Below are 144,179 nucleotides of genomic sequence, written 5' to 3' on the forward strand. Positions count from 1 at the left end.
CATGAGTCTAATTGTGGCCTAGCTGTGGCCCATACAATGGACATGCATGATAACTTGAGGTAACCATACTTATCCCAGCACCCCTATTTAGTGAACACAAACTTAAACGAGCTATGATATATATTACCAATGAGAACGAAAGCCTACTTATCTGAGCACTCCCTGAATCCCAAAAAGTCATGTATGGTCCACATGAGAATGGCTCGTATATTGGCGGATCATCGACCATCGCACTTGCTCATATATTCCATGACGACTCCCTCCTTTCACAAAATCTTAAGCTCATCGACTAATGGACGGAGATAGATGTCCATATTTTTTACTTTGTAGTGGCCAGGAATAAGCAAGCTAAGGATCATGTGTCCTTTCTTCGTAGAAATCCATGGCAAGATGTTATAGTTAACAAGGACTACAAGTCACACTCTATAAAAAGTTGAGCGGAGACCAAATGGGTTCACACGACCATCCATAACAAGACCGAGGCGAAGATTCCTTAGCTCTCGTGCAAAGCTTGGAAAGGTAGAGTTAATGTGGCTCCATGCGCATGAATCTGCTGATATTCGTTGGACTCCATCTGTGGATCTATTCTACGCATGCCATGTTGTCAATCTCGCCATGCCCAACATACAAAACATGTGACATATATGGAGGATAAGTGAAAAGTATCTAAGAACTTTCTTAGGGATGGTTTACCCTTGCAAGTCTTGTCAATATCTATGAGCACCACACTTTGGACATGTCTCCATAGTCCTGTACTCTTCTCAAAACAATATGCAATCGTTGACACATGCATGGATGCTATCGTAGTCCATGTCAAGCTTTTGTAAAACATGTCAAGCATCATCATGAGACCCAAGTATGGTATTTCCAAGTAGTAATATATGATACTTTAGCAACTTGAAAAGAAATCATAAGACACCTTGAAAAAGCACAATTGTTTTTTTATAATGGTTTCGAAAAGAAATCAACAAAGCGTACATAGAATGTACATGAACAACTTAGTCACATTCGCATCTCTCCACTTGTATTTTGCTTGCACACTTAAGAGTGCAAGCATTGCCTTCAGACGAGATAATTGGCACCCATCATATAATGGTATGGATGCTTTCTCTCTTAGCAGATCAGATGTCTTGGCATCCATGGGCATCAATGCATCAATCATTGCCTCCATGTCAATCTCCAAGATTGCAAGAGGGTCCAAAAGGCTGTCTATCTCCTCTAGTATTGACGATATAGACTGAGTCGTGCCTTCCAAGTGGTGGATTGGCTCACACACTCCATCCATTGTATGCCCATGAACTCTTCTAACTGGATGTAATAGGTGCATTTCTCCTTGGAATGAGATGTCACCTCGCTGTATAAATTCTATAGCCACGTCTAATGTTTTTGTATATGATATTTAATTAGTTTGCGAATGTAAGCCATGATTGACGCATACTTTTCTTACCATTTGCTCAAAGTCTAAGATCACTTGATCAGTGATCTCCTATTGAAACTCACAAAATCGTTGTACGTGTTCTATAGACAACCAATGCTTCCGTCTGATTGCCAGCTTGCATTGAGAGCAAGGACATGGGACACACTGATTAAGATACACCTCATGATCTTGAACATCATGCTCATCATCGTTATCCATTTTGTTTACGTTAGGACAAACAACTGGTTTTTGTTCTCATTCTCTTTTTCTTTTTTAATTTGTTTGAGAAGGAATTTCTTCTCTTGTAACTCAATATAATTAACGTCAACTAAAACGTCTTGGTTTACAATACATAATGAACTAGTTTAATGTATACTATAAAGATTCCTTATAAACCTTATTACATTTTAACATAAATTTTTAGGAGCTATTGAGCTTACATAAGTACAAGGCAAAGAGTCATATTTTATTTACGTTTTTCCAATAGCTAAGAGACATTACATCATGATAAGAATCCTATTATAAAGATTTATCTATGGAAATTAGATACATTAATAGTATGGTTAACTATAGGTTCCTTCAAAATAAACATTAAACAACTTGTAGATTTTCTACCCACTATATCTACTTAAGATTGGTTCTAATACAGGGAAGATGATCGCCATTGATAAAGCAATACATGCCATTGCATATCCAATACCTTTCATAATTTAAAAAGATCATAAAGTCAATCTAAGGTGTGCACAAATTGATCCCTTTTTATCCAAAATCTAGGGAGTGCATGGCCTTGCAAATCTAGAGACTATAGTTATATCTAGGTGCATATCTATATTTATAACATGTCTATCCATTGAATCCTAATGGCAAAAATTTATCGAGGTAATCAATATAACTTCCGCTCAAAACTCCCTTGTAATAATCAAAATTGCACTACCTCAAACTACTTAAGTCTACCTTGTAAGGAAAGTTCTATCTTAACCCTACAAGGATTAACCTAAAGCAAGTCTTAATCGTGACTATAGTCTCCTATCATGGTTATCTAATATTAGCTTAAGATAACTATTTTGCCTATGATAGTTGACATTCGATCATTCCTAACTTGATCTAATCTAGCATTTCAGATTTTTAATGGAATTCTCTCGACTAACCAAGACTATTTTGCTGTATGAAAAATCCATGGGCAATTTAAATACCCCCTTCCCTCTAAGAGTAGCTTTAGTTTTCTAGCTAACCTAACACAATTTATCCACCTCTCTCTACGCTCTTCATTTCATATTCTCTCCCCCTTCTCTTTCTTTCTTTCTCTCTCTCTCTTTCTTTCTTTGTTGCCCCTCTCTTTGTTTCTCTCCCCTTGTATTTTCTCACTCATTCTCGTCTCTCCCTCCCTCCCTCTCTCCCTCCCTCCCACCCACCCTCCCTCTCTCTCTTTCTTTGTTATCTTTCATGTTTATTCTCTCTCTCTCTCTCTCTCTCTCATTGTCTCTTCCTTTTCCTTTCTTATTCTTATCTCTCATTTCCTCTCTTTCTCCCTCAATGCACCTCATTCTCAAGAAAAACAAATAAAAGAAAAGAAGAAAGAATAAGAACAAGCCAAGAGGAGGCAACGTACTCATCGTAAAGGCTCGAGGATAGATTCTTCGTCTCCTCTTCGCGACGGCCTCTCTTCTTCCTTCGTGCACTTCTTCCTCTTCTTTGTGAATAGTGATAGCAGGGGTGGCGATGGTGGCAGCGGTGAGAAGCTCTCCTTCACTCTCTTTCTCTCTTCCTCTCCCTCTCCCTTCCAAAGCCACGATCTCTTTCACTTTCTCTCAAACTCTTTTTGCGGCAAAATGCCAAGCTCGGGTTTCGCCCGCTTTTTTTCTCAAAGTATCGTCGCTATAGCGATGCCGCTAATTTACGTTGCAAACACCCATTGCTATTCCCCTATATCCTTGTAGTGTATGCTCCGTGCTAGAGTTGCTTTGATACCAAGTGTTACGGACCTGCATGGGACTCCATGGTAAAACCTGCCATGAGGCACAAAAAGACACGGTGGAATGGCACACGAGATATATCAATAAGAAATCTTTGTATTCATGATATCGAAAGATACAACATTGAGGCACATCTCAGGACTACACCCTTGTGATGCCACACATAAGAGGGTTCGGCTGCATTGAGTATAGGGAATCACACATAGAGTGGAAACCAAGCTGAAGTCAGAGTCCCAAGTACTCCCTATATAGGTGTTTCTGGCTCCTATGCCATGAAATAACTACAAAGCCCATATCCTTACATGCCCCCCATACCTACACCTTCCCAACTTACTATATCCCAAAATGATTCTCGTAATATACATTCAATAATGCAAGAGAGAGAGAGAGAGAGAGAGAGAGATGGAGGGAGTAAAGGGGGTTTACCATCCATTTTCATGCACCCTAAGACCCATGCTTATGCTTGTGCTGGTACAAGCCCAGAGCTCTAGTCATGTTGATGAGCCAGCTGGTTGTATAGGACCCCTTGTAGTTAAAGGGAAACTGAAAGACACGCCTGCCCGGAGAGGAGCGCAAGTGATGGGCCCCGCGCACGCGAAATAAGCATAGTTTTGCGGTAAGTTGGCTGTTTCTTGTTTTGAAAAAGGCTGCGGGGCGGGCGGTACATTCGATTTGATTTTGATCGGTGACCTCTTTTCTTCTGTTCGTTTCTTTTGTTTGGTCAGGAGTCGGAAGGCACCAGATCGTCCCTTCTCTTCGACCTCATCCTGCTGGGGAGAGAGAGAGAGAGAGTGTGTGTGTGTGTGTAGGATGGGACGAGCAGCGGTGCAGCTGAAGAGGATAGAGAACCCAGTGAACCGGCAGGTGACCTTCGGCAAGCGCCGGCGCGGCCTCTTCAAGAAAGCGCAGGAGCTGGCAGTGCTGTGTGATGCCAACGTCGGCCTCCTCGTCATCCCCTCCTCGGGCCGCCTCTTCAACTACTTCAGCTCCGGGTACTCGCTCCCTCCCTCGCTCTCCCACACACATGCACACACACACACACACTCTCTCTAACTCTCTCTCTCTCAAAACTAACATATAAACGATGTGTGACGATGCTGCGACGCCATGATAACATAACCCTAGCCGGTTTTATGACATCCTCTCATCACCCACCCCAGCTGCAATCTGGCTACCAGCTCATTTATGCGATTGTTGCTCATTTGAATCGGACGTCATCCGATCTGAACCGATTCTTGATTCTAGCTTGCTGGCAACTGAGTTGTCCTGTGCTGCTGACCCAAGTTCAGGGTGATTTTTACGACGTAATAAATCTTAATAAGCAGGAAAGTTTTGTTGCTTGTTTTGACGGCATCGTGTTTGTTTTTCCTGTTTTTTCTCGTCTGCTCTGTGAGCTCAGGAACATGAGAGCCCTTTTTGAGAGCTGCTTGAGGAGCTCCAGTCCCAGCTCGCCTGATGCTGATCATCACTTTCTTAGTGGCCCAACCGCGGCAGTACAATACTCAAAGGCTGTGAGTCCCCTTATTGATACACGTATCAACATTTTGTTACCTGAAAGTTGAAAGAGAGAGAGAGAGAGAGAGAGAGAGAGAGTTTTCGTTTCTACAACCTAGAATTCAGTGACATGTTTGTAAACACGTCCACGGAATTGAATAAGTTAGTGTGGTTTTAGACGAACCTGCCAACAAGGAAAGGTGATGGACGAATCATATCACTTACAAGTTGAGGGAGCTCAAAGAATTGTGACACTTATAAGTTGAAAGTAGCTCAAACTTGCATGCCATTTATTGCTCGAGGAAATATTGTTTTAGGTCGTAATAACATCTTCCTCCTTGGAGATGCTCAGCCATTAATCACACAGCCCTCAAATTTGAAGGTTGTGGCACTCACCCATCAAAGAGGTTTTATATGACAAACACAAACCAACCTCGAAAAAGGGCGATTGTTTACATGAAAATCTTGCTATACTAGCCTTCAAAAAACTATAGATTATAAGCAACTTAGTGCCACTCTAAGAGCTCTCACTCGAAAATGAAATATTTGGCTACTCTTCAAGCATCAAAAGTCCAACAAGTTCTTACAATGAGGAGCCATTAACTTTAGCCATGCACCATGTCCATGATCTATACAACCCTTAGATCAATTTGTGAACTTGTTTCTCAAACTTGAGGCATTGTTTTGTGAACAGGATAGAAAATATAGAACCATACTAATTTTCTCAACATACCTCAACACATCTGTAGACAGGGAAGCGTCTCATGATTTCATCATTTGTTGACCTTTTGCTAAAGGGACACTCTACCATTTGGGCCAAAACTACGAGGTGCTCAAGAGTTGGCTTAATATGGAAGCAATATTACTAGTAAGACTAAGTGCACACTCACCCATTTTTCAATGATGCTTCAATGCTCTTGATAATCATTCCCAAACTAGAGCCTGAACATGGATATTGACTAGAGTACTTCTCTCATGACATCACATTCAACTCCACACATGCCAGTGAAGTTTAAATCTCTCTAGCTGATGGATAAGAGTGGCACAAAAGGGATTTGTATATTTACCCTTGCTAAAAGATTAGGGAGCTCTATATACTTTAGCTAGACTAATTTGACAAAGGACAAGATGCTCATTTAAAATGTTTTGATCACATTGTGTTGTCCATTTAAACCTACAAAGATTCCCACAAGAAAATTATGCTTTAGCTAATGTTGTTATACTATAACCACTCTTCAAGTAGCGAGTACTCATAGAGATTGTAGTTAACCACCACCACCACCATCATCATCATCATCATATTCCTCTTCTTTTCATGGTGGAGAAGCCATATAGCAAGGAGATAGCAAGCCCACCTCATGACATGCTACATCTCCACACGGTTTGAGATTTACTCCTATTTTTACCTCATGCTTCACTTTATGCTCTAGTAGAGGAAGAACTTGTGAGTCCTTACAACTAATAAGGAGCTATTATCTAGATTTTTGGATAGTTTGTTTTGGCATATTTTAGGCATAGTACCTTAAGTGTGCTATGGGGTTGGCAACAAACTCAAGAAAATGTTGAGTATTGCTACTCCAAATACAAAAGGGTGGTACATCAACATAGTAAGAAGAACAAGAAGAGATCCTTTAACACAAGGAAGAGTGTCGAAAATTGTTAAGAGTAGTAGCATGAAAAATGGTAATTAGATGTTAAGCGTTCCTTTTTCAACAAAGCGGTTGATCACAAGGAGTTATGCACCTTAATTGAGACAAAATGAAAAAGGCTTCGACAATTCATTCTCGAAGGTGTGGCATAAGGAAGAATGTTGAATGTTCATATGTGGTGTCAAAAAATCTATTTGAGAGTTAAAGGCCTAAAATGGATGAAAATAAATTTAGAACTAAAAGATTCCATTTGGTATTTATATCCTCAACAAAGTCTTCATCTTGTAAAGCAAAACATAAATTGAAAAAGCAAGTCTTATGTTTGTCTTTTTCATTTTGTCGCTTTGTCTTCAAGTTTAATGATTGAAATGCTAACTAAATGGATATGTAAAGATCAAGGGAAGAAAGATTATAGATCTCCCTTCTTAGATAGATCCCAAAGCAAAGCCCATCATGATTTCATGTAGTCTTCCTATATTGGGCAACATCATTGTTGATTAGGGTAAGGATTTCTTGAAGAAGCTTGACCTTGTAGGATGAATTCAGGTATGGATCAAAATCCTAATGAGATCTTCAAGCTATTAGCTAATATTAAAAAACAAAGGCACCATTGTTGACCTCACAAAGTTTTTGTGTGTTGCCATATACTCCTTGGCCAATCTAAGAACTACTTTGGTACCACTGTGAGAAAATAGGCTAGCATACAATGAATTTACCCAACCATAGTATCTTTATGGATCCTAGTCTTCTATGTTTGGATATTACTTTAGTTTAAGACATATCTAACCACCCACCAGTGACACCAATAATCTAATCACTCATGACCTTTTTTACCCATCCTCGACCTTAATCTAGGAGGGATCCAACCTCTCATTTACTTGGAAGCATTATACATTGAATATCGTTAAAGGTATTGATCATTCATAAAGAGAAAATTTTGTGCCCTTGGATATCTATGAAAAGAAACGATAGGGAGAGAGAGGTGAAGCAACCATTAACACACACACACACATAATGGAGAGTATTGAAATCTTATTTTTCTTCTTTCTTCTTCTTCCATACAAAAGACTTAGTCTACAATATGATAAAAGATAAATATGAAAGTACTAAAGCATACGCACATGTAGTCACTAAGTGTGACACACTAAGGATGAATGAGTTGGCATAGTCAATGTGTCATATCCAAGAGTAGACTATGTGGGTGTAGTCCAGTTGTATGGTCATGTAACACAGTACACTAGTAAAGCATGCCACATCATCAAGGTGTGTGGTAGATGGCACTTCATGTGAAGCTAATAACTCAACAACTTAAAATTGGGTGTATATAGCTTTCGCCTATGTATTAGTCAACCAGACTAGCTATGCTTGCATCCTCAAGAGGCTCATAACCAAATTCTATCATCATGTGTGATCACTACACTTGGAATGTTGGCCCATAGGCTATCTCATCTATGTATCAAGATGGTGTAATTTGGTGATATGGGACACCAACCCTTCTGATGGGGATGCAACTTGCTATGTTGTTGATAACAAGCTTAGGGAGAACCCATTTGGCCCTATTGCCGAAAGTTGAACTTGATGTCCATGATCTCTCTATTTCTGTTTTTGATGCTTGTTTGAGTTGCGTAATGTCATAGGTGGACGTCAAATCAATATGGTTTGAGGGTGTGTCTTTTACTTGGACTCTCTTATTTTTCATTGAGTTTGATAACATTGGAGAATTTTGATGTAAGCCTGAAGGGTGATGTAATCATTTGCAATTAGGCAAGATTTTGGTGGGAATATTTGTATTTTATCAAATTGTGCCAATTGCTATCAAAATAAGGCCTCCCTGAAATAAGAGAAAATGCAACAAATCCTACAAGCATCACATGGCAATTTATCTTTATTGAGTTACCAAAATATTATTCTCCTAGGTTCTAAATTTCTCCTAAACACTTGGTCTTACAATGATTTGCTAGCCTAATCTTGAATGTTGGTAAAACTACCATATCCAAATCTAACCATTACATGCATGTTCACACTTTAACAAATGGAAAAATGTCAAGAAAATCCTCTATGTGATGTATATGTATTGCCCTCTTCCTTACCTCTGACTTACCATACTTATCAATCTCTTCCAATAAGCTCAAAGATTTGTGCAATACTTATCAGTCAACCATGTGTCACAACCATCTTCCTGCTCAAGGGATCCTTCTTTAGATCATAGCAACATAAATAATGACGGTTATAGAGATTTACTTTTTTTGTAGTAGCTGCCTTGCCACCCATAGTACCACATGTTGTGTAATATTCTGCAAAGCAATTACATGTTGGATACAGGGGTGCAAAAACTACTTAAAATCACAAGAGTGATAACTCACAAAATTCGTACAAGACTAGTGATGACAACTCATGAAATTATATGAAACTATGGAGATGAGAGCCAAAACAAACATAAAAATCTATATGTAAATATTGCAAAGTGCGAATTTATACAAAGGATGATAAGTACATAAAAGAAATGCTACATGGGAGATGGGAAAGGCTTGCATAGATCACATGACCAAAAAAGAGGATGGCATGTGCTCCATGAATCCAAGCACATGCTACAGATCCTCACCATCTGAAAATCTCGTCGCAATGCAAAGGAGGGTCAAATGAACTTTGCAAAATGAAAAACCAAACAATTAGTCCCCTATACATAATGCGTCATAAAAAAACTAGTGACTACCGACAAGAAACAGGATTGACTTATTGGGCCATTGCGTGTGTACAATCTATTGATAAGTGTAGTGAGACCGTGTCTCTTTGCATATCGAGTCTCCAAACCTATGGGATCACGGTTTGTGATGGAGTGTTGCAAAGAAAATAGAATAGCACTATTAGAAACACAATTGTTAGTACAAGTGACATTCCAAATAAGAAAGTGAGAAGAACCAAAAGAAAAACTTAAAAAGTCTTCTAAATAAGTCTTGTGGCCACTACTCCCCAGATGATGCACAACCCCTACCTCCAATTGTGTCCTCGTTACCTCTCATTGTTGCCGCCATTGTCTTAGAGAATATGCGGCCTCCTCCTTGAGTCTCTTCCAATCCTCTCCATCTAGCCACTCGGGCTTTGAGACACCACTCTTAATGGCCTTGCGTGTTTTTGATCGTTTGTGTGACATGTACGCATGCATATACTTCATCATCCACCTAGTGGAGAACCTCTTTGCCGTTGTAGGTATTAGAAACTCCTCATGCAAAGATGCTACTACATAGTCCTTGCTCCCCTCATGTATATTCTTTCAATGGTCTAGAATGTTGTGCCTAAATACTTGTTGGTGCAACTCCCTCATGCAAGATATCACCCTCCTCCCTTTATCATTCATGATTACAACACCTGTCCTATCATCTACGAGGTAGCCGTATCCTACCGAGGTATGTGTAAGAAGGTGTGGCCTCTCCCACCACCTGCAACCATGCTCCTAGCCATAACTAGGAGACCTCTATATATCTGGGCGTGCCTACAGGGGTAGTATCCCTCGGAGTAGCACCCATAGGGTTGCTACATGCAACGGCTGAACAAAACCCAGAGTCATAGAAGTAGATGTCCCTATAGGCATTGTTACATAAGTGGTGATCGAGAGCAAGTCTCACTCACAATCCGATAATGAGACGTTATCGTAGTGCGTAGGGTTGAAGGTCACCATAGGGGTTTGGCAAGAGAAGAATGTATGGGGGTTCAAGATCTTAGACGCTGGAGATGGTAGTGATAAGAGAAGGGTTGAAGGTTTCAAGCCAAGTTCTTGAAGATAAGAGACAGGAGAGTGAAGATAGATTTAGGGAAAGGAGTAGACGGAAGAGAAGGGGTTCGAAGAAATTGAAGACGTAGAAGAATACTAAAAAAAAAAGAATTAGAAAATGTAGAAAAATAGTAATAGAGATGAAGCAGGTCAGTTTCTTTCAGCATTATGAGAATATATAACTTTAATAGACAAAAACGTGTATAAAATAATACATTTCTCTATGCTGCTCAGATCGCCAATCTGATGCTTCCATTGGCTCCGAAAGGGGCATAAAATACCAACTCACTTGGCCAGAATTCTGCCAGATCACTCCTTCTTCATCTCCCACTTTGGAATGTTGTTCACTGTCTGAAAAGAGTGATTGCGCATCGCCCGATTTCGCCAATCTCTCTTTTTACATAAAATCCTCTCAAATTGGTTGAAAGCTATATACTTTTTTTTACATGTCATCCTAATCTAAAAGTTGCCTATAGTTTTATGGATTTTTACAAGAGATAATATCTAAAATATCATAAATTGGCTAAACTTGTCCAAAAATCTAATGTTTTGAACCATGGACACTAACACTAATGTCTAAAATGGCATTGACTCTCTAAATCAATAAGAAAGCCACACTCTAAATTTTTTTTACATAGTGTGCCCATAGCGGCACGACATCCACCCCCTCCTAACCTACACATCCTTTGGCATGTGCCAAAGTCTTATGGATTTGCAGTGTCACAAGAAGTATCTTCTGCCATGTCAACATCTTCATCTTCTGTCTCTTCTTCTTACTCTATGTCTTCATGCTCTTGAATTATATCCAAGTCTTCTAACTTATATGTTGAACTTTCTCTTCGTTTGAAGAGCTTGATTCTTTTTCCAGTTATGGGTATCTTCATACTTGTTCCATTCAATTCAGCCAATGAATATGTGGCATTGTCATGAACAACCTTTACCACATATAGGCCAAACCAACGCTTTACCATCTTCCTAGAAGCAATGTATTCATTTTCTAGGCTGTTGTCATAGACAAGCGCCAGTCATTTTCTTGAATTGCTTTTGGCTGAAGTCGATGTCACTTATCAAATCTTCTCTTGTTTTTTAGTCTTGCTGTCTTTAGCTTCTCAATAACTGCTTGAACATCTTTAAGCCTTCTTTCTAGCTGCCATATGCTCAAAGTCAGCAACTCTTCTCTAGTGATACCTTGCTCCCAAGGTAGAAGACTCCATGTGAGAATGTATTCTTCAATTGGCATAATTGGTTGTTGTCCATGTATAAGTTCAGTTGGCATATAGCCAGTCACTGTACTGTGAGTAGTTCGGTTAGCTCATAATGCAAAAGGTAGCATTTTAGGCCATTCTTTGATCTTTCCTCTACAAGACTTTGCTAGAGCTTTGAGAATAGGTTGATGACTTCTCTCACTCTTTCCATTGCCTTCAAGATTGTAGGCTGATGTCAAAGCCAACTTGATACCCAATTGAGCAAAGAAGTTGCGTGCCTCATCAACATCCAACTCTCCTCTATCTGCAGTTACTTTACCCACAACCATATCCGCAAAACACATCTTCAAGCAAAAAATGACAAACAATTTGAGTGGTCTTGGTTGTTAAGGCTTTGCCTTCAACTTTATTGGTTAGATCCTCTCTTGCAAGCATTAAATATTGCATATTCTATATTCCTATAGGCATGGTTACAAGATCAATAACTCATCTATAATGTATAGACAAGGGATAAGTCGGTTGTAACCCATCTCAATGCTTGACCATAGAATACATTTGACATACATAACAGGTTTCAACAAAATGTGCTATGTCCTGATACATGTTTTGCCACCAATATTTTTCTTTGACTTTGCTAAAGGTTCCCCATATGCCTCCATGGCCAACCCATAGGCTTTCGTGAAATTCCTTCATTACCTGTTGTTGCAATCTTTTGTTACCTAAAACTCAGACATGCGCTCCTTTCTTCTTCTTTGTGTGCTTCCATAGATGTCTTTATTTAAGAAAAAAGCCATAAGCTTTTTTCTTGATATGCTTGAACTCCTCATCAGTCCAAGTCTCCTTCTTCTTAATTGTGCTCAAATATTGGCTGATCTTCAGCCAATCTTCCTCATAATCTTCTTCAAGGAAATGAACTAGAACTTGAGCAATGCAATGAGCATGCTGGCTTCTAGTTGACTACCCTATTTTTCAGCTTTGGACCAGTATATGTAGTACGTGAAAAGGTATTTTAAGTAGCCATGGAATGAAATTCAGCAAGTATAGATTCTTTAGCTTCATCTTCTTCCATCAGCTCTTCTTCATTGTCATATCTTGCACGTGATAGTATGCCAACAACTGGATTTTCCTTTTCTGCAATATGCTTTAATTTGCGGTTGAGAGATTTAATATATGCAATCCATCTTAGCATAGCAATGTCGAGTGTAGAGGAGTTGGCAATCATGCCCAAGAGTGGAAGACAATCAGTTTCTACCACTATAGAAGCACCTATAAAGTATTCATGATTACACTTTAATGCTGTTACAACTCCCCACAATTTCCTTTTTACTTATGCATACCTTCTTTGACATTCATTGAGAACTTTTGCTTCAAAATGAATTGCATACCTATTACCTTTAAGATCCTCTTGATCAACAACCCATCTTATATGGGAGTTTATACACAGTAAGGATGATGGGTTGACCATTTGAATAATAAACCCTTTTGAGAGTGGGTGCTAAAATTAATAGCTTCTTTAATTTACGCATAGTGAGAGTATGCTCATTACCCCAAGAGAATCTTTGGCCTTTTCTTAATAATTGATAAAGATTTTTGGCTACATGAACAAAATGTGGTATCCATATGAGATAGAATGCGCATGCGCCAAGAATTACTTCTGAAACATTTGTGCATTTTTCTTGCATTCTGCTAATGGCATCTATCTTGATGATCGACGACCACTAGGACTTCTTCTACTCCAAAAATCGACTTAGCTCCAGAAAGGGTAAGATGTACCTCTTCTAGCCTTGTTAAAATCCTTTCACAATCATGAATATGGTTAACTACAAATGTCCTACAACCATCTTTGTCAAACTCCTCATTCTTTTCATCGACTTCACATCCCTTGATAGGTGCATCATCAAGAAATGGAAGAGAAAGTTGTGGAATAAAGTCCCTTAAGACTTTGTGCATGGCATTCATCATATGGGCTACGGAGTTTGTTGCACCTTGTGGTAGAGTGCACATGCAGACCAATCCAAGAGGTGTCTTCATTATGGTAATGTCTCAGCTTTCTAATGAAAGCTGAAATTTGTTATATCTTGAATATAGGTCGCCCATAGAATAAATTTCTCTACCTGCAAAAGCTTTAGCAAATTCGACCCGGATCAACATTTCAGATTGTGACACGATTAACAGGTTGTAGATCTTGAATGAATTGTAAAGATCCATTTTTCTTGGGCACGGTAAACCATCGATTTGAGTAAGGTGCTAAAGAAGGTTCTAAAATTTTCATTTTGATCTTCTCATTTAGAAGTTCCAATAATTTGGGCAAATGCGCCCTTGGAACAGAAATAGGCTTAAGGTTCCAGGGCACATGTGGGACCGTAAAAATGAACATAGGAGTCACAATATTTGGATCCACACAGCCTATTTCACTTGGTTGAAATGCAAAAGCTTTTCCATGTTTCATTAGCATTTGCATAAAAGAGTGTTGTTCAACCCGACGAAAGGAAAGAATTTTCACCTATTTTGAGCTCTTTTATACTTTCATATGTGAACTTGTGACCAATGTTGGAAGGATCACAAAGACTTGCCTGATTTGCTACCCTATCAGCCAGCCCTTCACTTTCAGGAGGCAGTGGGATTGCCACTGGCTTGACTTTCTTATTCACCGTCTTGTATTTTGTCTCCACTTGCATTTCAGCCTTGTTGAGTAAACCAGTGTCTTCTTGCTTAACAAATTCTTGAATTGTTTGATAAAAATCCAATGTACATACTTTTATGGACTGATTTTCAGCTTGATTTTCTGTATGAGCAATTGCATATATTTCAGTCAATATGTCAGTAGTAATCAGTAAAAAAAAATGCCAGAAATATCTTCATTTTTAGCCATCATGTCATAAGTTTGTAGCTTCCTTTTTACATGACATAAATATTTTCTTTCAGCTTTAGTCATGGCTGAAAGAGACTTATATCATCGCATACTAGTGGATGTACATACATACAACTTTGTTAGAGAGATAGTTTCTGTAGCATAAGGAGGTTCAATCTTTTTACATGATGTACTACTGTAGCCTCCTTTTATAGCAGTGCAACCCGAAAACCCTTGAATTCTCGAGCATTAGGAGGCACAGGATAATCACGCAGTCGATCTCTGTTTTGATGATGGTTACACAAGTAAGAAATTGGACAGCTCATTCATTATTCTTGCTTTGGATTCGAGCATAGAAAGACCCATCATCAAGAGCTTTTGTTTCCAAGTGAGCTTGAGAAATGTAAGGTTACCCAAGAATGATAGGGTAACTATAAGAGTCTTGAACAAAAAAGTGAAAATTGTCTTTTATGTCTCCAATAGTTACATGCACATTAGGACATGCATCATATAACTCTCCAGAAGAGTTGTTTACAGCTCTCATTCGCCAACTTGGATCAACATCGATGAGCCATCTACCACTTTCATAGAGACTCCTTGCCATGACGTTTATCTTCGAGCCATGGTCGAAGAGTGCAATACATGGTGTTTCTTTTTCTCCAATTTTGATGACTGTTTGTTTCTCTTGCCCAATGCGTATGGCAGTAGTGACTACTTGGAATGAACCGAGCCTCTTCCTCCTCATGCATGTGTTGTAGACAGCCTTCTTTTTGAGAGGTGGGCTGTCCAACTCGTTTGGACTAGCCGACCATTACATTTTCAGCTTTCACTTCTTTAATTTTTGCATTTATGCTTTCTTTATCTTCATTTTCAATTGCTGTAATTAATTCTTTAACTGCTTCAAGTTGAATTCCTTATGAAGTCAACTTCTCTTCATCCTGCAGAAAAACTCGAAGAACTTGCAAAAAAGCATGCACTGTTTCTTCAGCTTCATCACCAACATATTGTCTTTTCCTTTTTATTACATTAATAATTACATCATGGAATTCACATTTGTCAATTCTAATAATTTCGCCTAAGGTGAATTCAATTTTTCTTCCTAGAATTAGTTCTTCTAGGACTCGTTAGAGATCGGTTGCAGATTCTATGCCAGACTACAATTTGTAGCCTGTCTGCTTGCCTTTCTTCTTTCCTTTGGTCTTCTTTGTTTGTGGTGCATCTTCCATCTCTTGATGTGGGGTTATATTTTCAGCAAACTTTGGTTGTTCAGGCGTTCTTCTAGTTACCCATTTCGGAAGGCTAGAAGAGGAAGGCCCTGATTTATATTCTCTTCTTCTCTTTTCTTCAATCATGACTTCTTTATGATTGACGTTAGCCAAATGTGCAAAGGCGAAAAAAAAATCTACCGGTTATTTCCAACCAGTTATTCCTTGAATGCATTGATTGGCGTTAGCCAAATCTTCTTTGGCTGCTTTACCACGTTCCATTTGATCTAGTGCCTGCATCCATACTTTAGATTGCACATTATCTTTACATGATTTCAAATTTGATTTAATTGGCTCAATTTGCAGCCCATAAATAGCTGCATCAATTGATGCATATGCATTCTTTACAACTAAATCTTCCAATCTTTTCTTCATTTCACCATTGCCAAAATTTGGCTCCAGTGGAAGACCAGTTTTAGCTGCATGAATTTATCTATCTTTCCAAAAAACGAGCTTCTGTGCTTCAATCTCACGGAAGGCAGAACACTCCCTCTTGTCATATTGTTGGCTCTCACATCAAATACAACGCCTCTTAAAGCATTCTCTCATGGGTCTTTGAGTTGATGAACGTCCTCGTTCTTCAACTTTGACATCCAGCTTCTCCACCTTGGAACTAATTTCTGTAAGATTCAGATGAAGGCCACACATGCTTTTAATGAGTTTATCCATGACATTATTTTTAGAAGTCGGCTGCTTTACCACGTTCAATTTTGCAGCCCATAAATAGTTGCATCAATTGATTCATCCACCTTGGAACTAATTTCTGTAAGATTCAGATGAAGGTCACACATGCTTTTAATGAGTTCATCCATGACATTATTTTTAGAAGGAACAAAAGAAGAAAGAGTTGGTTGATTAGTCAAAGGAATAGGGGATTTCGAAGGTGGAACAAGCTCCATCAATGGAGTTGTTGAAGTTGAAGTAGAGCCCAATCTTAGTCGCATTTGCTCTCTTCGAGCAATCATGTTAACTGCATCAATAACATCTGTCCATGTAGTCTTGACTCCTGATTCGGAGGTAATATCTTCTAGGCAACCAGCAAGCTTCTCTTGCAGAATGGGATCTGAAGCCTTAAGAAATAATTCAATTTTTTTACCTTCCATACTTTGTTGGTCTTCAACATCAAGTTGTCCAAATTGAATTTCAAATTCATGGTATAAAGCTGTTGCAGCTAAACCTTTGTTGGTTTTCTCAACCCAATCAGTGAAACTTTTCTTCGTCATTAGGCCAGAGTCTTCTAAGAAGAATTCTTTTACGTAGGGCTTTTTTGAATGCAACCCAATCCGCATCTTGCTGAAAAAGACCATGGATTCTCTCTTGAAGACCATGCTTGGCTAGTCTGGCAAAATAGTGTTTCCATGCATGTTGTGATACACCAAAGAAGAGAATTTTTTCAACATACAAGCGAATAAAAGCAGAGATATTTTGATCATTAAATTGTTTTAATTTTCGCCCAACTTCCTTTAGGGCCTTGATAGCTATGGAATCAATCTTCTCTTCCTCTTTCCTTTGTTGTTGTTGTTGTAACATTTGGATTTGTTGTTGCTGACTCTGTTGCAGTATGCACACCAATTGTTGTAGAGTATCTCCTGAAGAATCCCCCATCTTGGAGTTCTCTTACACCGACCTTCACGTTGGGTTCACCAATGTCACAGCGCGTAGGGTTGAAGGTCACCATAGGGGTTTGGCAAGAGAAGAATGTATGGGGATTCAAGAGCTTAGACTCTGGAGATGGTAGAGATAAGAGAAGGGTTGAAGGTTTCAAGCCAAGTTCTTGAAGATAAGAGACAGCAGGGTGAAGGTAGATTTAGAGAGAGGAGTAGACGGAAGAGAAGGGGTTTAAAGAAATTGAAGACGTAGAAGAATACTCAAAAAAAGAATTCGAAAATGTAGAAGAATACTAATAATAGAGATAAAGCTTGTCAGTTTCTTTTAGCATTATGAGAAGATATAACTCTAATAGACAAAAACGTGTATAAAATAATGCCTTTCTCTATGCTTCTCAGATCACCAATCGGATGCTTCCATTGGCTCCAAAAGGGGGGTAAAATACTAGCACACCTAGCCAGACCACTCCTTCTTCATCTCCCACTTTGGAGTGTTGTTCACTGCCTGAAAACAACGATCGTGCATCATGCGATTTTGCCAATCTCTCTTTTTACATTAAATCCTCTCAAATTGGCTGAAAGCTACATGCTTTCTTTTACATGTCATCCTAATCTAAAAGTTGTCTATAGTTTTATGGATTTTTACAAGAGATAATATCTAAAATATCATAAATTGGCTAAACTTGTCCAAAAATCCAATGTTTTTGAACTATGGACACTAACATTAATGTCTAAAATGGCATTGGCTCTCTAAATCAATAAGAATGCCACACTCTGGATTTTTTTTACACGATGTGCGCGTAGCGGCACAATAGTGTTAAGGAGTGCCAGTGAGAATAATTGACTTTGTTGGATGCACAACACAACACAAAAAAAATTATATTTTGAACTGAACACCACAAGCCACACACAAAACCAAACAACACGCAATGCCTCTTGTAGCTTAGAAACAACTGAAAAACTTAATTCCATAGAGCATCATACACACTTACGATAATTGTTCAAAAACAAAAACACATACTTCAAAGACAAAACCAATTGAATTGAAATCTCATACCTTGACAACCTTGAGCTGACACTCGGCACTTAAGCATCCAATATCTCCAACTTCTCACTAGCACGTCAAGACTTCTCTTGTACACGTACGACCCTCCACTCTCCTCTCAAGCTACAAGAAGCTTTACAAGGAGTAGGGTAAGGTGAGACCTCCACTTACATCTCCTTATATAGTTTTTCTCCCCCCATTCTTATGTTGTGTTTTGGTTTCCAAAGCATAAAGCTTTTTTGCCTTAGCTTTCCCATCATTTATTGCCTTTTAAAAGACTTTGAAACTTAAGAATTAAAATCTTTAAAAGCTTTGAATAGCCCTAATTAGGGTATCTAGATTCTAAATGCCATCGTGCATTCTGAAAACTGAGCTACCCTATGTTGACCAATTAGGCCGCCATCTCTTGCATTCAGTACGCCATGCCAAAGTCATGGTCATCCTTCTTGTGATTATGCCATTACTGCACGTGCTTAGAATATGCTACCACACTCCCTTCATCAATGATTGCCATCATGCATTGGATAATAAAATGGTCTCCTTCGTGTAGAAAGTCGCCACCCGTCAAACCTCTAATGGCAGTTGTCAATCAGGATGCCATATTGCCTGCTTTAAACGCTATATCATACCTTCAAAACGTTGTCACTTGCCCAGAAATATTGTCGACATCTACACACCATCTACGATGACCGCCATTATACTTTGTAATGCCATCCAATTTAATGATTTTGAATGCCATCATCAAATCGCCGCATGTCGGAATCAAACACCACCACAATTCTTTCCTTCTTGTTAACTCCATATGACAGAGAGACAAAAATAGGCTTATTTTTAATCATAGATGCCTCAAGGCCTGCAATTCTTCCTATGTCTTTGGTGGCTTAATGCTGCGAACCATTGAAATAAGCAAGGACAATAATTATAACTTTTGACATAGGTCTTCCGAAGTAAGCTTTAGTTGTCTCCTTCATTTTTATGATGACAAAAGCATCGATTTGTGTTTGAAGAGCTGCATCTTTCACTATCACACCCTTTTGCAATGAGTTTGTATGCTCGGATAGATAAATTACTCCCATGCTATCTATTACTTTGTTTTATATTGTAAATCCGTATTCTCAAAGATAGTATACTCTCTTACATCCCCTTGGAACAACATAGCCTTCATCAACTTTCAAATTTAATCTTTAAGACTTGATGTACAAGCTCACATGATCCATCGGTAGGGCAGACATACTATGAAATCTCATGACAAGAAGTATTTCCATGCTGCGTGTCTTTGCAATCCATGACTTGTGCTTCGGGTTAATCACTTTGACAAGTGTTGCAATGCAATGTGCCCTAACAAGAAAATATGCTTTGAAATAGAGCTTTGTGCTCATCCACTTATGATTTTAGAAATTATGCAATGTTGAATCCATGATATGCAACCAATCAATGGAGGCTCACACAAAAATTATGAATGCATTGAAGAACTGTGCCTAGCCTAACTACATGTGATTGCGCGTTATGTAAAGTGCAAACAAAGTTCCTTGTTAATTTAAGTTTCCCTATCCTCATCTCTCAAGGCTCATGAAAAGAAATATCAATCTCCACTCCACCCACCCAAAATCTCATAGTCACTCACAGAAAAATGATGGTCCTCAAGATGTTGACCAAGAAACAACCCAACTCACAATTGGGGACGCCCTTCACAACCCTCTAACTTATCCAACCACCTTTCCCACTCAATTAGAGGTTCCTAACTCAATGATGAATATTCCAAATATCGTGCGTACAAGAACAATGTGTGGTCAATGATAGGTGCTCTCTTAAGTGCACATGCGGCTAAGATTTACTGCATATAGCTGCAGAGGGTCTCGTGCCGTGCAACTACTCAATGATGGTGCTATATGTGCATAATCCCAACCCATGGCATGGAAGTATTTGATAAGAATAGGAGGTGACCCTTGAGTGTAGTGCATCAAACAAGTGCAACGTGAAGTGCTCTTGAATCCATAATTCCCGTGATGTGCAAGAGTCTCGGAAAGATAATATACCTATTCCACGATGTTGAACAGCTGTTACTGGCAATCTTTAGCTCCAACTTGTGCATAAAAATACCAAACTCGACCAAGGCGATTAAGTTTCCACACTCAACAATCAAACAAAATGACAAAAGAAAATCCTACACTAGATAAACACTGAAAATCCAATTACTAAACAACAAAGCAATTAGTCACGCAAACATCTAGGCTAACAAAAAATCAAACTCAACTATAGTTTGACTAAGGGTTTTCAATTTTCACAAAAATGTTTGACAACGTGATAAATCCTAGAGGCAACTAGTATCCATTAGATCGTCGAGATGGAGATACTACATTGGTGCCTCCACAACACCCACTTGAGCCACCCTCTCTGGAATTGGTATGAAGGCAAGGAGTAGTAACCCTCTTCGAAGCAGACTACAAGCTCATAGCATCCACATCTCCCCAGTGCCCCCCCTAGAACTACTCTCTCCATCCGAGGCCAATCTAGAGTATTGACTTCATCTATTGAAAATCGAAGCATCAGAGCAATGTGCCAAAGTAGACCTCATAGAATGGCTTGATGATGTCCGCGATAGTCACCATATCTCTAAATCGAACCATCTGATTTGGAGATGTGTGAATATCTCCGGCAACTCCTCATCGATTATCCCTCGACTCATCTTGCTCTCTAGGTATCGTTAGAGATAACTTGTATATACAAAAAATGATGTTAGCATAATTAGTATAAAGATTTAGGTAAAGCACGACAATATAACTCTTTAAAAAATACTACTAATTAAAATGCATATACTGAAGTACCGGTAAAAGTGAATCATCAACGAATTGAGTAAGTGGATGCAAATATGACTTGGCCTAAGGCCCCACGTCAATCTCCTGGCATAGCTCGGCATACATTGGAAGGCCTATAAATAGGTCACCACAGAAAGAGGAGTCCACTTCATTCTCAAAAAATTATTGGTCTCCTGTCTCTTCATCTATGTTACCTGTGCGTGCCTCCCTCGCATGCTTCAAGCCCTCTTTACCCTCCACCCTCGCAATATCAACTTCTCCACCTGCGTACTCTCCTCATCTACGCTAGGATCATTGCTTTCATCATACATTTACGTACTCCGAGGAGTTGACGGCACAATATACTACCATCGAGATTGTCGGGATTTGGATAGAAAATTACCTATTCAGCATGATATATAAGAGTGAACCAATATTTGTGATTGTTTCATGTCATGGAAAAATTTTAAAAATAGGTCATGCACCTATTCACAATGACCCCGCAGTAGAAACATGTCACACAGATCCATCTATATTTTCTCAGAATCTATTTTAAAAATCTAGATGGACCTCACCGAACAGTTTTCCTAGCTCATTCCAAGACCACTTTAAACCACTGTATGTTGAATGTGATCATGGAGAAGCTATGGTAATCCTCTAAGATAATACTTTGCAAGTTTCCAAAATACTCCATCTCATCTACCACGGTATTTTGATCTATGGTCCACAATCAGCTCTCTTGCTTAAACTTTGCCATGACACCACAATCCGTTGTTTTGTCGATGTGCTCAACATGGAAATGTCGCTATTTTGTACTATACATCAAAACGATTACATTAGTTTTTGCACATGAAATCTAGAAATGACAAAAAATAAAGGATATGGTCACCTTTGGCCTACATCCCCTTGAGAATTCCCACTCCTCGGTAGAGACCCCTATCCCTTTATAAGAAGCTATGATCAAAGCTCCATGTAACTACCGTATAGATATAAATTGCGGCATCTCCTCCATGCCCTCAAGATATTGAATTAGTTGATGATGTGTACTGTGTCGAAATTCTAATGGCACTTCTTCTTGGTCTTTTTAGGGGCTTGCTCGTACCTAACGAATGACTTCTCCATGGATGCATGATGCAACATACAAAAATGATTCACTTTCTCCTCCATGGCAATATCCATCCTTTTCTCTACTCCATTTCTAACCACCACATCTCTGGTCAATCTATCATCATTCTTTAGCGACCATAGCATATTGTTGTCTGAATCCACCATTGGTAGCCACTCTCAAATATATACTAATACCTCTGACTCTAGTCAATCTTTAGCCATGCTACCTTCTAGTCGAGCTCATTTTCACACAAATTCCTTTAGAGTTTTCATGAAGCACTCCAAGAAAAACATCCATCGCATACGTAATATGGACAGGTCCCGTTTCTCCACTTCATCTATAAGATTACACTATATAGGAGATGAGTTTGTATTGTGAGCATGCTTATGGGCAAGTATCTCTCAAAGAGAGATACCATCTTCACCGCTCCCCGCCTTGTAGATTGAATAGAGGATGTCTTGATCTCCTTCTGTGAGATCCATTGCACTAAATTCTACAACGTGTAAATTGCCTTACATATTTTTGGAGTGAGACACCCCCGGCCTTGAGATCGCGATCAACAGTACAAATTGTCACAAATGGAAAAGCATTACGAACATTGAGTAGACACTAAATAGCAAAATATTGAGGCTATTTGCAATCAACATCAAGACAAACCTGACATATCTTATACCAATCATGGGATTTTAACGTTGCGAGGTGGTTGTGTTCAGAGAAAGTAGACCTGAGGGAACACATCATACTCGTCGAGGTGCGAATAGATATGATAATTTGCTTCACGATGTGCTCTCCTTTAGTGGATAGGACCCAAGGAGTGCGAGGTAGTTGTAAGCGACTATTGGTGCTCGACTATGGCTAACAACTGTGGCCAAAGTGCCTCCATCTTGCCTACCTTCTTCAAGTCCATTTGTGCCTTTATAGTGTCTCTCTTTCCTATGATGTGGTCCCATGATAAGATACCCACATTCTTGAAAATATGCATGGGATCCAACAAATGGTTGATCTGTAAGTGGGTCCAATACAACAACTTGTAGAAAACTGAGAACCGTCGCATTTCGCTTGGATATGATTCCTTGTAGACCATTTTCAACTCATACCAGTTTTGGGCATTCATTCATGTTAGAGGTTGTCCAAGAAAACCTTCCCTCATTTTATGATCCTCCGGCAAGAAAGTGGCGTGTCCTTAATATACTTTCTTCTTCATGGTCTATGGCCTTCGCGAGTCTAACTCTGGCCCACACAATGGGCATGCATGATAACCTGAGGTAACCAAACTTGTTGCATCACCCTTATCTAGTCAACATAAACTTGAACACAAACTTGAATGAGTCCACGTACCTGAGAAATCCTCGAATCCTGGAAAGTCATGCATGATTCACATGAGAATGAGTCCACATACTTGAGCAATCCTCGAATCCTGGAAAGCCATGCATGATTCACATGAGAATGGCTCATATATTAGTAGACCATCGACCATCGTGCTTGCTTATGTCTTTCACAGCGACCCCCTTCTCCCACAAAATCTTGAGCTTATCAACTAATGGACAGAGGTAGACGTCAATGTTTTTGACTTTGTAGCACCCAAGAACAAGCAAGCTAAGGATCATGTGTCCTTTCTTGGTAGAAATCCACGGCGAGATGTTGTAGTTAATAAGAACTATAGGCCACACACTGTAAGAAGTTGAGCGGAGACCAAATGGATTTACGCCATCCATAGCAAGATCAAGCCAAAGATTCGTTGGCTCTCATGCAGATCTGTGAAAGGTAAAGTCAATGTGGCTTCATATGCATGAATCTACTAATATTCATTGGACTCCATTTGTGGATCTATTCTGCACATATGATGTTGTCAAGCTCGCCATTCCTAATGTACGAAACATGTGACGTATATGTGATATAAGTGAAAAGTGTCTGAGAACCTTCTGAGGGACGGTTTGCCGTTGCAAGTTGTGTCGATACCTGTGAGTATCATACTTTGGACATGCCTCCATAGTCTTGTAGTCCCCTCAAAACAGCACATAGTCATTGACACATGCATGGATGCTATTGTAGTCCATGCCAAGCTTTCGTGACACCAATCGTGCATCATCACAAGACTTAGGCATCATGTTTTCAAGTGATAATATATGATACTTTAACAACCTGAGAAAAAATCAAAAGATGCCTTGAAGAGCACAAGAAGTGTTTTTTATTTTATAATAGAGTAAAAAAGTAAATAGAGCGTAGAATGTACCTAAATAACTTGGTCATACTCGCATCCCTCCACCCATACTTGCACACTTAGGAGCATAAGCAACGTCTTTAAGCGAGATACTAGCACCCATCATATAATGGTATAGATGCTTTTTCTCTCAATGGATTAGATGACTTGGTGTCCATGGGTATTGATGCATTGATCATTGCCTTAATCTCAGGTTCAAAAATTGCAAGAAGGTTCGAAAGGTCCATTGTCTCCTCTGGTATCAAGGGTGTAGTTTGCAACATGCCCTTCAATCAGTGTATCGGCTTAGGAAATCCATTCATCGCATGGCCACAAACTTTTCTAATGGGCCGCAATAGGTGCATTCCTTGGGATGATGCGTCACCTCTCTGTACAAATTTCATGGGCACGTCTAATATTTTTGTATATGATATTCAATTACTTTGCGAATGTAAAGCATGATTGATACACACTTTTCTTACCATTCTCTCAAAGACTGAGATCACTTAGTTAATAATCTCCAATTGAAACTCGTCAAAGCATCGTACATGTTCTATGGACAAGCAACATGTTTGTCTCATTGCTAGCTTGCATTGAGTGCAAGGACATTGGACACGTTGATTAAGATACGCCTTGCAATCTTAGACATCACAACCATCGTCATTTTCCATTTGGTTTATGTTATGGCAAACAATAGGTTTTTCTTCCCTTCATTGGTGATCTTCCTCCATTTTAATCTCTACTCCTCTTTCTCCCCCTTTCCCTTTATTTGTTTCCCTCCATCCATCTCTCTTTGTCCATGTGGCTCCCTTCATCCTTATTTGTTTCTCTCTCCACCCCTCTCTCTCTCTCTCTCTCTCTCTCTCTCTCTCTCTCTCTCTCTATTTTCCTCCCTTCATCCTTATTTGTTTCTCTCCCCCATCTTTCCTCCCACTCTCACTTCTCTTTTTTTCTTTCTGTCCCTTCTCTCTTTTTCTTTCTCTTTTCCTCTCCACTCTCACTCAATGCATCTTGCTACAATTAAAATGAAAGATATAAAATAAAAAACTTATAAAATAAGGACATTTAAAGACCCTCTCTCCCCACTTCTCTTTGTCTCTCCCTTTATTTTACTATCATTACATTCTCTCTAATTCTCTTGGTGTTTCCATTTTTCTCTCCCCCTCTCTCTTGCTCTTTATTCATTATTCTCTTTTTCTCTCTAGCTTCGTCCCTTTTTCTCCCCTACCCTCTCACTCTTTTATTTTTACTCTCCTAAAACCATCATTTTCTTCCACCTCTTTCTTCATTCTCTGTTTCTCTTTTTCTCCCCCCTCTTTTTCTTTCTCTCTTTCTCTTTCTTTGTTGCCTCTCTCTTTGTTTCCCTCCCCCCTCATTGTTTCTCACACTCATTCTCCTCTCTCCCTCCCTTCATTTCTCATTTCTCTCTTCCTCTCTCTCTCTCTCTTTGTTACTCTTCCCCCTTTCTCTCTCTCTTTCTCTCTCTCTCCCTTTCTCTCTCTTCCTTCATATCATGTTTCTATTTTCCTCTCTCTCTCTCTCTCTCTCTCTCTCTCTCTCTCTCACCTTTTCTCATTTTCTCTTGCTTGTTCTCTCTTCCTCTTCCTTCCTTCTTCTCTCTCCCTCCTTTCCTCTCTTCCTCCCTCTGTTTCAATGCATCTCATTACAAATTTAAACAAAAACACAAAAACAAAGTAAGAAGAGGTAATGTACATACTATAAAGCCTCAAGGATGAATTCTTTTTTGCCTCCTCTTCGCAACGCCCCTTATTTCTTCCTTGTGCATTTCTCCCTCTTCTTCGTATACGATGGTGGCGGCACCAACGATGAGAAGCTCTCCTTCTCTCTCTTTCCCTCTTCCTCTCCCTCTCCCTCTCCCTCGGCGTCCACTAGGGTTTACTATATGGTACCATGTGAGTGTAAGGGAGGGGGGTTATTTAAGGGAAGGAAGGTACATTTTATAATGTAAGGTCCCATAAATAGGGGGTAGATAAGGGGTATTTTCATATATTTATTGCACGCAAGTGACGTCTCCTTATTACTACTAGTGAATCCCCCATGCTCCCTCTCAAGGTGATGAACTCTCGCGCTCTCTCTCGAAAATGCTTGCAGCAAATGTCACGCTCAGGTTTTTGCCACTTTTTTTCTCTCAAGCGAGCGTCACTATTTGTGTTGCAATTAGTATCACAAAGTGTCGGTATTAGTGTCGCAGTTAGCATCACTAAGCATCACTATCTGTGTCGCAGTTAGTGTTGCCAATCAATTTAGCGACGCTATCTGCGTATTTGCAACACAAATAGTGATGTTGCTATTTTGCGTCACAAACCGGCATCACTATGTCCCCATTCCCTTGTAGTGAAATTTCTCCACCCTTGGATTGTTTCTTTAAACACCATACTTGTATCTTCACTTTGTGAATATTATCTAATCAATGTTGCCTTCACTCCTCCATAATCCACGTTCATTGTTCATTGATAAGCTCTCAACTAAGCCACATAATCTTTAAGCAAATCTTGAGCTTTTCTTTGAGTCATACACTATATTTGTTGGAGCGAATGTTCTCTCTCCAGTTGGCTAATTTAATAAGATAATTCCAAATTGTCCATGAACTAAGCCATATTCTCCTTCTCGCTTCCAAAAAAACATTTAAAAACTCTCAGTCGTCTTCACCACCTAAAAGTTTGTAGGAAAATCTTAGCTAGGGTGCTAAAAGAATGTGAGTGGTTTTTTAGAAATCTAAAGCTATGCTACTATGGCCTCAAAGATTTCTACTCTCACAATAAAAAAGAGTTAAAGACCCACAACTGTCTACTAGTGGTAAAGACCAAGACTCCTTATTTCAAATATCTCTATAACACAAATCTTATGCTCTGTAGGCAAGAAATTCAGCATATATATACTTTCTAATACAATTGATTGTAAGGGGTAGATATGCTTAATCAATCTACCTTCGTATTATGGAATCCTCCTTTCTAATGATACAATCTTCTTCTTATCAAAGTTATGCATATTTAAACTTCCCAAGGATTGATACCTCAATGCACATATCCTCATTGTATTGCACCCATACAATATTAACTCTCCTCTTTGACAATGAAATGTCTCGAGTAAATATGAAGAACAAGTCATGTCTTCTATCCTTGTACAAATGAACTTGAAGCAAATCATAACACCTTACAAGATAACTCAATAATACATTAGTTCCTTATATGCTACTTGTTGCAATGTGCTTCATCCTCTTGTCCTCTTCTAGTACTTCATACTAGCAAAAACCTAAAACAAGAATAGGAAAATGTTATTGAAGGCTCTCAATGAAAGAAACAAATCTAAGCTTAATTTTGTTCAAGTCCCTTCTTGCTTGAGGGGCACAAAACTTGTTCTTTCTTTTTTGTTGTGGCATAACCAATTGTGCTCGGATATCTTGAGAACTATTATTAAGGTCACAAAATAGTGTTTGGAGAAATATTGCCAAGGTCACAAAATAATGTTTCACATAGTTGGCCACCCCTGAGACCTACATAGCACTCACATTTTAGAGATACAAAATTGAGACATCTTTCTCATCAAAAGAAAGAGTTTCCTTTGTAACTTTCTTGTTGAATAATGCATCCTTAACTGTTGTTAACATTTTGGCTCTATGTTTCTTTAATTTACACCCATTGAGTATTCTCTTATGTGCCAATCAATATCCATATTATAACGGCAATAACAATTTGGCAAGGACAAGGATTATTGCCTCACACCTTATAAGAGAAGACTCAAAGAAGAAGAAGACTTGTATTTTTTGCTATAAGAATGTGGAGTACAAAAATATATTTCTTAATACAATTATGTTTACAACAAGGCTAGATTCATGATATAAGACAATATCTTGATATAACACTAAACTAAATACAAGACAAGACAAGAATTGGAGATACAAGGCTTTTACTAGAACTAGAGAGAATTCACCTTGCAAGAGCCTCACAACTAGTATTGGCAAGATTGAAGGGCTAGAGTTAAGGATATTAGGGGAAAGATTCTAAATAAGCACTAAAATAAGCATGGTGACATCATTAATAAAATAGGTATTACTGATGCAAGCCATGATATAAGCAATTCTTATATAGGTGTTGATGCAAGTACTCTTCTAGAATCCTCCAAGAATCTTTCAAAATCTTCTCGAATATTTTAGATTTTTCAAATTAGTTTGCTAGAATCTTTCAAAAGTTTTTGGAAGATATGATATTTTTTGGTGTCCATGACATTACCCCCTTCTTTAATGGGAGTTTCATAAGGAGCAATAGGGTTTCTTAGTATAGCTCTTGACTTCAACGGATGTTGTTGGTAAAACTATCTTACTTTGCAAAGTATTCGATGAAGGTTGGAGGATAAATTTCATGTTGAGCTAAAGGGCCCTTTGGGAGCCCATATTTCCTTGAATGAATTATCTTAATGATAGTTGATTGTATTCTAGAAATATTGTTTAAAGAACCAATTTACTCTCTTTTTTCATCCATTACTTTGAGAGTGATTGGCATAACAGAGGGTGGTTTAGATACTAGGAGGGAGCTTGAAGATACTTCTCCAAAAACTTCACACGAATTGTGGTTCTTAGTATGAAACAATGTCATGCAATAACCCATGATAACTATATATATATATATATATATATATATAAAAGAAAAAGTCAAACAATGTCTTCATTGGCAATTTTCTTATGTGGATAGAAAGAAAGTATGCCATCTTGCTAAATCTATTAGCCACAACAAGAATGGAATCGAACACTTTTGAAGAAGGTAGATCGGTTATGAAATTCATTAACAAAGATGACCAAGAGTGATAGGCAAGGGATAGAGTAACCCATGAGGTCAATGGTGAGGGATCTTGACTCTATTGCATGTATTATACGTGTATACAAATTTCTTGGCTAATTTCCATATTTGAGGCTATTAGAAGCCTCTAGAGAGAAGCTCTATTGTTTTATGGACTCCAAGATGTCATGTAGTTAGAAGGTCATGCATTGTTTGAAGTATGGATGAGAAGTTTGCAAGATGGCATGGTACCATAATCATAGAGAAATCTAGCCCAGCTCCTATAGAAGATATAGATGGCTTATCCCTTGCTTTAAGAGATATTAACATAGAAAATCAACCTCTAAAAGTAACATCAAGAAACTTAAAACAAAGATAGCAAAGTTATATGTTGCCAAAGAAATCTAGTCACCATTGGTCTTTCTTGGCACAAGCTACACAATCCCAATATTGATTTGGAGAACTCAAAAAGTTAAGCCAAGGCACACACAATATATTAAGAAAGAGCATGCAAGACCTAGGGCCAAAGTATTAACGAGAGAAGCTAAGAAAAAATCCTAGTTAAATACATGCCTTGCCAACCAAGCCATTGATTAACAAAATCATACAACCTCTCCTAGTCCAGTATCATAATTATCAAGGTGTATTTGAAAAGAAGTATACATGTATACTTGTTGAGTACCAACCTTATGATTGTGCCATCAAGCTATAAGGAGAAGCTCTACCACCCTCTGGTCCAATTTATAAGTTATAGTGGAATTCACAAAGTTGTACAAACATATTGATAAGAATCTAACAAAAGGTTTCGTATGATACTCAAAGTCAATGATAAGAGCTTTGATATGATTTGTCAAGAAGAAGGACGCCTCTCTCCGTACATATGTTGACTATATAAGACTCAACAAGATAACCATCATGAATATACCAGGGGAGGTCAATCATAAATATATGTATATATCACATGGGTTCAACATAAGGGATTTTTAAAATACTATTTTTACATATAGAAAAGTCCCATATAAAGGGGTACTTACAAATTGAATAAAAAAGGGTTATATTTTATTAAGAAAAAATTCGCAAATAAGGATATTTATAAGTAGGCCTTGAATGCACATGATATAGAGGGTATACATATAGTGAATTACCCGGGTGAATATTTATCCATTTCCCTTAATCTCAAAACTCTTGGAGTGACTTTGAAGAGAAAAGCTACTCATAAAAAGTGATCTTCATAGATCTTATAACAACAATTTGCACAAGGTATAGCAAATACTCTAACAATTCAACATTTAATAAAGTAGATATTTCACACATACTCAGATGACTTTGCTATAATATTTTTAGAAGAAATTATAATATTTTTCACGAATCAAATGAAGCACAAGCATTGTATGCAGATAGCTCTTCATTGAGCACAATGAGAAAAGGGATTGTATGCTAAGTTAGACAATGCATTTTTTTCACTTACTAGAAGTACAATTTCTTGGATATATTATTTCTCAAAATAAGATTTCTATGGATGGAAAGAAAATGAAGACTATCTTTGAATGGAAAAGCACCAAGATCAATTCAAGATGTGCAATGCTTCTTGGGATTTGTAAACTTTTATTGGATCTTCATCAAAGATTATTCGAAGATCACTATATTCCTCACATAATTAATTGAAAATGATAAATTTATATGAGCCATTGATATAGAAAAGGATTTTCAAATACTTAAGCAAGTCTTCAATCTATTACATCCATATTGATTAAAAAAGATCCATTTAATCCTTTCTTCTTGGAGAATGATACATCATATTTTGCACTTTGTGCAATTCTTTCCAACACTAGTGATGATGCTTGACTATATTTGGTGGCCTTTTATCCTAGCAAATTCTTAGCAAATTGAAATAAATTATGAATTTATGATAAGGAACTTCTAGCAATTATTGACTTGTTTGAAATACAGAGACATCTTCTATAAGGAGCATCCTACAAAGTCATAGACTTTATAGATCATAAAAACCGAGAGTAATTCATGGGTTCTCATATGTCGTGAATTAATGACATGTAGGATGGATCAATTTCATTTCTAGATTCAATTTTGTCATATTATATCGATCAAATAGCCAATACAAAAATAGGATGCATTTTCTTGACATTCCTATCATACATCTAAGAAAGGAAATACATTTCATGATCAATAAGATATTGTTATCTTAAAACTAGAACAACTCCAACTTTGTGAAATATCAAGAAAGGATCCTAAAGATCTAATTTTCTTTCTACAAGTTAAGAACTTACCAAGTATCTCTTTGTCCAAGAAATCCAAGAAGAGTGTGCAAATATTGAAGACTTCCACAAGATTAAAGACTTGCATTATTATCAAGAGCTTTTTGTATATACCACTTGAATCACTCCGATTATACATGCTTGAAAAAAGGCATGACCTTCCAACTAGAGGACATTTTAGAGTCAATAAGACAACAAAGCTTACTTTCTATATTTACTACTCGATTTGCTTGTGTTATCGTGGAGAGGTTCTAGAGTCCAAAATTGCTTTAATATCTAGTTATCGATGTGTTACATAGAATCTTACCAATAACATAAAACTTGATGTAGAGTCAATAGACAAGGAGAGGTCTCCAAGGAGCTCTTGATTTTTATCCAATTGCATAGCCCTTGCTATTGCCAAGTGTCCATGTTTCTTGAAGATGAGGCCATTGTAAAGCTTCATACTTGCAACTTCTTGTTAGGGCAATGTTAAGCAATATACCTTGGTTTCTAAAATACAAACATAATCCATGAGGGCATCGTTTTTTTTTTCTCTTGAGCTAACAATGGCTTGAATTAAGCTGAATCAATCTACATAGGCTCAAAAATTGACTTCTTGCTTTCCATTGGTGGTTTTATTTGTTATTTTTATCATGGCCTCTAAACTTAATAAAGCCCCATAACAATTTTAATGGCATCTCTCAAATAGTTGATTGTCACATTTTATCACTTGAGAAATGAAGGCACTTAATGTGTGAAAATTCGGCATGGTCAACATGAGATTCTTCATGTCATCATTCAGTCCTAATGTAGTTGACCTAGAAAATAATCCTCATGCCAATTAGTCACATCGTAAGTGAACGTCTGGAATTTCGGATGCTAAATTGATATTGATCAAGATCCTTAATATATACTCTTAATTTAGTCTCGAAAACTCTAGCTCTATTAGTAGTTTCAAAGGTATTAGAGGACTCAAACAAAGGCTTCAAAATCGTGAAGTTATCAAGATTCTTTCTCAAGCAAGGGTGCAAGCCTTGAGGGGTCCACCTATAGGACTCTTGAACATAGGTTTCAAAATCATGAAGTTATCAAGATTCTTTCTCAAGCAAGGTGCAAGCCGCCTTGGGAGATCCACCTATAGGAAATCACTTATATAACGTGTGTTTAAAGGATATTAAGAATTGCCCTTTCTTTACATTCTATAAGGTCTTAAAGTGACCCCTTTTACTTTACTAAACTTACCGACTTTTTTCAAATTGTAATTAAGAAACCCCTTTTGTAAATATAATTATGCAAATTTTACTAAATATAATACCCTTCCTTTTGAACTCATGTGGTATCTTACATGTTCTATAAGGTGGACTCCTTAGGCAAGGTGTAAGCCAAGAGAGAATCTTGTTTGAATGCACTAGTTCCTATTGAACCTTTCATTCATTCCTTACTTTAGGAGAGTAGTGATATGCTATAAATGTAAGCATCATCAATGGACACTTTGATTAGCTTCCCAAGGTAAGGAACAAACACTACATTCATTGTATGTTGAAATCACATGACTTCCCCCCACTCTCTCTAGTAATATTTAGTAGTCAATTGTTTCCCCATGTGGGCATTTAGGTGTCTAATTCTTATCTTGGAAAAAGAAACCATATAATCATGAATCTTTGCATACCATGCATGGGATAGTTGCTTTAGACCATAGAGAGCTTTTTATAGTCCAAGGTAATTGTGAAATGTTTCACTCTTGAAATGTTTCACCCCTGAAACATTGTGTTTCAACATGAAATCTCTTACCCTTGGATGGGTGGTGCTAAGTGAAACATCATATGAAATGGTAGAATGACACATTTAAAAAACATATATTTAGCAAGTTCTTGATAGAGAATGCTTTTTCCCCTTGGAATGGAATGGATGTGTAAAACATTGCACAATGAAACATTTCATCAGTGAAACATGTTTCATATTTTATGCTTGGTGAAATGTGTTTCATGGTTATGTATACCTTAGTTTCCAAATTTTGAAACTCCAAGCCTCGAGGTTTACTATCATAAGTATCATAAGTCTCCTCCGAAATCAAGTTTCCCTAAAGAAATCCAATCTTAATGTTGAGATAATGTACCTTCTAATGCATGTGACCAATAGTAGCTAGAATACATGGAATGGCAATAATGGGGGATGTAGAAAAAAACGTGTCCTCAAAGCAAATGCAATTGTTGAGCACACACATAGGAATAAGTGTCTTGTGATGCTCAAGATCATTTTCTAGTTTACATTGCATATCTTCTTAGTCTCAATACCATGCTTTTGTATATGTAAAACACAAATCCCATGTTTCATTTTTGTGGATATGCTCTAACTTTGGTTACATTCCACACATCCACTTGGGGCTTTTGAAATCGATATCATGACTTAATGACTCTTCATTGCGAGGTGTGGCCTTCAATTTGATATATACAAGAGTGTTATGTATCTAATATTATACATTTCTAGTGTGAAAGCCAATGATTCAACTTGTTTGTCCCTAAGTGTCTCCAACAACTATCTAGTGATTGCTTTATGTTGTCTAAAATGATTACTTGCAAATCATTGTCATCGTTTTTAGGCACATTAGGCTAAGCATGGACATCAATCTAGGGCAGAGACTTGCTCGGAACTAAAGTTTTGAACTTTCGAATTGATGTTTTCAATGTGCAAGAGATCGAGAGAGAGTCAATATTTAATCCTCGAAGAGCTTACTTAAAATCATGTGGGTCCAAAAAATGGATTTGTAAAATCTATCTATAATACATTCTCTACCTAGCTAATAGCTCCTTTAGGATGACAAACCTCCACATAAATAATATATGTTGTAGAAACACAACTTCTAGCTTCTTAAGGATGTCATGTGAGACATTATGCTAGCATTGTGTAACACATACTACCATTGCTCAAGAACTTAGTGAGTGATTTCTCTATTGTACATAAAATTGAGCTTTTTGGCTATGCAAGACCTACAATGTCAACTTCAAGAAGTAAGAGAGGAGAGCTTACATTAGGGACAAGTCTCAACTATTAGGAATCTTTCACAACAACATAGAAAGGAGATAAAGGTCAATGTGCCTAAGAATTTTGATGGGACAAGGTTGAAGTCCAAGGGGAGTTTGCAATATGCATGATTGTCCATCCGCATGTAATTGGAGTGCTATCCAAATGGGGCTTCCTAAGTTGAGCTTGTGAGCGCTCTCCTCTCAATTCTCTATGACTTTGAGGCCTTTCTACATGGATTCTTTGCAACCTTCTAAGAAATCGATAGAGTAAGAGTAGTCAAAACTAGGCTTAGAAACTTACGACAAGGATTAAGATCAACTTTGATTTATACATGGATTTTGACAACTTACTTGTGACTTAACTTGACATAAGGATTATTTCATTAGCCAATTTTGCCAAGAGCTGAATGATGATGTGAAAGAACAAGGGTCCATACATATGGGTGAGTTTATTGATCAAGCAATTGAGTGCGATAATTAATTATTGTATCAAAAACTAGAAAAGCATCATGGTGCATCTTTTAGCTCTAGTACAATGAAGACATTTGATGATTCAACAATTGAAGAGGATCTAGTATATATTGTTGAGTACATAGAGATTGATTTGACTTGGTTCACACCTCTCTTAGCATAAGAAAAACAAAGGAGATGCATTAATGGTTTATGCATGCATTGTGGAGAGCCTAGGCATATTGCTCAACATTACCCTAACAAGATATAGATAAGCATGCAAGGCACTATAACTTCATTATCTTTGGAAACATGAATATTGAGTTCCTAGTAGGGACCTTCTAGGTAGAGCATAGCATCATTAATGCTTTTCACTAGACATTTGGGCAATACCTTTGGGATAGCTAGCGATCAAGAAGACTATCCTACTTCATTTGGATTCTCACACATGGCGTTGTGGTAGTTGGTCTAGATTCACTAGGATGGAGTTTGTATTGGATCCAATATGTGGTTGCTACTTCATTGTGGTAGTTGGTCTAGATTCACTAGGATGGAGTTTGTATTGGATCCAATATGTGGTTGCTACTTCATTGTGGTAGTTGGTCTAGATTCACTAGGATGGCCTGCAACAATACCAGGAGATTCCAAAGCATTGCCTTTGGTGATGTCGGGTAGCCTAGCGGTGTGGAGAGAGGTCTATCATCTTCTCCGTTGAGTGGTGCCTAGCTTGTAAGTGTATTCCTTGTGGAGGGAGGTCTATCACCTTCTCCATCTACTATATGAGGCACAGATACATGACATGTTCTTCATCATCGAGATATGCTCTTGTGCCATGGTTATCCTTGAGACCAAATATTGGATCCAATGGTTACATAATTAGAGGTCACAAAGATCACTCGAAGCTTTACAAGGTGGCACATCTGGAAGGCACACCACTAGATGATTCTTGGTGGTAAGAGCTTTTCGATATACGTTGTCGTATGGTTACACCCTAGGTAATTCACTATATGTATACCCTCTATATCACGTTCATTTAAGGTCTATTTATAAATATCCTTATTTGTAAATTTTCCCTTAGTAAAACATAACCCTTTTCTATTCAATCTATAAGTAACCCCTTTATATGGGAGCCTTCTGTATGGAAAAAATGTGTAAAAATGATATTTTAAAACTCCCTTATGTTGAACCGACATGATATGTATATATGTTTATGATTGACCTCTCCGAGGGTTACACATTCAATCAATAAAAAACAAGAAAAGGCCATCCATATAAATATTCGTGATATATGCCTATGGGATACTTACTCATGATCTTGGCATATTTTCCAGGTTCAAAATTGCTCTCTAAGATAGTTCGAATATCCATTATTGAGTTCTATTGACTTAACAACAATTTTGAGTGGATAAAAATATATGCAAGGAGTCATCTTGAGTACTATAGGGCATCTAGGTCTAAAAATACAAAAAGGCAACGTGTTTTACGAAAAGTGGCATTTTTGGCTAGGGGGTGATTCGCCTTTCCCAATTCTACCCACATTCACTTATAGACCAGGTCTATTCCAATCGATTTGAGTACCCGAACGTCCATATTCTGAGTTTGGATGAGAAAGTTACAGTAAAAACAAGTTGTAGCAAGCTTAAGGCTTCTACTTGCCTACTGTCGGTGGATGCTTTGGGCTTGTAATCCAAGAGGATGTCTACAGTGTGCAAAGACTTTTGCATAGTAAAATCTAGAGTATTTTTGGTTCTCTTGATTCTTTCTTCCATCTTATCTATTCTCCTCAACCCTGTGGTTTGTGGCTTGACACATACCCCTCGACAACGCAACCCTGCTAGAGCAATGGATAGTCATAGTCCACACACTCTACAACCATTGGGATCATCTGTGCAAGGCTTTTCCCGTGCTCGTCACGAGCTCCATTAGTTCTTGTTTCACCTGGGGTGGATATAACTTTTTTTTCACGATGTCGGTGGATGATACTAGGTGGTGATACATTCCCTTGAGCCAACAAAATGACATCTATCCCCTATCTCACCTAGATCGTTTTCAACGGCTTGTATATACAAAAAAATAAATAAATTTGACTTTCAAACAACTCTACTTAGATTGTGAGCATATGTTCTCGTTTGTAAATTTCCTTTGAGTGATATAATAGGCCACACGTTTTTTTTTTTGTTTCTTTCTTGGGTAGCCCAATCCCTTTTCTAGTCATTGATATAAGTAAATATCCTTTAATGTGCCACGTTTTGAAGAAAATTTCAAAGTTTTGAGGTACTAACCTATATTGATGGAATGTGATCCACCATTGTCAGCCTTGCTAACCATAAACTATCTTTAGTAAATCGTGATTCTAGTGCTATTTGAGATTCAAACAAATTATCCATACTATTTTGTCAAAAGGAATTAGGTTTTAAGTTGCTTTTAGTATAGAGCAATGCCTTTTTATCGTATCGCACATTAAAAAATCTCAAGGTACCATTGTATACCATTAAGACAGGAACAACATTCTGTTGTATTGGCCCGCACAAAACCCAAGGAACTAGTCAGCGCATTGCCCATACATTCTTCTGTCTCACGACGCCACAAAGAGATCGAGACGAATCTGAGCCGCATCAATCCAGGCTCCCGCCACGACAGAAATCCTGAAATGAAAAGCAATGTGATGATTTTGTATGGGAACACCGCCAAAAGCAAGCATGACTCTGAACTGATACATGCCTCCTTGATGAACATCGAATTAGAGAGTTCGTCTTGCCTCTGTCCTCCAAGAAACCATGGCGATGATAGTCGGGTGCTTTCTGACTTAGATTCATCCACCACGATGAAGCTGACAAGCACATGGCAAGTCTGTCTGGCTTACAAGTGGTCATTTGGATTGCTAATTACAGCTTATAGCCTGATTTGCCATGGCTGATTATGCAATGCCATGGCAGCAAACATGCTAGATTCGGTCACTCAAATGCTTTAAAAATTGTCTGTCTTCATTGCATCGACTAAGACTCCTAGCGCGCCTATGATGATTGGCATGGGCCACCACTGGCCAGTATCAATACATCTACTCTAACCAACTATGATACAAGCATACCACACGCCGTTTCTACACATCTCTATGCAAGCCTACCACACATTTGGTCTATTCTGTGTAGACCATTGTCATCCATACATCCTTTCTTAAAGGAATGCCTTTGGCTAATTCTCACATTTGCATTGCCAATAGAAGCACCTTTCTAAAATCTCGCAATATTTATTGATAACTTTCATGATACATGAGCTTTCCTAACATCTAAACTTTGTTATTAAGAAATGACTAGAGCTTTGATTGTCTATAAACTTCTCATTAGATTATGCCTCATTCTCATCAACTTTGGATGCCACTAATGCTATTATCTTACTAGTTTCCCCGATCCTTGCTTCCAACCCGAGTTTCCCTCATCCCTGTTTCTTTGGTCCCTTTGTTATTTCTTATCTTCTTTTGCATCCATCTCTTGGTTGCAAGCCCTCCCCCCTCCCCCAAGTGTTTGGCAATGACAATAATTGGGGCATTGATATTATCTGTCTGTTGGTCATTCGTTTAATGTAATAGTCTTGGGTATAAACTGATCAGAGGCGAGGGATCTTAGATCTCCTTGACTTATTCGTGGGCTTTACAGGCATTGAGCCCCACTGTGTGACTGGCATCTTTAAGGGCACTTGAGCAACGATCGTCGTTTTTCCTTTGCATTCCATGCTCATTTCAAGTAGGGCGTGCATGAGTAGTCCAAATTGGGCACTCTTTTGGCAAGAACAAACATCTTTTAGGAGTCGCAAACTTGGAGGGAACATCTGGTCTGCAAGTGACAGCTTTGTAGGCAATCCAACATGCATTTTAGTAGGTTAGCCAAGTTATTAGAGGTCATTAGCTACATGTATATCCTCTATCTCTTTCTCTCTCTTGTATGCTCATTGCACTCTAACTTCTCATGATTATCTATTCTTTAAGCCATCATCATCCTTGTTTCTCCTCTCTCCTCTGCAAGACTCTCTTTGGCACCCTCATTGACATGGCGGCGGGTGCAGTTGGCTGTATTGAACTTTGCTCCGGTTATTTTAGATTAGGTGCTTAGTGCCCGTTGCTTTGCTTCGAGATTGATGTGCATGGGCAAGTAGGTAGGTTGATGTGCATGGGCAAGTGGGCACAGTAGAGGATTAAGATAAAGGGGCTAGTACACTATCCTATAATAGTCCCCCCTTATAATTGTTTTTCCAAGTCAGTTATGCAAATGTTTTTAAATAATCAAATTATATATATTATAGGAATCTTTTTAATAAAAAAACTTGGTGTATTTTGATACAATGAGGGGCCAATAGAGTGACACTTATGGATGCATTGTTTTAAGGTTTTCCAAAATCCAAAACATAAAAAATTTGCATGGTACAATTATTTGACTCACAGAGGCCTTGATAAGGTGATATATGAATCTCTTGCAACACAAGTGAATAAAAGGGAGACATAACACAAAGATGTTTCTCAAAAATTTAAAAGCATGAAAAAAAGGACTAAGCATCTAGTGGAATCCAATTGTTAATATTGCCCTTTGGGGCATATACTTATACAGTGGTGCAGTAACAAGGTGGTGTAGGTCTGGAGTTTATATAATGATGCGTTAACAAGGTGGTGGAAGTCCAAAAAAATCTTGCACATTGTTAACTTTAGTTAAGTGGTCCACGTAGCCTTGAATGTGTGGATATCTTGCTTTTCGAGGAAGAATAGTTTCTTTTTAGAAAATTAAAGAAAACACACACACACACACACACTCTGTGTGTGTGTGTGTGTGTGTGTGTGTGAAAAAAAAGGGCGATGATCAATAGTGCACCCTTGTGTATAGCTCAAGCCATGCCTCATGAAAATCAACATCATTTAAATAAATGGTTTCCATGGAATCAAGAGATGTGAGTGATAACACATAACTATTATGAATAATACATGAACAACTTAAACCATTGACAAAACATTCTCATAGCTAGGTTAATATTAAACAACTAAAATCATGAGTGTTGTCATCTTCATGTAAAAGAATCATGTCTTGAGTATCTGATTTGTAAATAGTTTCAACAAAGTATAGCTCGAAATGTTACCTTAATTATCATCTATAGCTTGTTCTTTCTCACCTTTGAGAGTTTCTTTGTTAAAATATGGGCTATAATATTGTTTATTTGTTGAAATATGGGATATAGTCTAGATTATTGCTATATTTATTTGCCTCAAGAAAGCTAACATGAATGATTGGCTTATCTACTTGTTATTGTTGCAAAACAATATTGTAAGGTTAGTAGCATTGGTAACATTATACACATGATAGACTTAGTAGAAACATTAGATAACACATGGCTTGAATTTTTTATATAATTAATTTTTGGTGACATATATATAGATAGTTCATAGTTGGAGTTGGTTAGCCTTGTCATGAGTTTGAATTGCCATTACAAACCCAAGGGTATTGGTTATGATGACCTAGATAGAATCTAAATTTTAATTTCAATTAAAAACATTACTAAACAAGAATTCAATTTGAATTTCAATTAGAAATATTGCTAGAAAATCTAACAGTTATCCCCTTGTTTTTTTAGGTGGCCCAGGGTCTTTGTTATTTCTTTAGATAGCACACTCAAGGATTGTCATCTTGACCATATTGATTCCAATATGTAAGATGGATTTAGACCGGTGTCAAAGCGTTTGGGGTTGAAAGTCTACCATAGGGGTAAGAGACAATAGGGTGAAGGGAGATTTAGGAAAAGGAGTAGATGGAAGAGAAGAGGTTCGAAGAAATAGAAAATGTAGAAGAATATGCATAGAGGTGAAGCATGTCAATTTATTTTTGCATCCTGAGAAGATAAATCTCTTATAGACAAAAAACATGCCTAAAACAATAGCTTCCTTTCTACTGCTTCGACTGCCAATTTGATGCTTCCGTTGGCTCCAAAAGGGGGGTAAAATATTAGGACACCTAGCTAGAATACTCCCAGATCACTCCTTCTTCTTCTCCTAGTTTGGAGTGCTGTTTGGTGCCTATGAATTGCGATCACGTGTCGCACAATTTCGCCAATCTTTCTTTTTGCATAAAATCCCCTAAAAATGGCTGAAAGACACTTGCTTTTTTTTTTACATGTCATCCTGTTCTAGAAGTTGTCAACAAATTTTTAATATTTACAAGAAATAATATCTAAAATATAAAAAATATGTTAAACTTGTCCAAAAGTCTAGTATTTTTGAACCATCCACACTATGGACACTGACACTAATGACTAAATATGGCATTGTCTCTCTAGATCAATAAGAAAGCCAAATGACAATGCACTCTAGAGTTTTTCACATTGTGTCCGCATAGGGTCACGACATTCACCCCCTCTTAACCTGCGCATCCTTTAGCATGTGCCAAAGTCTTATGGATCTACAATGTTAGAAGAAGTATCCTCTGCCATGTCAATGTCTTCATCTTCTACCTCTTCTTCTTCTTCCATATTCTCATGCTCATGCTCAGTATCCAACTCCTTCAACTCATATGTTGAAGACTCCCTACGTTTAAAGAACTTGATACGTTTTCTAGCCACTGGGATCCTTAGAGCTGTCCCATCCATTTCATTTGATGCATAGGTAGCATTGTAAAAAACAAACCTTACCACATGTAGACAAAACCACCGCTTTGTCATCTTTCGACTGGCACTATGCTGATTTTCCAAGCTACTGTCATAAACCAACACCTAGTCCCCCTCATGTATAGCTCATGGTCGAAGTTTGTGTCACTTGTCAAACCTCTTCTTATTCTTGATCCTTGCAGTCTTTAGCTTTTCAATGGCTGTCTCAATGTCTTCAGGTCTTCTTTCTAACTATCTAATGCATAGGACTAGCAACTCTTCTCTATTCAAACCCTCTTCCCATGGTAGAACACTCCAAGTAGCAATAGTCTTCTCAATAGGCATGAGATTATTGTCCATACATTAATTTAGCAGGCATATACCTTGTAACTACACTATGAGTGGTCCTATCAGCCCATAAAGCAAAGGGTAACATTCTTGGATACTCTTTTATCTTGCCTTTCCATGACTTTGCCAATGGGTTAATGATAGGTTGATGACCTCTTTCACTTTTGCCATTTTCTTTAGGATTGTAGGCTGAAGTTAAAGTTGACTTGATACCCAATCATGAAAAGAAGTCACGAGTCTCATCCACATCCAATTCTCCTTTATCTGCAACCACTTTACCAACACAACCATATTTGCAAAAGACTTCTTCCAATAAGAACCTGCAAACTTCTTGAGTAGTTTTTGTACTAAGAGCTCGACCTTCCACTTAATTTTTCAAGTCTTCTCATGCAAGCATAAGATATCTCATATTCCATAAAATTGTAGGCATGGTAACCAAATCAACTACCCATTTGTAATGCATAGACAATGGATAGGTCAGTTGTAACCCATCTCTATGCTTTACCCATAAGCTTTTCTTTTAATCCTTTTGAATTCAGCCCCAGTCCACTCAGCCTTCTTTGTCAAGAGGTTGAGATATTGGCCTATTTTTAGCCAATCATCCTTATACAACTCTTCCAAAAAGTGTGTTCTCATTGAAGCATAATACTGATGATGCTTTCTCTCTACTGCCCATCTTTTCTCTATGGCTGTAAGTTCTTTTCTTATTGTTGAAATCCTTGTTACAATAGTTGTACCTATAGTAACAACAGTTGCATACTCATTCCCTGTTGTCATAAAGTCGTTTTCAACACCTATCACATTCTCCTCTTCATATTTCATTAGCTCCTCTTCATCTTTAAAACTTGCTCATGAAAGCATGTCAGCCATAGGGTTTTCTCTACTTGCAATATGCTGAAAATCAGGGTTAAGTGACTTTATATATGCAATCCACCATAACATGGCAATATCGGGAGTTAAGCAATTTACTATCATGCCCAATAGAGGTAGACAATCACTCTCTACTACTACATTAGCTCCCATAAAATACTCCCTATCACACTTAAGGGCTGATACTACACCCCAAAGCTCTCTTTTGACTTGAGAATACCACCATTGCTGTTCATTGAGGACCTTTGCTCCAAACTGAATGGCATACCTATTCCCATCAGCATCATCTTGACCCATTGCCCAACCAATGCCAATTGGGGTTGTATCCACGATGAGAATAATAGGTTGTCCATTCTCATAATTTGCTCTCTTTAGTGTTGGGATTGAAATCAATAAGCTCTTTAACTTCTAAACTACCTTCATATGGTGTTTTTCCCACCAAAACTTTTACCCTTTTCTCAAGAGTTGATATAAACATTTAGCCACATGAGCAAAATGAGAATCCATATCAAGTAAAAGACACATGCACCCAAAAATATTCTCACCTCAGATATATTTGAATATGTCTCCCGCATCTTTCTTATGGTATCAATCTTTATTGGTGAGGGCTTTCTTCCATATGGTTCACACATGTGCCAAACAACTAATACTTTCTCCAGTCCAAAAACTGACTTTTCTCCTGACAGAGTCAAATGCACTTCTTCATCAAGATGGCTCAAAATCCTGTCACAATCAATGATATGATGAGTCACAAATTTTCTACATCCCTACTCATTTAGCTCTTCATTCTTCTCATGGATATCACACCCTTTTATCAACACATCATCAAGAAAGCTTAATGTCAATTGAGGGATATACTCCCTCAAGACTTTATGCATAGCATTCATCATATGCACCACTGAATTGGTTGCTCCCTGTGGAAGCATACACATTCTAACCAATCCAAGTGGTGTCTTCATAGTAGTGATATTCCGAGTTTCTAATGCAAGCTAGAACTGATCATATCCTAAATATAAATCTCCCATAGAGTAAATTGCATTGCATGCAAATGCTTCTACAAATTCATCCACTATCGGGCCTAATCCAATAATCCTTTATGGTGACCTTATTAACTAGTTGTACATCTTGTATAAACCTCAAAGAACCATTCTTCTTTGGAATAATAAACCACCGATTTCAATATGGAGCTGAAGAAGGCTCCAAAATGTGCATTGTGATCTTCTCATTTTAAAAGCTCCAGTAACTTAGGAAAATATGCCCAAGGCAATGGAATAGGCTTTAAATTCCATGGCACAAGAGGTACTATAAAGATCACCATAGGTGCAACTATGGTCGACGGATCAACACATCCAATTTCATCTGGTTGAAGCGCAAAGGCTTTCCCATGCCTTGCCAACATCTACAAGAAACAAGCTCTTTCTGTAAGCAAAAGGAAGCTTGTATCACCAATTTTTAGCTCTTGTAAATTTTCAACTGTAAATTTATGTTCTACTCCATGTGGATATCGTAAACTAGGCCGTTAAGTCACTTTTCTAGCCACCCCATCACATTCAGGCAGTAAAGGCAAAGCCACATGCTTAACCTTCTTTGCAATTGTTCTGTACTTTGTATCCACCCTTGCTTCAGCCCTGTTTTGCAGCCCATAACATTCATACTCAGTAAACTCTTAAATGACCTCATGCATCTCTAAAGTGTCAATATAAATAACCTCATTTTTTGCCCTGCTTTCAGCATTAATTGCTACAGAAATTTCAGCCATTGTATTAACATCAACCACCCCTGAAAACAACCCCAAAATACCTTCATTTACAGCCATCAAACCATGTGTCTTCACTCTTTTTCAGCCCACCCTACATATTTCTTTTTAACCATTCACATGGTTGAAATATTCTTAGAACTACCAAGACTACATGCTATCCATTCCTGCAATCCAAACACAAACATAGTTTCTCCGTTCTTGGAGGCATAATTATCTTCCTAGAGGCACTACCATAACTTCCACTTACAACAGTGTTGTCTAAAAACCCTTAAACTCTTGTGCATTAGGTGGCATAGGATTATCCTGTAGCCTACCTCAATTGCATGGATGATTCACACAAACAGTGAGAAACTGTACCGCCTTTATATTGTCTTTACTCCGAACCCGAGCATATGAAGAATCATCATCTAAGGCTTTTATTTCCAGCTTTGATCTTGAAATATAGGGTTGCCCCAAAATCAATGGATAACTATATGAATCCTGCAAAGAAAAATGATATTCATTCCTAACATCTCTAGTAGTCATGGGTACATTCGGACAAGCCGCATAAAGATCCCTTGATGAATTGTTTGCTGCCTACATGTGCCATCCTGGATCTACATCAATCGGCCAATCTCCATTCTCATACAAGCTGCGCGTCATAAAATTGATTTTGGAACCATGATCCAAGAGAGCTATGCAATGTGTCTCTCTTTCTCCTACTTTAACAATTGTCTTTGTTGTAGTACGAGCCTAATGAGTTCATGAATAATGATTGTTTGGAATAAAATGAGCATCTTATTCTTCATATACTTGTTGATGGACATCCCCATTATACATAGCCTTCTCTCTTTACGTACTACAGCCCATAAGACCAATTTCAGTCACAAGCTTGTGGTCTATACTCTCATTTAACCCATTTTCAACATTAGCATTACATACATCAGCATATTCCCTCTGAAGTTGTTCCTCTATGTCTTTGTCAACTTGCATCAATGCTTGCAAAACTTTACCATCAAATTACCTTTTTTGTTTTAGCATATCAATGATTGCATCATGAAATTCACGCTTCGCGATTCCAAGAACTTCATCAAGTGTGAATTCCACTCTATTGCCAAGTATGCGATCTTCCAAGACCTTTTTAAGGTTTGTGGTAGTCTCAAGTTCCGATTGTAACCTGTAACTAGGCTACTCACCCCTTTTTTTCCTTCTTATTTCTTCTCTTGATATGCATCCTCCATAACATGCTTAGGTATGTCTTTTTCAGCCTCTTTCTGCTGCTCCATTTTACTTCGTGTTATGTATTTAGATGGGCTTGAAGAGGAATGACTAATAGTGTTCTTATCTCTTCTTCTCTTTTCTTCCACGAGAGCTTCTTGATTATGAACCTCAGCCAAATAAGCATAGGTTGAAAATGAATCCACTAGTGCACTCCACCTTGTTCTCCCTTGTATACTCTGCTTGCATTAACCAATTCAAACTTTTTTTTTTTCCCTTTTCCATGCAATCTAATGCTTGCATCCAAATCGGAGATTTTGCTTTAGCCATGCCTCCTTTATGAGCTCCAAAATTTGGCTCTATTGGAAGACTAGTTTCTATTTTATGTATTATTTCATATTTCTAAAAGACTAACCTTCTCGCTTCCACTCACAATAGGCTATACAATCTCGCTTTTCATGCTGTAAACTGTCACACCAAATGCATATCCTCTTGTATCCTTCTTTGTATGGCCTTTCGGTTGTAAACTGTCACACCAAATGCATATCCTCTTGTATCCTTCTTTGTATGGCCTTTTAGTTGTTGCCCGAGCCTTCTCTTTTACCTTAACATTCAACTTTTCGACCTTTGCATAGATTTCTGTCAAATTCAGCCTTAAATCACACATGCCTTTGATTAAATCATCCACAACATCATATTTAAAAGTCAGACCAACATGCACAGCCAGTTGTTCTACCATAGCCACAGGCGCCTTGGCTGCAATTTTAGCCCTCTTTTGAGCAATGGCAGGTGTGGTGCATATACCCCATCTTAATTTCATTTGCTCTCTCTTTATCAATATATGCACTGCCTTAGTTACATTAGCCCAATTTTGATTTCAATCCCATTTCAGAAGAGGTATGTTCTAAATGATCAGTCAGCTTCTCTTGCAAGATAGGATCTGTCACAAGTCTATAGAAACAGAATTTGTATCCTTTTTAATTAATTTGTCTATATAATGATTTATTAAATTTATTTCCTTTGCACTAATTAGATATAAAGAAAAGTGCATTGGAGCTGGCCACTGATGAGTGGTCACAGGTTATGGTGGACCCACACGGTGGGTTAGAGAAAAGATAGTTCACACTTCCACCTATATAACCCAATTGGGCGCCTGTGACTAGAACTCACGCATATCAGGGTTAGACTCGCATACAGAAAGGATTGATGCCTTGAAGTGTGGGCTAGATCTACCAGAACAAACAGTTACAATCAACAAGATGGCATGATCATGAAATGCTTGTATAATGTGCATGTGTGGGCTGAAAGCTTGAAATGCACATTTCTTTGCATAGGAAAGTCACATGAAGATTCGGATACCATTTTTGCGATGTACATGGAAAAAGCTTTCATATGACACCCATATTGGGGGGTCCCTAAATTTTAGGAGATCCCTAAATTTTAGGAGGTCCCTAAAATTTAGGAGCCTCGAATTAGCCTAAAAATGCTAGTCCTAAAAAATAGGGATGTCATTCTAAAAATAGTAAGTTCTGTACTCTAAATTTGGTTGTTTCTATTCTTGATAGTATTCAACCCAAAAAGGAAGGGCATAGAGAAAAGACAAGTGTCAAGACACTTGTCACACAAGTTTCCAAGTGTCCCACCACTTGTCACATCTCATGACATGTGGCTGGACACTTGTCTTGTGCTACTCCACTTTCCCCTTTTGTACTAGCTGTAAACTCATGTACAACACCCACAGATAGCCAGAAACTGGCCCCATCCATCCCCATCATCATCCCCCACTTCTCCATTATCAAATTCCTCCATATTCCCTCTTCTATCACTGTTGTTTTACAGGACAACAAGCCTGTAAATTCATTACAGCACCTCCTTCTCGAGCTCTTTCTTCCATTTTAGCTACAAGAAGAAAACCCTATCCATGTACTGCTGATCAACGATGGAGAAATGCTGAATTTCCTTTTTTCTTCTCTCATACTGTAAAGAAATCAGTTCTTATTATTGCATAATAGATAATGCATGTGTGTTTGTACATCTTTGCATGATCTTGTGAGAGTGAGAATTACTTCTTTTCACTCTTAGGTTGATTGTAACTGAGCTCTTCCCTAAGGGACTTGGGTTGAGCAGAAATACATTCCTTCGGGGGGGGTTGCCCATCTTCAACCCTCAATCTTGTCTCCATTACTTTTACATTTTCATGGCTGTAATTTTGTGAGTAATTTTCATTTTCAGCTTTAAGTGTTCATTCTCTTTTATATTAAATCTCGAAAACAAGCGAATATCATAATTGTTAAGCATACTACATTGTTCGGGGCGTTTACAGTGATATCAAAGCTTTGGCTCGGTCCTCACCCCCAACACTGGTAGTGCTTACAACTATATGTTTGTTTGTTTCCAGCCCTTGTATTGAGTGCTTGAGCATATTTTTTTTTCTTTAGTCTTAATGGATCAATCGAGTGCTATCCTTCAAGCCATTCAAAGTCTTAGAGAGGAGAATCAGCAAATTTGTGAGCAACTTCTCAAACAAGAAAAAGTTGAGAATCCCAAAGAATTCAAGGAAAGAAGCCCATCTACTTCAAGGAGACAAAGCCATACCAATGAAAGGAGCCGATCAAGAAGTCCAACTACTTCTAAGAGGCAGTCCCATTCTACTTCAAGGCAAAGAAAGAGATCGCGTCGAAGCTCATCCTCTTCTTCAAAGCCATCTGGCACCTATTCTGATGGATCCTCTTCTAGTAATGAAGAGTCACACCCTTCTCATGGAAGACCTTATCATCGTCAAAGGTGTCGACATTCTTCATCCTCCTCTCCATCTTCATCCCCATCAAGCACTTCATCATCTTCAACCTCAAGATCCGAGCATGGACGAAGGCATAAGAAGAAGAAGAAGACTAAGTCACTATCTCAACTTGAAAAGAAGATCAAGTTCAGTATGTATGATGGTTCCTGAAATCCTGATCTTCTTCTGAAGTTTATTCGTCAATTTTAAATTTTGTATGGTCGTGACAAGTATAAAGAAAAAGAAAAGATTAAGTTTGCAGCTTTACATTTAACCGACTTAGCCCATACTTGGTGGACAGGGTTGGAATATGATCATGCTGCCCCAAAATCATGGCGGTCCTTTGTTCGCCTGATACAAAGCCAATTTCTTGCTGTTCATTTCAAAAGAGATGTAAAAATGGAATGGGATCGGCTTTGGCAAAGGAAAAATGAGTCACTTGGTGACTATACCAAGAGATTTTGGGAGCTACTTTTGAAGGTCCAACATTTCAAGAAGATCAGCAGTTCGGAAAAGCTTAGGAAGTTTCAAGGAGGTTTGCATTTTAAACTTCGTACTGCTCTTAATCATTATCATTGTTCTAGTCTCAGGGAACTCATTGACCATGCTGAGACATGGGAAATGGAGCACAATGGCAACAAATCATTCCAAAAGAATGATAAGAAGAGAGTAGCTGATGATGAGGAGTATTTAGCCCCAAATGAAGGACAAAAACAGTGGCAAAAGCAGCCATCAAATCAAAAGAAGATGAAGCCCTATGCACCTCCTAATGCTCCTCAATTTCGCTCCAATCTATACCCACAAGCAAAGCAATTTTCTGAAGAAGAAAAGCAATGGTTCATGAAAGAAGGGAAGTGCTTTAAATGTGGACAAACATGCCACATAGCGAAGCAATGTCTAAACAAAGGACAAAGCAAGGTTTTTGACAACAAGCCTAAGTCGCCAGTGGAAATCAATGCTATCAGTGATGTAGTTGCAAACACAACTCACACTCCAAAGACGCGCAAATTAATTAAAAGCTTGGGGACAGTTGCAAGGTAAACAAGCACTATTCTTGATAGATCTTAGGGCGAATGAAAATATCATTTCCTTGCAATTAGCTAAAGAGCTTGGTTTAAAGAATGAAGAGATGGACACTCCGACAGAAGTTCGCCAAGCTTTAAATGCTGATGAAGGTGACACACTGAAGACTGTGATACCCTACATTGGCAAGCTCAAGTTTCAAATTCAAGGCTATAGTGACGAAGATACCTTCTGTATCGGAGACCTTGATGGTTGCGATGTGATTCTTGGCATGCCCTAGAATCATAGAGTAGATTCAACCATCTTCTCTCAAAAAAAGAAGGTAGAACTCACCAACAAAGGTAAGAAGTACGAGATCCAAGCTGGAGTTTTTGGAGATACCATACCTATGGTAAGCCATATGCAAGTCTCTAGAGCAATTAAGGATTGTGTTCAATGTTGTCTGCTTTATGCCACTGATGTAAAAGATAATATGAATGCTGAAAACCAAGAGCAACATCAGCTCTTGGAAAAGTATAAAGATTGTTTTTCGGAAGATCTTCCTTATCAGCTTCCCCCAGAAAGGCCAGAAGACCATCATATTGATATTATCTCGGGCAGTTCTCCTCCTAATATAGCAACATACCGTGTGAGCCGTCCTCAACAAGAAGAAATCAGAAAGCAAGTCGAAGACCTACTCAACCGTGGGCTAATTAGGCCAAGTAGCTCACCATTTTGTTCACCGGTTCTTTTTGTTCAAAAGAAAGATGGCACATTCAGGATGTGCATTGATTATCGAGCCCTCAACAAAATCACTGTGAAGAATCGGTTTCCTATTCCCAGAATTGACGACATTTTGGATCGTCTAGGAGGCTCAAAGGTGTTCAGCCGCATTGATTTGAAGAGTGGTTATCATCAAATTAGGGTAATACCACAAGATGTACACAAAACTTCTTTCCACACTTCATACGGTCTTTATGAATTCTTGGTGGTTCCTCTCGGATTAACCAATGCACCAGCCACCTTTAATCGAATGATGGAGCGCATCTTTAGAGAGCATCGACAATATGTCGATACTTTCTTTGATGATATTCTTGTCTTTAGCAAGAATGAAGAGGAGCATCATCAACACTTGGAAATTGTTCTACAATTACTACAACAAAATCAACTCTTGGTAAATGGTAAAAAGAGTGAATTTTTCATGCATAAAATAAATTACCTTGGGCATGTGATCTCTTCTGAAGGGATTCAGATGGATCCTGAAAAGATCAGGATAATCCAAGAATGGCCTCATCTTCGTGATGTACATGAGGTGTGATCGTTTCTTGGGTTATGTTCTTATTACCGCCACTTCATCAAGCATTTTGCATTTATGACTTCTCCACTTCATGACCTTACAAAGAAGAAGATCTCTTTCCAATGGAAGGAAAATGAGAAGGCAGCCTTCACAAGGCTGAAAACAGCTCTTACTTCTGGACCTATTCTTATCATTCCAGATCTGGTAAAACCATTTGTGGTGGAAGCAGATGCTTGCGGTGATTGTATTGGTGCAGTGCTAAATCAAGAAGGCCATGCCGTAGCCTTTGAAAGTCGCCGTCTAAATGATGTGGAGAAAAGGTATGACATTTATGAAAAGGAGCTCTTAGCAGTGGTTCATGCTTTAAAGATATGGAAACATTATCTTTTAGGCAATGAATTCCTTATTAAAACCGATCATCAAAGCTTGAAGTATTTCAAGACTCAAAAGCATTTGCAGGAGAAACATGCAAGATGGAAAAAATTATTGTCTATGTTTCATTTTCAAATTATGTACACTCCAGGGAAACAAAATGTAGTTGCTAATGCACTTTCTAGAGTGCCTCGCATTGCAACTATTACAGTGGCTCATCATGAAGATTTTCAAACGATGAAGAATACTTATGATGAAGATACTGATTTTGCAGCAATTTGGTCAAATTTACAGCAAGGAGGTTCTCATCCAGATTATTCCATCAAAGACGGTTACCTTCTCATGAACAATCGCCTTTGTGTCACTCTTCCTATTCGACAAAGGTGCTTAAAGAAAGTCATGAACCCCCTTATGTAGGGCATAGAGGGAGGGCAGCCACTCTAAGTGCAATTGAGCGCTACTTTTATTGGCCAACATTACGAAAAGATACACATAACTTCATTGAGGCTTGTCTGGTATGCCAAAAATCCAAATATGATAGGCAGAAGATTCTAGGATTGTTGCAACCTCTTCCAGTGCCCAAAGATCCATGGGAATCTATCACAATGGATTTCATCTCAGGTATTCCAAGAACACCTCAAGGTCATGATATGATTTGGGTCATAATTGATAGATTCAGCAAACAATCACATTTTATTCCATGTCATAAAACATTGAAATCCGCACAAGCTGCAAGACTTTTCATTCAACATATCTTCAGATTACATGGTATGCCTTCTGAGATCATTTCAGATAGAGACTCCAAATTCACAAGTAACTTTTGGCATGCTTTATTTGAGAATTTGGGAACCAGTTTAAAGTTCTCCTCAGCTTTTCATCCTCAAACTGACGGCCAAACAGAGGTGATGAATCTCACTCTTTTGGATATGTTGAAAGCTTATGTTAGTGAACATAAGTCACAATGGGAGAAATATCTTCCATTATTGGAGTTTGCTTACAACAATACAGTGCACTCATCCACAAGGAAAGCTCCAAATGAAGAAGTACAGGGTAAAGTGATTCCTCCTCCAATTATTCGCACTAAAGATAAGATTTTTGCTGCTGATGAGTTTGCTTCAGATTAAAAAACCGCAATGGATAAAGTTCGAGCCACTATCAAAGTTGCCCAAGAGCGACAAAAGAAGCAAGCAGATAAACGAAGAAGACATTTGGCTTTTGAAAAAGGTCAATATGTCTTGCTAAAGTTTGATAAAAGCAGGCTCAAACAAGGTTCTGGTCAAAATTCATCTTTTCCAAAGCTCTCCAGTAGATACTTTGAACCCTTCAAAGTGATTGAGAAAATAAATGAAGTTTCTTATCGACTTGAGCTTCCTACTCATGGGAAAATCCACAATGCTTTACATAGGACCAGAACCAAAGGAACCCATTACTGAAGATCCCCCAGAAGTTGAAGAAACAGAGCAACTCTTGGAACCTGAAAAGATTTTATTTCTCAAGGATCGAACCACGAGAAGTGGCCTTGTGACACGAAAATTCTTACTAAAATTCAAGAATCTACCCACAACAGATGCATAGTGGGTAGATGAAAAATTCATGAAGGATTACCCAAATATTCTACAGCAATATCAAGAAGCTTTTCAGCTGAGGACAGCTGAATAAAAGCCAGAGGGCTGTCACAACTCTATAGAAACAGAATTTGTATCCTTTTTCATTAATTTGTCTATAAAATGATTTATTAAATTTATTTCCTTTGCACTAATTAGATATAAAGAAAAGTGCATTGGAGCTGGCCACTGATGGTGGTCACAGGTTATGGTGGACCCACGCGGTGGGTTAGAGAAAAGATAGTTCACACTTCCACCTATATGACCCGATTGGGCGTCTGTGACTAGAACTCACGTATATCAGGGTTAGACTCGCACATAGAAAGGATTGATGCCTTGAAGTGTGGGCTAGATCCACTAGAACAAACAGTTACAATCAACAAGATGGCATGATCATGAAATGCTTGTATAATGTGCATGTGTGGGCTGAAAGCTTGAAATGCACATTTCTTTGCATAGGAAAGTCACATGAAGATTCGGATACCATTTTTGCGATGTACACGGAAAAAGCTTTCATATGACACCCATATTGGGGGGGTTCCTAAATTTTAGGAGATCCATAAATTTTAGGAGGTCCCTAAAATTTAGGAGCCTCGAATTAGCCTAAAAATGCTAGTCCTAAAAAATAGGGATGTCATTCTAAAAATAGTAATTTATGTACTCTAAATTTGGTTGTTTCTATTCTTGATAGTATTCAACCCAAAAAGGAAGGCCATAGAGAAAAGACAAGTGTCAAGACACTTGTCACACAAGTTTCCAAGTGTCCCACCACTTGTCACATCTCATGACATGTGGCTGGACACTTGTCTTGTGCTACTCCACTTTCCCCTTTTGTACTAGCTCTCTCCTCTTCTATAAATAAGAGCTCGTTTTTCTTTATTCAACATCATTTTTCTTTGCTGTAAACTCATGTACAGCACCCACAGATAGCCAGAAACTGGCCCCATCCATCCCCATCATCATCCCCCACTTCTCCATTATCAAATTCCTCCATATTCCCTCTTCTATCACTGTTGTTTTACAGGACAGCAAGCCTATAAATTCATTACAGCACCTCCTTCTCGAGCTCTTTCTTCCATTTTAGCTACAAGAAGAAAACCCTATCCATGTACTGCTGATCAACGATGGAGAAAGGCTGAATTTCCCTTTTTCTTCTCTCATACTGTAAAGAAATCAGTTCTTATCATTGCATAATAGATAATGCATGTGTATTTGTACATCTTTGCATGATCTTGTGAGAGTGAGAATTACTTCTTCTCACTCTCAGGTTGATTGTAACTGAGCTCTTCCCTAAGGGACTTGGGTTGAGCAGAAATACATTCCTTCGGGGGGGGTTGCCCATCTTCAACCCTCAATCTTGTCTCCATTGCTTTTACATTTTCATGGCTGTAATTTTGTGAGTAATTTACATTTTCATCTTTAAGTGTTCATTCTCTTTTATATTAAATCTCGAAAACAAGTGAATATCATAATTGTTAAGCATACTACGTTGTTCGGGGCATTTACAGGATCTGCAGCCTTTAGAAACAAATCAATTTTCTGACTCTCCAATGATTGCTGCTCATTGGCATCCAACTGTGCAAAGCTGTAGCAGCCAACCCTTTATTGGGCTTTTCAATCCAATCTGTAAATGTCTTTTTAGTTACTAATCTTTCATCTTCCAAGAAAAACTCTTCTCTCGAAGCTTTCTTAAAAGTTGCCCAATCAATAGCTCTTCTATATAACTCATCAATCCAATCATGCAACGTATACATGGCCAAACGGACTCCATGCATACTGCGGTACCCCATGAAACAACATCTTTTCTTCATACAACCGGATGTGAAGGCTAAAACATTTTGACCCTTAAACTACTTCAATTCCTATCCCACTGCCTACGCAATGCATTCACAGCTGAGGAATCAATTCTATTTGTTTCGTGTCAAGTTTGCATGTACTGTTGTAACAATAACTGATGTTGTTGTTTCTATAACAAAGCAATCATCTTTTGTAAATCATCACTACCACTTGAACCTGTAGAATCCCCCATCTTAATACACTTGCTGTCAACTTTCACGTTTGGTTTGCCACTATTGAAGTGTTTGGGGTCGAAAGTCTACCATAGGTGTAAGAGATAGTAGGATGAAGGGAGATTCAGGGAGAGGAGTAGACAAAAGAAAAGGGGTTCGAAGAAATAGAAGATATAGAATAGTACTCATAGAGCACAATTTATTTCTGCATCTTGAGAAGATAAATCTCTTGTGGACCAAAAAATGCATAAAACAATAGCTTCCTCTCTGCTGCTCAGACCGCCAATCTAATGCTTTAGTTGGCTCCAAAAGGAGGGGTAAAATACCAGGACACTTGGTCAAAATACTTCCAAATTAGTCCTTCTTCTTCTCCAAGTTCGGAGTGCTATTTGCTGCCTATAAACTACAATCGCGCGTCACGCGATTTCACCAATCCTTCTTTTTGTATAAAATCCTCCAAAAATGGTTGAAATCCACTTGCTAGTTTTTACATGTCATCGTGTTCTAGAAGTTGTCTATAGCTTTTGGAAATTTACAAGAAATAATATCTAAAATATTAAAAAAAGGCTAAACTTGTTCAAAAATCTAGTATTTTTGAACCATCCACACTACGGATCCTGACACTAATGACTAATATGGCATTGACTCTCTAGATCAATAAGAAAGCTAAATGACGATGCACTCTAGAGTTTGTCACACTGTGTCCGCGTAGCGGCACGACCTCGAATATGTATCTGTTGGAAGGTAGCTTCAAGCGCTAGTTTCACCATTTGAAGTTGTGTGCTCAATCTATTGAGGAATGGTTTCCCTTTCTTATTGTGAGAAAGTATCCTATTACTGCTAGGCATGATGTAGGATATTAGAGAAGTATCATGTTACTACTAGGCATGATGGAGATTAAATTGTAATACAATGAAATATTTTAACGCTTCCTTTTGGATCAAATGCAATGTGAGAGACATTTCAAAACCTTTGTGGAGGATGATGTTCAAACATAAGGAAGCTTTGTTGAGGAAGTGATGAGTGGCACACTTGATTATGCCAAGCAAAGTACTTCTTGTTGTCACAAAACTATTTGAGAAGTACTTGAGTTTTAGGAGTGGCACTGATGGTTCAAAGTAGAGGATCTTGGGTTTAGTTGGCAATTCAAAGCTTCAATGTTTAAGAGAGACTACTGGTGATTGAAGTGTGTTGATTGATACAATTCTTCAAGTTCCATGGCCCCAAGATCCTTGCTTGATTCATGGTTGGATCGCATGGCGACTGAGATATACTACCAGATTCTTTAGTATTGGTTGATTGTACTTTAGTCAAAATGAGGAATTTGGATAATCGATTTAGTGCTTGCAAGGACTTGTTGGGAAAAATATCAAATAGAAAGTATAAGTTGGTACCACGAGATGAGGTTTTCATAGCCAAAATACTTGTTGATGATACGTAATTGATGTAAAGCCTTAGAATTTGAAATGTTAATGGATTGTATATCAATGATTAGATGGAAATTAAAATTTTATAAAGCATTTGATGGATTGAGAAAGCTTTTAAATAAATATTTTGGAAAAAAATAGACTTGTAATATTTATGCCACATAGTTGGGTAACATTTGGACTAAAGAATGGGACTTGTAGGGAGTTTGACTCACTCTCTCTCAAAACTAGGACCACTATGAATTTTTTGTAAACAAAAGAATGTACTCTTCAAGCTCTTTCGATTGATATATATAACGTCATGAGATCCTTCATATTTCAAAAGAGGATGGGTGCCCAAAGGATTTAGGGCTTGTATATAAACTCAAAAAGTGAATGAGAAGCTCTTCTTGGTGTATGGCAAAAGTAGCTCTCTTCTTGTTTTCTTCTCTTCCTCTTGCTTGTGCTTGTGCTTTTGTTTGAGAGAGGGAGCGTGAGAGTGTGAGGGAGTGAGTGTGTGAGGGTGAGGGACCATGGTGGAGAAGCTCTCATTATTAATGGGGTAGTTGTTACTAATTCTCTAGGAGGTACTGAACATTTACACCTAACGGCTTTACGAACGTTTTGTCGAATAGAACTCTCCAAGCGACTCAAAGCTAATTTGAATTGTTCTTGTAAAAGATCCGCTATAGACCGAATGCGTCGATTTACAAATTGATGTCACCATTGTCGCATTAAGCAATGATATCAAACTTTTGAAATAGAAAGAATCTCATGACATTCTATAATCAACAAAAAGAGCTTGAAGAGTGCAAATTTCTAGTTGTCGAAGGTCAAATAGATTCTAAGTTTTTTGCCAAAAATTGACCATGATTCTATTTTTTGAGAGAGTGCATGTATCAAACTCCCTAAAGGGCCCATTTTTAAATCTAAATTTTGCCTAATGCTAAAAGATGTCTATGTCACTCTTGTGATGTAGAATAGTGTCCAATCCATTCAGGAGGTGTGATAAAATTCCAAAAATTTTGATGCTGTTTTATGATCACTTTTAGGTTTCAATGATGTTGATTAGATGATAATCATTCATGATGATTTATCATATAGATCTCCATTGCTCTAAAATGCTTAATTTTGTACAAGGAGATGAGCATCTTAAACATCCTTTGTTGGGTGGTGAATTAATGAGGGTCGATCTTTTTTTACTTGTTATCATGTGCATGAGTGGTACCATTAGTAAGTTGAATACATTGAAGATATTGAGTTGGTGATTTTTACTTGGCAAGCAACAATATATTTATTATTTTTCCAAAGGTTATTGGCATTGATGGATATTGGATTTCATAAGGTGCATTATCTAATTTTTTCATGGACATTAGAGGTTTACCTATCCTTTGAAAATTCATATCTTCTTAGCACTCAAATAGTGAAATACTAAGAAATTATAAGACCTAATGTATTAATTTGTGACTTCTTAAATAATATTGATTGGAAAGGGCTTTCTTTGGACACAAATTTAATACAATTTTAAGTATGTGCATAGAGGAGAGCCTCTCTATTGGCCGAGGCATGAACTGATTGTGCAATTAATTGAAAGAGAGTGAAAGATAGTCAATGAAGTAATAGATGTACAATAATTTGATCACAAAATGAGAGGTGATGTATTAATGAGTGAGAGAAAATACAACGTTGAAGGTGATCAAAATGAATAATTCCATACTTTTGTGCTAATGAGGCACAAAGTGAAACCCTAATGACTTGCTAAATGAAACCCTAACCCTAGTATCACTTAGTGTCTAGGACATGTGCCTAGGGGAAACAATTGCATTTAATGATAGTTCAAATGTCTAGGGAGCCCAAATCATGGATCAAAGGGCATCAACACATAGCCCATGAGATGGCTTACAAACTCCTCTCCATGAAATGGATGAATTTATCTAGGAACAATAACAACATCCTGGAAAAAATGATATATGTGGTCATTGTTGCACATGTTCATCCTGATGGATATAGCAACCTATGACAATACAATGAATGAGAAATCATGTTTTTAAAGGGTGTCATGAGTAGAAATAGATGAATAGCTCAAAACTCTGATGGAGGAATAGCCTTCATAAAAAGATATATCAAAATGTCTTTTGAATAATCAACCCACTCACAATTCATGAATCCATACATAAGTGAAGAAAAAACCTTGAACAAAAGTCTTAAATCCTTGGTATCCTTGAGGTACATGAAAGCACTCTTCACTATCTACCAATGATTCACAAGAGGGTTGTCAATTATGATGCTTGATTGAGTAGCGCCAACTCATTAGGCTCATGATTTGAAGACTGTTGGTTCAAATCCAATAAAACTCAAAACAACCACCTTTCAATGTTAGTAAAGTAAATACTTTGTTGGTGATGGAAATATACCCCTCTCAATTTCGGCAAAGTAGGAAGCCAAAGGTGGGTGAAGAACATCAACATAAATGATACATAAATGGTTGCTAAAAATGATGCATGTTGCAATTTGGACAACATTGATCCCAATAATAAGAAAATTATCAATATATGGAAGAAAAATCAGTAAATCTGAAATATGTGGCATTGAAGAAACATGTGCCATAAAAAGATTACTCGTTGAAGGAGCATGATCAAGAGAAATTTCAGCATGTTGTTGATAAAAAGTATCAAGAAAATAAAGTTATGATGTGAGAGTGATAGTCAATACAATAGAATAGGGTATCCAATCATCATAAACCACACACCAAGAGCCATAAAAAAGGACATGAAATCCCAAAGTAGAAATAGCTAAGATGGATAGAAGAACTTCTTAATGCCTGGCACATAGAGGATGTTCTATATTGTTATGGAAGTGGCAAAAATAGTTTTAACTTGCACAATACCAATGCCTTCAATTGCATAAGAGACATTGTTTGCAAACATGATTATGTCCCCCTCGGGTATATGGTAGAGAGAGAAAAATAGTGCTTGGCAAGAGGTGATGTGCTTAGATGCATTACTATCAAAATATCAAGTAGAAGCCACATCAGTAATACAAGAATAAGCATCATGTATAGAAGGATTATGCTGACATTCGATGAAGAAAGTATAATCTTTGTGCTTGGCGAGGTTCAATAAAATCTTTGATACAAATGAGATAGCCATCAATAGTACATCCTCCTTCCATGTGAACATATTCTAGTTGGTTACATAGGTAAGCAACACCCGCTTCATTGTGGACTTGATATAATGATGCAAACTTATCCCATGTGTCCTTGGATGTCTTGCATGACCGGATGTGTGGAATGATACCTCTTCACAAATAACGCAATTAGGGCATGCACTTCGGTGTCATGGCCATCCCATTGAATTTGGTCTTGAGTGGGAGGTATTGTGGAAGAGGAAGATGATTTCGGATCATGAGAGCCTTCTCATGATGTAGAGGTGGGAGGTGGTGCCGATGTTGAAGAAGCCAGCCTTTGTTCTTGGTGCCGTTCATAATATGCCATAGATTCTTTGTGACAAGAACATGTCACATCATGTAAACCCACATTAGGTAATTGGTGATGGCGAGCTTGTCGTTGGCACTAAGCATACCCAACCAATCATTATTATTGCTGGCCATGAGTGATAATTAGTAATAAAATAGTAGTTTCCATAAAAGAGATACTAGCCGCATAAACAAAGTCAAATAATATGAAGAAGAATATTTTTTATCTTGTTGTTTTCCTACTAAGGAGAGAGAAAAATATTCTAGAAGTAATAATATTCAAAATAATATATTATCTGAACAAGGTGGCAATTAGTAGTATGCTAAAATAAAGAATTATGGCTAAGATGCTTGGATGATGTGGACAACAAAACAAAATGAGTAGATTCCCCTAATAAATGTGCCAAAATACTACAATTGGTCTTCAATGTTGGAAAAATCAAGGGCCATTAGCCAAAAAAATGAGCTTTGAGCACATTGAGAATAATGAAAGTGAATTGAGGCACAAGCCCCAAATTTCAGGTGCCTCGCAGGTGGAATTGGAAAAAATCCACAAAGTTGACCTAATAATTGAAGAGAAAGTGAAGAAATTGGAAAAGTTATTACCAATTGATGTCGAATGTTGCAGTTCAAGGTGAATTGAGCCTTAATTTTGAAGATATGAATTTTAGAAGAGCCCAAAATTTCAAAAAACAATTAGGGTGAAATTGAGCTTGAATGTGGAAAATCTCAAAATTTTATAAAAAAATTATTAAAGAGGAACAAAGAATTTTGTGAAATTTTTTTACCCAAATGGTGCTTAATGTCTCCCTTGTGATGAATTGAGGCTTAATGTTGATGAAAAATGCCGAAATCTTAAAAATCCTCAAATTTTTTGGTAAAATTTGGGCAAAATTCAGCTAATTTGATGAAAAGCCCCAAAATTGATGATAACAAACTGACAATTTCTTCAATTCAATGATAAATTTGAAGAAATTGATGGAAAATGCCAAATTTTCTACATAGATTGGGTCTGGAGTGAGAATTTGGGAAAAGAACTCCCCACTTTGTGCTTGGCAAGGGTAACACATGGGAATAGGAGCTTTGGTTGAAGTATGAGAAATTATTGAATAGTGTTTTCTCTTCTTCTTCTTTTGAGAATTCTGAAGCCTTCAAATTTAAAAAAAGCTTGTGGGCTAACGAGAAATAATAGTAATAATATATCACCTCAATAGAAGAAAAGGCGACAACTTGTTGCTGACATGGAGGCAGCGGGAGGAAGTCACGGCATGTCGGTAGGGCAAGCGAGAAGGTGGTGACTATTAAGGCACGTGGGCAACAATGATGATACGGAGGACTAACTAGGGGACAAGGGGCAAATTAGGTGGCGGGTTGGTTCGTCACTCAGTTGGCCAAGCAGTGATGAAGGCAAATAGCTTAGCAACTAGCACTGTTGCTGCATGAGTATCCCATGATGGAGGATAGAGACACATGGAGTAGAGGATGGAAATCCCTACATAGAAATGACCCATGGAAAGTGTGATGATTCACCATAAGCAGAGGATGGAAATCCTTGCATTTGAGAGGTCATCATTTGTGTAGCTAGGGGGTAGTGAGGGGGATGTCCATCATAGCTAGTCTAGTAAGAAAAGATGTGCCTACATGAGGGAAGGTAGAGGGAACTACGTTAGAGGGTGTCATTCCTTGTGTAACAAAGCCCTTTAGTGTGGAATGGCTTTTGGGAAAGGGTAGGTGATAGTGTTAAGAGGTGGAATGCCCCCTAACAAGGCACTGTGATGTGAAGTGACAAGGAAGTGTGAATATGGAATAGAGAATGAGAATATGCTAGGAGTGGAGACAAAAGATCCAACTCCCAGTGTGATAGAGGTGGATGTAGAATGTAAGTCAAGGTTTTGAAATGAGTGTGATATGGCTTCAAAACAAGAGGGTGGGATGGGAGTAGAGAAGAAGAGTAATTGACTTGCTCAAATGAAATAGAAGATGTAGGTATACCTAATGATAAATGTTTGTTTCTTGAGCCCCCTCTATTTAGATTTACACACATTTGACCATCTGAATCCTGCACACCAAAAGGAAAAACAAGAGCGGAATTGGGCCCAGCCAAGATGATGAAGATGGACTGCTAGTCATCCCAAATGTCATAATTCCTCCATGATTAGAAAGGTGGCTAGCCTTACCAACCAGTTCAGAAGGAGTAGCAAAATTGGAAAAAGGGGTGTCTTTTGGTCCATACTAGTTGCATAGGTACTCCTCAAACTCCTATGTGAGGTCAATGAAATTTAGAATATTTGGCATGGGTGTAAACGTAGAGGGTGATGGTGAGGCTGAATATGGAGTGCCATCTTCCTCACCAAGTCCATAATGCCTCCTCAGGGCCTCGAGTGATGGAGAAGCCTGATAAGACATCATGGGGTCATGAGAAGGTGTGTGACATTGTGATTTGGTTATGAGTCATATTGTGTGCCTTGTGCAAAGACTAACACTCCAGAATATTTGTAGGATACTCTTTATAAGAGCATCAGCTCTGATAGCATGTGAAGAAGACTATGGAGACATTGCTAGGGTTTGCACTAAGAAAACATAGAGTGTTCTACCATGGTAGAAGCACAAGGAGACAAACATAGACACAGAAAGAAAAACTCAAATCCTAAACGCAAAACTCAAAACTCAAACATAAAAACAAAAGAAGGGATGGAAAGAACACAACTCTGAAGTGGATGGATGATGTAAATGAATTTAAGAGGATATAGTGTGCCCAAGGGTAGAGCAGTGTGTTAGAGAGTCCATCAGAGACAAATCCCAAGTCTATGACCACCAGCTAGAGTGTAGGAAGAAGAGGATGTTGTAAAATGATGCTTGATGAGGAGAGGTTATCATAAGTTGTGGGAGGCTGACGCAAGCTGTGTATGTAGTCGCCAAGATCTGCAACTCCAAAGCAACCAGAGGAGGGTTACGAAACTATCGTCAATGCTGATGGAGGGGTGTTAGATACAGAGGAAGGTGTGGTAGTAGTCATTGGGGCTAGACAACCACGTGAGTGGACGAATGGGTGACTAAAATTTGCACTCACACGTGATAATCTTGCACAAAAAGGAATTGAGGCTGAATGGGGGTAGCCTGTCTATTTATAGATGAGGATGGACCCTCCCAAATTAGGGTTTCATTGAACTCTCTCGAACTATGCCCCATTTTAGGGTTTTCATTGAATTAAGCTTGTTTTGGGGCTATTTAAGTTGCTAATTAGCACATAATGTGTTTCTTAACTCAATAGAATAGTCCCTATTCCTTGAACTAGGATGGAGGGGTTGTCACCAATGGTAAAAGAACACCCTTTGGCAAAAATATCCTGAAGTCAATCCTATCGGTATGTCATATGTGAAGAGGCTCCACTGTCTAGGAGCTATGGCTCTTCTTTAGTGGAAGAGACAAGTTTTTTATCTTTGACTTTGAATAGATAGAAAAAGGCAAACTTTGTAGTAGCTAGAGTAGCCTTTGAATCCTTGAAACCATCCTTTGGCTTCAAGTGGGGATGTTTCTACTAACACTTATTCTCTAAATGAGTGGCTTTCCCATAGTAGGGGCACTTAGGTTTGGACTTTTTCTCATCCTTATTATCATCCTACTTATTGTTCACCTTCATGTTCCCCCCTTCTATGTGTTGTAAAATCCTTTATGGAGGTGGATCCATTGGCTCCTATCCCTGTAAGTCTCTCATCGTGCTCCAAGACAAGTGGAGTGAGCTCGTCCCAAAGAAGAGTGTCTCAAACCCTAGAGGTAAGCGACTGGGTGTAGAAAACATCATACTTTGGAGATGGCAACTTAGTAAGGAGAATCATCACCATGATATATTTTGACCAAGGGATGGAAGATCATCCCACATATCCTCCAACTTATTAATGTGATCCTTCATAGAACGAGTATCATTAACAAATAGCATCTAGAGTTTTTTGTATAGGGTAATCCAGTAGGCAAATGTCTTTGGATGGTAAAGAGGAGTGCTTCATCCACACCTTTGGTGCTATCCAAAGTATCTGTCAATGTACAAGAACAACATATTGCAAACTCATAAATTAGAAGAAGGATTGAGCTTGAGAGTTGAGATGATCCCATAAGGTAGCTTGATTCATTGTAGAACCAATATCCAGATGTAACAAGTGGGATATATGGGAACCAAGGGTTTGACACCCAGTCACATTGATCGGGGTATATAAGGTGTAAGAGTTCCAACTTAGGACATCTAGTTATTATCAAGAACATACTCTTCACTTTCATTTTCGGCTTCCATGCCTTCCTCCTCCTTTCTCCTCTCTTTTCTAGCGTTCTCCTCTTCTAATCTTTCTTCTTCTTCTTCTTCTTCCTTCTCTCTATCTCTCTCTCCAACTCATTCTCCTCTCTCTTCTCAACTTCATTCATTACAAGTGGTATCAGAGCATTAGGCTTTGGTCTTTTTCTCCTTTTCACTTTCTCCATCTAGTCCCTTTTCAAATCTCAAACCCTAGTTACTCAGGTCACAAGTATAGGTACAACAGAAAGGACCACAATTAGTTCTAGCTTTTTGGAGCAAAGAGGAGCTATAGTTGGAGACTTAGACATATTTGGAGGTGAAATGGCTAGCTTAGTAGGTTGTCACTCCTTATCATGTAAATTTTAGGGGTTTCAAGACCAAAGTTTGAGACTCAAGAGTTAGAAGAGGGCAAAATCTCAATTACTTTTTGCTTTAGCCCCCCTTCTCTCTCTTTCCAGGAAAGTTGCCATAGCTACTCAATAAAGAAAACCTCTTTCTTCCGCAGAGCGGCCCTGAATGTGCCTAATTGAGACCACAAGAGTCTTCCCTACCCCCTAAGGACCAAGTGGAGCACCCTTATGAAAGGTTGCTGCTAGGCATTTACCCCAAGGAATAGCCCGCAATTTGTGCTGCATTTTGCACTACTATTCCCTACTCTAGCTACCCTATTCGTAGCTCTCTACTCAACCTCCCTAGTGCTTCTCCATGGCATTCACAATCCTGCACCTCCTTGTGACTAGGTCTTGGTCCTCATTTCTCAACATTTGAGCTCCCACCTTTTGCAATGTTAGATTCATTGTTGTACCCTATCTTGAATAGCCATTAAAGCTCAACCCAAGCCCTCAATCAGTCCACAACCCTTAGAAGTTTAGCCCTCAAGAGATCCTTCACTCTCTTTTTGCACCTCTTACTTTGATTGAAGACATGGGACTCAGCATCTATGTACCCCGAAATGACGTTTCGGTAGGTCTGAAACGGACTAGCCATTTCGAATCGAGACGGAAACGGGAGCATCCTACAGCCTGACCTTGTTTTGCGTGGATATCCAGGCTGAAACTCATTCTCCTTCTCGACTTCGTGTCACTTGCGTAGCTCTCACCTTAGCCCTCCTCCTTCTCGGACCTATAACAGCCAGCTCCCGCCTCCTCTTCCTCTAAGCTCCTATTCTTCTCCTTCTCCTTCAGGCTTCTCTCCTTCTACTTCTTCTTCTTCCTTCTTCTTCTTCTTCTTCTTCTTCTTCTTCCTCTTGCTCCTCCTCCTCCTCCTCCTCCTCCTCCTTATTTCTCCTCCTTATTCCTCGTCCTCCTTCTCCTCGTCCTCCTTCTTCTTCTTCTTCTTCTCCGTCTTCTTCTTTCTTCTTCTCCTTCTCCTCCTCCTTCAATCCATTACCTAGGTCCTGACTCTTAAAGGCTAATCATATCATGGCACCGGACCCATATTGGAGGCATGTTACTCCAATCAAGGGATACGAGGCGACGGATCAAAGAAGTAGTAGTGCAACTATTGTGGATTGGAGAAATCGGGGAGTGTAACGTGCGTGAAAGACCACTTGGCTTGCGTTCCCAACAAAGACATCGGCCTTGTGCAAGTGTGCCGGTAGAAGTAACAATAAGTCTCCATCTTTGGCGGCACTGAAAGCGTATGGGTATTAACCTAGAAGAGAATGAATCAACACCACATGGGGCTAATGAAGCACAAATGGAGCAAAGCGAGGCTAGTGGGCCTAGTGGCACTAGCCAAATTGGAGGTGCTAGTGGCCCATAAAAAAGAAGTGCATCCATATCCGTATCGGGTCCAAGTGCAAAAAGGACCCCGTTGCCATCTTCTAGTGGTGGTGGGCAAAAGGGCTCCTTGCATGGTGCAAGTGTCCATGTAAGACTTTAGAGGCAAGAAATTGTAGAGGCAACTAGGAAACCCACACACTTATTTATTCGGTGTGCTATTCCTTTCAATGTGGCCACTACACATCAATGGAAGAAGACAATCAGGGCAGTAAGCTGCATATGGTGTGAGTGGGAAGGTCCATCTGCAGATGCATTACTCACACGAGAGCTTCGAAAGGACAAAGCATCCATAGAGGCTCAATTGGAGCCCTTGAAGGAGACATGGGTGAAATATAGATGCACAATATTATGTGATGGATGGTCAGATATGCACCAAAGGAATCTTTACAATGTTTTTGTGTCTTCATGTAAAGGCACCATGTTCATTAAGGCCATCGATGCCTCTGCCTCAGGTCTTACCATCATAGGAGCTTTCATTTGGGAGTACATGTGACATGTCATCATGGACATAGGAGTCCAAAATGTGGTGTAGGTGGTGACAAATAATAGAAGCAATCGTGTGTCTATGTGACGTATGCTTGAGGAGGATTTTCCTAGCATAGTATGGACTCCATGTGCATCCCATTGCCTTGACTTGCTTATTGAAGATGTTGGGCAAATATCTTGGGTGGATGACATTTTCAAGACGGCAACAAGCATGGTAAGATTTGTGAAAAAGAGGCCATCTGTCACAAGCATGTTTTAAGCCAATAGCACACTTGAGCTATTGAAGCCCTCCACCACTAGATTTGCTTATATGTTTATTGTATTGGAGAGGTTGATACGGGTCCATCGAAAATTGATACGGACCATTGCATGCTAGGAATGGCTCACATGGAGTGAGAGAGAGTCTCCAAAGGCTCTTGCTTTTAGGCGCCATATTTTAAATGAGAGTTGGTGGGTTGAGGCAGAGGCATTGGTGAAAAGTCTCACTCCTATTTACACTATATTGGGCATCACTAATATGGAGGGGAGTACTTTGGGGCTTCTATATGAGTATATGGATAAAATTGACGAGGCCTTGCTTTGCAATAGCTCTTTGTCCCAAGACAAATAAGTTTTTTTAAAACTTTTACACATGTAACTATTTGGTATTAATGACTTCTTGATGATTGATCATTATTCTAACTTCTAAGTTTTTAACATATTTTATCTATAGGATTGATGAGATTCATGCAATGTGGAATGCACGATGGAATTGGTTTCATAAACCAATCCATACTGTCGCACATATCTTGCATCCCCTTTGGCGTAGCGAGGAGCAGTACACTAGTGAGGAGTTAGGGGAGAGCTTCATGGAGTACATGAGGCGCCTCATAGGGGATGATATAGATATGATGAGAAGAGTAGAGGATGATTTGCTAGCATTCTACAATCATTCTCTTCATTTTGACTGACCCATATCTAGGCTTCGAGAGACACAGCTTCAGCTTGTCTCTTGGTGGGAGAAATATGGCAATTATGCTTCTACTTTGGTATGTGATTGGTGACTTTTATATTTTGAATCTTGATTATCTAATGCATTATGCAACCTAGGTAACAAGTTCTGTAATCTATTGCCCACCCAAATGTTGATTTTGTGGCATGCATATTAGCAATTGCCAATTACTTAACCTCAATCTCTTAGATTTGAATATAAATGCATTGCCATTCGGGTCATCTCGCAAGATTGTAGTTTAGGGCATGCTGAGAGGAATTGGAGCACATGGGCTCTCTTCCACACCAAAAAGAGAAACAAGCTCACAACTACCCAATTGGAGCATTTAGTGTTTTACCATTGCAATCTCAAGCTTCTTGAGAGGACCGCTCTGTCCCCTGAGCCTTCATAGGTAAATTGATAATGATTAGTATTATGTATAATTAACTTTTTAACCTTGAATCCTTGACACTTGACATTGCTAAAATCCTGATATGTATGAATTTTGAACATTGAACATATTGAATCTCCTCTCATATGATATATCTTTGTCTCGTTCACCTTTACAGGTGAATGTTGACAAGATTGATATAGAGAAGGTGTGTAATATTCCGCAGATACCACAGGAGGAGGGGGATATCTAATCCATGCTCTATGAGGAGCTATCGACAATAGTGCATGAGACTTGTGCATAGAGGAGGGTTAGAGTGAGGGCCACACGTAGTCGTGCATCACAGATTGAGTTAGAGCCAGAGTCTGAGGATGAGGCTGAGGTTGCTTCATCAACTTCTCGATCATGGACCTCGGAGTCAGACGAGGAGATGGTGCATACATCCTCAGAGTCCGGATGACTCGTGATATATAGGAGTCAGTTTAGCAATGTAGAGTCTAGACTAGAGTTGTCGGTTGTTCATTGATGTTGATACTTATAGCCTCACTAGACTTTGGAGTTTTGACAGATAATAGATTATTCACATGACATAGTTACTATCATTGTATCTTGATCCCACTTATTATGCATCTTCATTCGTGTTCCATTGTTCTTAATGTTAGTCTTCACTGCTCTTTAAAGTTTAGATCATAGATTTTTCATGAGTCATAAATTTTAATTCATTTTGTTGCCTTATATTTTGAAAATTGAGTCTTAATTTTGTTAAGCTGTCTTAAGCTTCAACCATTGAGTCCTCAATCTTGACGCCTCAATCTTCACTCGTGAGTCATGACTCGTGACTCGTGAAATGTGTAATGAATCAAGATTTTAATCATATGACATGAAGACTCAAAGTTTTGTATAAAATTTGAATACATGTTGTTGTAGGCATTGATATATTTACATATCCACATATTACTGTATTTTTAAGTGTACAGTTCGAAACGCCATTTCCCCGTTTTCAAAATTTGGCTGAAACTCCGAAACTCCGGTTTTTCCCATTTCCATTTTCCCCGTTTCCTAAACTTCCCCGTACTATGCTCAGCATGCAGGGATTTCTTGTGGGCAACCTTGAAAGATCTCTTTGAAGCTTTCCATTACTAAAGGTTAAGCTTAGGTATAAGCTTAGGAGCACCCATCATCTGTGGAAGCACTCGAATGCTTGAAGGCTTCATCCATTGGATGTCTCTTATCAATTAGGCTTGCTTGATGGAGAGATTGGCATCATGGTGGATCATGCTTTAACTATCTTCCCCAAACATTGAAAAGGTATGTCAATCCAATCTTAATCTCTCATCTTAATCAACTTGCTAAGCTTAATTCCTTTGGTTGAAGATATTGTGATTGCATAGGCTTTACTAGTTCAATTCCTCATTGTATGCATGTACCCACTGAAATCAATGCCTTGTTTGCTTTCCAATACTTCGTTATTAATCCCAAATCAATTGCATTTACTGACATTAACTCTGTCATGATCTTGTATGCTTTGGATTAATCCCAAGTGAGTAATACACATTTGTAAAAAGGGGTAAATAGTAGCCAGTGAGTCACTAGATTGCCAAGGTAATCCCTATCCAAGCTCTTGTTCATCCTTGCATCTCATGAAGTGGTCCAACGTTTCCTTTTCAATGCATCTCATGTTGATTGCTTAATAAAAACGTTTTCCATGTATACTTCAATTGAGGAAAAAGGTCGATGCCAAGCGAGGTGGTAATCCAAAAAAGAGGTGATTCTCCCTTACCAATTAAAACCGTAAAGGGGTGCACAACCTGGCGGGGGAACTTTGCCCATCTCCCAATGATCCGAAGCTTGATAGTTGTATGTAGGTGCAAGTACCTCTCCTACGGTCACCACCACTCTTTATGAAATAACCCCTTTTGGACACACTTTTAGTACTTATGGTACCCATGTGTATGACACTTGAGGTGTATCTAGTCAGAAGAGATGTATGGCATTAAGCTCCACTTATGAAATGGATCACAGAGCAGACAGACATGTAAGTGTACTTCGAATTATGATCAGTATGCCTAGGATGTTTTTAATGAAATTCTCAGGCCCCTCAGCCTATGAGCCATCCACACAATGCATTTGCATAAAGGGACATACAATGTTTTTAGTCATAGTCAATTAATGATAGTCACAAAGATCCAATTACAGAAAATTTTGTATTACACCTCGAAGAGTGAACCCTATAGCTCATGTCAAAGAGGTCTTTTTCCTCTCTAGTTTCAATTAAAAATCTCCCCAATGAGAGCTATGGTCTAAAGATAATGGCCATTTTTATGCACTGAGGTCGCTGTGGATAGGGTGTAGACCACTCCATGATAGACATAGAAATGCAATTGTAGAATTTTTTGATTATTTTTTGTCACAAATCTTAATAGTTTATCTCAAAGAGGGCTTCCTCCTCTTCGATTTGAATCAAAAGTCTCACCAATTAGAGTTTCCCACCAAAAGTTACACCCCATTTACTGACAATGGGTCCTATGGATTGCATCTAAATGGCTAGCTAGAAAGGCAAAAGTGAGGCCCATGAAGAGCTTTAGAGGGAGATTAGGGACTCCAGTACCTCAATGAATGATGAACCTAGCTCGATAGAAGATTAGCATGGTGATATGCATGAGGAAGTGCCCAATATGGATCCCTACAGCCTATTGAACCAAACTTTATGTCAGTATGAGCTTCATCACATGGAGAGGCATAATGACATGGTTACCAGTCACTGCCAAATGATGTCAAAATTTGATAAAGAAATTGTGCAAATGGCCCTCTTGAGCTCTAGTACTCAAAAACCTTGGAGCAACTTACCACTCTTGTACCTTGGCTAGCTACCACTTCGTCCCAAGAAAAGGCGAATAAATCCAAGCACAAGTTTCGATAGCCTCTACCACTACAGCCACTACATGGTCTATAGGGCATTCTTGGATCCAAGGGTATTCCCCCTTCCACCTATGAAGTTGATGAACCCTCTCATGCTCATGACTAGTCTTTGTTGATCTCCCCCATCACCCATGCCACCAACCCTCTAATGAGGCCCTCTCCCACCATTGGTCGACGCTCCCCTACTCCCCCTCTTGAAGCCCCAATGGAACTTATATGGCTCAGCCTCATCATGGAAAATATGGTATTAATAGCCAACATGGCAATCATGGGTAGCATGGCAATAATGGGAAGCATGGCTATAATGGAAAACATGGGATAAATGCCAATATGGGATGTATGGACAACAAGGTATATATGGCCATATTGGTTTGTATGGATATCAAAGTTTCCACGGGTAGCAAAACCTTCATGATCTCTACGATAAGATCCTTCTCACTAAGTACCCCCTAAGGACCAAGTGGAGCACCCTTGTGAAGGGTTGCTGCTAGGCTTTTACCCTAAGGAATAGCCCGCAATTTGTGGTGCATTTTGCACTACTATTCCCTGCTTTAGGTGCCATATTCCTAGCTCTCTACTCAGCTTCCCTAGTGATTCTCCATGGCATTCACAGTCCTCCACCTCCTTGTGACTAGGTCTTGGCCCTCATTTCTCAACATTTGAGCTCCCACCTTTTGCAAGGTTTGATTCATTGTTGTACCCTATCTTGAACAACCATTAAAGCTTGACCCAAGCTCATTCAACCCACAACCCCTGGAAGTTTATCCCTCAAGAGATTCTTTTCCATTACTAAAGGTTAAGCCTGGGTACAAGCCTAGGAGCACCCATCATCAGTAGAACCACTACTCGAATGCTTGAAGGCTACATCCATTGGATGGCTCTTATCAATCAGGCTTGCTTGATGGAGAGATTGGCATCATGGTGGATCGTGCTTTAACTATCTTCCCCAAACATTGAAAATGTATGTCAATACAATCTTAATCTCTCGTCTTAATCAACTTGCTAAGCTTAATTCCTTTGGTTGAAGAGATTATGGTTGTAGAGGCTTTACTAGTTTAATTTCTCATTGTATGCATGTACCCACTAAAATCAATGCCCCGTTTGCTTTCCAATACTTTGTTATTAATCCCAAATCAATTGTATTTACTGACATTAACTCTGTCATGATCTTGTATTCTTTGGATTAATCCCAAGTGAGTAATACATATTTGTAAAAAGGGGTAAGTAGCAGCTAGTGAGTCACTAGATTGCCAAGGTAATCCCTATCCAAGCTCTTGTTCATCCTTGCATATCATGAAATGGTCCAATTTTTCCTTTCCAATGCATCTCATGCTAATTTCTTAATAAAAACATCTACCATGTATACTTTGGCTGAGGAAAAAGGCCGATGCCATGTGAGGTGGTAAGCCAAAAGAGAGGTGATCCTCCTCCTCCCTTACCACTTAAAACCCTAAAGGGGTGCACAACCTGGGCGGGGGAAGTTTGCCCACCTCCCAATGATCGGAAGTTCAGTTGTATGCAGGTGCAAGTACCTCTCATGTGACCACCACCACTCTCTATGAAATAATCCCTTTTGGACACCCTTTTAGTACTTATGTTACCCATGTGTATGACACTTGAGGTGTATGTAGTCAGAAGAGATGTATGGCATTAAGCTCCACTTATGTAGTGAATCACAGAGCAGATGAACATGTAAATGTACTTGGAATTATGATCAGTATTCCTAGGATGTTGTTTATGATAATTCTTAGGCCCCTCAGCCTATGAGCCATCCACACAATGCATTTGCATAAAGGGACATACAATGTTTTTAGTCATAGTCAATTAGGGACAATCACACAAAGATCCAACTACAGAAAATTTTGTATTATTCCTTGGAGAGTGAACCTATAGCCCATGTCAAAGAGGGTTGTACTGTTCAGTTGGAATAAAAAATCTCCCCAATAGGAGCTACGGTCTAAAGATAATGGTCATTTTTGTGCACTCAGGTCACTGTGGATATGGTGCAGACCACTCCATGACAGACATAGAAATGCAATTGCAGAATTTTTTGATCATTTTTTGTCACAAATATTATTAGTTCATCTCAAAGAGGGCTTACTCCCCTTCTATTTGAATCAAAAGTCTCACCAATCAGAGTTTTCCACCAAAAGTTATACCCCATTTATTGACAATGGGTCCTATGGATTGCATCTAAATGGCTAGCTAGAAAGGAAAAAGTGAGGCCCATGAAGAGCTCCAGAGGGAGATTAGGGACTCCAATACCTCAATGAATGATGAACCTAGCTCGGTAGAAGATTACCATGGTGTTATGCATGAGGAAGTGCCCAATTTGGATCCCTACAGCCTATTGAACCAGACTTTATGTCAACACGAGCTTCATCACATGGAGAGGCATAATGACATGGTTACTAATCATTGCCAAATGATGTCAAAATTTGATGAAGAAATTGTTCAAATGGCCCTCTTGAGCTCTAGGACTCAAAAACCTTGGAGCAGCTCACCACTCTTGTAGCTCGTGTAGCTACCACTTCGTCCCAATAAAAGGCGAATAAATCGAAGACGAATAAACCACTAGAGCCACTCACTACATGGTGGTCCATAGGGCATTCTTGGATCTAGGGTATTCCCCCTTCCACCTATGAAGTCGATGAACCCTCTCATGCTCATGACAAGCCTCTGTTGATCTCCCCCATCACCCATGCCACCAACCCTCTAGTGAGGCTCTCTCCCACCATTGGTAGATGCTCCCCTACTCTCCCTCTCAAAGCCCCAATGGAACTTATATGGCTCACTCCCATCATGGAAAGTATGGTATTAATGGCCAACATGGCAATCATGGGTAGCATGGCAATAATGAGAAGCATGGCTATAATGGGAAACATGGGATAAATGCGCAACATGGGATGTATGGACAACAAGGTATATATGGCCATAATGGTATGTATGGACAGCAAAATTTCCATGGGTAGTAAGGCCTTCATGATCTCTGTGTGATAAGATCCTTCTCACTAAGTACAATGGGCAATCTCCCTCACCATCAGACTTGGAAGAATGGACATCCAAACTAGAGTCCTACTTCAATATCTACTCCCATATGGATGATAAAAATTTTATCTTTCTTCTCTCGACTTGGAAGGATTTGACCACACATGGTGGTACTATATCAATTAAGAGAATCATTAGTTCATTGATTGGGAAGACTTTAAAATGCATATGGTTTAAGTATTTGTATCTCTAGTGGTAAAAGAGTGACTGGTAAGGCAATGATGCACTCTTGATCAATGTAATCTCATTGTACAAGAGTATACAAATCATTTTATGAACTTGACCATGTATTTGGAGAGCATTAGCGATGATGCCAAATTGCATGAGTATATCTATCAGTTGGAACCAAGCCTATCGATGGATGTCATGGCTGAAAAGCCTACCACACTATTTGATGCAATTGAATTGGCTGAAAGATATGTAAGAAAGTACCATAATAATGAAAGTTTTCAGCAAGGCTATGGACAATCCCGCACCCCATTGAGGTCAACCCCATATGGGGATGGTTTTAGAGGAAATTCCATTCCTAATAGGAATCCCAAAATACCCACTTACCCCCCCTTCCATGCTAAAAGAAAACATGGCACTTTTGGGATAGTACTTGGCTCTAATGGTGAGAGTAAGTATGCTGAAAATACGCAGTCCATTGCATCACCTCCAATGGCTCAAGTGGCCAAAGGTTCATTTCCCCAAATATTTTGAAGAAGGAAGGAAAAAAGGCCTATGTTATAAATGTGGGTATAAGTACACTATCACCAATGCCTCTAAGTTCCCGTACAAGACAGCCAAGTTCAAAGTTCATAGCATGTATGTGATGGAAGATTTGCACAATGATGAGGATGACTTACCTATTGATATTGAGGCATGCTGAATATGTGGATCATGAGTAGTTCTATGACCCAGAGGATGGGTTCCCCTTTGACCCACGCAGTTCTATTGAGGCATGATGAATATGTGGATCATGAGTAGTTCTATGACCTAGAGGATGGGTTTCCCTTTGACCCACGCAGTTGCCCATCCCATGCATTCGATTTGACATTCCACCTGACTACCATCTCCCTTTTCTTTGTCTCCTTGGATGCTTAGATGGTTTCTAGGAGCCCCAACACCTTGCACATTCAAGGTTGTATTCATGGGAAGCATGCATTTATCCTTATGGATAGTGGTAGTACTAGCAATTTGGTCAATAAAGTAGTCATTGACCGATTGAAATGCACTTGTATGGAATTATAACAACCCTTGAAAGTTCAAGTAGCAAATGGTGAGGAAGAAATCAGCACACATGTATGTTCCACAATCTCCCTATGCTTGGCTAATAATTATGTGACATTGGTTGACCTAATTGCATTAAACATGGGCCTCATTGATTTTTATTGGGTTGTGGTTTGCTGAAATGATTGGAAAAAATTGCTATGGACTTATATCAGCTCTACATGGAGTTTTGATGTATGGATAGCTCATCTGCTTAGAGGGAGTTTATGGTAATATTGATTTTTAGCTCATTACAGCAAAGCAACTCAAAAGAGAGTTTAAGAAATGCTTACAGATCTTTGTCTTACACTTGAATAAGGAAAATTCAAATTAGCCCTTCAAAGTATCTAATTATTCAACCTTGTAGGCCCTACTTGACGAGTATAAGGATTTATTTCAGATGCCGATAGCCCTTCCCCCTAAGAGGCAAGTGGATCACCCACTTGATTTAGAGCCCCATTCCAAGCGAGTGAACAAGCTGCCTTATAGAGTCTCTAAGTGTGAATGTGAAGAGGTTGCAAAGAAAGTCAAGGAGTTACTTGAGATAGTTTCATTGAACTCAGTTCTTCCCCTTATGCATCTCATGTCTGTCCTGTTAGTTAAGAAGAAATATGACTCTTTCTGCATGTATATCAACTATAGAGACTCAAACAAAATCACTATGAAGAACTACTATCCCATCCCACGGATTGATGACTTGTTCGATGAGTGTTTTTCACTAAGATTGATATGTTCTCTGCACTCTGGCTACTACTAGATCCGTATGAGGGAGGGTGGTGAGATCAAAATAGCTTTCATGACTGATCATGGGCTTTATCATTTTCTAGTAATGCCTTTTGGTTTGACTAACACCCCCACCACATTTCAAAGCCTCACGAATAAAATTCTTCACCCCTTTCTATTTAAGTTTGTGCTTGTTTTATTTTATGACATCCTCATTTACAGCAAGTCACAAGAGAAGCACTTGGTGGCATAAGTTAGAAGGGTGTTTGATATCTTGAGAGAGCATCGACTCTTTGCTAAGGAAAGTTAGTGTATCTTTATGTAAACATCTGTGGAGTACTTGGGACATATTGTTAGCAAAAATGACACATAGGTTGATCCCCAAAAAGGTGCAATGTGTTAAGGTCTGCTGGTCCACTCCATCCCCTACTACTTCATTACATGGTTTCCTTGGTCTCTCTTCATTTTGTAGATGCTTCATTAAGCATTATGCCACCATTGCACACCTTTGGCTGATCAGTTAAAAAATGAATCATTCTTTTAGGATGCCACCATTGATCATAGCTTTAAATAGCTAAAGGAAATTCTTACTTTAGCCCCCATCCTCATATTTCTTAATTTCTCCAAGGATTTTACCATTCAGTGTAATGCTAGTGTGGTAGGGATATGGGTGCAGTCTTGTTGCAAGAGCATGGTGTGATTGCTTTGAGAGTTGTAAGCTTGATGACAAGGAGATGCAAATGAATGTGTATGACAAGGAGATGTTATCCATCCTCCATGCTATTAAGAAATGACACTATTGTTTATATGACATCCTCTTTCAAGTAAAGAGTGACCATCGAGTCCTCCAGTGCTTCCTGACTCAGTCTACTTTGACTCCTAATAAGCAAAGGAGATAGGTGATGACATTGCAAAACTATGATTTTGACATTTGTCACACTCAGAGAAAAGATAACATCGTGGCTGATTCACTCTCTCACATGTGGGCATGCAAAGTACAATCGAGGATCTTCAAGAAGCTTATTCTTGGACAAGGATTTCAACCACATATTCTAGGAATTACAACATGGGGTTCTTGAGAAACCCTTCACATGCAGTTTGCGTTTTTTGTGTTTTTGCATTTTGCATTTAGGGTTTGTAGCCCCAAAAAGGGGCGTCATCCTAGATTGACTATGCCTATTTATAGGCCACTTTCTCATTCATTCCTTACGGCTAATTCATTCGGCCTGTCACGTCTTCTCTCCACCGCCCTCACACCCCTTCAGGAGGACATTGCGGTTCGTGGTTCGTGGCTGTCCTCATCATCTTCCTTGTGCTACAACACCCTTCTTCCCTTGTATCACATTCACTCCATGATTAAGGTCTTCATTCCCTTCATTAGAGTTTCTTCTCTCTTCTCTTCTCTTCTCCATGTTTGTCGACTTCACTCCGTGTTTGCAAACCCTATTGTCTCGGTGGTATGCCATCTTTTTTAACGTGGTATCACAACTGGATCTGCTCAAACAGTGGCAAAGATCCTCCACTCTAGTAATGGCAAAGACCGGTGGCGGGTTCAGCATCCACTTCTCTTCTTCTTCCACTATATCAAAATCTCATTTTTGTAGGTTTTAGATGTTTTCAACTTGTTGCCCACACCCCTTTCGTGGACATCGTAGTCTCAGTTGTCCCTTGTTGTCATCTACAGTCTGGCCCTATTTCGACCTTCCACTTGCAGTTTAGAGTTTTTTACAGCAAAGCGACTGTTATCGATCATTCTCCATTTAGAAAATAATCTCGTTTTTAAATATTTCAGGTATTTCATCTTGCTGCCCATGCCCTGGATGCGAAGGACATTGCGGTCCAAGCTAGCCATTACTGTCTATAACAGTCTGGTTCATGTTTCCAACTTACCATACACTGTTTGAAGCTCATTTCAGCATACTGATTGCTATTGCTGATTTTTCCTCCGTTTTTAGTCTCTCTCTCCATTGGCTATCAAAGTATTATGCTCAAGGCAATAAGCTGTACCCAACACACACTAAGTTCTTTTCGAGCACACAAAGGCTCTAAGATCTTATGAGGTGATAAGCCCTCCCAAAGACTACCCCACAATGTAGAGGTTTCCCCCATCTATACGGGTGCACAGATCGGATGCCGTAAGCGCACGTAGTGAGCATCAGAAGGTCCCCAAGAACAAAAGAACTCTACTTTTTGCACACAAATCAATGTAGAAAGCTTGCACGACATGAACAAGAGACCAATTGGGTGCAATCTTCCCCCATGCTTTGTGTGAGCGCTCTACAAAGCATGTATTTCATATATTAATCATCTTCAAGATCAAATAATAGCCCAAATTACAAAATAGCACGCTTTAGCTTTTGAGTTTGCTTTTGTGCCAAATAGAATTAAAGCTAATGGGCACCCAAGAAGTCAGGCGTACCCAAATACAATGTCCAAATACAAATATCTAAATCGTGCGCCCATGCACATACAAAAATAATAAATGAATATCAAGCGCCTTGATAAATAAGCACGACAAAATATATGCGCCATACCTAAGGTATGCGCCCATCAAAATATTGACGATAACTTGAATACACGCTATCCTCCAATGCTTTCCACTGCCACCGCTGCTATCTCTACACATCAACTAAAGCATTCACAATCGTTAGTAAAATAAAACAATTAAATCGACAAAAGTGAATACCTAGCAGTCTTCAGCTACATAAATAAATTGGTTAGAAATCAATCCTAACCTTAATTTATCATGAGTGCGCACTCTAAACTCATAAACGTTTATTAATTTAAATATGTATTTTGCGGAATCACCCGCTATGGAATCACCCATGTACACATAAAATTAACAAAACGCCCGAAAAGGATAGGCGTCCCCATCGACTTCTCGCACAAAGAATTAACTTTGTGTATGAGCCCCGGTAATAAAATTTTACGAAATCCACCACAAAACCTCACGGAATCCACCGTGGCACAAAATCCACCGTGTAATATGCCTCCTGGCATCACCTATTTCTAGGTATAGTGGCTTCCACATCCCACATCTCCTCCACAGTCCACTCTCTTGAGAGCTTGTGGCTGTTCCCCACCCTTGACTCATCCTGAGCCTCCTTCTTCTCCACCCTATTCCACTTAGGTTCAAGAGGCTACTTTTGGGTGCTTTCTGACTTCTTGTTCTGAGCCCCAAATACCTTCTTCGGCACAACCAATGGTACTTTCTTCTTTATGAGATTCTTCGCAATCCGTGAGCCTTGAGTGGTTGGATTTCCTTTTTCCTTAGACCTGGGATTATTCTCTTGCTTCTCCCTCAGAGGGGGCTTCGATTTCTTCTTCAGCTTCAGAGGGGGCTCCTACTTCTACTCCTTGTGATTTAGAGAGGGATCCTATGTGCCATGAGGTTCTTCACACGCCACCACCTTTCACTTTCGAGGAGTGGCTCTCCTTTGAGCAATCATTTTCTCTGCTCATACCCAAGATCTAGAGGACCTACCTTGATCGGGACCCTTGGGTCTTCAACAACGACTTGGTGGCTAGGCCTTTGTATTCCTTCCAACATGGAGTCACGGAGCTAGTGGCTTCTCTCCTGAGGTTGAGTTTCGGGTTCTATTGCTCATCCCGTCTCCTAACTATCTTCAATGGTCTCCCTTTAGGTGGCATTCTCAAATTACAAAGTGGATCTTCTTCATCCCTTGGTCAGCATGGAGCCATCTTTTGAGATGGAGTATGGGCATATTCTTATGGTTCTCAATACCACACAAAGTGTGACATTCCTCCTATGCATTGCATGTTTTCATTATCTTTGTACTAGGGGCGCTTGGGCAAGTGAACAATTTTCCCACGAGAGACACTGTCCAAGTGGCACTTGCTACATGAGCGTTCTTCAGCATGTAGCATTGCATCTCCACCTCACTCTTCTCTTGATCCCCTTTTTGGGCCTAAGAGGGGGTGTTGAGAAACCCTTCACCCGCAGTTTGTATCTTTTGCATTTCTGCATTTTGTGTTTAGGGTTTGCAGTCCCGAAAAGGGGTGCCATCCTAGACTGACTGTGCCTATTTATAGGCCACTCTCTCATTCATTCCCTATGGCTGATTCATTCAATCCGTCACCTCTTCTCTCCAGCCTCTCCACCTCTCTCACACCCCTTCAAGAGGACATTGAGGTTCGCGGTTCCTGGCTGTCCTCATCATCTTCCTTGTGCTACAACACCCTTGTTCCCTTGTATCACATTCACTCCATGATTCAGGTCTTCATCATTCCATTCATCAGAGTTTCTTCTCTCTTCTCTCCTCTTCTCCATGTTTGCCGAGTTCACTCTGTATCCTCCCTGCAAACCCTACTGTGTCTTTGGTACATCATCTTTTGATAGGGTAATGGCTGAAAAATCCCAACATTAGCTCAATCATGACCTTATTTGGTCCCATGGAAAGATTGTCATCCTTGACTCTTCTCCTTTCACACAAATGACCATGGACGAGACACATTCTTGCCCCACTGTTGCTGAATACTTGGGTGTTTTCAAAAGATATGATAGGATTGTTAAAAACTTCCATTGGAAAGACTTATGGAGGGATGTCAAGGATTTTGTGACCATGCCACAACAAAACAAGAACAACATGCTTAGGCTCGCTAGCATTTTGTAGCCTCTTCCTATTCCTAAAGGGAAATGGACACATATCACATGGACTTCATCATGGACCTCCCCGTTACAAAGAAAGGATGGAACAATATATACGTGGTAGTTAATCGACTCACCAAAGCTATTCACTTTACCCCACTAAGACACTATACATTGCCTCTCAGGTGGCCACTCAATTTATGGAGTATGTCTTCAAGTTGCATGGATTACGAGAAGTCATAATGCACGATTAGGATGCCAAGTTTATGAGCAACTTTTGGCAAGTAGTTTTTAGATCTATGGACACCAAGCTTGCTCCATCCATTACTTCTTACCACCCTAGATAGATGGCTAGATTGAAAGAGTAAATAAATGGCTTAAGACGTACTTACAACACTTTTGCCATGATGTACAACAGTGTTGGGATATGTGGTTCCACTTGGCTGAATTTGCATATAACAACTCCACCCACTCTAGCATTGGGGTTTCCCCTTTTGAGGCATTATATGGGTACAAGGTTTCCCTTCCCATAGTCTTATTCAATGATAAGATCAACACTTAGAGCAAAGTCGAGGTGGATCGCATGCAGGCCCTGCTTTAGGAATGCAAGGTGAATCTTCCTAAGGCACAAACTCACATGAAACTCTATGATAATGAGAAAAGAAGGCATTTGGAATTCCAAGAGGGGGAGATGGTCCTCTTGAAAGTGCCCAAGTCCCATTACTCCACTCTCAAAGAGGGCAGCAGTAACAAGGTGGCCCATTGTTTCTATGGGCCCTATTGGATCCTTAAGAGAGTTGGTGATTTAGCCTACTGATTAGAGCTTCCCCCTACCACCAAGATTCACAATATGTTTCATATCAACCAGCTGAAGCCCTTCATTGGCACCTCAAGTGGACTATGTGGAAGAACTTCCCCCCATAGACGAAGAGGGTATAATTCAATATATCTCCGAGGCAATCATCGGGCAATGAGATAAATGCTTAAGATCTCGATTTATCAAGGAGTACCTCATCGAATGGCAAGGCCTACCCTTGAAAGAAGCCTCCTAGCACCTAGCCACTATTGTCAATGAATTTCCTCACCTCCAAGATGTCTAATGGGCTGAAGACTAGCAAGTTATGTCTCCTTTTGACCACATCGTGCCCCTGTAAATTTTGCACATTGTTTTAGAACAATTTTGTACTTGCCCAAATCATAGGAATGTGCTTCCTAGATGAACTAAAAGTACACATCATAAGCTCAATTTTGAGACATCGGGGGACTAGTGGGTGGCAAGAAGAACCATTGCATGTGAAGACTGAGTGCACGACTCGATCTTATCAGATTGGCGGCACACTCACAATGCACGAGAAGAACCTTCTCTTTTCCTTGTTGGGTACCAATAATTCGAGAGTATGCCCTGCCCAGAAGGTTGTGTGAATCCATGCGTGACTGGTGAGAGTCTTTCGCATGATCTGTGCACGTCCAGACGGAGCAAAAAGGAAGTATCGACGCGTCAGTCAGTCGATTATCATGCCCGCACGTGCCATGGTCGGTAGGGTGGCTTCGTCAAAATGTGGTATACACCATGGTTATAATTTTCAGCCAGGATACCACCAGATGATTTCTTGAAAGTTTGCATGTGCGCTCGTGGTCTCTTTCACTATTCAATTTGTAAATCCCCTGCATTAAATGACGCCCTTTTGTAGATTTATCCCCTTGAGGATAGACTTAAAGATCCATTTTCCTTAAGAAACTTACTCTTTTTTTTTTTTTTTCAAATTCTTATAAAAACCCTTCTTTTTAAATGCAATCTTATAAAGTTTACGAAATAAAACAACCTTTGTGTTGATTACATGTGGTACACCTACATTTTTGAGGTGTAGCCCTTGAGGGTAGAGTGCTCTACTTTTTGTTTGCTCTCTTCCATGCCACATCAACATGCTTGGCCTATTTATTTTAATGTTAGGTTGCATGTTATATTAAGTCCTTTTGACATGCCATCTTCTTTGTCGAGGGTTTTGTAGTTATCCACATTAACACAACAATATCCTTCTCTTATATCCATTCACTTTGACATCCCTATTCTTAGGTATTGTCACATCCAATATATCTCCTACCTACACATCTCATGTTGTGACTTTTATGTTTTTGTTTGGCTGCTTTTTTATCATTGGATTCATCATTTAAATGTTTACATTACCTAGAGAGCTTTGGTTGAATGTTATGATGTTTACAAGTTCCATATGTAAAGTTTGTTGGCTTGCTTCCATTTTTAAGAATTTGGACTTTTTTGGATTCATTCCACTCTTCGTATTGGTTGGCTCTCAGTGGATTCTATGTTTGAGCTCCTATAATGAGTTAGGCTTGATTGGTTTTTAAAGAGAAGGTATAGAAATACATTTATATATGCAAATTCTGAAGTGAAATTTGGGAGAAATACATAGGTTTGTTAAGAGAAAAGGGCCATTGTATCTGTGAAATTATGTTCTTGAGAACTTTTTTCGGTTAAACCTCTTAAATGCATGTGATATTGAAGGTTTCCTCAGTAGTCAACACCCTTCCCCATGATCAATTTATAGAGATACAACTATAAAAGGAGTATTTCGAAAAAAATTATGGAATAAACTTGCAAATCTTTCAAGAACAAGATATTAGACACAATTTCCCTTGATAGGGGGACTATATCTTGGCTAAATAGCTAGATGAATCACTTCCCAAAAGTGTGGTATATGTGTGTTTGAATGCACCTATATGTGCGTAAGGTGCATGTGTATCTATGATCATATGCTCATGGTTTTGGAAAAGCATGATCAACCATGCCTAGAGACCATTACTACTTGCAACATGCTAGAGTGATACAAGAGAAGAAAAATATCATAGGTGACATGGCATTTCTATATTAGGTGTGCAATTGCATTGGCAAAATCACCCAAAACAACTAAGGGGAAATGGAATGATTTTGGGATTGTCAAAGACATTAAACTAAAAGGCAATTATAATGTTTTAATTCCTTGAGAATTTGTAAAAAGCACATAAGTTATATTTGTCATAATAGGTCCTATGCCTTACTGCCTCCCTTGTTCATAGCTAAGTAGAGTTAAATGGTGTTACCTCAATGATGGTTCTCAAGAATGATTTTTCTGAATTTGTACTATGGTTTTCAACTCCTATCTTATGCTCAATGAATATTCTTGAAAGTATTTTCATATGATGCACCACAATTGTACTTTTACAAAGATATAGATGTAACTAAATCAATGACTTTTTGGAGGATGTGTTGGAAAACAAGTAGTAATGAGCACGCTTTCCTCTATCATGTAATAATTAGCTTTTAAGCACCTTAAGTGAATAAACATAATGTATCAAAACACATGAAATATTGGTGGACTATATCAAGATAATGTAAAGAAACACATGAAATATTGGTGGGATATATTAAGATAATGTAAAGAAACACTCATAATATCAAGGTCATCTACTATTGTTTGGATGTTTCATGAAACTTTCTTTTACATACTAAATTATTATGCATTTTTGTAGCAAAATTGTGAAATGGAAAGGTTTGCAATCCTAGTCATGTGCCTAATGCCTTGTAAACACCCTGATTTGATTTAAAGAACTTTTGTAAGCTCTATGTAGACCAAAAGACTAATAGATTAATGTTTGATGTGTAGCAAGAAGTGATGATGCTAAGAAGAAAGGTGGATCATATACAAAAAGACAGAAGGTTATAATTGACTCAAATTTTAATTTTACATGGTCTCTTAATCTACATGAAAGTGGCATTATATTGGAGTTTGATCTTTTACATTGGAATCTCTCTCTCTCTCTCTCTCTCTCTCTAGGCATTTCAAGGGTGATGACTTGACTTCTCTTACTATTGAGGAGCTTGGTCTGTTGGAGAAGAAAATATGCAAAGGACTAAGAAACATTGATGTCTTCAAGGTAACACACCAACACTCTTAATGAGAATAAGATTTTACGAACTCAATTGTAAGGAAAGTTTTCCAATATTTAAGGCATTATGTATATGCTTTTGTCATTTGTAGGATAAGGTTGCAATGGAGCAATTACAAATCCTTACAAGAAAGGTAAGAAAATAAGCGTTGGATTAGATAACATACTTTTTATACGCATTATTTGTATGAAGCCCTTTATTTTTTTGTAGAGTCAAGCAATGGAAAAGAAGAACAACGAAATAAGGCAACAGGTTTGGTCTATAAAACAATTCAATGTACATCTTGTTTATATAATCTTATGTTTAACATCTAAAATATTCTATTTTGTGTTTTTGACCATATTACAAAGATCCACTATCGTATTTGTAATGACTAGAATTAAAATACTTGTCCTTGCCCTTGATATTTTTGAAAAAAGGATTCAATATATTACTAAGCTCATGTAAGCTATCAAAAAATTAAACCAAGGCTTCTTTTATGTCATAATTAGTGTATTTGCATTTCAAGAATGTGTCATGTAGAGATACCAAAATCTATCATATTATATTAGCTCTCTTTGAAATATTTTAGGATTTTATCATATCATGACATGTCATTACCATTGTATTTATATTGCAGGTACAATATCTTTGTCAATGTCCTTTCGACTTTGACTTAAACTCCACTATGGGAGGAGCCGATCATTAACACAAGGGAATTTGGTCATTGAAATATCAATAGAGTAGATATAAGAACTAGTTTTATAACATGTAAAAAAAAAACAAAACAATGTATCATTTGAATATAAGCATGTGGTTATATAGTGTCATATGACAATCAAACACTTTTCTTTCCCTAAGCTCTCTTAAGTATTAATAGACTTATATTCTACCTAATATAAACACATTGATATTTTCTTTGTATTCTCTTTATATTTCTCATTGCTATGATAGAACCATTACTATTTCCTTTATGCCCTCTTGATCTTCCATGTGCAATTGAGTAGTAAGTATGTCAAATATAGGTATGATTAGGTCTATTTCATTCGTAAGTGAGCCTATTGAAATTTTTTTGCCAATGCCAATGCTAGATGAAAATGATTGTGATAAGTTTTGGTTATCACCCTGGTCACAGAGAACAATAAGCCAACAAATTATCTGTTATACAAAATAAAGTTTTTGTAAGTTTTGGATATGACCTCTATTATAGAGAACAATTGTTTTATTTGTCATCCCTATTCAATTTCTGTTTCTTAATATACTTCTATATGTCTATATTGTATGCTTATTATTAGTAACAATGTTATTCCAAAAGTCTTTGTGGTGTTTTTGGCCTACCTATGTAACAAGTTAGATGAATCTTTCATAGCATTATTAAAATTTCCTAATCTTCTAGCTTATAAAACTTGATTTTTGAATCTTTTCCTTATTTATTATCTTATGAGAATTATGATTGATATTTTTCAATTTCTAAGGTGAAAGATAAAACCCTTGTAATGACATGAGAAGCTTTTTCTTGAGGGTCTAACACGACAAGATACAGATCTCATATTGACGTTCAAAGTGATGAAATTGTTTATAAAAAACATTGTCCCCATCATCGCTAAACGTGTTAGTAGTAGTGTCTCCATAAAACCATCACTGTTTGCGTCGCTATTAGTACCACAAATTTTTTTGATTTTGCGAGGCTAATAGCGACGCAAATAGCGACGGTTTGTGATGCATGTAGTAAATTTGTGATGCGTGTAGGGATGGTTATAGAGAAAAGAAATGGTCATGAAGATGAGCACAAAATGTACTTGAACACACAAGATTGATATATAGAATAAGGAGAAGATTGCTGATGAAAACTCATGGAATTATGGCAAGATACAATGGATGATAACAACACAGTACATAGAAGATGTCTGCATAAATCACAAGACTCAAAAAGAAGATGTGTACTCCACGTATTCAAGTGCGAGCTATAGATCCTCGCCATTGAAAAGCTTTGTCCCGATACAAAGGAGCAGTGAAAGGACTCTGCAAAATGAACAACTACACATCAGTCCACCATACATAATGCATTTTTTAAAAAAAGTAACTACAAATAAGAAATATGATTGACTTATTGGATCATCGTGTGCATACAGCCTATCGATCACTAAGTAAGACCATGTCTCTCTGTACATCAACTCTCGAAGCTAGTATGATTGTGGTTTGTAATGGAGTGCTACAAAGAAAACATAATACAATTGTTAGAAACACGATTCTTAGTACAAGTGATATTGTAAATAAGAAAGCGAGAAGAAGAAAAAAAATACTTACAAAGTTCTCCAAATAAGTCATGTGGCTGCCACTCCCAAGATGATGGACTAACCCTACCTTTAGTTATGCCCTTGCTGCCTCCTACCAATGTCACCAATGTCTTGGAGGGTCTCTAGCCTCATCCTCGAGTCTTCACCAGTCATCTACTTCTAGCCACTCGAGCTTTGAGACACCACTCTTGAGTGTCTTGCATGTGTCCAATCGTATGTGTGACGCATACACACGCATACACTCAATCATCCACTGAGTGAAAAACCTCTCTGCCGCGATGGGTGTCAAAGACTCATCATGAACGGATGCTACTATGTAGTCCTTTCTCCTCTAGGGTATGTTCTTCCTATGGTCTAAGACGTGCAGTAGAAAAACTTGTTGAAACAACTCTCTAATGTGAGACATCACCCTTCTTCCCTCATCATTCATGATCATGGCTCTTGTCGTGTCATCCACGAGGTATCCATACCCCTCTAGGGCATGTCTAAGTTGTGTCCTCTTTCACCTATGACCGCGCTCATGGGCATAACCAGGAGACCCCTCTACATTTGGCATACCCACAGGGGTGGTATCTCTTGGAGTAGCACCCATAGGGGTGCTATATATACACGGTTGGTGGAGTCACTAGAGTAGATGTCCCCACAGGTGTGGCAAATTCTACAGGTGATACGCCTCCACTAGAACAAGGAGACAGTCACACTTCATCGATGCCTCCACAACACCCACGTGAGCCACCCTCTCTCCAACCTGCACGAGAGCAAGGAGTAGCACCTATATCTCTAGCCGACTGCAGGCTCATAATATTCACATCTCAATTGCACCCCCTAGACCCCTCCCTCTGTTCGGGCGTAGTCTGGAGCTCTACCTCGTCTACTAGAAACCGAAGCATCAGAGCGTGCCAAAGTAGATCTAATGGAATGGCCTGATGGTGTTTGAGATAGCTCTTGGTCTACCATATCTCTGAATTGGGCCATCCGAGATCTGGAGACGTGTGTGAATATCTCCTGCAACTTCGCGTCGCTTATCCCTCGACTCATCCTGCTCTCCAACTATCGTCAAAGGTCACCCGCGCAAACAAAAAATGATGTTAGCAAAATCATTATAAAGCATAATTTTTTGGATAGTGAGATGGTGCAAAAGAATGGATAGTATTGGCATCAATCAATATGAATACAAATTTTTATAGCTAGTGTAATTAAATATGAAATAAAGTAAGGACACAAGTGTTTTTCTCCAAGGCTATCTTTGGTAAAGTCCATTAGGTAAATAAGTTAATGGTAAAGTATTGGAGCTTCTCGATGTGCCTTTTCATATCAATGCCTATTTCAAGGGTAAGAAAAAAGAGGTTATTTTCCATGAATTTAACAACATTTTCCTTGACTTTGCAACTTTGATAATCAAATTTTCTAATCTATATCTAGAAGAGATGTACGGATCAACGAAGTTTATAATAAAGCTAGATAAAAATGAGATATTGAAGTGTAGAAAATTAGAAATAGTATTTTTATCTTTATGAATAGAGCACTTTCATTAAATCTATGCAATGGTTCATTGTCCCCTAGTATTCAATCTAAAACAACTAGTAGTTATGGAACATTTTGACTTCGTTGTCAAGCGTTTTTTTGAAAACTGAAATCCCCTAGTCAAATTGTAGTTAGGTTTGATTTTTGTTAGCTTAGTTGTTTGTGTGACAGTTTGTTTTGTTGTTTCGTAATTTGATTTATTGTGATTGTTTAGCTGGGGATTTGTTTCTGTCATTTTGTTTGAATTGTTGAGTGTGGAACTTGATAGCCTTGGTCGAGCTTGGTATTTTTTTAAACAGGATAAAGTTGGAGTTTGCGATTAGCTACCGAACATTGAGAAGCTAGGTATGTATTCTTGTTGAGACTCTTGCACATCACAGGGATTATGGGTTCACGAGCACTTCACGTTGCACTTATTAATGCACTGCACTCGGGGGTCGTCTCTTGTCCTTATCAATTATTTCCATGCCATGGGTTGGGATTAAGCACGCTTTGCACCATCATTGAGTACTAGCACGGCACGAGGTCCGTTGCAACTATATGTAGTAAATCTTAGATACACGCGCACATGAGAGAGCACCTGCCATTGAGCACGCACGTTTCTCGCATGCACCATTTGGGATGTTCATCACAAAGTTAGGAACCTCTGGTTGAGGGGGTAAGGTGATTGGGAGAGTTCGAGGGTCGTGAAGGACGCCATCAATTGTGAGAAGGGTTGTTCATATTTGGTCAACATCTTGAGGACCACCATTTTCTAGAGTGATGTGAGATTATGGACGGGTGGAGCGGAGTATATCATATCTTCTTATGAGAGTTGAGAGGTGAGGATAAGGAATTTTAAATTAATAAGAAATTTTGTTTGCATTTTGCATGATGCACGGTCACATCTAGATAGGCTAGGCACAATTCTTCAATGCATACATTATTTTGTTTGTAGCATGGATTGATTAATTGCATATCATAGATCAATTACATTTTTTATCAAATCATGTATGGTTGAGCACGAAGTTCCTTCCAAATCATATTTTTGCTAGGGCACATTGCATGAAAATAAAATTCCAAGAAAGCAAGAGGCCGCGGCAGCAGCAGCAACGAGAGCAGCTCACATAGGTTAGAAATAAGCTCAGTGAAAGAGAGAGGATTTGCCAAAGATGTTTACAAGACTGTTTGGGAAGCCGAAACAAGAGCTTGCAACATTGGCTAACTTAGACAAACTAAATGAGACATTAGAGATGCTGGAGAAAAAAAAAAAAGTTTACAGAAAAAATCGCAATGGAAATTGAGAGGGCAAAAGAATTCACAAAAGCAAAAATAAAAGAGCTGCAATTCTGTGCTTAAAGAGAAAGAAACTTTATGAAGTGCAAGTTGAGCAGCTTGGGAACTATCAACTGTGCATACATGATCAGATGATGTTGTTAGAAGGTGCAAAAGCTACAACAGAGACTGTGGTAGCTTTAAGAACTGGAGCAGCAGCTATGAAAGCCATCCAAAAATTGACGAACATAGATGATGTGGACAAAACGATGGATGAAATCAATGAGCAGACAGATAATATGAAGCAAATTCAAGAGGTCTTGTCTATTCCAATCGGTGTGGCTGCAGATTTTGATGAGGATGATCTCTTGGCTGAGTTGAAAGATCTTGAGGAAGTAGAACTGGAAGATCAGGTGTTTAAACCTCCAACAACAGTTCTTGTTTCTTGGCTACCTTCCGTACCATCTAAACAGCCAATTCAACTGCAAAGGATAACAGTCCAAACAAGTGTTGAAGACGAGGAGCTAGAAGCACTGCAAGTTGAGATGGCCTTGTAGTGCAGTATTGCTGGTGTGGTCAAGTTAGAATGTAGACAATGGCACACCTTCAAAGAGCCCCTTACGACCATATGATGGCAGACGACGTCGATGCTTTTCCAGATCAAATGCGAGAGGAAAAACTGGGATCAGACTCAGATGACAAATTCGAGACCGATTATTAACGAACAGATAAAAAGAGAGAGGACCCTCTGTGTGAACATGGAGAAATCGACTACTAGGTCAGCCGCATCATCACCATTATCGCTCATCCAGAACCTCGAAAGGGCAGCTGTGGGCACCCTCACCTCATTCAAATTCACCCTCACCCTATTCAATTTGAATGAGGATCACCTTGTGTTCAAAAGAAAAAGATCTGCTGTCAACACAACACACAAATTCTAATGAAATCTGTCTTCATGCCGGGTAATGAGGACGCAGAAATCACAGATAGTCATCTGGAGCTGCGTATCATGAGACATCGCACAGATATGAAGTTCAAACTCTAGATCAAAGCACGGAAGGTAGAGAGAGAGCGCAACTTTCTGTTACGAAGGCCTGCAGACAGCAGAAAGAAGAATAAAAAACAAGAATGGGCAGATTATGATGATGATGCTATGATCCATCTCGTCCTGTCTCTCATGCTCTAAATCGGCTTCCGCATCGGCCTTTTATCCGAGTTCCTGCAGGGGCGTATTGAGCTCCTGCTGCCGCTGCTGCCGTCAATGGCTACTTATCAGATGTTCTTGGCTATGCTGGTCGCCCTAGCTTTGTTGATGATCGTGGGAAAGGTCACATTGGTCTTGCTCCAGGCTATAGCGCTACCCAGCTAGAGAGAGAGAGAGAGAGAGGGAGAGGGCAAGGTCGATTAGCCCTCGATATATAGACAGACCTGCGAGACAGATTGACTCAGGTCGCTTGAGCTTTGCTTGCGACAGCTCAGGAGATGAAGGAGCACCGTGATGTAGAGCAGCAAACACGTTATTCCGCTTGATTTATGGTTGCGTGATTGCAGGCTTCACACTGCAACTCAGGTAGCTAGAGAGGGAAAAAGAGAGAGCACCGTCGGAGACAGGAGCTCTCCGCCTGGTTCTGGAATATGTGTATCTGTGAAAGGCCATAGCCTTTGCCTGCGACGATGGACATTTTGAGCTGATGTTTTAGAAATTGAGACAGAGAGAAAGGGGGAAAAGGTAGCAAAGTTGTTTTGACAAAAACCGTCATGGAGGACGCCTTGTCTGTCAGAGTTTTAGTTTCCAAAGAAATGAACCATCTCACTAGCCAACAAACGCGTCAAGAAAAGCATGGAGTTTTTAATAGCTTTAAAGACTATTTTTTAATACTTAAGCTTTTGAAGCTTAAAAAAGTGTGCCTTAGCGTGTAAACATTTCACCTTGTAAAAAGCCTAAGGCTTTTTTGGAAAAGCAAACGTTTCTTCAACGTAAGGGAGGATGTCAAAAAAACTATAAAAGGAGAGGAAGGTGGAGAGTTAGGGGCCCCCTTCCCTTGTATCTACTTGTCATCTTGTGAGAGATGTGAGAGGAGGGTCGCATGTGAGAGATCTTTTGGACGTGCTATTGTGGAAAAGGAAGAAGTCAGACTTTGTAGTGCCAAGCTTCAGGTCGAGGCTATTAAGGTATGAGAATATAATTTATTTGGTTGTTGTCAAAATTTTGGATACTTTCTATGTGAGTTGTCTTGTGTGGTTGTGATTTTTCGTCGAATATTTAAATTTTCCAAGTTGAGTTGTGCATTCAACAAGGTCAAAAACCTTAACCGGCACTCCTTTACATCTCGTTATCGGGTTGTGAGTGAGGCTAGTTGTCGATCACCAGTCGCGTAACATCTCTTTTTTGGTGCCCCCACTGAGGAGTGCCGAAATTTTGACTTTGTTCGTGATTTGTGGATTGATTGCTTGTTTTTAATCATTTTTAAATGGCTAGTTCTTTTTCTAAATTTTATGGTAAAAAAGGAGAGGATCCTGAGCGATTCCTCGAGAAATTAGAGCTTGGATGTATTATCCAGCGAATAAATAACTCAGCATTGAAACTCCAAATTTTGAAATTTCAATTGTTAGATGAAGGTCGTAACTGGTTTGAAGATTATGAAAAGACCCTTAGACTAAGAAATCCTCTTGTTCCTATGGAATATGAAGCAACTAAACAAGCGTTTCTTGACCATTGTAAAGAAACTGAGACTTCACATGACCTTTGGAGAAAAATAGAAACATGCCAAAAGAGAGAAGACCGGACCATAGAATTTTTTGCCATAGAGTATGCTAGACTTTGGGATCATTGGAATGTATCTTTAGGCCTAGGAGAAAGAGACCCGGAAATGTTAAAAATTAAAACTTTCATCGAAAAATTACAAGGAGAGGTGAGGACAAAATTGGAAATTAAAGAACCTAGTATTTTTTATGAAGCTGTAATGATTGCTATAGAAAAAGAGAGAAAAATTGAGAAAATTAAAAAAAAAGAGTCATTTAGAACACCTATAGAAAATAGAGACCAAACTTGGCAAAGGGAGGAACAGAATTATCAAGTTTTAGCTAGACAAAATACTCAACTAGCACCAGAAGTTGAAGATCAATTATCTGGACAAATGCAAAACATGAGGCTAGGAGCATTGAGAGGTTGACCCTTAGGAATAGGTAATGGAGGACTAATAGGACAATCAAATCAAGAAAATTTGAGAGGGGGAAGAGGAGGAAATGGTAGAGGATTTTCATAGACCAATGGTAACTTGTTATTCATGTGGAGAGATAGATCATATAAGTACAAACTGTCCATATCCACCTAGGGCAAGGGGGGATATGTATCCTTTACCTCAAAATTTTCCGAAAAGACAGAATGATTTTGGGATAGAAATAAAAATTGATTCTACTTCTCAAGAATCTAAGTTAAAGGAGGAAGAGAAAGGAAAAAGTGCCATAAATTGTATTCTTTTAGAAAATAAAAAAAAGAAGAAAATAAAACTGTTGATGTTATGCTTGCAATTAAAAGAAGAAGAGATGCTGAGAGAGATGAACCTGAAACTAGTAAGGCTGGTGAGGAAAGAGGGAGAAAAACAAAGAGAGGAGAAAAGAAAGAGAGAAAAGAAGAAAATAGAACGAGAGCACCTAGAAAACATTATCATACTACTGATATTCCTTTGGGAGAAGGAGAAAGTGACTATAACACAATATTAGTGAGTTTGGGAATCTCCCAATTCCCATTTTTTGAATACCAAAAAGGTGGCACCCAGATAACATGTCCATAAGTTTCTCAAAACCATATGATGTGACCTATCATTGGAAAGCGCTTGAAAAATGGAATCTATTGAGCTATAGAGCGCTTGATTTGGAGTTATAGTGTTCAAGTTATGACAAATTTAAAGATTTGACCATGTGTCCCAAACTTATGGGAAATTTCCATATTCCCCAATATGGTGTTCTATGATCTAAAGAAAGATATGATGGGTAGGAAATCTGATATATCTTTTGCGATGGAGTTGTGCCCTAGGATGAGAGGACAATGGAAGAAATTAGTAAATCCGAAAAGGAGAGAAAGGAAAAAAGGTACTGTAAGAGTTTTAAGTGTAGAGGAGTTACCGAATATTTGTCCTATAGTAGATGCTTGGTACAAAAATCAAAATATAGGAGAGGCATATATAGATGGAGGAGCACAAGTCAGTGTGATTACCCAAGCATGTGTAGAGCAGTTTGGACTTTGAATAGTGGTAGGATTTGGTTTTAGAATTAGGCATGCAAATCATGCTGAAGTGAAATGCATATGAATAATTCAAAATCTTGAAATCAAGGTTTATGGAGTTGCTATGAAAATTACTTGTCATGTTATGCCAGCAGGGTTAGAAGCATTTTCACTTATTCTGGGTAGACCCTGGCTTAGGAAAGCAGGAGCAATACAAGATTGGGGGAAGGGAACCTTAACAATTTATGACCATAGAGGAGTAGCAAAGAAGTTTGATATGGCCTCGAGAAAGGAATTAGTGAATGAGGATACTAGTGAGGAAGAAGAAGAGGAAAGTGATAGTACAGAAGAAGAAGATGAAACTGAGGAGAAAAGTTCAGAAAGTGATTCAGATCCAGAAATTTCATCTATAATAATTGGAAAAAATAATAATAAAAGAAGAAAATATCTCTAGAAAATAGAATAAGGTCAATAACTCATATAGAACCATCAATAGTTACAAGGCTATCAAGAAACAAAAAAAGTCCTAATTTAAATCTTCCTTCTAAAGAAAAAGGACTCTTGTTCCTGTTAAAAGATGAAGAATCAACTTCAAAAGAAGAATATTTAAAAAAATTCCAAAACATAAATGTTAAAACCAAAGGGAATAAAAAAGATGGGTTTATTAAAGATGATGAAGAAGGGAAATTAGAGGAATTAGAAAAATTAATGGAATCACCACAAGTTTCAATAGAAAAAAGAGAGTTTTTGGAAAAAATGTTAAGTCAAGATTTGATGGATGGAGAAAGAAAACAATATCATTCACTTATAAATAAATATCCCAACCTTTTTGCAACTTCATACTTAGAAATCAGAGGAATGAAAGGGGAAGGGCTAAAAATAGAACTGAAAGAAGATGCCAAGCCAATATGTCAAAAGTTAAAACCCCTAACTTCAGAACAAATATCAGTTTTGAGAGAAGAAGATAAATTGTTGCAGGCCGGGTTTATTTATCCTGTAGAAGATTCAGAATGGGTAAGCACAATAGCTATAGCATCAAAGAAAACGGGAGGTTGGAGAATTTGTGTTAATTATAAGCCTCTAAATGCTATCACAAAAAGGGATCATTATCCACTTCCATTCGTAGAAGAAATCTTAGATTCAATCGCAGGTTTTGAAAGGTATAGTGTTTGTGATGGATATTCTGGATATTTTCAATTATCCATTGCTCCAAAAGATCAAAAGAAAACGACTTTCATAACACCATGGGGTTGTTTTTGTTATAGAGTTTTGCCTTTTGGACTTAGTAATGGACCAGCTTGGTATCAAGGGAGGATAAATAAAGTGCTAGCACCTTACCTAGGAAAGTTTGTTAGAGACTTCATTGATGATATTTGTGTCCATAGTACAAGATTAGAACATTGTGAGAAGCTTGGGAAAGTATTTAAAAGATTGGATAGTTACGATTGTCAACTAAATCCAAAAAAATGTAAAATAGCTCAACCAAAAGTGAAACTTCTTGGTCATCTAGTTTCAGAAAATGGAATAGAACCTAATCCTGAAAAAGTAGAAGCCCTAGTAACCTTAGTATCATCAGTAGATACCAAAGAACTTATGATATTCATTCATAAGGTAAGATATCTATCAAGATTCATTCCTTTGGCATCTCAGTTACTCTATCCATTACAGATGGTAGCCAAGAAGGATCCTTTAGAGTGGACTAAAGAGGCTGAAGAAGTGTTTCAACAGGTGAAGGAAACTGTGAGTCATGCATCATCAGTTCAAGCACTTGATTGGGAAAATGAGTTTTTTGTGAATCCTTCAGTTGGGGAAGATGCTATTGGAGAAATTCTAATGCAACAAGGAAGGAATTCTAGATATATGAGACCTATCTATTTCGTAAGTCGAGTGAAGTTGCAAATAGAAAAAACATATACAGAAATAGAGCTGGTAATGTTAAGTGTAATATTTGCTTGTAGAAAGTTTAGGATATATTTACTACCAAAATCCTTTACTATTTTAACAAGCTATACACTATTACCACAGTTGGTGAATAACTCAAACTTATCAAGAAGAGTTATAAAATGGATTGTTGAACTAGAAGAATTTCATTATAAATTCCAGGTTGAAGATTCAACTAGGGCTACAATAGCAGACCTTTTAACCTATAGAGGAAGTTCTTTTTTACTTGAAGGAAAATTTGGAGAAAAAGAAGAAGAAAAACCAGAAATAGAAAACTCATTCTTGATGTATTTTGATGGATCATATCGCAAGGCATACCAAGCATCTTCAAGAGGAATAGTGGTTTATGATCCTCAAGGAAATTTAATAAAAAAAGAAACAGTTAAACTTGAGGCAACAAGTAATAATGAAGTTGAGTATGCAACCTTACAAGTAGCCATTATGATTTGTCGAAGAATGGGAATTCGAAGGTTGAGAATTAGAGGTGATACTTTACTATTAGTAAAGCAAATACTCGGAGTTTGGCAGATCAAAAATCCCAAATTGAAGAGGTTGTGTGATAGAATTTGAAGAGATCTAAAACAGTTTGAAGCCTGCAGTTTGAAACATATCTCCAAGGAAGAAAATCAGGAAGCTCACAATGCGGCCCAATTAGCAATTTGTCAAGTGTTTGTAATGAAAGCAGATCTTCCTCTCTATAGGGGAAGAGAAGCTCTTGACCTAGAAGAAGAATTTTTGTTAACAGGAAAAGTACCTTCAAGTATTCAAAAAAATAAAAAGTATGGATTTTTAAGAAGAGCTGGAAGATATAAAATGGTGAACGATGTTCTTTATGCAAAAGGAGTGGATTTAATTTTAAGAAGAGTACCTTGGAAAGAAGAAAGATATCATATTTTAGAAACAAATCATGAGGGGGACTTGTGGAGGACATTATTCTTATAAAATAACTTTACAAAAGATTTTAACTGAAGGATATATGTGGCCAAGCATTCAAAAAGATGTTAATCATTGGTGCAAATCTTGTCATGAATGTCAAAGAATGAGTAAGAGGATATTGAAACCTGAAACAAGAAAAACAATTCTTGCATATGACATTTTTAAAAAATGGAAAATTGATGCAATTGGTTCATTACCACATACTTCACGAGGAAAAATATATATTTTGATAGCCGTTGATTATCTTTCTCGATGGGGGCAAAAGCTAAGGCTGTAAAAAACATCAAAGCCATAGATGTGGGAAAATTTATTTATAAAGATATATGTTGTAAATTTGGAACACCTTTAGAGATTTTGTCAGATAGAGGACCAGGTTTTAAGGGAGAATTAATAGACTATATTTGTGAGAAAATGAAAATAACAAAAAGATTTGCTTTAGCATACTATTCTCAATGTAATGGTCTCAATGAGCGATTTAACGGATAGTTAATAAGAATGCTGTCTAAAATGACAAAGGATCGTCCACAAATATGGGAGATTGAATTGCCAAGTGCATTGTGGGCTTATCGTTTAGCAGGAAAAGAAAGTACATGCTATTCTCCTTTTAAACTAGTCTATGGAAAGAAAGCCTTATTACCTATAGAGGTAGAAATACCGGCTTTAAGGATGATTGAAAAGTTGACAGAAGGAGAGGAAAAAAATTATTTCACAGAAAGGTTGATACAATTACAAGAAGCACAATTAAACAGATAGGAAGTGTGTGATCAACATGAAAAAAGTCAAGAATTTTTTTTACAAGAGATTAATAAAAAAATGTAAAACAAAAATATAAAAAAAGGGGATTTAGTTTTGAGATACAATAGTAAATTGGATCATACTTTTCAAAATAAATTCCAAACAAAAAGGGAAGGACCATTCAGGGTTTCTAAAGTTTTTAAAAATGGAACTTGTGCATTAGAAAATTTGGATGGGAAGGCACATAAGCAGAGGATAAATGGATATAGATTAAAGAAATACATATCAAGGTTAATGACAATATAAATAGAGGAGTGGTCAAAATAACAATTTTTACAAGAGAATGAGGAAACTGAATGGATGATAGATGTTGCATCGTTAAATGAAAGTAACTGTTGCACATGAATGTTTGCAAACTAGGGGGAGGGCTAAATATGTCAAGCGTTTTTCTGAAAACTGAAATCCCCTAGTCAAATTATAGTTAGGTTTGATTTTTGCTAGCTTAGTTGTTTGTGTGACAGTTTGTTTTGTTGTTTCGTAATTCGATTTATTGTGATTATTTAGCTTAGGATTTGTTTCTGTCATTTTGTTTGAATTGTTGAGTGTGGAACTTGATAGCCTTGGTCGAGCTTGGTATTTTTTTGAACTGGATAAAGTTGGGGTTTGCTATTAGCTACCGAACATTGAGGAGCTAGGTATGTATTCTTGTTGAACTTGATAGCCTTGGTCGAGCTTGGTATTTTTTTGAATAGGATAAAGTTGGAGTTTGCTATTAGCTACCGAACATTGAGGAGCTAGGTATGTATTCTTGTTGAGACTCTTTCACATCACAGGGATTATGGGTTCACGAGCAGTTCATGTTGCACTTATTGATGCACTGCACTCGGGGGTCGTCTCCTGTTCTTATCAAATATTTCCATGCAATGGGTTGGGATTAAGCACGCTTTGCACCATCATTGAGCACTAGCACGGCATGAGGTCCGTTGCAACTATATGCAGTAAATCTTAGATGCACATATACATGAGAGAGCACCTGTCATTGAGCACGTAGGTTTCTCACATGCACCATTTGGGATGTTCATTACAAAGTTAGGAACCTCTGGTTGAGAGGGTAAGGTGGTTGGGAGAGTTCGAGGGTCGTGAAGGATGCCATCAATTGTGAGAAGGGTTGCTCATATTTGGTCAACATCTTGAGGACCACCATTTTCTAGAATGATGTGAGATTATGGGCCGGTGGAGCGGAGTATATCATATCTTCTTATGAGAGTTGAGAGGTGAGGATAAGGAATTTTAAATTAATAAGGAATTTTGTTTGCATTTTGCATGATGCACGATCACATCTAGATAGGCCAGGCACGATTCTTCAATGCATACATTATTTTGTGTGTAGCATGGATTGATTAATTGCATATCATAGATCAATTGCATTTTTTATCAAATCATGTATGGTTGAGGACGAAGTTCCTTCCAAATCATATTTTTGCTAGGGCACATTGCATGAAAATAAAATTCCAAGAATGCAGGAGGCCGCTATAGCAGTAGCAACGAGAGCAGCTCACATAGGTCAGAAATAAGCTCAGTGAAAGAGAGAGGATCTACCAAAGATGTTCACAAGACTATTTGGGAAGCCTAAACAGGAGCCTGCAACATTGGCTAACTTAGACAAACTAAATGAGACATTAGAGATGCTGGAGAAAAAAGAAAAAGTTTACAGAAAAAATCGCAATGGAAATTTAGAGGGCAAAATAATTCACAAAAGCAAAAATAAAAGAGCTGCAATTCTGTGCTTAAAGAGAAAGAAACTTCATGAAGTGCAAGTTGAGCAGCTTGGGAACTATCAACTGCGCATACATGATCAGATGATGTTGTTAGAAGGTGCAAAAGCTACAACAGAGACTGTGGTAGCTTTAAGAACTGGAGCAGCAGCTATGAAAGCCATCCAAAAATTGACGAACATAGATGACGTGGAAAAAACGATGGATGAAATCAATGAGCAGACAGATAATATGAAGCAAATTCAGGAGGCCTTGTCTATTCCAATCGGTGTGGCTTGCAGATTTTGACGAGGATGATCTCTTGGCTGAGTTGAAAGATCTTGAGGAAGCAGAACTCGAAGATCAAGTGTTTAAACCTGCAAAAACAGTTCCTGTTTCTCGGCTACCTTCCGTACCATCTAAACAACCAATTCAACTGCAAAGGATACCAGTCCAAACAAGTGTTGAAGATGAGGAGCTAGCAGCACTGCAGGCTGATATGGCCTTGTAGTGCAGTATTGCTGGTGTGGTCTGGTTAGAATGTAGACAATGGCACACCTTTAAAGAGCCCCTTACGACCATATGATGGCAGACGACGTCGATGCTTTTCCAGATCAAATGCGAGAGGAAAAACTGGGATCAGACTTAGATGACGAATTCGAGACGGATTATTAACGGACAGAGAAAAAGAGAGAGGATCCTTTGCGCGAACATGGAGAAATCGACTACTAGGTCAGCCGCATCATCACCATTATCGCTCATCCGGAACCTCGAAAGGGCAGCTGTGGGCACCCTCACCCTATTCAATTTGAATGAGGATCACCTTGTGTTCAAAAGAAAAAGGTCTGTTGTCAGCACAACACACAAATTCTAATGAAATCCGTCTTCATGCCGGGCAATGAGGACGCAAAAATCACAGATAGTCATCTGGAGCTGTGTATCATGAGACATCTCACAGATATGAAGTTCAAACTCTAGATCAAAGCACAAACAGGCAGAGAGAGAGCGCAATTTTCTGTTACAAAGGCCTGCAGCAGAAAGAAGAATAAAAAACAAGAATGGGAGGATTATGATGGCGACGCTATGATCCATCTCGTCGTATCTCTCGTGCTCTAAATCGGCTTCCACATCGGCCTTCTATCCGAGTTCCTGCAGGGGCCTATTGAGCTCCTGCTGCCGCTGCTGCCGTCAATGGCTACTTATCAGATGTTCCTGGCTATGCTAGTCGCCCTAGCTTTGCTGATGATCGTGGGAAAGGTCACATTGGTCTTGCTCCACGCTATAGGGCTACCCAGCTAGAGAGAGAGAGAGAGAGAGAGAGAGAGAGAGAGAGAGAGAGGGCAAGGTCGATTAGCCCTCGATATACGTCAGACAGACCTGTGACAGATTGACTCAGGTGGCTTGAGCTTTGCGTTCGATAGCTTAGGAGATGAAGGAGCACCGTGATGTAGAGCAGCAAATAGGTTATTCCGCTTGATTTATGGTTGCATGATTGTAGGCTTCACGCTGCAACTCAGGTAGCTAGAGAGGGAAAAAGAGAGAGCACCGTCGGAGACATGACGAGCTCTCTGCCTGGTTCTAGAATATGTGTATTTGTGAAAGGCCATAGCCTTTGCCTGCGACAATGGACATTTTAGCTGATGTTTTAGAAATTGAGATAGAGAGAAAGGGGGAAAAGGTAGCAAAGTTGTTTTCATAGAAACCGTAATGGAGGACGCCTTGTCTATCAGAGTTTTAGTTTCCAAAGAAATGAACCATCTCACTAGCCAACAAGTGCGTCAAGAAAAGCATGGATTTTTTAATAGGTTTAAAGACTATTTTTTAATACTGAAGCTTTTGAAGCTTAAAAAAGTGTGCCTTAGCATGTAAACTTTTCACCTTGTAAAAAGCCTAAGGCTTTTTTGGAAAAGCAAACACTTCTTCAACATAAGGGAGGATGTCAAAAAAACTATAAAAGGAGAGGAGAGTGGAGACTTAGGGTCCCCCTTCCCTTGTATCTACTTGTCATCTTGTGAGAGATGTGAGAGGAGGGTCGCATGTGAGAGATCTTTTGGACGTGCTATTGTGGAAAAGGAAGAAGTTAGACTTTGTAGTGCCAAGCTTAAGATCGAGGCTATTAAGGTATGAGAATATAATTTATTTGGTTGTTGTTAAATTTTTGGATACTTTCTTTGTGAGTTGTCTTGTGTGGTTGTGAGTTTTCATCGAATATTTAAATTTTCCAAGTGTGCATTCGACAAGGTCAAAAACCTTAACCGGCACTCCTTTACATCTCGTTATCGGGTTGTGAGTGAGGCTAGTTCTCGATCACCACTCGCGTAACAATGTATGCATTATGTCTTGCTTCTAGACTTGGTCTTGGGCATTCCAAACCAAGTATTCATGCTTATGGTTGATGTTACATGCTTGGATTTGATTCCAGAATGCACTTGAGCAGCGATTAAAGCTCATTTTTGGATCAACTTTACCTATAGTCTATTGCTATACATTCAGGATAGTTTCTTGCATATTTAGGACAAGATACCTCACTGTCAGGAAATTTGATATTCAGGACAATTTCTTGCATATTCAGGACAAGATACCTCACTGTTAGGAAATTTGATATGTTTCTATGCAAGAACATTATGGGATGTTTTGAGCAGATTTGCATGATCTTCAGATATCAACCTCAATCAGTATGAGAGGTTATTTTAGTTCTAAATTTTCAAGTTAGATTTTTCCTGAATATCAAGACTACACTCTTGAATTGCACGACAGCCACCCATATTGTAAAGAATTTCAGGACTACACTCCTAATTGCATGATAGCCACATGTATTGTCAAGAATTTCAGGACTGTACTCTTGAATTGTAGGATAGCCACTTGTATTGTCAAGAATTTTAGGGTTGTACTTTATTTTTGCCAGGAAATTGGTATGTTTATTGTCATCGAATGCTTTTGAGGCATTTTGGACAATGAACTGATGTATGTTCTTGCTGCTACTTACTTGAGGATATTCCTAACATACTACTGAGTGGATTTTGAAGCTTCCATTGCTTGGCATTAGCTATCATTTACTGTCATAAAGATATTTGGTTGTGAATAATGGCTAGCAGCAATGACAATCATCTTATGCATATCAAGAAGCTTGAAGGAGCATACAACTTTGCAATTTGGCAAAAGTAGTGCTATGCTATCTTGTTGCAAAAGAAGCAAGCAAAGACGATTAAAATAAAGGGAACAAAACTAGACTGATGCAGAGCAAGATGACTGGGATGAGTTGAATGAGCTTGCATGCTTGACCATTGAGCTATCAATTTGTGATGCCTTGATGTTTAACATTGAAGGACTAGATTTTGCTTATAACATTTGGAAGTGAGTGAAAGAACTATATGCCCATAAGAGTGCTGCAAGCAAAGTCTACAGGCCAAAGAAACTCATAGATTTGCATATGAAAGAGGGTAATACAATGTCTACTCACCTTAGTGAGCTTAACTCCATTTTCAAACCAGCTTGCCGCTTTGAAGTTCAATATTGATGATGAGTGGAAAGCTATATTATTGCTTTGCACTCTGTTAGAGAGCTGAGATACCTTTAGAATCGCTATGAGCAATTCTAATGCTATGCTTTTGTATGGTAATGTAGAGAGTGCTCTACTCTTATGGAAGAAATGAATCGGCATAACAATGCATCTAGTAAGTCCTCCACTGCTTTGCATACTAGAGGTAGATCACAACAAAAAGGAAAATCTAATAGCAAGGGATGCAATAAATCATGTGGTAAGGATTTTGAATGCCATCACTATGGCAAGAAGGGTCACTTCAAACATGATTGCTATAAATGGAAGAAAGATAAAGGGAAGGGCAAGAAGACAGATGATAGCAAGGAAGAGAAGAAAGAGAGTTAGCTTGCTAAGAAGAGCAGTGCAAAGATTGAAGAAGTGAATGTAGTTAGCCATGAGAGCGATAGTGGGAATGATGTACTCTTTGTCTCTTCATGTTCCAATGCACATGCTTTGATAGCCGATATGGATGATAACATGCACACTTGGATTTTGGATTCAAGTTCCTCTTTTCATGTCACCCCTCATCGTGAGTGGTTTACAGACTATACAGGAGGTCGACATGGTGTTATCCATCTTGGGGACAATTATGAATGTGACATTCCAGAGATTGGCAGTGTGCATCTACACTTTTAGCATGGATCTATCTTCACTCTTCAGAATATAAGGCATGTACCTCAGCTCAAGAAGAGGTTGATTAGATTGGACAACTAAATGATGATGGATTTCATACCACCTTTGGTGATGGAAAATTGAAGATCTGCTGAGGATCTAGGGTTATTGCCAAAGGTTCAAAGAGTAATACTTTGTATCCTCTCCATGTATCTAGTGGGTGTGACCATGCTGTTGTCGTGACCGAGAAGCCAAGTGTTTTCTTGTGCCATGGCCAGTTGGGACACACGAGTCAAACATGAATGAAAGTACTTTCTCATTTGGGTTACTTGCCTTGTCTTTGTTATGCTGATTTTGATCACTGTGATCATTGTATTTATGGTAGGCATGTGCAAACATCTCATAAAAAGCCTTTCATTGAAATCTTTGCCTCTAGAGTTAGTACATTTCGATGTATGTCAGATGCCAAGGTTATCTCTAAGAGGAAAGAAATACTTTGTCACATTTTTTGATGATGCTAATCGAAAGGTATGGGTTTACCCTATTCCTAACAAGGACAAAGTGCTTGACAAGTTTCAGAATTTTGTGGCATTAGTTGAGAACCAAACTGATAAGACACTTGAGTGTATTTGCTTTGACAATGGTGGGGAGTATGTGTCCAAAGCCTTTCATGCATTTTGTGACAACAAGGGGATAAAGAGGGATCTCATTGCCCCTCATAATCCACCCCAAAATGGAGTTGCAGAGCGCATGAATCAGACCATACAGGATAATGTCTTTACGATGCTATCTCATACTGCATTACTCCATGGCTTTTGGGCAAAGGCTGTTATGAATATCATTCATTTGATTAACAGGTCTTTGAATAGGTCTTTGGGGGGGGGGGGGGGGGGAGAGTCCCTAAGGAAGAGTGGTCAATCAAGCCACCTTCTTATGCTCATTTGCGAGTGCTTGGCTACGAGGCTTTTGTGCACATAATACGGAAAGAAGAACGCAACGAATTGGAATCAAAGTCTTGTAAATGCATATTCCTAGGATACGGTGATGAGGGTGAGATGGGATACAAACTTTAAGAACCCAAGAAAAGAAAGATAGTATGCATCAATGACATCATCTTGCATGAAGATCGCATGCGTAAGTAGCCCAAGAAGACTGAGGAAGTCAAGAGGGTTGTTTTTAGGGAGGATGTACCTTTTAGGTAGCCATTTGTACCTAGTGTACATGAGCATATACCTGCTATAAATACTCTTGAAAATGCAAGAAATGGTGCTGGAAATGACTAGCAAGGTATTGCCCATGATACACCACAGTTTGAGCCTGAAAACAAGCAGTTAGGACAGCTTGAACTGTCAGGACAACATGCTGGAATTTCAAGATAGCAACCTATACATGCAAAATTGTATCCTTGTATTTCAGGACAATAACCTATAAATGTAGAATGATAAGCCTGTATTTCAGGACAACATGTAAATGCATATTTGGAGGCCCAATAGCCAACAATTGCAAAACCTTCACTGGGTAGGTCAACACGACCTTCAAGGTAGCCAAATAGGTTTGTTCTTGGTGCATAGTATGCTACAGATTATGTCATGGTTATTGACTATGGTGAGCTGTCATGCTTCAAGGAAGCAATGATTGGACCAGATAGCAAGAAGTGGTTCAATGCCACGTTGTTGAAATGGAATCACTTGATAAGAATGGTACTTGGGACTTGGTGTAGCTGCCTAAAGGGCAGAAAACTCTTCCATGCAACTGAGTTTACAAGATGAATGTCACTTTTGGTTCTTTGCCAAAGTACAAAGCACGGTTAGTTGCAAAGGGGTACAAGTAGGAACATGGAATAGAATTTGATGAGATCTTCTCTCCCGTAGTCAAAATGACTACTCTAAGAACCATTTTGGGCTTGTTTGCAACTGAAGATATAAATCTCATACAGACGGATGTAAAGACTGCATTCTTACATGGTGATTTGCATGAGGACATATATATGCATTAGCCTCCTGAGGTTTTGTTGCTAAAGGAAAAGAGAGGATGGTTTGTAAACATTAGGAGAAATATGGACTCTCTTTTTTGCCCCTTAAGGGGTTTCTCTCACCTCTCTCTCTCTAAAAAGAGATTCCAAAATAATATTATAAAAAGAGATCTTCTACAATCAAGAAAATCTCGTTTTTGTGTTTTCAATAGATTTCACCTATTATTTTATTCCCAAACTGCAGGATAAGGTCACTTTTTCTCAAAATCCTCATAACTAAAAAAATACAATTCTATTTTTTCTAAAAACACAACCAATCATTCTTTAATGCCCTCATGACTCTTTAATGCCCTCTTTAGTGCCCTCATGACTTTTCAATCATTCTCATTCTCGCTTCTTAAAAGGGCGGAAGTTAAAAAACGATATAAAATGACGTACACATCATATTTTAAGATTATTTTTTACCCAGAGACACCTTTTTGACTCAAGAGTTTCCTTGTAAATTTTCATCTTTTTTGGACAAGTATATACCTATTTCTGGGCATTTTTTCATTCCCTCAGAAAGCTCTAGTTTTGTCCCAAATTTTGTGCATTCTTCTCTTTCCCTCCAGAATATGGTTTCTTGCATACGAGTTCTTCTGAAGCAGCATTGAGGAGTAGTTTTGATACCATTTGTTGAAATCAAGAATCTCTATCTACAACACACTCTACCCTGCTACAAGCCATCTTCCTCTTCAGAAATATGCAGTAAGAAATCTCCGTCTTCAACAGTCTATACCACAAGCAATCCAGTGATAATGGAGGTATCTTTATTTTTTAAATCTTTGTGATGTTATTATTCTTCACAGTTGTTGTTCAGTCCTTAAGCATCAATTCATAGAGAGAGAGAGAGAGAGAGAGAGAGAGAGAGAGAGAGAGAGAGAGAGAGAGAGAGAGAGAGAGAGAGAGAGAGAGAGAGAGAGAGAGAGAGAGAGAGAGAGAGGAGGGGAGAAGGGGGGGGGGACAGAGAGGACTATGTGAGATGAACAAAGAAAATAAGTGATAGAGTGACAGATAGTAAATTAGGGTAGAAGATAAGATGATGTTATTGTTTTCCACTAGCCAAGCTTCAGTATGAATGTGTTTAGGGTTTCCTTGATGAATTTTTGTTGAGAGAGAGAGAGAGAGAGAAAGAGAGAGAGAGAGAGAGAGAATATTTTGGATAGAACAGAAGATAAGATTTGATGCTAATTAGAGGTAGATTAAAAGCCAAGATTACAGGCTGATTAGGGGTTGATTAGGGTCTATCAAGACTGAAAGCAAGAGAAAGAGACAAGAACCAACTGGGTTTTAAAAAAAACACAGATATAGTGAATCAAAGGGGTGTAGTTCTGCTATTTGAATGTTAATCCAAGTTAACATTTGCATACTTTTTTTTTTGCAGAATGCAGGTGCAGGATGTACCAAGAGAAAGAGAGATATTCACTTTCAATTGGAGGATGAATATGCACCAATGTTCAAAAGAACTGTGGAAAGAGATGATGCAATAAGATGCAGGATGCAACAAGAAAGAAATGCAGGGAAAAAAAATGTGGACCTTTGGGTTGATGGGTGCATTTATCCACCCGATCCACTCACTCGAAGGCCACCACAATTTGAAGGGCTTACATCATTTGTAAAGTTTGCTTGTGAAGGCAATGAAGGATTGTATGGATACACATGCAGACTTGTCACACAAGGAATAGCAGGGGCTCATCAAACCTTGACAAATATGCAGACAAGATTACAAGGGAATATGCAGTCTTTGATGGAAAAGGATAGATTATTGGCTGAGAAGGATAGAGAGAACCAGAACCTACAACAAGCAATGTCTGTCATTGAAGATGCTATGCATGCTACACACGTGCAGAATATGGAGTTACAGTCTAAAGTCAATGACTTGGAGAAGGAGAATCAAAACATAGAGAGGAAGCTCACAAAAACTTTGGAGATTGGGCCCACTTTAAAAACCAAAGAGGCACGTCGGCGCATCCGATCCGTTAAACCAATTGGCCAATTAGCCAAAGGAAGTGGACAATATCATAGACGGATATATGCTCAATCTACTACAATGAGAAATATGTTTCCTCATGCAGAGAATGATACTATTGCCAAAGTCCTTAGCAAGAATATGGTAAAAAATGCATTGGAAAATCGTAAATTCAGGGACATTGTGGATGGTGTTGCTAGTGAACGTCTTAGGGATGTGAGCAACTTGTTTACTGCTACAGATGCTTAGGGATTATGTGACAAGGTGGGAATGAGTTCTGAGTCATATAGTATGCTCTATCAACAATTGGATACAGGTTTTAAGCAAGTCTTCAATACTAAGCGAGTAATGCCTCTGCCAAAACCATTTCACGTGAAGAAGGCTAAAAAAAAACTAAATGAGAAAGTTTTAGAACTAATTGGTGAGCCTACGCATCTGGAACACACACACATATTGAAGTATGGTTCCAAAGAAGTTGCCTTTGTATTGAATGCATCCAACAACTTTGTATTGGATATATGTAGGGTTCAGATTGCTATGGTCAAGTTTTACAATATGTCTATGGAAGAATGTAGAGGCAAGCTTAAGTTTGTCCTCAAACTTGATGAGAGTGAGATTATCAAGGGGCAAAAACTTGAGCGTGTGAGTATAACACTTATGAATCGAGCATTGGATCCCAACATCGATATAAACATCCTTTATACTTCAGTGTACAATCGGAGAATGAAATATGGTGGCTTGCAGCATTTGAAGTACCAAAGGAGGACCATGAAGTACTTAAAGTTTTTTTTAACCTCACTAATATACCCAGTGTTATTCAACAGCAAAATAATGGAGCAGTTTTACATGTTGAGGGGTTTGGGGACTATCAAGTTGAATGGCATCTTGCAGGTGATTTAAAAACATTGAAGTGTATGTTTGGTTTATCAAATGCAGCAAATGCAAAATTTCCGTGCATATACTGCATGCAAACTAGGAAGAAAGGGAAAGATGGAAAGAAAGAATGGCTTGCCAAGGCAGGACAACAGGGTGCTCCGACACGTGATCAGAAAGTCATGAGAAATGGAATGCTAATTCCAGTGGATCCAAACTGGCGCCCTATTTTGGAAATACCACTAACAAGGGTTCACTTTTGCACATTGCATTGTTTGGTTAGAATAATTGAGAAGCTAGTATATGAATATATATGCTTTGCATACAAGATGCAGCCCGTGTCAGAATCTGATGCTACATGCAAGAAGGTAGAACAAGTCCTCTCTGAAGTTGGATTGCACGGAGGCCAAGTAGAAATAAAAAAGGACGAGAAAAAATCAGGGAAGAATGGAAATGTTCCTTGTAAACCATGCTTTGGCGGACCCAAGGCTAGGAAGTTTTTATCTCCACCTCGAGATGAGGAAGGCAATATACTAGTAAAACAACCAGAGAAGTACGAAGCATGGAAAAAGTTGCACCTTGCTGTTTCAGATTGGAGCAATGGGGGACGAACGAGGATTGCGAAGGCAGAAGTGTGGATACACCTAGATAGATTAGCAGCTCTCTTACAGAAGTTGGGGTTTATGGATGGTGATGCCAATGCATTTAAAGAGACAGCTGCTAAATTTCATAAGTCCATGGTGGAGGCATGGACTACAAATAGCATAACACACTACATGGTCAGTATTATCACCATTGCAAAAAAAAATCATCATTTCGAATTACTTTGTGTTTCTAATCTCTTTTCTTGTGCAGCATATACTTGAAGCACATGGTCCATACTTTGCAGATCAAGGAAGTTTGGCAATATGGTCAACTCAAGGCATGGAAAGATCTCACTGGCAAGCTCGCTGTGCTTTTCAAAAGGCAACTGATCATGGAGGTGGCATCAATGATTCCAATTCTATGAGGCAATTATTCCAATGGTGGTATAGGAGACTAGAGATACGATACGAGGAAAAAGAAAAGAAGTCCAAAACATCTCAAGCAGAATCTATAAGTAGGGCAATATATGAAGTGAGAAAAGCAAGATATGAAAACAGCACAGCTAGACAACGGCACGCAGAATGGTTGGCAACCCAAGAGAGAGATGGCAAAAAATGGAGACCTAGATAAAGATAATAATTTTGATGCATTTAGAGTCCACAAGAGAGCACAAGTCCCAAGGATATGACACATCAATACTCATATCTCTAACATGAGATGTCTTATAAATTTTCTTTAAAATTTCAAAGGTTTGTCACTATATTTTTCAAAGTCGATTTCGAACTTTGTTTTTTAATTATGAAAAGTCCATTTTGAAATCCTAAGACAAAGATATGAAAATTCTAAACATTGGAACATTCATTGGCCTAGAGAGAGAGGGGGGGCATGAGGGGGGTGTCAGGAGATAGAGAGAGGTAGGGATGGGGTGGAGAAATGAAATGAAATGATAAATTTAAAATTCATTTACACCACAGTAAGTTTGAAAGTTTCGTATTTAAGTCGTCTCTCCTTTCATTTTTTCACATTGCTCTCCACTCTACCCTCCACCTTTCTATCCTTCATTATCACAGCCATGGCACGTTCCAAGCTTCCTATCAAAAAGGCGCCTGCGAGAGCAAGAGCTCAACACTCTTCCGAATTTAGTGAGCGTACTGTGAGTGACAAAGATCCCCTGGTGACCGATAACGGTGGCCCTACTGCAGCCAATAATGGTGGCGCTACTGTGGCCAACAATGGTGGCCCTAGTATGGTCGATAATGATGGTTCGCCATTGTCCAGAAATGGTGGTCCACATGCTCCAGCTGCTCCACCTCCCACTACTGCTCCAACTCGTAATACACGCCCTCCAACACATAAAAAGCGAAGATGGAGACCAGGCACAGCTGCGCTACGCGAGATAAGGAAATTCCAGAAGAGTGCCGACTTGATTATTCCTAAGGCACCATTCTCCAGGTTGGTGCGAGAAATACTGCAAGATCTACAGTCAGGGCATCATCACAAGTTCTTTTCGAGGAACCAGGCAAGGAATGTGGGGCGATGGTCAAGCCAAGCCTTGCTTGCTCTCCAAGAAGCAGTTGAAAGCTACTTGATTGATCTAATGAGTGATGGTCAACTTTTAGCCATTCATGCCCGACGTATCACTATTAAGCCCATAGATCTGGTTCTTGTTCGCAGGATCCGCAATAACAAGGATGCATTTAATCTTATTGTCAACAATATGCTTTGAGAAGCTACCTTGTAATTGGATCTATGTTTTTAGCTCAGGTTTGGTTGTAGATTGTAAGGATCTTAGTTTTGGGTTATCTTTCCAATAGACCTTTAAGTATTTGATAGTAGTGGCCTGCAAAATGGAGCTAAATTTTCCCTAGCTCTAGTCGTACTTGGTGCGATGCACTATCTACCGTGTATTTCATAGTTTCGCAATGCTAAATCCAATATGTGATATTCTATTTTGACCATGTTTCGCATTGTGTGAATTTTCAAGTTTCCAATTTTGTAAGTAGTTTTGTTGAGGATAAATTCAATGTGCAACCACGTACACGTCGGTGATCAGTTGTACATGGGCCGATGCACTATATCCTTACTATATTTAGTGGTTTGGCAACAGTATATCTGATGCGATATTCCATTTTACCCATGATTTATTTTTTGTCAATTTTTAAGTTTCCAATGTTTCGCATTGCGAGGTTGACAATACATTTAATCTGCAGTTGCACACACTCATTATCAATACATTTAATCTATAATTGCGAGGTTGACAATACATTATCAGTGCAGTATAATGCAGTTAACGCATTTTCAAAAAAAGATTGAACCGTCAAATTTATAAATCGGAATCTGGTGAAACTTCACCCTCATGCTGGGCATTAGAAAAACTCATTTATATTAAAAATTTGGCCCCATCAGAAGCCTCTGGGTCACCTGTCCGGAGGCTCGCGTCTGGGGCCCTGAATCCCCAGATTCAGGGCCCCAGACGCGAGCCTCCGGACAAGTGATCCAGAGGCTTCTGTTGGGGCCAAAAAAATTTTGGATGGTTGATGTGTCCTTGAGGAGCCTACAGGTAAAATTTCATGTGAATCGGAGCACTGGTGATATTTTTCCTAAGCGTGGATTCATTAATTGAAATTTTAGGGTTTTTGAAAAGTTTGGCTATAAGTTTAAAGTTTCACCTCATTTTACACATTTCACTTTTGAGTTCTGAGTTCTCTCTCCTAGAAGACATGGTACGCACTAAGCAAGCGGCCCGAAGATACCCCCCTGGAAATTCCATACGGCAGCCACGTCCTCCAGCTCCACCACCACCACCACCACGCCAGCATCGCAAGCGTCGATGGAAGCCAGGCACAGTGGCTCTTCGCGAGATCCGCCACTACCAGAAGACCACTCACCTCCTGATACCGAAGGCTCCATTCCAAAAGTTGGTGCGGGAGATCATCGAGGGCATACTGATCATGAACAACAGGAACCAGTTTCCAAACACATCACGCGCGAAACAACCGGATCGCTGGACTGCCCAGGCCCTCCTCACACTACAAGAAGCTGCTGAAGCCTACCTCATCGACTTATTTGGAGACTCAGTCTATGCAGCGGTGCATGCAAGGAGGGTCACTGTCACCGAGAGGGATCTGCGGATAGTCAGGTTCTTTCGGCGATGGAAAGATAGTCCTCGCGGAGGTCAGCAAGGATAGAGGTGTACAAACTCAAAAGCACATGGAATGTAGCTTCTGAAGACATTTTGTAAAGCCTTGGTCGTAATGGACCCCATGTAAAATTATTATTAATACAAATACAAAGTTTTTGGCGCGTCTTATTTTTGTTTAGTCACTTGATATTTATTTTATTTACGTCGTTGAGTTATCGTTACATGCGTTTGAACAAATACATGTTGCGCACGAATTCGATAAAGCACTGTGTATTAAATTTAGGGTACGAATCATGTTACGTATAAATTCGATAAATAAATGTAACATTCAAGTAAAAAAAAACAGTAAATGACACGTATCACAAACTACATTGCACGCGAATCCAACAAACATCAGTTTTCATTACTTGAAGAGAAGATTACAAAGTGCAGTACATCAGTGATGCGATATCAGTAGGCAATAAGTATATCTATTCTCTCCTAGGCTTCTTGGAGCTAGGCTCCCCATGGTCAGAGCTATTCTTGATCATAGGCAACAATACATTTTGCCCCAATAGTTCCTGTCTAATGATAGTGGGGTCTTCAACACCGGCAACCATGCCACGGGCCACCATGGAGAAAAGTGGGCCATACCTAGTACTCGTGAATAAGTAGAGAAGCTTCGAACGTCGAAGCAACACTACTTTCTCCAGGCTGGAGTTGGTCGGGATGGTCTTGAAGGGCCCAGCCTTTGTTAGTGCCCTCAACTTCAAGAAGTTCTCTGCAAAAGCAGGGGAGCATGTCTTATGAAATACAATAATGTCGTTGACAAGCTGCCCAACATACTCCTTCAATGCCGAGTCTTGCACCCTTCCTTGGCTACCAGATCGGCCACCCTGCCTAGATGAAAACTCATCTATATAGACAATCTCCTGCAACACACAAGTTCAGTATCAGACTCACTATGCATGGAGTGTGCTGAAGATATATAAATCATATTCATATGAAACTTAACCAGTAGGGCCTCTAGGGCATCGGGAGCACACACATGTGTTTTTGTCGGGATCGGGCCCCCAGAAGTGCCCTGGCCGGAGGCTCGCGTCTGGGGGCCTGAATCTGCAGCCCCCAGAAGTGCCCTGGCCGGAGGCTCGCGTCTGGGGGCCTGAATCTGCAGATTCAGGCCCCCAGACGCGAGCCTCCGGCCAGGGCACTTCTGGGGGCCCTGCAGATTCAGGCCCCCAGACGCGAGCCTCCGGCCAGGGCACTTCTGGGGGCCCGATCCCGACAGATTCAGGCCCCCAGACGCGAGCCTTCGGCCAGGGCACTTTTGGGGGCCCGATCCCGAAAAAAACACATGTGTGTGCTCCCGATGCCCTAGAGGCCCTACTGGTTAAGTTTCATATGAAACCGAGAACATTACCTTCTCTGCATCATCTATCTGCCGCTGTAATGGAGCATCCAGGTCTGCTCCTGCCACTGGGCTGCCCTCGTCTCTCTCCTGGGTAGGCACTGCATAGTCGGGTCGAGGACCAAAAAGGCTTTCCTGCAACCGCTCGAACTCCTCATCAGAGATCTGATACTGTGGCGCCGCATCCTCAATCTGCTCCTGGATGCTCACAATGGCAGAGATGTCATCGATGCTCGTGCCATCATAACGAGCCACCTCATCAACATGTGGTGGGGCATCTTGTAAATCAAAATCTATGAAATCACTAGGTGCATCACGCACCATGATACAGTATAGTTCTTCTTCCCTAAGCTCCAACAACTCTAGCACATCCTGCATGAGTAGATATTCCACCCCCTCGATGGTGATAGCATGGAGAGAAGAGAGGGGTGGCTCTTCGCTCGTGGGCATCTCATCAGGGCAGGGAGGTGGGTGCACAATGGCCAAGCTCTGTGCTGCCTCAACACTCAGATCGAGAGTGATCTCCTCAAGCTCCCTCTCAAAGTACTCTAATAGTGGCCGAGAGGGTGCGTCGATGTCCTCGTCACTGTCCTCTTGCACCTCAGTGCACATAACATATATGGCAAAGGCGGCATCCCTCTCAATGAGATCCATCGTGACGTGGTCCTGTGACGAGGTGGGCACTGCTCTAGCGCGGAGATGTTGCCCCACATGCACCAGGGCTCGACTTATCACCTTTGCATGGCTGGATCCGGCACACAAACTATACAAAAAATCCATGGGAACCCACCTGAGAGTGGAGTCGGGAATAGAGCAAGTGAGAGGGTTCACTGCATCACAAAACGATGCTAGTATACTAGAGTCAGGGTCTACAGCGGAAAGCGAGCTCTCTAGACTCAAGGTCACGCAAAACCTAGGGTATATCTGGTCCCCTATGTGCACGTAGCATGTGGAACTGATCCATGCGGCGAAGGCGGGAGTGGTAGCCATGGCACACAAAGAGAGAAGGAATGAGAGCACGTGTAGGGAAGTGGAGAATGAAAGCGAAAATGAGTTTGGAGTTATAGCTTTTATGTGTCTAGGGTTTTAAATAAAGGTTCTTTATAAAGTTATTAATTCTAAAGTTTCAAATTAAAACTCTTACCTTAGTTTCTTTATTTCAGTACTTTAAAGTCATTGTTAAAATTACTCATACAGACAAACGCTTCGTTCTACATTATTATATCCTCGAATATGTTTGGGTCGCTGAGTATATTCAATTCTAACGAGAGAAAATATATAATTTTTTAAAGAAAATAAATCTAAAAGGCCTTGAAATTCCCTTTGGATCCAATTTAATATTAAAATGTAATAAACGAGCAGCAGAGATGCGCTACAATATATCATTGTGCAAAGACAATATTCTCTAGATTATAGACCTCTAACCTGCAATTTAATTATGATTTTTAACTACATGATTGAGTAATTACAGTATGTATTATCGCACGCTTGGATCACAGTAAACTAAAATTTAAAGTACTCAGAAGTTCAAAAAAGGTATGTATTCGCTCTTTATAAAGTTTTTTTACAAGGATTCCACTATCTCAAGGATATGTGGAGAAGCACATTGTTTACATGTCATGGATTGCTCACTACGAGTCCTGACTTTTCTATTATCTAACTTGAAATAGAAGTTGTAGAGGGGCTCACTAGACATTAATTGGATTTCTTGTCTCAGAAAATAAATGGGCCAATGACTCTCTACACTGACTACGAAAGGATTATGACCACTCCACAAGATTACCACATCTACGAGCGCTGTATGTGTGTCATCTCGGATATCTTGATCCAAGCTGATCCACTCCCCTCGCAAAAGTCGCCATCTTCTATATCGAAAGCGAACGCACAGAGTTTGTCTAGCAATGAAATACCTGTAATAAAAACAAAAATAATGGTAAGTGATCAATGCGACTAACATAACAATTCATCTAAGCGAGACCTATGTCAATTAAATCAAGGTATGCAAAGTAGTAAAAAAGTTTTACCTGAATGTAATATCAGATTGGTTGACCCTGCACTCAATCGTCTCATCAAAATGTGTTCTTTTGACTTCCCAAGACTCACCCAATAGCTGACTCATCCATTCCTCGGATGGACACTTGCATTGATAAGTAATCTTTGTTTTCTTCAAAACATCACATGAACCAAACAAATGTGCAAACAATGAGAATGGAATAAACCAATTAAGATGCACATCTTTGGAGCCTGTGGTGGGTTTCATAGCACTATTGATGTCAGATTTTATCTTCGACTTGCAAGCTCCTGACAACTCCAAGCTACCAATGAACCATTCACCACTAGACAATGGCGGCAATGGGACATGCTGCAATCTCTGGCTTTCTACCACATACAATGAATTATAAAAAAAGATATTTTGAGTGGCAAGTTGACTTGTAGAGGCATTATCATAGATCAAAGAACCTATCTCTTCATGCCAAACATGTATCTTGCCGCTTAAACATTCCACATTCTGCCATTCATGCAAAGTCGATGGATATAGAGCTGTCAATCAAACAAGACTGAATTAGAATACTGCAAAGACTTTTAAAAACAACTCTGATACAAAAGAATAATCAATGATAAAATTTAACAACTTACTGTTTTGTTTATAATTTGCAATGTTGTTCTCGTCGTTACAGAGATTTGTTTATGCATATAAACATGTTGAATCAACAGTTCTGTTACTGCACTTGTGCCATTAAACACTTTTCTGAACTCTAGAATTCTACCTTTCCAATGTTTGCTAGGGTTTGCAACATCCTTGCGCTTGACCTTGAAACTCCCTCGAGTACTTGGGTGCATCAAAATCCAATCCAACTTATAATACTTATCACAAATCCAATTACCGCCATTATCTTTCCTGTTGAAGACCTCCACTGCAAGTATGCTACTGATATTTTTCCTCCGTGAAGACATCTGTAACAACCAAATACAAAAGTTACCTATCAACATGTGTATAATTTGCAAATGTTATCTCCAAATGAAATTAAATTTAAATGGATCAATTTAAAAAAGAAACATTGTACCTGTAATTTCTTTCACAAAGATCCCTAGATATGTTGAACAAGAAGTTGACTTATAGCAAGACCATTGTTCCTTCACTGACAGATTCCTGTAGTACAAAAACAAAAGAAATATTGGGTCAACACATACATATAACTTATATAGGCTTTGTCCAAATGCGTTGAAATTTAACCATGGAACAGTAGTAAAAAATGGCAATATACCTGTGGCTTTCTCTGCAAAAAATCCCAAAGATATTGTAGAAGTTGAGTTCTTAATAAATCATTGTTCTTCACCCTCGGAGATTCTTGGAGTAAAAAAACAAAGGAAAGCTCAGTATGCATGTAACTTGTATACATTTTGTCTAAACGAGATAAAATTTAACAGTGGAGCAACAAAAAAACAAGACAATATACCTGTAACTTTGTTTACAGAGAAACCCTAAGATGTTGAAGAAGAAGTTGAGTGTTCAAAATCCCAAAGATGTTGTAGAAGTTGAGTTCTTAATAAATCATTGTTCTTCACCCTCGGAGATTCTTGGAGTAAAAAAACAAAGGAAAGCTCAGTATGCATGTAACTTGTATACATTTTGTCTAAACGAGATAAAATTTAACAGTGGAGCAACAAAAAAACAAGACAATATACTTGTAACTTTGTTTACAGAGAAACCCTAAGATGTTGAAGAAGAAGTTGAGTGTTCAAAATCCCAAAGATGTTGTAGAAGTTGAGTTCTTAATAAATCATTGTTCTTCACCCTCGGAGATTCTTGGAGTAAAAAAACAAAGGAAATCTCAGTATGCATGTAACTTGTATACATTTTGTCTAAACGAGATAAAATTTAACAGTGGAGCAACAAAAAAACAAGACAATATACCTGTAACTTTGTTTACAGAGAAACCCTAAGATGTTGAAGAAGAAGTTGAGTATTCAAAATGTCACTATTATTGACTGTAAGAGACTCTTAGAGCATCAAAACAAAATAAATTACATGTCAGAGAATGCACATAACTTGCACAGGTTTTCTCCAAACGAGATAAAACTTTACCATAGAACATCTATGGAAGAGAAAAATATACCTATAGAGTTTTGTGAAGAGAATCTTAGGGCTTTGGTAAAACAAGCTCTGCTCTCATGAAACACATGAATCTCTCTCTGTGCTTGTGCAAAGCAAATGAAATTTTACAGGGTTACAGACATGGCAAGAAACAGTGAGTCTGTAAAATTTCGTCAGGAAAGAAGAAGCGGGGAAAGAGATATGACAAATTTGAGTTCCGCCTAAAAAAGAGGGGGAAACTGAAAAGGGGAGAAAAGAAAAGTCAAACATAAAAAATAAGAAAATGAAAATTCGAGGCACAAACTTCCAAGAAGTGACAGCTTTGTACTCCCATTTTCCCTTATTTTATTGCTGAGGGAAGATTTGGTCCAAGATATGGCTAGAAGATTCATGTTACATGAATCTGGAATCCCAGCTCTCTCATTGGTTAGGCCTATATTTGTTTATTCACTCCTTAAGGGGCAAAAAAGAGAGTCCATATTACTCCTAATGCTGAAACAAAGTTTGTATGGGCTGAAACAAGCACCAAGGGAATGGTAACATAAGTTTGATACTTTCATGTAGTCTCAGGGCTTTTAGAGAAGTCAAGTTGATCACTGCTTGTACACCAAGATGGTAGATGACAGCTTGATTATCTTGGTTTTGTATGTTGATGACATGTTGATTACTGGTAGGGATACTCATGCCTTGGATTCATTGAAGCAAAGCCTTCATGGTAGCTTTTGTTGAAAGAGGGGAGAGAGAGACAAGGATGGAGCTAACAGAGAACCATCAGGTTCTTCTTCTTCTCTTTCATTATTCAACACTAGAGTAATACCACCACTACAAAGAGTAACCTAGTGTAAGTGTAACTAGACTAACTAACTCACTGACTAACTCTAGTCAGGTCACCGACTAGCTAAACCGACTTATTCAATGTAGTCACATGCAGACAGCTACACACTAGCTGTCACAAATGTCAGTCATACATAAAGATGGACAGACGGGAGAGCTTGACTTCTAACACTCCCCCTCAAGCTCAAGACAGCATTTGCACACCAAGTAGTTATCTAAAACCACAAAACTTATCTTTACCCAGAGACTTGGTAAAGATATCTACAACTTGCTCATCAGTCCTCACATGCATGAGATCAACCTTTCCTGCAAGAACCATCTCTTGAATGAAGTGGTAGTGTACCTCTATGTGTTTTGTCCTGGCATGGTAAACTGGATTCATAGCCAGGAGTACACTACTGAGATTGTCACATAACAGTGTCACTGGAGCATCAACCTGTATATCCAAGTTAGCCATAAGCTTGAGCAACCATGCAATCTCACATGCTGCCAATGCAGCTCCCCTTTACTCAGCCTCAGGTACTAGATAAAGCAACCGTAGGTTGCTTCTTGCTGCTCCAGCTGATCATGCCGCTACCAAAGCCAAAAGCATAGCCACTCGTAGACCGTCTGTCAAATGAGCATCCTGCCTAATCTGCATTTGTGTATCCAATCAGTGTCAAGGGCTTATCTCTGACATAGAACAACCCATAGTCTACAGTGGACTTAACATACCTCATGATGCGTCTAACTGCATCCAAGTGCGGCTTCCTCGGCTTCTGCATAAACTTGCTTATCAGCCCTACAACATAGCTCAAGTCAGGCCTAATGATGGTTAAGTAAATCAGACTGCCAACCATCTGCCTGTACATAGTCACATCTTCAACTTCAGCCCCAATGTTCATGTCTAGCTTTACATTCTGATCCAGAGGTGTATCCAGTGGTTTTCATTCAGCCATGCCATACTTCTTAAGCATTTCCATGGCATAGTGCTTCTGCATCAGCCATAAACCATTTTCAGCTGGTACAACCTCAATACCCAAGAAATACTTCAGATCTCCTAGATCTTTCATGTCAAATTCAGATTTCAGCATCTTCATTGCATGCTGAATTCCCATGTCATCATCTCTAGTAATTATCAGGTTATCAACATATATGACCAGCACTACCAAGCCACTGTCAGTCTTCTTTGTGAACAGGCTGTGATCAGCCCTACCAACAACAAATCCAAGGCTCTGCAAGTAGCTGCTGATCCTAGCATGCCAGGCTCTCGGAGCCTGTTTCAGCCCATACAGTGCCTTTTTCAGCTTGCACACATAATGCTAAAAATCAGGGTGCTCATACCCTTCCGACTGAACCATATATACATCCTTTGCTAAATCACCATTGAGGAATGCATTCTTGACATCCATCTACTGCAATTTCCAGCCTTTTGTAGCAGCCAAGGCAATTAATGTACGTATGGTTTCTATCTTTGCAACTGGGCTGAATGTTTCATCATAATCCAATCCATACTGTTGAGCATATCCTCTAGCAACCAGCCTGGCTTTGTATCTTTCCACACTACCATCAGACTTACATTCGATTTTATAGACCCATTTGCAGCCAATGGTCTTTTTCCCATCAGGCAGCACTGGCATCAGATCCCAAGTCTGATTTTCAGCCAAGGCATTCATCTCTTTGTCCATAGCATTGCACCAATTCTCATCCTTTACTACTTCAGCATAAGTACCTGGTTCTTTGATCTCCATCACTTTTGTCATGTAAGCATAGCACTTTGCAGCATAACCAGTGTATGTAAACCTGTCAACAGGTCTTCTAATCCTCTCTGATCCCCTGAGTTGTGGCTCACTCTAAGCTTGCCTTTCATGAGGAGGTACATAACGGCTCTGCCTAGCACCTGGCATAATAATAGACGGAATCCCTAGTTCGCTGTCTAAGCTGTCACTGCTCGATGACTCATAGCCTGCTGTGAGTGGTCCTATCCCATCCTCAAAAACATTTTCTTTTCCTTTTCCCTTGTCATCCTCAAAAACCTTTTCTTTTCCTTTTCCCTTGTCATTTCTCCCCCTCACTGACATGTCCATGTTAGTGGACGTAGAATTACGGTTCCGTAAGCGTCCTGACCAAGGACTCACTGCGGAAGATACATCTACTGTCTGACCACTCATAGAAGTACTCTCTGCAGGAGTATTTTCAGCATGATTCATACTAGGCGCTCCATTAGTAGGCACCACATCGGGATTCCCATACCACGATGCTAACTCATCAAAGACTATATCTCTGTTGATGAGTGTCTCATGCGTAGAAGGTACATAACACTTGTATGCTTTCCGTTCCTATGCATATCCCAAAAATACACTCTTCACTGCCTTAGGATCCAATTTCTTCCTCTTCTCATCCGGTATATGCACATACACAATACATCCAAAGACTTTCAAGTGCCTGATGTCAGGTCTATGACCATACAATTTCTCATAAGGAGTGACTGCGTGTATTCCTATTGTAGGAGTGTGATTCAGCACATAAACTATAGTCATTACTGCTTCAACCCAATAGGCATTAGGCAAACACTTCTCATTTAGCATAGCTCTTGCTAACTCCATTAAGACTCCGTTCTTTCGTTATGCAACATCGTTTTGTTGCGGTGTATAGCTACATGTGAGCTGCCTTCTGATCCCATACTTGGCAAGATATCTGTCAAATTCTTTGGATGTATATTCACCTCCTCCATCTGATCTCAAGCATGATATGTAGCAGCCAAGTTCATTTTTAGCATGTTTTTTAAAGTCTCTAAAGACTTCAAACACCTCATCTTTATGCTTCAAAATGTACAGCCAAGTGTACCTGTGCTGAAATCATCAATAAATGAGACATAGTATCGTGCACCTCCAAAAGACGCATTATGTGACGGTCCTGAGACATCAGAGTGCACCAACTGCAAAGACCTAGTGCTATTTTATACATGTCTCATAAAAGAAAGTCGTGCCTGCTTCCCAACCTGACATGCAGGACACACATGCCCAAAGTCATTATACTTGAATTTCAGTAATCCAAGTACGACTGCCTTCTGCTGCATGTATTTCAGCTTCTGTACATTTACATGTCCAATTCTCTTGTGCCAAATCTCTACATCTCTGATGGCACTCTCATCATGAGAAAACATAGCTACTTTAAGTTCAGGAATGGTCGCTTCCAAAGTAAACATCCTGCCATCCCTTTTGCCCTTGGCAATTAGCTTGCAACCGTTTCCATACTCCTCAATGAAACATCCATCCTTGTTAAACCTCACTTGCAGATTCTATTTTTCCATTTGACCCATAGACAACAAATTCTTTGTTATGGTCGGTACATGTAAGACATCATGCAGGCCTTTCTTCTTGCCATCAGGCATAATCAATGGAACAATCTCTTTATGCTTTATGTCATGTTGGGTGTCATCCCCAGTACATACATGACCATGTGTACCTGCAACCATCTCATCAAACCACTCTCCATGTGGAGTCATGTGGTTTGATGCACTAGAGTCAATGTACCACCTATCATCTCTGTTCTTCCTTGACGCAGTCTTGGACACATGCTGCATGGCAAAGAGTCTATCAACCTGATCATCGTGACCACCACTAGAGGATGCATAATGCCCATGCTGTTTCCCTTTTGCCTTCATGTCATTCTGTTTTTTGTAACATTCATTCGCTATGTGCCCATACCTGCCACAATAATGGCAATCTTTGTCCCTATTGGACTGATCAGAAGACTGCCAAGATCTAGATCCACCTCCTCTTCCTCGAGGTGATCTCCCCCTATATCTAAAACCACCAGATCCTCGCTGGCCCTGTGTATTGGCACCATGCCAATTTCCCTGCTGCTGCTGCTATCCACAGGTATTACGAGTGTCACCACGACCTCGATATGAACCACGGCCTTTGCCTCCTCTAGCAGGCTAGCTAGAGTATAGCACAGTGTCTCTGCTTTGAGAGGCACTGGAACCTGTATTTAGGCCAAGTTTGACCTCCTCATGCAGCAACAATGCAACCAGTTCTTCCCAGTCAGGGGGATCTGCTCTAACTAAGATGGAAGTGTCAAATTCTTTGTATTCTTTCCCTAAACCATTCAATGCAACAGCAATCATATCATCTTTTGATACCCTTGAACCAATGGTAGCTAACTGATCAGCTATGGTCTTGATCTCCGTGGTATACACTTGGATGCTCCTGCCATTTCTAGACATATTATTGAACTGCTGTTTCAATTGGATCTTCCGTGCATGTGTCATGGTTCCATAATTTCTCATCAGTATATCCCAAGCATCCTTCGGAGACTCACAGCCAGTGATTTGAATAGCCATAACATCGGATATACATAGTGAAAACCAATGCAGTACCTTGCTCTTTCAGTCCATAACCTGTGAGCTCTCTTCTGTTCATTTGTTGCATTTGCTTCAGGCAATTTAGGAGCTGCTTCAAGTAGAATATTGAGACTTGGGCACCTTCAATAAAATCAATTCTCCTTCTTGGAACTCTAAAGGTCGCCTCTTCTCATCTGCATAGATCTTCGTTTGGTCTTGATCTTTTCTAAGATTCATCTTGCACAGGTAAAGAAGGGTGTGCATTCTTTCAAATTCTTCTTTTCCATGAGGATTGATTCTTTCATTAACGATGATTGTGGATAAGGACACCTTATAGCCATACATAGCCTCAAAGGGCAAAACTCCAACGCTAACATAAGTGGAGTTATTGTAGGCAAACTCAGCCAAGTGTAACCAAGAATTCTAGAATTCTAGATATCATAATAGAAATGGAAAAGATAAGTCTCCAACCACTTATTTACCCTTTCTGTCTATCCATCAGTTTTTTTGCAGATAATAGGCTGCAGAAAGGGAGCCAATCTAGTGCCCATGGATGCGAATACTGCACCTACCAAACGTTACTCATGAACTTTGAATCTCTATCATGAACAATCACCTGTGGTAATCCATGTAGTCTAAAAATTTGCTACAAGAACCTATTGGCCACTTGAGAAGCACTAAACTAGGTCTTGGTTGGAATGAAATGGGTTGCCTTGGTGAGTCTATCCACCATCGCATATGTACTATTCCATCCCTTTTTGGTTGTGGGCAAGCTAATAATGAAGTGTATGATAATGTGTGTCCATTTATTTGTAGAAATGGGTAATGGCTGCAACAAACCACCTAGCTTATGGGGTGCTGTCCTTATTTTGCCTATAAGGCATATACTTCATGAGAAAGTCTTTGACATCTTTCCACAGCCCTTTCCAATAGAAAATTTTCCTAATCTTATAATGGGTTTTGAAAACTCCAAGGTGTTTAGCTAAAGGCAAAGAATGCAACTCCTCCATAATTTTCAGTGTAAAAGAAGCAATAGAGGGAATGACAATCTTGTCATTTAACTAGATGAGACCATTGTTTTGAAGATGATAATGCAAGTTAGCTTCCATTGTCATTTAACTAGATGAGGCCATTATTTTGAAGATGATAATGCGAGTTAGCTTCCACGAGACCTTGCTGTAATTTTTGAAAAATATAGTTGAGCTCTTCATATAAAAGATAAGCCTCCTGTAGTTCTTCAATCTAGTCATTATGTAGCTTAGTCATTGCTGCTGAAACTTTGCAAGCCTACATGTGAGAAAGAGAATCAGCCCCACTACATTGTCTTTGCCCCTTGTATGAGTGACGTCAAAATCATAATTTTGCAGCATAGCTACCCACCTACGCTGCTTAGGAGTCAAATTGGATTGAGTGAGGAAATACTTAAAGACCATGTGATCACTTTGAACTTTGAAGCGGCTCCCATACAAATAATGGTGCCATTTCTTTATTGCATGCAAGATAGCCAACATCTCTTGGTCATAAACATTCATAGCCATTTCCTTATCTATAAGCTTACAAATTTCAAAGGCAATCACTCCATGCTCCTGTAACAAAACATCCCCGATGCCTTATCCACTAGCATCACACTATATGGTAAAGTCCTTCGAAAAATCAAGGCATACTAGAATATGAGTAGAAGTAAGGAGTTCCTTTAATTGGTTGAAGCTACTATTTGCAAGAGCATCCCAAAAGAAATCTTCCCTCTTCAACCTATTAGTCAAAGAAGTTGCAATAGCTGCATAATGCTTGATGAATCGATGATAGAATGGAGATAGACCAATAAATATTCTAAGTGAAGTAGTGGTATTGTTGCTAAATAAAACATAACCATTTTCTATTCAATATGTTAATAATCCCTTTATATTACACCCTTCTATATGTAAAAAATGTATAAAAATGGTATTTTAAAAATACATTATTTTGAACCCACGTGATGCACACATATTCATGAGTAACCTACCCAAGAGGGTGTTGGCCAATACCTTCTTGGGGTCAGCTTGTATCCCTTTTTCACTGACAATATATCCCAAGTATTCCATTTTAGTTTGCAGAAAGAGCATTTATTTTTCTTAGGAAAGAGTTTGTGATGTCTCAATACATCAAAAACCTTTCTCTTGTATGAGTGATAGTCCTGAAGGGTCTTATTGTAAATCAAAATGCCATCAAAGAAGACTAAGAGAAACTGAGAGAGAAAAGGTTGCAAAATCTTATTCATCAGACTCTAGAAGGTAGTTGGATTATTTGTAACCCAAATGGCATCACTAGGAAATGGTAGAGCCCTCGATCAATCCTAAAGGTAGACTTGATGTCGTCACCCTCTCACATGCGGATCTGATGATATCGTGATCTCAAATCAATCTTCATAAAGAATCTAGCTCCCTTTAGCTAATTAAGTAAATCATCAATCCTGGGTATTGAATACATGTTCTTCACCTGTGATTCTATTAAGATTCCTGTAGTCAATACACATTCAGAAAGATCCATCCTTCTTTTTTACTAGAGATGCATAGGGTGAAGAACTAGGTTCAATGAATCCCATCTCAATAAGCTCCTTGATTTTCTTGGCTATTTCTTTCCACTCACACTTGGACAATTTGTAGGGTGGCTTATTTATTGGCTTTGAGTTGGGCTCCAAATCAATGGAGTGATCCAATACTCTCTTGGAAGGCAATGAAGGAGGCACCTCAATCAAGTCCTTGTACTCCTCAAGAAGAGCTTTCAAAGTTGGTTGACTTGCTTAATTTATGAAATGATCTTCAATTTCTTTATTCAAGTGCAAAACAAATATCTATGAGCACCTCTTGTACTCCCTTTTTGAGTTATTGAATGGTGAGAAGCTGAAAATTTGATCTACTAGAAATTCCTTATAAATGGATGAGCCATTCATCAAAGATAAACTTCGTATATAGATGTGAGAAATCCATAGTGATTTTGCTTATTTTCATCAACCAATCACAACCAAGTACAATATCTATAGGCCCCATTTCCAAGGTAATCACGTTTACTTTTGCTTCGAAATTTTCAGCTAGATGTAAAGAAAACTATGGGCACATTTGTGTGATGATTTCTTCTTCACCATTGGGTAGTTGAACTCTTATGGGCTACTATAAGTCAGTGGAAAGACAATTCAGCTTGTCCATAATGGACTTATTCACAAAACTGTATACTACATCTATCAAAATGAACACAACCTCCCATGAATGTTACCCTTCATACGGAGTGTATTAGGGCTCTTAGAACATATCCAAGCATCCATGGAAATGGAACAACTAGTGGCAACAAGCAGCTCAAAATAAGTCCCACTTGGATCAAAAGGAAAAGATTCAGTCGGATCATAAAAGTACACTTGCCCAACTTTATCCTCAAGATAATCATTTTCAACATTAGTTGCAATTGCATTAGCCTTATCAATATTATCTTCAAAATCCTCAAAGACTAACATACTATAAACCTTGGCTTTTGCATTTTTGTATACACACTTTGTGGCATGATCAAGTGTATACTTTTTCCCACATTTGAAGCATAAGCCTTTTTCCTTTCTTTCTTTGTAGAGGTCCATAGGAATAGACTTAGGATTCATATTGGCTGAAATAGATTTAGGCTTGTTGTCCCCTTGTTTGAAATTAACTCTAGGGCTGTTTGGTGTCTTGAAATCACTTTGAGGTCTTGAAGCATTGAATGAGTTGAAAGGTGAGAAGGATCAAAGCTTTCTTGGAAGCGAGCTATGGCGGAGAGCAAAAGCAAGAAGAGAGAGAGACACAAACGGAAACTCCAACAGTCACAATGTGTGACTGGCCTTCCTTTATTTAAACTGTCACTAAAAGAATAAAGAATAAAGTGACGATGATGGGCACCTGCTACCTACAGTGTGTAGTGGCAGGTACTGTCAGTATAGTAATACAAAAGTGACTAGGCAGAGGCACCTTTACCTCCAACAACCTCCCACTTAAAGGCAAATCTGCCCCAGTGAGGAGGGAAAAGAAAAAGAAAAGATAGTACAATAATGTACACATGTACAACAGGATGAGGAAAAATGTCATCTCATCCAATGCCTATCAATCTCCTAAGGAAGGCAAAGTGCTCAGTAGTGAGGCTTTTTGTGAGTAGATCTAAAGAAATTTTATCAATGGAGATCTTGACAAGGTCAACAGTCTTGTCCTCCACTACCCCACGTATGAAGTGATACCTCACCTCAATGTGTTTCGGCTTTGTATGGAAGAGCGGATTCTTGGCTAGCTGAATAGCACTCATAGAATTCAAATGCAACGTAGGGATAGTATCAATCACAAGGTCATGAACCAAATGGCCCATCCATATGGCCTCCTTGCAAGCCTCAGTGGCTACAATATACTCGGCCTCAGTGGTAGAGAGAGTCTTACAGTTCTGAACCTTGGACATCCAAGAAACAACACCTCCAGCATAGATAAAGACATAACCGGAAGTGGACTTCCTACTATCTACATATCCTGCATAATCGGAGTTTGTGTAGCCTACAACTCCTATATCCTGACTGCCATAGTAAATACACATATCTCATGTGCCCTTCAAGTATCTCATGATACCCTTTACGGCATCCCAATTCTTTTTGCCAAGTGTAGCCATATAGCGTGCCACAACACCAATTGCAAAAGCAATATCTGGACGAGTGGTTATCATGGCATACATCAAATTGCCCACTATTGATGCATAAGGGATCTTGGCCATTTTCGGCTCTCTGCTCATCTGCCTACGGACAATCGGCATGTGAAACCTTCACATAAGAAGGTAATGATTAGCCAATAGGCTTTACGTCTTGCATGCGAAAACGCTCAAGGACTTTATGAATGTACTCCCTCTGTGAGAGGTAGAGTAGTCCCTGATGCCTGTCACGCTTAATGCGCATACCAAGAATGTGAGAGGCATGTCCCAAATCCTTCATCTTAAAGCTCTTCTTCAATTGAGATTTAAGAGCATCCAGCTCATCATGAGCTTTCCCTGCTATTAGCATATCATCCACATAAAGTGCCAGAATATGCAAGGCGCCATCACAGGATGTCTTTGTGTAAAGACACGGATCCATAGTACTCTTGTTGTAGCCCTATGATTGCATAAATGCATCAAACTTATGATACCACTCCCTAGGTGCCTGCTTCAAGCCATAAAGACTTTTCTTCAACTTGCACGCCAGGTGCTCCCTGCCAGGTTCTACAAAGCCCTTAGGCTGCTCCATGTATATCTTATCATGCAAATCCCCATGTAAGAATGAAGTCTTGACATCCATCTGAATCCCCATGTAAGAATGCAGTCTTGACATCCAAGTCAAGCTATGTGACTAAGGCCAAAACCAAGCGTAGAGTGGTCATCTTGAACACAGGACAAAAGACTTCATCAAAGTCAACTCCATGCTCTTGTTTAAAACCCTCAGCAACAAGTCTTGCCTTATACTTTTCAACCTATAGACCCATTTGCACGGAAAATCCTTCTTGCCCTGAGGTAATGCAACCAAGTCCTAAGTCATATTCTTGTGCAAGGAGTCTATCTCAGACTACATAGTCCTCTCCCAGGAGTGACTGTCACCTCTGCACATAGCCTCATTATAGGTGAGAGGCTCTCCTACATCTGTAACCAAGACATAATGCATCGAGGGCTCAAATCTATCAAGTGGATGTCTATGTCTAGTAGGTCATCTCATCGTAGGCTCTATTGTCTACGCAACACTCTGGCCATGTGTACCAATTGCTGCTCTACACGCTGTCCAACTGGCTATGCAGGAGCACGTGGCTCCTCCTAGAATATAACCTTGCGTATCTCTACCACCCTCTCAAGCTGCCTATGCATCTTGTCTTCATGGAAAACTACATCATGGCTGTGGATGACTTTCTGTGCTTGCGGATCCCAGAGGCGGTAACCCATCTCACCTGCATCCCCATAGCCAAGGAAAATGCATTTGACACTCTTAGGATCAAACTTAGTATGCTTGTATTTGGGCACATGGTAGAATGCCTCACATCCAAAGACACGTAGATGCACATAAGACAGAGGTTTTCTATTCCATACCTCCTCTACAACCTGGAAATCCAAACCACTAGAAGGTGATCTATTTATGACATGCATAGTTGTAGTGACTGCCTCGGCCCAAAAGCTCTGTGGTAAGCCTGCATGACTAAGCATATTGCGTACACACTCTTGGATGGTTCTATTCATCTGTTCAACCAAACCATTCTAGGGTGGGGTATAGGGGATGGTCAACTGACGCTTAATACCCCTCTCATCACATAGTTGCTCAAAATCACATGAAACATATTCTCCCCCATTGTCAGTCCTAAGGCATTTCAGCCTATGCTCAATCTAGTTCTCAACAAATGCAAGACATCTGTGAAACCCAGCCAAGATTTCGGACTTAAGCTTAATGAGGTAAGCCTAGACTTTATGCGAAAAATCATCAATGAATGTTACAAAATACTTTGCACCACCCATAGACTGACAAGGCATGGGCCCATAGACATTCAAATGTACCAATGCTAGGGGCTCACTCATGCATGCCATACGAGACTTCTTATGCCTATTCATAGTCTGTCTGCCATAAAGACAATACTCACATGAATCAAAACATGCATAGTCAAGGGGCCGTAAGTACTCCAAACCAAAAAGCATTTTCATTCCCTTCAAGGAAATATGGCCCAAACGGGCATGCCAAAGAGATGCATGTGGGATGGAACCCATTGACAAAACATGGTCAATAAAGAACCCATCAACCACAAGAGGATAGAGGCTGCCAGCTTTGGCACCTCTAGCAAGCACAAGTTTACCATGGGTGATCTTCCAGGCAGAATCCCCAAAAGAAACATGAAATCCATCATCATCAAGCTACCCTATAGACATAAGACTGTGTGTAAGCGCATGTACATGACGTACATCATATAACAGAAAAGTACTACCGATAGAGAACTGCAGTCGCACATCCCTAATGCCAACAATAGCAAGTGACTTGTTATCACCCAAGTGAATTGAACCAGAGACAGTGCGGTAGAAGTGGAACCACTCATGGCATGGTGTAACATGAAATGAAGCACCAAAATCCAAAAGCCAGCACTGTGCATACATAGAGTGAACATCGGTCAACGATGTAGCATCACAAGAACTAACTACAAGTATGTACTCCCCATTAGAGTCATCAGCCTGCATGACATTTATCTCATCGATTTTCACATTGGATTTCGCAAGCATATTGCTGTGATTAGAGGACTTTTCCTGTACTTTGTATTTCCCCTTCTCTTTGCATTTCTCATTGTGCAACTCATGATATTATGGGCGTATATGACCCTTCTTGACACAATGATGACATGTCACATTAGCATTTCTCCCATGAGACTTGCTGTGCGACTTAGACCTAGACTTCTGCGAGTCTCTACCATGGCCATTCCCACGATGATTCTTGCCATTACCATCTCTACCTCTAACAGTCAAAGCATGTGACACACAAGAGGCATCCAAGTTCTTACGGTTGATCTCTTATTGCAGAAGAGCACTCTCTACATCAGGCAAATTCAAAAAAAGTAGCAAGAGTACATAAGATAGTGCGGAATGTATCCCATGACTCACTCAAAGTCCCAAGCAAAAACAATGGAGTAACCTCATCATTAAAGGTAATACCCTACGAAGTCAAGTTCTTGAGAATAGCATGGAACTCGCTCAAATGAGCAGAAATTGTCATATTCTCCTTCATGCACAGGTCCATAAGCTGCTTCAGCCAATACATCTGACTTGCTCGACTTTTTCTTGTCATAGAGGTTTTTAATTTTATCCCAAAGCTGCCAAGCACTATGTGCTTCCTCAACCACATTGTAATGCACTTGTTCAGTGAGAGACAAGATGAGGGTGGACTTGCATAACTCATCAAGCTCATCCCATTCATCATTAGTCATAGTCTTAGGTTGCTTGCCATGCATCCTTGGTGGCTTTATCTGCGATTTCAACACCAATACTTGCCAAACTTGGCTCTTCCAATAGGCATAATTTTTACCATCAAGCATATTGATGTTGAAGATAGCACTATCAGTGGAAGAAGAACCCATAATGTAGTCCAAAACAGTGCAGATAGTTTAAAATTGCTTGCTATTTTCTGCTGTAAATAGCCAAAATACTACCAAAACCAAGGCAAAATGACCATGAACTGATAGCCAATGATGCTGCCCACCAAGTACCATCAAAAGTACATAAAATCAGGATGATTTAGCATGAAAATTCCACATCAGTCCATACACAAACTATAGGAAAAATCAATGCACCAAGTCAACCATGGATTGTCAAAGCATAACCAGGATCAAGTGGGCATAAATCGGCATATGATAGTCGTATCGACATTGAGCAAATACCCAAGCATGTCAAACGAATCCGTTAGTAAGATGGCACACCCCCTGTGTAATAGGGCAAAGTGTATATAGCACTCGTAAGACCTAACACAAAAAGGTGTACGCTCAGTAAGTGAGAAGCCCAAATCATCCCAAGTACATGTATGTGGACCACGACATATCAACCATGCAACATCCAAGTGAAGAAGATCCCAGTCTTAGAAGACTCAAAGCTCAATAGCACAAACCACCTACTCAAGGTCTGTCAAACATGCAATGATGCTTCCATTGGCACAAAAGCTGTATGAATCAAGCCAAGAATCTCCAGAAAGGCATATGAGAGCACCAGTGATGAAAGATCCAAGACTAGACATCAATAAGATATCATGAGCATATAGGCTTAATAGCCTCCAAGTATAGCATCCATAGACATCAACTATATCCCAAATACAACTCTGGGAAGCTAAGAAATATCCCAAATACAACTCTGGGAAGCTAAGAAATATCCCAAGTAAGTTCCGAGAAGCCAGAAGCCAGAAGCCAAGACAAGGCACTAGTAGTAGTCGGCTCCAAACAATGTAACGAGCATGTAGTAGTGGTATAGGCCAAGCATGTCAAGACCGGTCAGACATACATAACATACATGCCATATGTATATCCAAGACAGAGCATCAAATGCATTCCAAAGTCAAGATCGAGTGCAAATAAAGATTCGGAACCAAATAAAGCTTGATGTCATACCCCGATGGGGCGAGTTTGGCATTAGTGGGCTGTAACTGCAGTTTACCAATTTGGGTCCAATGCGCGTGAGATCCATATGAATTCCATTTCAACCATCAAACATCGAGAAGAAGCAAATTTCCTTTGTAAAATTGAGACATACCACTTATTTGCATGTTGTGGGTTTTGTAATTAATTTTTTTAGGTTGCCAATGGACCAACCAGTAGCAAATCTTAAATGGTAAACATCTCCCCTTGGTCTCCTCTTGATCTTAGAGCAATTCGTACTAAAGAGATGAACCAACCTTCACTTGGATGAAGGTTTCCATAAGGGAGTTTTTCTTAGAGGCCTACAACTAGAAGTTTGTAAGTTTGAGGACTCAAGTAAAGACTGAACATGCAACCAAACCTAACATTCTGACAATTAGGTTTGGCTGATGAAGAATTAAGTAAAGACTGAACCTGTAACCAATCCTCTCCAGGACATCAACCACTATCTAGACTTGATCCCCCACATATCCAGTAGTAGATTGAGTACCCTACAGTCCACAAAAGCCCAACCACAAGCACCAAGCAACAACCTGCAATTTGTGGCGCAAATTGTGTTGACATGTGCCTTGCATCCCAAACAATAGGTCATCAATAGGTATCAAATCGCTTGACTAGGAAGCACCAAACAAGCATAGGCCTCAACTACTAGTGTATCATTGACATTTAATGTTTGTAGGATGTTGTAAACTATTTCAAAATAGTGCTACAGGACCTTAGATCAATGTCCAAGGCTCAAGAGGATTCAAATCATGTCAAGCATCAATGCCAAGGGTGCCAAATTGTTCTAGGAGTAGGGCATGGCCTTCAACAAGTGGGACATGAGCTGTCCAAGGAGTATGTAGATCAAGCACAAATCATGCTGATCTACTAAGGGCTTTTTCTACTATTTTGGTGCTAGTCAGGATGGTAAGGAAGCTTTAGGGGGTGCCCAAGGAGGCACACAACAAGCCTTAAGTGCCCAAATGAAAGAGAGAGCAAGATCCAAGCTCCAAGGGTTTGAGCTATGGCTGCCTTGATTGACCGCAACCTGAAAATTGAATAAAAAACACTAAAAGAATACTTCAATACCTCTGTAGCAATGCCATGAGGGTGCCTCAATTGGTCGGGAAGGTGCTCGAGAGAAGGCGAGGAGTGACGGGAGCTAGGGAAGGTTGGCTATGGCTATCGGGAAGGAGACCCAATGCTGTAGGTATTTTAATGGGAGCTAAGAATGCCACAAACCAAGCTCAGGAAGTTGGGAAGCCTTGATCTGATACCAGTTGAAAGGTGAGAAGGATTGAAGCTTGCTTGGAAGTGAGCTATGGCCGGAGAGCAAGAGCAAGAAGAGAAAGAGAGACAAATGGGAACTCCAATAGTCACAATGTGTGACCGGGCCTTCCTTTATTCAAACTGTCACTAAAAGAATAAATAATAAAGTGACGCTGATAGGCGCCCGCCACCTGCAACGTGCAATGGCGGGTACTATCAGTGTAGTAATACATGGGTGGCTAGGCAGAGCTGACTGAAGATCCTCTTCTATGTTTTCCATAACTAGGCAGGCTGAAATGAAGATCCTCTTCTATGTTTTCTTGCATAGCTCTCCGCAAGCTCAACAGCTTTGAAAAGATTGGTAGGGCTTTGCGCCATGACATTGACTGATAAGGATGGCTCTAAACCATACATGTACTTGTGGAGTTTAGCTTCATCACTGATGCTCTCTACATACATGGTAAGATTGAGGAATTGGTTTGGTATACTCCCTTACACTTAGGCATCTTTGCGCTAAACCATACCATCTCTGTGCCACTTTCTCTCTCTCAAGAGGAGAGACAAAGACCTCAGCCATAAGTGTGATGAAAGCTTTCCAATTCTCTATAAGTATGTTTTCCTTTTTAATATACCTCCAGCAAGTGTGTGCAAATCCGTCCAAATGTAAGGAAGAACAATGAATATTCATATCATCAGTTCTAAGGAATATATCAAAGTAAGATTCCAGTTTGGAAATCCATTTCTCTAGATCAGATAATGAAGATGATTGACCATTGAACTTGGCCAAGATGATCTTATCTTTTAGCTCTCTTTCATGGAAGAGTTGATGTCCCAAAATAGACTAGTCATGGGTATTAGAAGGCATTGAGTCTCAAAAATGAGATGGAACTCTCCCAATAGGTGGCTGAGAACTAGTATGAAACCTTCTTGTTGGTAGAGGACCTCTAGGAAGTTGGGTATCAGCCCAAAAGCTTGGGAGTTGGCACCATTCAAACTTCCCAATTAGTCATCATGTCTTTGTGAAGTCTCACCTACTTCATATTGGCTATTTGGGATACCCCTTTGTCCAATGATTCCATGACCTTGACCATTTTGGTTAGGTGGCTTAAGTGGGACTAAGGGTTCACTATTTGAATAAGCTTTCTCCTTTGCTTCTTTAGATCCCATTTGCATTTGCATCCATTGGGAGAATTGAGCCACTATTTGAGCATTAGATTCTACTAGCTTGTCAATGGAAGCCTTTTTTTGGGTAGCTGAACCACCAACTTCTCAATGGAAGATTTGATTTGACTAGTAGACAATATCATATGCTCCACTCTTGATAATAGCTCCATATGGCATTGGGCATGTCTATTTTCATGTTCACACCATTCACACATAGTATTATTAAGTGCATTGATTTCTCCATGCACTTGAGGCTCTTCAAGGCTCTCTCAGGGTATATTGTCTAGCATAGAATCTCTGATTTCCTGAGCGTACTCATCTCGCGCCTTATTTTTTCCTTTATGCCCTGCTATAATAGTGTAGTCTTGCAGCATCCCCTATCAAAAAAATTGGCTATAAGTTAATCTAGGAAGCTCCGATTCCTGAAATTTTGATTTAAATGGAAGGCAATGATTTTCTCTTTAAGATGAGCTATAGCACGTCATAACAAGTTTAGGACATAAAATATTGCAATTCAATGTTTGAGTTTGAACTGTCTAGGCCTACATCCTGTTTCAACCTATAAATGCCATGTTTCCACTTGTAAGGGTAAAATGATGGTTCCAAATGGCTACCAAACCCTGCAGGAGAGTGAATAGGTCCTATGGGCACCTTGTAGTATCTGCACTTGTACTTCACTAATGAAGTTGGTACCTGTAAGGACCTGTAAATACCCTGTAGTATCATGTAAAGTCCTTGTTTTTCTTTTGAAGGTACTTGAGTCTTTGAAGGCACTTCAATCTTCAATTCTCCACTCGTTGTACCTGTGTGAGGGATAAAACGGCAAGACAAGCTCCCTACAATTGCCCTGAATCACTGAGAGGTGGGCAAAGTTCCTCATCCTCATTTATAGTAAGTCATAAGATGAGAACTTGGCACAAGTTAGAAGGGTGTTTGATATCTTGAGAGAGCATTGACTCTTTGCTAAGGAATGTAAGTGTATCTTTATGTAGACATATGTGGAGTACTTGGGATATATTGTTAGCAAAAATGGCATAAAGGTTGACCCCGAGAAGGTGCAATGTGTTAAGGTCCGGTCCACTCCATCCCTCACTACTTCATTATGTGGTTTCCTTGGTCCATCTTCATTTATAGATGCTTCATTAAGCATTGTGTCACCATTGTAGTACCTTTGACTGATCGGCAATTAAAAAATGAATCATTGTTTTGGGATGTCACTACTGATCATATCTTTAAACAGTTGAAGGAAATGCTTACTTCAGCACCCATCCTCGTATTTCCTAATTTCTCCAAGGAATATACCATTTAGTATAATGCTAGTGTGGTAAGGATATTGGTACGGTCTTGCTGCAAGAGCATGGTGTGATTGCTTTTGAGAGTCATAAGTTGGATGACAAGGAGATGCAAATGAATGTGTATGACAAGGAGATGTTAGCCATCCTCCATGTATGCTATTAAGAAATGGCACCGCTATTTATATGATGCCAAAAGGCATATTCCATGGTGGATTCCGTGAGGTGGATTCGATAAACTAGAGGCATATTCCACAGTGGATTCCGTGAGGTTTTTCGGTGGATTCTGTAAAACTATATGTATTTTCCAGGGCTCATACACAAGGTGGATTCCTTATGTGAGTAGTTGATTTGTAGTTGAAGACTGCTAGGTATTCACTATTGTTTGCTTATTTTATTTATAAACAATTGTGAATGCTTCAATTGATGTGTAGAGCAGGTAGCAATGGCTTTGGGTAGCACTAGGCATTAGAGTAAGTCCAAGCGTAAATTTTATAATTTCAATTAGTTATCTTAAGTATAATATATAATATTGTGTATTTATATGATATTATATTATTAAAAATATTACTCTATTTATAAGTTATAAGTTTAAACTTCTTTAGTAATAATTAGATCATTGTTCTTAGTAGTATTAATTTATTTGTTTTTAATATAGATTATTTTAGAATATGAGATGTAAGATATGCTTTTATTGAAATAAGCTTTCTTGATGAAATACCTTGCTATTTTCTTAATGTGGTTAAGTTTAGAAGGCTTTTCTAGCTTTCTTTACAAAAGCAACAGGATCGCGTGCAAAAGAGGAGAAGAAGGTGAAAACTGAGTTTTTTTGTTGCTCCCTTATCTAGAATCCGAATTCAGAGCTTTAAGAGACCTTTTGGGAGTTTTGGCATGCTCCGAACGCAATGGTGATGTCTAAACGTCAAGATTCAGAGCACATAATCTTCTGCAGCAACTGTAGCATGTTATAGGGGTACCTCTTGACTCTTTAAACTTTGTATTTCAATTCATATTTGTACTTTGTTTGTAATTATATGTAAGATATGAATGCAAATATCTATGTAAAACTATAATATATAATTAAAAATGGCAAACCATGGCTTTTGCCATGGGGGAGGTTGGGCCCAATCGTGCATTTTTCTCTTGTCTTTCTCAATCTATTGAGTTATTCAAATCTTCTTATGTATTATAATATTGTTTGTTTTTAATAGTTGAGATGTTTGATTTGTTAGATTTTTCCACTAAGTTCTTTGTTTATGATTTTGATTCGATTTGCCTCGTGATTTCTCTTTGTAACATTATATGGCATGCCCTTTCAAGTAAAGAGTGACCATCGAGTCCTCTAATACTTCGTAACTCAGTCTACTTTAACTCCTAAGCAAAGGAGATGGGCGATGCCATTGCAAAACTATGATTTTGATATTTCTCACACTCACGGCATAGATAACATCATGGTTGATTCACTCTTTTAGATGTGGGCATGCAAAGTACAATTGAGGATCTTCAAGAAGCTTATTTTTTGGATGAGGACTTCAATCACATATTCGAGAAATTACAGCACGGAGTAATGACTAAAAACTCCCAATATTAGCTCAAGCATTGCCTTATTTGGTCCCATGGCAAGATTTCCATCCCCTACTCTTCTCCTTTCACACAAATGACCATGGATGAAATGCATTCTTGCCCCACTGTTGCTGAACACTTGGGTGTTTTCAAAACATATGATAGGATTGCTAAAAACTTTCATTCGAAAAACTTATGGAGGGATGCCAAGTATTTTGTGACCAAATGTGTTCCATGCCATAGTAGAACAAGGACAAGGTGCTTAGACCTGCTAAACTCTTGTAGCCTCTTCATATTCCTGAAGGGAAATGGACACATATCACCATGGACTTCATCATGGGCCTTTGTGCTACAAAGAAAGGATGGAACAATATATACGTGGTAGTTGATTGCCTCATCAAAGCAACCCACTTTATCCCTACTAAGACACTATACACTGTCTCTTAGGTGGCCACTTAGTTTATGGAGTATGTCTTCAAGCTTCATGGATTACCACAAGTCATAGTGCATGATCAAGATGCCAAGTTTATGAGAAACTATTGGCAAGTATTTTTCACATCTATGGACACCAAGCTTGCTTCATCCACTGAATACCACCCCCAGATAGATGGACAGACTGAAAGAGTAAATAAATGGCTTAAGACGCACTTACAACACTTTTACCATGATGTACAACATAGTTGGGAAGGAATTTGGAATTCCAAGAGGGGAGCTAGTCCTCTTGAAAGTGCCTAAGTCCCAGTACTGCACTCTCAAAGAGGGCAACAGTAACAAGCTGGCCCACTATTTCCATGGCCCCTACTAGATCCTTAAGGGAGTTGGTAATTTGGCATGCCAATTAAAGCTTCCCCCTACCATCAAGATTCACAATGTGTTTCATGTCAGCTATTTGAAACCCTTCATTGGCACCTCAGTGGACTATGTGAAAGAACTACCCCTACAGACGAAGAAGGTATCATTCAATATATCACCAAGGTAGTCATTGGGCAACGAGATAAACATTTAAGATCTTGATCCATCAAGGAATACCTCATCAAATGTCAAGGTCTACCCCTAGAAGAAGCCTCTTGGCACCCAACCACTATTGTCAATGAATTTTCTCACCTCCAAGATGCCCAATGCACTGAAGACTAGCAAGTTATGTCTCCTTTTGACCACATTGTGCCCTTGTAAACTCTGCACATTGTTTAAGAACAATTTTGTACTTGCCCAAATCATAGCAATGTGCTTCCTACATGGACTAAAAGTACACATCATAAGCTCAATTTTGAGATGTCGGAGGACTAGTGGGTGGCAAGAAGCAAAGATAGGCTGGTTTTCACAAGATTTGAGAAGTGAAGTAGGGAGAATAAGAAAAACCATTGCATGTGAAGAGCGAGTACACGAGTCAATCTTATCAGATTGGCGACACACGTCGCATGGTGAGCCACTCTAGATGACTCTCACAATACACGAGAATAACCTTCTCTTTTCCTTGTTGAGTACCAATAATCATCACCTGCTTTCCCATCTTATACGTGTGTCATGCGATTCGAGAGTATGACCTACCCAGAAGGTTGTGTGAATCCATGCATCCATGCGTGATTGGTGATAGTCTTTTGTATGATCTCCGCACGTCCAGACGGAGAAAAAAGGAAGTATTGACACGTCAGTCATGCCCGCATGTGCCCCTAGGCTATAGCCGGTAGGGTGGCCGCATGTAGGTGGCTTCATCAAAATGTCGTATACACCATGGTTATAATTTCTAGGAGCTCATTTGCATCATGTAGGCACCGCATATGTCACTTGGTAGAGCGTAGATTTTCAACCAAGATACCATGAGATGATTTCTTGAAAGTTTGCATGTCGTGGTGATGCTTTTGCTTAATTTTGTTGTGCCCTCATGGTTCCTTTGAGAGGCTTGGTGGAGCTTGAACCCCTCATGGGATTCACATGTGAATCCACCATATCACCTACGTTCAAAACTTATTCAAATATACCTTTATTTGTAGATTTCTCCTAAATTGAACACTCATATTTTCTATTCAATTTGTAAATCCCTCGCATTATATGACACCCTTTTGTACATTTATCTCCCAGAGGTTAGATATAAGAATCCCTTTTCCTTAAGAAACTTATGAGTTTTTTTTCGAATTCTTATAAAAATCCCTCTTTTTAAATGCAATCTTATAAAGTTTACTAAATAAAATAACCCTTGTGTTGATTACATGTGGTACACCTACATTTTTTAGGTGTAGTGCTCTAGTTTCTGTTTGCTATCTTCCATGCCATATCAACATGCTTGGCCTATTTATTTTAATGTTGGGTTGCATGTTACATTAAGTCATCCACATTAACACAAAAATATCATTCTCTTATATCCACTCACTTTGACATCCCTATGACCATTCTTAGTTATTGTCACATCCAATATATCTACTACCTACACATCTCGTGTTTTGACTTTTATGTTAATGTTTGGCTACTCTTTTATCATTGGTTTCATCATTTAAATGTTTAAATTACCTAGAGAGCTTTGGTTGAATGTTATGATGTTTACAAGTTCCATATGAACACAATATAAGTGAGTTTGGGAATCTCCCAATTCCCATTTTTTGAATACTAAAAAGGTGGCACACGAATAACATGCCTATAAGTTTCTCAAAACCATATGATGTGACCTATCATTGGAAAGTGCTTGAAAAATGGAATCTATTGAGCTACACAGTGCTCAATTTGGAGTATAGTGTTCAAGTTATGTCAAATCCAAAGATTTGACCATGTATCCCAAAATTATTGGAAATTTCTATATTCCCCAATATGGTGTTTATGTAAAGTTTCTTGGCTTGCTTCCATTTTTAAGAATTTGGACTTTTTTGGATTCATTCCACTCTTAGTATTGGTTGGCTCTTGGTGGATTCTATGTTTGAGCTCCTATAATGAGTTAGGCTTGATCGGTTTTTAAAGAGAAAGTATAGAAATACATTTATATATGCAAATTTTGAAGTAAAAATTTGGGAGAAATACATAAGTTTGTTAAGAGAAAAGGGCCATTGTATGCATGCAATTATGTTCTTGAGAGCTTTTTTCAGTTAAACCTCTTGAATGCATGTGATATTGAAGGTTTCCTCAGTAGTCAACACCCTTTCCCATGATCAATTTATAGAGATACAACTATAAAAGGAGTATTTAAAAAAAATTATGGAATAAACTTGCAAATCTTTCAAGAACAAGATATTAGACACAATTTTCATTGATAGGGGGACTATATCTTGGCTAAATAGCTAGATGAATCACTTCCCAAAAGTGTGGTATATGTGTGTTTGAATGCACCTATATGTGCGTACGGTCCATGTGTCTCTATGATCATATGCTCATGGTTTTGGAAAAAAATGATCAACCATGCCTAGAGACCATTACTACTTGCAACATGCTAGAGTGATGCAAGAGAATAAAAATATCATAGGTGACATGGTATTTCTATATTAGGTGTGCAATTGCACTGGCAAAATCACCCAAAACAACTAAAGGGAAATGGAATGAATTTGGGATTTTCAAAGACATTAAACTAAAAGGCAATTATAATGTTTTAATTCCTTGAGAATTTGTAAAAAGCACACAAGTTATATTTGTGATAATAGGTCCTATGCCTTATTGCCTGCCTTGTTCATAGCTAAGTAATTTTTAGAGTTAAATGGTGTTACCTCAATGATGGTTCTCAAGAATGATTTTTTTGAATTTGTACTATGGTTTTCAACTCCTATCTTATGCTCAATGAATATTCTTGAAAGTATTTTCATATGATGCACCACAATTGTACTTTTACAAAGATATAGATGTAACTAAATCAATGACTTTTTGGAGGATGTGTTGGAAAACAAGTAGTAATGAGCACGCTTTCCTCTATCATGTAATAATTAGCTTTTAAGCACCTTAAGTGAATAAACATAATGTATCAAAACACATGAAATATTGGTGGACTATATCAAGATAATGTAAAGAAAGACATGAAATATTGGTGGGATATATTAAGATAATGTAAAGAAACACTCATAATATCAAGGTCATCTACTATTGTTTGGATGTTTCATGAAACTTTCTTTTACATACTAAATTATTATGCATTTTTGTAGCAAAATTGTGAAATGGAAAGGTTTACAATCCTAGTCATGTGCCTAATGCCTTGTAAACACCCTGATTTGATTTAAAGAACTTTTGTAAGCTCTATGTAGACCAAAAGACTAATAGATTAATGTTTGATGTGTAGCAAGAAGTGATGATGCTAAGAAGAAAGGTGGATCATATACAAAAAGACAGAAGGTTATAATTGACTCAAATTTTAATTTTACATGGTCTCTTAATCTACATGAAAGTGGCATTATATTGGAGTTTGATATTTTACATTGGAATCTCTCTCTCTCTCTCTCTAGGCATTTCAAGGGTGATGACTTGACTTCACTTACTATTGGAACTTGGTTAGTTGGAGAAGAAAATAAGCAAAGGACTAAGAAACATTGATGTCTTCAAGGTAACACACCAACACTCTTAATGAGATAAAGATTTTACTAACTCAATTGTTAGGAAGTTTTCCAATATTTAAGGCATTATGTAAATGCTTTTGTCATTGTTATGATAAGGTTGCAATGGAGAAATTACAAATCCTTAGAAGAAAGGTAAGAAGATAAATGTTGGATTAGATAATATACTTTTTATACACATTATTTGTATGAAACCCTTTATTTTTTTGTAGAGTCAAGCAATGGAAAAGAAGAACAACGAAATAAGGCAACAGGTTTGGTCTATAAAACAATTCAATGTACATCTTGTTGATATCATCTTATGTTTTACATCTAAAATTTTCTATTTTGTGTTTTTGACCATATTACAAAGATCCACTATTGTATTTTTAATGACTAGAATTAAAATAATTTTCCTTGCACTTGATATTTTTGAAAAAAGGATTCAGTATATTACTAAGCTCATATAAGCTATCAAAGAATTCCACCAAGACTTCTTTTATGTCATAAATAGTGTATTTGCATTTCAAGAATGTGTCATGTAGAGATACCAAAATCTATCGTATTATATTAGCTCTCTTTGAAATATTTTAGGATTCCATACTCTAGTTTTATCATATCATTACATGTCATTACCATTGTATTTATATTGCAGATACAAGATCTTTCTCAATGTCCTTTTGACTTTGACTTAAACTCCACTACTAGAGGAGAGAATCATTAACACAAGGGAATTTGGTCATTGAAATATCAATAGAGTAGATATAAGAACTAGTTTTATAACATGTTTAAAAAAAAATCAATGTATCATTTGAATATAAGCATGTGGTTATATAATGTCATATGACAATCAAACACTTTCCTTTCCCTAAGCTCTCCTAATTATTAACCTACTTATATTCTACCTAATATAAACACATTGATATTTTCTTTGTATTCTCTTTATATTTCTCATTGCTATGATATAACCATTACTATTTCCTTTGTGCCCTCTTGATCTTCCATGTGCAATTGAGTACTAAATATGTCAAATATAGGTCCAATTGGGTCTATTTCATTCGTAAGTGTGCCTATTGAAAATTTTTGGCCAATGCCAATGCTAGATGAAAATGATTTGTGACAAGTTTTGGTTATCACCCTTGTGATGGAGAACAATAAGCCAACAAATTATCTATTATACAAAATAAAGTTTTTGCAAGTTTTGGATACAAACTCTATTATAGAGAACAATTGCTATATCTTGCATCCCTATTCAACTTCTCTTTCTTAATATACTTCTATTTATCTATATTGTGTGTGTATTATTAGTAACAAAGTTTTTCCAAAACTCTTTGTGGTGTTTTTAGCCTACCTATGTGACAAGTTAGATGAATCTTTCATAGCATTATTAAATTTTCCTAAATTTCTAACTTGTAAAACTTGAATTTTGAATATTTTCCTATATATCACCTTATGAAAGTTATGATTGATATTTTTCAATTTCTAAGGTGAAAGATAAAACCCTTGTAATGACATGAGAAGCTTTTTCTTGAGGGTCTAACACTACAAGATGCATGCCTCATACAGACATTCAAAGTGATGAAATTGTTTATCAAAAAATTACCCCAGTCGTCACTAAATGTGTTGATATTAGTGTCTCCATAAAACCATCACTCTTTCTGTCCCTTTTAGTGCCATAATTTTTGTATATTTTGCAAGGCTAATAGCAACGCAAATAATGATGGTTTGTGATGCGTGCAGTAAATTTGCAACGCTTATAGAGAAAAGAAATGGTCATCAAGATGGGCACAAAATGTACTTGAAACCATAAGATTGATATATAGAATAACTAGAAGATCGTTGATGAAAACTCATGGAATTATGGCAAGATAGAAAGGATGATAACAACATAGTAAATAGAAGATGTCTGCATAAATCACAAGACATAAAAAGAAGAAGATGTGCACTCCACATATCCAAGTGTGAGCTATAGATCCTCGCCATTCAAAAGCTTGTCCCCGACACAAAGGAGCATCAAAAGGACTTTGCAAAATGAATAACTACACATCAATCCACCATACATAATGCATTAAAACAAAAAGTAACTACAAATGAGGAATATGATTGACTTATTGGGCCATCGTGTGCATATAGTCTATCAATCAATGTAGTGAGACCATATTTCTCTGCATATCAACTCTCCAAGTCAGTATGATTGCGGTTTGTAATGGAGTACTACAAAGAAAACAAAATACAACTATTAGAAACACGATTCTCAGTACAAGTGATATTGCAAATAAGAAAGCAAGAATAAGGAAAAAAAGACTTACAACGTCCTCCAGATAAGTCATGTGGTTGCCACTCCCAAGATGATGGACCAACCCTACCTTCGGTCATGCCCTTGCTATCTCCCACTGATGTCGCCAATGTCCTGGAGGGTCTCTAGCCTTATCCTGAGTCTTCAGCAGTGATCTACTTCTAGCCAGTCAGGTTTGAGGCGCCACTCTTGAATGCCTTGTACGTCCAATCGTCTGTGTGACATGTACACACACATGCACTCAATCATCCATTGAGTGAGAAAACTCTCTGTCCACGATGGGTATCAAAAACTCATTGTGCAAGGATGCTACTATGTAATCCTTGTTCCCCTTGGGTATGTTCTTCCAATGGTCCAAGACGTACCGTCGAAAAACTTGTTGGAAAAACTCTCTCATGTGAGACATCACCCTCCTTCCCTCATCATTCATGATCATGGCTCCTATCCTGTCATCCACGAGGTATCCATACCCCTCCAGGATATGTCTAAGTTGTGTCTTCTTCCACCTATGGCCACACTCATGGGCAGAACAGGGAGACCCCTGTACATCTAGTATACACACAGGAGTAGTATCTCTCGGAGTAGCACCCATAGGGGTGCCACATATGGACGATTGAGCAAAAGCTGGAGTCACTAGAGTAGATGTCCCCACAGGTGATATGCCTCCACCATAACGATGAGACATAGACACTTCGTCGGTGTCTCCACAACACCCACATGAGCCACCCTCTCTCCAACCTGCATGAGAGCAAGGAGTAACACCTCTATCTCGAGCTGACTGCAAGCTCACAATATCCATATCTTTGCAGCATCCCCTAGACCCCTTCCTTCATTCGGGCCGAGTCTTGAGTTGGATCTCATCTACTAGAAATCGAAGGATCAGAGTGCACCAAAGTAGATCTAATGAAACTGCCT

The 144,179-nt window shown here is 38.9% G+C and overlaps 1 protein-coding gene and 3 pseudogenes across 2 annotated transcripts; all 4 read left to right on the forward strand.

Moving 5' to 3' along the window:
- The first annotated feature begins 4,081 nt into the window (after positions 1–4,081).
- On the forward strand, positions 4,082–84,950 carry LOC148021760 (MADS-box transcription factor 23-like). 2 transcript variants are annotated; one of them, XM_087696647.1, is made up of 7 exons: positions 4,082–4,382; positions 4,790–4,901; positions 83,757–83,809; positions 83,928–84,027; positions 84,132–84,173; positions 84,251–84,316; positions 84,660–84,950. In XM_087696647.1, the coding sequence occupies exons 1-7, from the start codon at positions 4,201–4,203 to the stop codon at positions 84,726–84,728; spliced, it is 624 nt and encodes a 207-aa protein (XP_087552773.1). In that variant the 5' UTR covers positions 4,082–4,200; the 3' UTR covers positions 84,729–84,950. The 2 variants fall into 2 exon arrangements, with proteins under 2 accessions (XP_087552773.1, XP_087552774.1); XM_087696648.1 differs by having other exon boundaries at positions 4,085–4,382; positions 84,251–84,292.
- LOC148021761 (uncharacterized) lies at positions 66,497–68,007 on the forward strand (annotated as a pseudogene).
- A 3,066-nt stretch (positions 84,951–88,016) lies between the features above and the next one.
- LOC148021762 (vacuolar protein sorting-associated protein 32 homolog 1 pseudogene) lies at positions 88,017–89,757 on the forward strand (annotated as a pseudogene).
- An 8,778-nt stretch (positions 89,758–98,535) lies between these two features.
- Positions 98,536–99,196, forward strand: LOC148021763 (vacuolar protein sorting-associated protein 32 homolog 1 pseudogene; annotated as a pseudogene).
- Positions 99,197–144,179: the final 44,983 nt, after the last annotated feature.

This window comes from Lygodium microphyllum, chromosome 17 (assembly GCF_053477565.2).
Source record: "Lygodium microphyllum isolate KBCC chromosome 17, Lygodium_microphyllum_v1.1.10, whole genome shotgun sequence".
Classification (NCBI taxonomy): domain Eukaryota; kingdom Viridiplantae; phylum Streptophyta; class Polypodiopsida; order Schizaeales; family Lygodiaceae; genus Lygodium; species Lygodium microphyllum.

What these genes read in the sequence shown, in the direction of transcription:
- LOC148021760 (XM_087696647.1), top strand. Translation starts at nt 4,201, where the DNA reads ATGGGACGAGCAGCGGTGCAGCTGAAGAGGATAGAGAACCCAGTGAAC. An exon ending in CATATACAAAAAGACAGAAG is followed by an intron (nt 83,810 to 83,927) that starts GTTATAATTGAC and finishes CTCTCTCTCTAG; the next exon opens with GCATTTCAAGGGTGATGACT. An exon ending in TACAAATCCTTACAAGAAAG is followed by an intron (nt 84,174 to 84,250) that starts GTAAGAAAATAA and finishes ATTTTTTTGTAG; the next exon opens with AGTCAAGCAATGGAAAAGAA.